Source organism: Chelon labrosus (assembly GCF_963514085.1).
Source record: "Chelon labrosus genome assembly, chromosome: 18".
Taxonomy (NCBI): domain Eukaryota; kingdom Metazoa; phylum Chordata; class Actinopteri; order Mugiliformes; family Mugilidae; genus Chelon; species Chelon labrosus.
The window spans coordinates 9,814,271-9,958,449 of NC_140351.1; the positions used below are offsets into that span (position 1 = coordinate 9,814,271).

The 144,179-nt window shown below is 42.1% G+C and overlaps 8 protein-coding genes across 11 annotated transcripts in view; 4 read left to right on the forward strand and 4 right to left on the reverse strand.

Moving 5' to 3' along the window:
• Window positions 1-2,303, forward strand: part of ctnnd2a (catenin (cadherin-associated protein), delta 2a) — a gene marked incomplete at its 5' end in the record, with an annotated part of 166,900 nt that extends 164,597 nt beyond the window's left edge. The window contains 1 exon segment of the mRNA XM_084566628.1: window positions 1-2,303. This exon segment is cut by the window's left edge and continues 188 nt beyond it.
• A 9,334-nt stretch (window positions 2,304-11,637) lies between these two features.
• On the forward strand, window positions 11,638-25,087 carry dap (death-associated protein). The gene is made up of 4 exons (XM_084565990.1): window positions 11,638-11,858; window positions 12,742-12,838; window positions 18,748-18,790; window positions 23,267-25,087. The coding sequence occupies exons 1-4, from the start codon at window positions 11,804-11,806 to the stop codon at window positions 23,384-23,386; spliced, it is 315 nt and encodes a 104-aa protein (XP_084422116.1). The 5' UTR covers window positions 11,638-11,803; the 3' UTR covers window positions 23,387-25,087.
• A 4,761-nt stretch (window positions 25,088-29,848) lies between these two features.
• Window positions 29,849-46,629, reverse strand: ankrd33ba (ankyrin repeat domain 33ba). The gene is made up of 6 exons (XM_084566355.1): window positions 45,366-46,629; window positions 35,489-35,618; window positions 34,966-35,106; window positions 33,990-34,131; window positions 32,209-32,407; window positions 29,849-30,848 (listed from the first exon to the last, which is right to left on the reverse strand). Exons 1-6 carry the CDS (start codon window positions 45,801-45,803, stop codon window positions 30,306-30,308), a joined length of 1,593 nt encoding a protein of 530 aa, XP_084422481.1. The 5' UTR covers window positions 45,804-46,629; the 3' UTR covers window positions 29,849-30,305.
• Window positions 46,630-52,449: 5,820 nt separating this feature from the next.
• On the reverse strand, window positions 52,450-58,776 carry ropn1l (rhophilin associated tail protein 1-like; the record flags this gene model as incomplete). The annotated part of the gene is made up of 5 exons (XM_084566438.1): window positions 52,450-52,806; window positions 56,195-56,370; window positions 57,030-57,191; window positions 57,949-58,072; window positions 58,646-58,776. The coding sequence occupies 5 exons, from the start codon at window positions 58,774-58,776 to the stop codon at window positions 52,704-52,706; spliced, it is 696 nt and encodes a 231-aa protein (XP_084422564.1). The 3' UTR covers window positions 52,450-52,703.
• Window positions 58,777-60,304: 1,528 nt separating this feature from the next.
• Window positions 60,305-72,368, reverse strand: nup58 (nucleoporin 58). Of its 4 annotated transcripts, XM_084566043.1 has the most exons (14): window positions 71,962-72,368; window positions 71,099-71,262; window positions 70,984-71,016; window positions 70,632-70,907; window positions 70,168-70,330; window positions 69,907-69,972; window positions 69,595-69,769; window positions 69,247-69,326; window positions 68,996-69,114; window positions 68,656-68,738; window positions 68,183-68,384; window positions 63,267-63,350; window positions 62,437-62,535; window positions 60,305-62,036 (listed from the first exon to the last, which is right to left on the reverse strand). In XM_084566043.1, the coding sequence occupies exons 1-14, from the start codon at window positions 72,039-72,041 to the stop codon at window positions 61,870-61,872; spliced, it is 1,791 nt and encodes a 596-aa protein (XP_084422169.1). In that variant the 5' UTR covers window positions 72,042-72,368; the 3' UTR covers window positions 60,305-61,869. The 4 variants fall into 4 exon arrangements, with proteins under 4 accessions (XP_084422169.1, XP_084422170.1, XP_084422171.1 ...); XM_084566044.1 differs by lacking the exon at window positions 63,267-63,350; XM_084566045.1 differs by lacking the exon at window positions 62,437-62,535.
• A 590-nt stretch (window positions 72,369-72,958) lies between these two features.
• mtmr6 (myotubularin related protein 6) lies at window positions 72,959-84,635 on the forward strand. Its single transcript, XM_084566356.1, has 15 exons — window positions 72,959-73,147; window positions 75,274-75,405; window positions 77,707-77,869; window positions 78,079-78,236; window positions 79,055-79,183; window positions 79,935-80,069; window positions 80,190-80,322; window positions 80,769-80,878; window positions 81,006-81,131; window positions 81,238-81,287; window positions 82,600-82,693; window positions 82,803-82,909; window positions 83,394-83,528; window positions 83,649-83,775; window positions 83,951-84,635. The coding sequence occupies exons 1-15, from the start codon at window positions 73,124-73,126 to the stop codon at window positions 84,302-84,304; spliced, it is 1,977 nt and encodes a 658-aa protein (XP_084422482.1). The 5' UTR covers window positions 72,959-73,123; the 3' UTR covers window positions 84,305-84,635.
• Window positions 84,636-92,163: 7,528 nt separating this feature from the next.
• Window positions 92,164-97,598, forward strand: amer2 (APC membrane recruitment protein 2). Its single transcript, XM_084566731.1, has one exon. It carries the CDS (start codon window positions 92,432-92,434, stop codon window positions 94,508-94,510), a length of 2,079 nt encoding a protein of 692 aa, XP_084422857.1. The 5' UTR covers window positions 92,164-92,431; the 3' UTR covers window positions 94,511-97,598.
• A 4,344-nt stretch (window positions 97,599-101,942) lies between these two features.
• On the reverse strand, window positions 101,943-106,125 carry LOC311503834 (beta-1,4-galactosyltransferase 1-like). Its single transcript, XM_084566725.1, has 2 exons — window positions 104,910-106,125; window positions 101,943-103,669 (listed from the first exon to the last, which is right to left on the reverse strand). The coding sequence occupies exons 1-2, from the start codon at window positions 105,309-105,311 to the stop codon at window positions 103,001-103,003; spliced, it is 1,071 nt and encodes a 356-aa protein (XP_084422851.1). The 5' UTR covers window positions 105,312-106,125; the 3' UTR covers window positions 101,943-103,000.
• Window positions 106,126-144,179: the final 38,054 nt, after the last annotated feature.

Genomic DNA, 144,179 nt, shown 5'->3' on the forward strand with positions numbered 1-144,179 from the left:
TGTTTTGGGGGGGCAAGAGACAGTCTGTGTGTGCTTGTGTGAAAGGGATTATTTTTGCAAGAGGACAACAGCAGAATAACACAAGGTGACTATAAGTGGCATTTAGAAAAAAAAAGGGATCTTGCAGCCAGTGGCAGGAAATTTATGTTCTCAAATAGACAGAGCTAGATGGGGTTAAGAAGTGAAGTCAGGTCGAGCGACAAAGAGAGACTGTGCATGTGCATGCAAACATTTTCCTTTTTTTTTTTTTCCAGACCACTTTCTTTCTTTAAAGTCGGCTCCCGTTTTCACCAGTGAGTGGAGCAAGTGGGAGCAGATATGAAGGAGTATGTTTGACAAGGTGAGCGAGGAGTGGGAAAGGGAAAATATAAAAAGAGAGAAAATGGCCAGATGGAAGAGAGTATGCAGATAGCTAGAGAGGAGGAGAGAGATAGGATCGGGAAACGACGGGCAGCAGACGAGGGAGAGTTCTTACTCTGTAGGAGCGGGAAATGGTCACACCTTCTGTCAAAGACAGAAAGAGAGAGGCAACAGAAGTGGCATGAGGGTTCTTGAAGAGGTCAAGAAGAATAAAAGCACAGAGAAAGATGAAAGCACATAAGGTAGGAGACAAGAAGTGGAAGTTTACCATTTCACCCAAGTGACAAACGTAGCACTGCTTTTATCCCCCTTTTTTTGTTGCGATGGCCTTGCTGCCTCCGGAGGCTTCTGAATTTGTTTTTAAGGAATGTCATCTTCAGGAGACTTTTTTGTCACCATTCTTTTACATCTTTTTATTTTTATTTGTACTTTTCTAAATTTTCACTTTAAAAGAAAAATAATTTTTATTTTCCGTGTACAGTTTAAAGGCGATATAGTGTGTATATTACACGTTTTTGATGGGCCACTTAAGAAAACATGATTTCTTTCTCCCGTGACTGACAACTGACTGAAACAACAAAAGCAACAAAAAGAAGTGAAACGTGGACAAAACAATCAGAAACGACAGACATTGTCAGGATGGATGTCAGCAGACAGTTTTGTTTTTGCCCCTTATCCCCAGCCAGAGAGGAAGCCCCTGCAATATTTGTGTTTTTCTCTCTCCATCAAGTGAATTTCATTGTGGACATGATCAAAACGTCAAGAGCAGTTCCAGACAGAGCAGCCTCGCTCCAGAGTCCCCGTCAACAAAAGTGCTTTTTCACTGCCTAAACAATGTATGTGTATGTTTAAAGCACACTCTCTCTCTTTCGGAAAGGGTTGTCTCTGCACTTGGGGGATCTGATACGTTTGACAGCTTCAGTGGTTTCTCATCATCACTTGTGCATAACAAAAAAAAAGAAAATAATAAAAAAAAAAATTACTGGTCTGTTCAACAAAAGCCACCACGAATATTGTGCATCTCAGCGTACGGTAGAGATGAAGAAAAAAAAAAAAAAGAAGCAAGAGGCGTGACGTTGTGCCAACTTTGACACACATCTTGGACCAGTCCCAGAGGACTTTAAAGGGAAAATTTTTGTCGAAGTTTACAAGACAATGACAGGATGAGTCCCTCTGCTGTTTGTATCTTCTTATTTTCTTGTGTTTTGATCAGGTGAAGCCGTAATTATTGCTGGAGATCATGGGTAATGTCTCCCTCCCATAGATGTACAGACCTGCCTCTCTGTGTTGGCTGAGCATGGGTGGGTTGTGTGTGTGTGTGGACACACGTGCGAGTGTGTTTGTATGCATGTATGTGACAGAATGTATGTGTGTGTGTACACGTAAACTTGAGCGAGCGTACCTATGCATGCATGTGTGTAGTCGTGTGTGTGTGCGTGTGTGTGCGAGCGTGTGCCTTTGTTGGGTGTGTGTGCGTGAGCGTTCCTGTATAAATCAATGTCCAAACAAGGCATTCCTACTGACAGTTTGTCCAGTTTTACAACATGAAAAACAACAGGTTAAAATCACTAGAATGAATTGTTCATATAGAATGAGAAATCTATAAATATATGAATATAAATATAAATATAAATATATATATATATATAATTTTTATGTGCTGATGTCAGTGTCACTAAATGCAACAAATGTTCGCAGAGAAAAAAAATTGTTATGTGGTGTACAACAGGACTCTTGTTCACTTGACCTAAACTTGGAAACTGCTGATCAGGACCCCCCACCCCCACCCCAACCCCACCCCAATCGAAACAAAAGAGAAACCCCACCTGAAGATGCTCAGGCTCTGGTGCGAGTTGTGTGTTATTGTGTGTCCATGCTTCTTAGATGATGACCCTGCCGAGAGAGGACCGTACTTGAACACAAGGAAAAATAAAAAGACTCTTTGCAATCAAACACCTCTGCTCTTGATCATTACGACAGCTGACATTTCTCACAGAGACGTCCAGTTCTGTCTTGAATTAGCCGCTGTTAGATGTTTCCGCTCACACGTTTTGTGTTATTTTATCTATTTTTTTTTCTTTTCGCAGGGTAAAATTGATCGTGTGGTGTGTGGTGAGCGGTGTGCGTTAATCTGACACCTTTTGATGTGTTTCAGATGAATTCACATGTTTGTTCTCTTTCTTTCGGTCTGTCTTTTGTTCAAAAGGGCTTCAGGTGCCTTTGAAGATCTAACAGCGTAATGTAGGAACATTTTCCTTCCCACAGCCCCGCTTTGGATTTTGAGGCTGACTTTTAAAATCAGTTGTGCAGGTAAAAAAACAAACTGAAATATTAAATAGTTGTTACGTATCCACTCAGGTAAAACGGAGAGATGCTTATTGAGTATATTTCCGAAGAAAACGGTAAATATGTGAATATATAAAAGTCAGTGTCTTATAAAGCCTACGACTTTGGAAAGCTTTAAAGCGTATTTTCTGTTGTAGTTACTTATTAAATTGACACAACATGATGCAACATCTAAAAAACTTCAGCATTTTAAGCTTCAGTGGATTCCAGCTGGCTGTGTTATGATTAATAGGTTCATTACACCTGTAAATGCAAAATGCAAAGTTTTAATCACAGTTTCACTAAGAAAGACAAACGGCTTAATTGGTGCAAAGTAGCTCATTAACTGACGGGTCCCACGGTATTTTAACGGGTAGACGAGAGGGGTCAAGGAGTTGGAATTAGCAAGGTCAAAGGCGGAGATGGAAGATGATCATCAGATGCAGAGGAACGCGTGGAGCGTGACTAACCCTGGAGGGCACATCACTGGAAGCTCTGGCTCCTTGTCCCTCTGTTTGCTGTTGTGAAAGAAGGAAGGGTAAGCAGAGAAAAACAACGGGATGAGGAGGGGTTGGGATTGAGAAGTGAGACTACAGAGAGAGGGGAGTTACACACTTTTACAGGTAAGCACGAAAAATAGAATTACGTGATCTTGTTTGTGAAGTTGCAACTTAAGTGAAGGACAGTTTGGGTTTATTTCTACTTGGATGCACAAAGCATGCACAAAAGCAGGACTTCACTTAAGCAGACTACATACATCACTGGTTACACCTGTGCTTTCCCTACTGTGACAAGTCAAAATGTCTGCCGGGAGAAAGGGTTCTATGGGTTGTACTATCCAAAAACCTAAAAGAAAGGCAAGTAGACATGTACAAAAAAAAACAAAAAACGTTTTGCCGCTAATTCAAGTGGCTTTTTCACTTCTAAAGGTCTGGTTGGGTGTTTGAGTTTAAATAGGAATAATCTGTGGGTGTTACCCATCAGAAACTCGCTTTACCATCTGTCTTCTCTGGTGTAGGTGGACAACTGAATCGTTTCCTGACGAGCTGGGTCTCCCCGTGTGGAGCCGTGCGTTTGTTTTGTTTCCCGAATTGTGCAAGTCTGTGCATTCCTCATTGCACTGAACCACATAAACTATGTTGCTCTGTTTTTGCCCAGGTGTTTTGTCATTGCTTTGTCCATTGATTGGAGAAAGTATCTGGTTGTTAACACACACTACTCATCTGAGTTTCTGATGGTTAACACCCACAGATGTTCCTATTTAAACCCCATCTACCCACCAGCCCTTTAGAAGTGAAAACACTACTTGCACGAGTGGCGGAATATCTTCAAGAAACTCTGCAAGTGCATGCTGCAGGTCCATATCCACCTGCTTCCATGCTGGTAGGGGAAATACACCTGGTTAAAATAAGCCACAATCATGTTTTAATCGGAGCTTGTTGCTTATTCCTTTGTGTTGACCCTTTGATTGGCTGGTGACCTTTCCACCACCGTTCGTCCAATGCCAGCCGAGATAGGCTCCATCACCCTGCGACCCTCTACAGCTCAAGCAGCCATACATAATGGAGGGATGAATGTTTTTAACTGGTCGTGCTGTATTTAAACGTGTATGCAGCTCAGTCACCAGTTTATTACAGAAATCGAAAGTAACAGCAGTAGCCAGCATTTCTTTTATTCTATCGATTCTAGAAGTTACCTTTTTAGTCTCTGTATGAATGTACGAATTTGAAAACCAACTATTTGGAAAAATAATCATAATCATTAACTGTAACAGGAAAAGGGAGGCATGGACGCGTGACAGTTCAGATAAAGAACCTCCCGTGTTTGAACTGTGAATCAGTGTTTTTCTCAAAGTAGCTCGTATTTGCATATTTTCCCATTTGCATGCGTTACACTGGATTCGCAGCAAATATATTCAGCTGCAGACTTTACTCTTTTCAGAGGACTAATAAAATTACAGTGTTGCAGTGACACAACACAGTCAATAAATTCAGATTGCCTTTTACACAGGCCATTTACTACTGCTGTCTCTGACAAGCAACACTGTTAACGCCTTGATAGCATCATCTGTTCACACAAACATATTTGCCGGGGACATGACTGACAGGCGTGTGGGGACATGTTGTATGATAATGCTTTGGGTATCAGTCCTGTTCACACATCCGCTGATAATGACCCCTCTCTCATGCAGTATTGCTAATGTACTTACACAGCGTAGCGGTGATAGGCATGACAGGGGGCTTAATATTTCACTGTGATGTTGCCCTAGAGTGACAGCAGTGGGATGTGCTCAGAGCGGTGTTAATAATAAAGAGGTGGATGCAAGGGCTCCTACAAACACCTGCTTCTATTCTTATTGACAGTAGACAGACATCAAAGATGCCGTAATGGAAATTCACATTTTGTGTTTTGTCAATCATTTTGGTCCCCTTTTAAACCAGCCCTGGGACTTTGATGCCATGCATCAAGATATCTATACAGACTGAATTGAACTTTAAGCATAAAATAAATGAGGCCAAACCGGATGCAGCAGAATTTGTTACAATCCATTGGAAGCCATGTCTCCCCCTCCTCCTCCCTCCTCCCTACTCCCTCCTTCGCTCTCCTCTACTTCTTTGATGCTGTCTAGGTTCGGCCGGTGAAATGTAGTGTCGGGTAATAACTCTACTGCGTTGATTATTAGCCTTCACAATAGAGGCAAGCCTCCTCCGTCTGAGCATAGTCCCACAGTGGAAGGCTGGTGTAACTTAATGTGGCATGAAAATAGCTCCTCAATTTTCCTACACACGGCCTTTCCAGAAACTGCCCTGTTCCACCCTGCAGATGCCTCTGGCCTTCACTGTTTCTCTCCCTCTCTCCCAGCGCGTTCTCTCCCTACTCTCTCAGCATCCTTAGCCATTCGGTCGTAACACACCTCAGGCTCAGGAGTGTCTGGATGTGTGTCTAACCATGCGTGTGCACGCAGATTGCATGCCAGCAGAGACAGCCAGGGAGGACATGGAGGGGAGGGGAGAAGGTTAGACACAAAGTGAGATGTAAGGGGAAAAGAAGGAGGCAGAGATACAGTGGTGAGCAGGTGGAGGGTCTGTGATTAATACTTTGGTGGTTTTAAGCGTGAAATCAATTGGTGTTTAAGGAGAAGGCCTATGTTCCTTTCCTGCGTGCCACAGATAAACCTTGAGAAATGAATGAGATGAGAACACTCATCACATTGGGAGGGTAAAGGACAGGCGGAGGCATACACCGATCAGGCATAACATTATGACTAATATTGTGTAGGTCTCCTTTGTGCCTCCAAAACAGTTGTGACTCATCAGAGAATGGACATGGGCCTTCTGAGGGTGTCCTGTGTTGTCTGGCAACAGGATGTTGTTAGTGGGAGGCCTTTGGTTCCTATTTGTTGAGAGGCCTCTGTGGATCATTCAACAGATACTTGATCAGTTTGGGATCTAATGAATTTGGAGGCCAGGTCAACACCTTGTCCTGTTCTTCATGATTGTTTTAAATTAAAAATCGTTTTTGTGTGTGTGTCTGTGTCAGGCTGCATCCTGCTGGGGTAGGACAGTTGTTGGGCAGGAAGATGGAAAGGACAGAAGAGAAGGGCAGAGAATCATCTAAAAATTGGAAACAGATTTTTGAAATAATGGACTAATTCTAGTCACAATGCAGTGGCAACAATGTGAACAGAGGCTGCAGTAGTAGGAGGTCTTAGAAAGCATTAAACTTTACAGATGAGATCATAAACTGTATCACCTTGCGGCCTTGTAGACAACAGCATGACCTGCACAGATATCAAAAATTCAACATCATATACGTATAATCTCCTACTAAAAGAGCTGATAAGGAGTTTTTTTTTAACAGTTAACCTGTTTTATGTGTTGAATAATGATGGTTACTATTGCACATGTATTCAGACTTCTGAATATTTGATTTAATAGCTTACTGAGATTTTTGTTTTATCAATGCACCAGTCATTATGGAGAAAAAAATTACAGAGGGCTAAGACGAGTACAGTGCAGGAGAGGAGAAAACAGGCTCACGAGTAGCTCTCCCAGTTCCCCACTTATTTGAATCATGTATCTGTACCTCTCATTTTTCATTTTCCCTGCTGTCATAAATTCTGCTGCACCTACCAGCTAAGCAATAGAAAGAAAAAAAAAATGTCAGGAAGCCTCCCCACAGCGGGATGCTCACTATTGTTTGACATGGGTGTTATTATGGTTCATTTACACCTGCAGGAAGTGGCAGAATATTTCAATTTGAGCCTTGCCAAGAATGCTTTCACGGGCTGATTAATACGCCTGACGATCAGGCAGAAGATCAGTATTGAAAACCTCTGGGAGTAAAAAGATCTGATCATAATTCAGCTGTTTGACCTCTTTATTCGTCTGGAAGTACATTGTAAGCTTGTGTTAAAATGTTTTGATTCGCTTTTGCTTTTTTTCACCTTATTATGTAGAATATATCCCTACGGATCCATTCAAACAAGCTAATGTGACGCTGTGCTTATTTTGCATGCTTACATAGATCTTTAAATACAGACCTGTGACAGTTTGCATCCTTCAGAGAATTGCCAGCAGCAAGAGTGTGAGTGAGAAGTCAGTGAGAAGACATTTGGTAGTCACAAAACTTGACAATTGACTTCCACTGCTACCGTATGGAAATGTGCTTAAACTTTATTTGCCTGTAAGAGTAAGACATTCTGAGTGTGGAATAATGCTAAACCTTGCAAACACATTGGTATGTGGTCTGTGAAGGAGTAGTCCATGAGAAAAGGCATATGAGTCAACACAGGCTTCCTGTGGGGCTTTCACGAAGGCTAACATCTGCATGCTAATGTGCTAAAATGTGTTAAAATGTTGATGTTTGTTCTGCAGGAATAAGATTTACCTTGGATATAATCTTAGCGTAACCTTATATCATGCAAAGCACTAAAACAAACCTGAGGCTAATGGAAATGTCAGTATGATCACAAACCAACTTACTGAACCAAATACGCTCAGATTTCACATGATGATGACTCTAGATAAATACTGGGATGCCATCCACAGAGGAAGATATAATATTTGTACCCAATTTCATGATTCAAGCAGCTTTGAGATATTTTAATTTCCGGTCTTGGACACATTGACTAAAAAGATACAGAGAGTCCACCCAGGACACAACTTCTGAAGGAGAAAAAAGATCATGCTTACAAGGCTAACATCTCAGATCTGCAACAAACATCTCCACTATTTTCCCCTTGTCTACCAGTGTGAAGACATTATTTGCGCTTATTCCCACAACCGCTGGATTCTACATGGAATGTAAGATTCAACCACTGCTGTGGGTTTTCTGGTGAGGAGGGGTTGGAAGCTGCTTGCATGGCTAAACACTTTAACTGTAGACAGCAGGTGTCCATTTCACAAAGAAATGTGTACGACTAAGAAAAACCTGTGAACTGTAAGAAATAAATAAGTAGCAGCAGCCCCAGAATTCAATCCAGTATGCAGAACAAAACAAAATGATTAATCATGCTCAAGAGAACCTCCAAAACATGCACATATGTGTGAGTTATTCCTACTCAGTGTCTCATTTGCCATTAAAATAAGGTTACCTCAGGTAACCAAGTCTTGTTTTGTTAGAAAAACTGTTTTACTATTTACGAACTAAACCCGAGCTCAGCCTTCCTGTGGAGGAGATCAAGAGCAAAGGCGGTAAAGCCACAGTGTTCAATAAAGCATCACAGTTCGGCTAATCAATGTGCATATTGCACTGGTTCTTTCCCTTCCACACTTTTCAACCTGTTTCAGCTTGACAGTGATTGACATGGACACATGCAACTTAATGTATGCTCATATGGATGATTCTCTGTCCCGTGTACACACACACGCACACCGACACTAACACACACTACACACCATAAGGCACCCTGTCAGGTACTGAATAGTCAATGCTACAGAGCAGAGCAGAAGCCTTGGTTATTCATGTGTGATAGTGCTGCTGCAGAGGACCCAGCTGGCTCCCACAGAGCTACGTCAGTATGCTTGCTTGTGTGTGTGTGTGTGTGTGTGTGTGTGTGTGTGTGTGTGTGTGTGTGTATTGAGAAAGAGAGAAAGAGAGAAAGAGAAGGAGTGACAGAGATGGAGAATATGTATGTTGGAGACATGATTGTGTGTGTGCGTGTGTGCGTGCACCTGTCAGTTTGAAGAAATTCACTCACCTGTGACGTCCTCATTCTGTCTCTCTGTAAGCCGTCACTGAGAGCGCACCTCTCAAAGGCCCAGGCAACGCACACACACACACACACACACACACACACACACACACACACACACACACACAGTCATATCAGCCATGGGCAGGTGTTGAGATCACTGACTTCTGAAGAGGATTTCACCTATGGCACTTTGAATGCGTGCCATGTATTTTCACCCTAAGTAATGAATGCTCTCCCTCGCTCTCAGTCTTGCAGAGAGACAAAACCACAAGGAACATAAAGGGGGGTGGAGGGAGAATGTCACAAAAGTGTGAAATGAGCTGGATGTGGAGCTCCTGATTTGTCTTTTGCTTCAGAGTTGTGCAGTTTCTATCAGTGAGTCTTCAGTTTTTCTGGGACATCACAAACCGGGCGCTGCTGGAGTGACAGCGGTGATGAATCCAACTCGCACATAACACAACTGCAGCCTAATGTAGTAAAGCTGCATTCTTCCATCTAGTGGCCGCATATGTATACACACTCATGCATTTATGGATGTTTGCAATGGCGGGCAGAACAACATTTGCTCATGCACACACAGGGCTAGGCTGCACTGAGGGGTGGAAATAAATATCATGATGTTACGAACCATACATAATGTGTTTCCTCTTGCAAAAATGACTGCTAACATGTAAAAGCTAAAGTCAAATTTGTGTTTCTTAAATTAAACTACTTTTTTCATGTGAAGAAACTTGCCTAAGATGTGTTATGTATAGCATTATTTTAGACATCAATTAAGTTGTAAATCAATTTTTTTCTTGATATTATTGGTCTAATTTATATGGAAGTCAAATGTGGGAAGAGAGTTGTAAAGAAGGGTGACAATCCAGGCCTGCAGAAACAGGTGCTGTGCCACAGCTGGACTTTAATGTCAGTAAAAATTAGGAGTAATAAAGGAACTTTCTCTCTCTCCGCGAGAACTCATCCCCTGGGCTGCTTTCATCAGTAAGAATCACGTCTTGTCAAATAAGAGTTACGTCCAGACATTTTAATCACTCATCAAAATTCATCTTTTCATCAGCAGGCTGCATCGTGACCCGCGTGTGAACTCCTGGCCTTTTGATTGGTTGTCAACACCCTCCTCAGGGAAACATATCCTGGCAACAGATTCTTTCACTTTGAGGACAAATGGGATGCCGACCACCTCGCTGCTGCCAAAACCCATTGCTCATTAGCAGTGTGTGTGTGTGTGCAGTAAAACCTGTGGGTGTTGTGTGACATTAGTTGCCACCTAAATTGTGTAACAAACTGGTTTATCTAATTCATTACCTAGTTCCATTGAATTATTTAAATTCATGCGTGTGGAACATTACTGCAATGTACATCACTTTTCTGATGGTCTAAATGGATACAGCTGTCACTTCACACAGCAATTATGCTATTACAGAGAAGAGGAATAGTCTGCATGCATCACTGTGACCACACATGCACATGTCATCTTCGCAGTGCTTGCAGTGTTTAAAATATTTTAAATTCGCTCTTTTATACTTGTAAAGGGATAGCTGGTGCACCACCACACACTGCATCTTATAGTTACTTTTAAAAGTTGTAGTACAGTATGACATAAATAGAATAGGAAGCAGATGCCAATTATCATTAGTTTCGTTTCTTTTTGTTGCCTTTTCTCGGTTGCCTTGTAACACTAGGTTTGTCTGTGAACCTCAGCTCTGCCCACACTGTCATGTCAGCCAATTAATGAACAACTGTAGACTCGTGGTGTAAAAACAGAACATATCTTGTGACCGGGGTCATCCCTGTCACACGTTGCCCGTGCAGCTTTCTTTCTCTGCGTGCGATTGTCTCGTTTGCCTTGTTTTTATTGCTAATAATGCTGCTGCTTTGTCACAACAGTGAACTCATTGGTAAGAAACGGAAACAGGCTGCTTCATTAGAGGAGATCGCCGTTAAGAAAGGCTTTTAATTTCGAGACTGTGTAGGAGGATTGCTACTATATAGTGTAATATTTTTTGTTTCTTTTGCTTTTTGTAGTCTGTGCTTTTAGTGATATTCAAAGGATTCATGAAATGAGAAGAAACAGTGTTTATTCCCACATTTACACAACAGTGAAGTCAGACCTTAACTCATGAGCTCAATTAGATCTTTTAACACATACTTCTTATACAGTTTAGTGTCGCCGTGGTTTGCTGACAGCTCCTCTGAGGACAAATTTCCTTATGAGTATCAGTCTATCAATTTATTTCCTTTTTAAGCGCTACTGGTAAGCAATTTTTACATTTTCGTCCTCGACGGAGAAATAGAAAACAGTCTGAGATAGTTCAGACGTATACATATGATGTCAAAGAGGAAGACATTCAGATTCAGATTCAGTTCAGAATCAGAAAAACCAAGAGGCAGTTTAAGGGACACATGAGCAGCATAATGTGCAAGAACAAGACTCTTTTAAGGAACAACAAAAGAGAACAATACAACGTATATACGAAAAACTATGCCATAAATGTTTGAAACAAACCGAAAGAAAAGAGAGAAAACACAAAAGAGGATGTATACATGATTGTAAACATGAAGAGTAAAGTGCAAATGTACACACAGGAATTACAAGGATATCACTATTATTTTTATTTTTGTTGTGTATTACAAATATAAAATAGAAATGTCATTATTTTCAGGAATAATAATACAATAAAAAAAAAAAAAATCATTTAAAATGTTTTCGTGAACTTCGTACGGCTGACGTCACCGCGCTTCCTACGGTTTTTACGTGACGTCACCACGCACCGTTTCCAAACAATACTCAGGAAAAAGCCACGTTGACGATCCAGACCGAAGTGTAGTCCACAATTTGTGGCAGAAAAGGGCAGAAATTCGTTTTTGTCAGACTCTCTAGATCCCTCTCCCAGCAGACTCCACATCAGAGCAGCCATGTCATCGCCGCCGAAGGAGAAAGTCGAAACCAAAGGCGGACATCTCCCTGCAGGTAAAGATCCCTATGCTGCTGGCTGTGTTGTTTTTGAAAGCTTCTCGTGATACCCGAAGGCCTTTGTTTCTGCAGTGTCTTAAACCTGTAAATAAATGACATGACGCTGATTCATTCTTATGCAATCTTTGAACTGGCAGAAGCCAGAGAGCACAACGCGACGCATCGATCCAGATTGCGCGTCGTGGGATAGAATCTGCCATATTTCTCTGTTTAGCACATTTCCTTACTTCCTGATTGGCGTGAGATCTTGCAACATCATCAGACCTGCTGACACTGTAACGATTAATCATCGCAGTTCGATGTAAGCGTTTTCAGTTACAATGTGGGAGTTTAATGGCTGCTGGAAGGCGCTGACGTGGAGGTCAGAGGCTCCAGTGCCATGGATGTAGGCTGAGGAAAAACAGATTAGGTGTACGTGGACATGAGCAATGCAGACAGAGCAGGGCACTGGGCCACAACAGCTGCAGGACTGATAGCACGGTGAGATAACGAATGCACCTCGCACCCAACCTGTGATCAGTGCAGCACATACTGGCTGCAGGCTTTAACAAACATGCAGGTGTGGTAGTGAAGGTGCAAGAAGGCCAGAAGCCTTGACATGATTTTTTTTTTCAAAGCAACCCCTAAGCAGTGAAGTTAGAAGTCAAGGTCAGCTACGGATCAGCTCTCCTGCAGATACTAGGAATCCAGTGTCTTGCAGGATATCTGTTTGCCTTACACAGTCAATTTAACCTTGAGGTGGACAGAGTCTACCGCGCAACTGTGTAAATTAAAATTAAATTAAACTAAATTAGAAAATCAAATTTTAAACTCTTTCTTTGAGCCATTTGTGAGGTTTCAGCTGTAACCACTGCATATGTATGTGTCCCTTCATGTGCAGTCAAAGCAGGAGGTATGAGGATAGTGCAGAAGCACCAAGCAGCTGCTGCCCCAGAGCCTCCGCAGAAAGATGACGAAGAGGAGTACGTCAGCGAGAGGTAACAAACGCACACATATTCATGGAGAGGTTTGTAAATAAGGCCCTGTGGAGACATAAAAATCAAAACTACAGCAAAAAAAAGCGACAATAGGGACCCAGAATAATCCCAAAGAGAGAGACAAAATGACGCAACTACAGAAAGAGTCAGCAAATGACTACACAGACACACAAAATCTCCAGAAAGAGCCAAAATTACTGCAAAGAGTGTACTCCACAGAGACGCATAGCTCCACTGTTGGAGACGTGGAGGGCCTTGTCATGTCCATGCGTTCTTTTTAAGTGTAAACACGGAACGGTTAGATTGAGGATTTGTTTGTGCAGCAGTACAATTGTGGTGATTTGTAAGCTGATAATCACAGTCACACCCAGCAAATGACCAACAGAGCTATTCCGCTGCTCTCACTTTACTATAAGGCTGTACTGTAGGCAGTCCTGCAGCACACGTTATATGTGCCGTTGCCAGCTAATTCAGTAAACAACATAATTACTGCATAATTACAGCATTAAGTTGAACAGCCCATTCAGCAGTCGCTATTGTTTCCTATAAACAGCCTTGGTTTGCATGTTTTACGTCAACCCTGCCTCTATTTCTGAGCGACAATAATTGTTCAGTTCGCACATTAGCATGTTCGGGCTTTTGTTGCTCCAACGCATTGTTTGTGCTGGGGTCACTCCGTTCTGCAGTGGAGGTGGTGCAAGTCGTTGCTCATTTTCAATGTAATTTGGTGTGTGTGTGTGTGCGTCTGCCTCTACGCCCACATATGTCTTATCAATATTCATGAAGAGCCGTCAGCGATGTGCGTATCGGTACAGGTGGCGCGTTCACACCACATATCAGTTTGTGTGTGTGTTGTGTTAATAAGAGGTGATAAATGGGAAGTGACAAGCAGTACACAGCAGTGAGCAGGGTTCAAGAACATCGCCAACTGCCAGGAGATTTTCTGTACTCCGCTTCTGCACTGGCAACCTCGCTCGCGCACACTAAATGATACATTACATGTTCTTTGCCCGCCATGATTGTTGTTCAAGTATTTTCCTCCAATTCAGAGCAAGAATAGTATAAGGCCTGTCAGTGGAAATAATTCATTTCCCTTTGTTCTCCTATACTTTGTGCCAAGATGAGTGGTGGTAACAGACAGAGCATTAAACTGAAAAGAGAGGTCAAGTAGATAACAGAAAACAACAGGCGTGCTTGGCTTCTTCTTGTCAAGGATGAGGGCCGGCTTAAGAAAGAGAGAACACTCAAGATGGACCAAGACTGTGGTGGGCGCAGCTCAGGGTGTGACTGGCATTCCTGTCCTTTCGAATGTGTACTTCCTCATTTTGTGAAGTTGTTTCAGAGGATATGGAGTCATACTGAGAACTTCTGGCTGCAGCTAACAATTGTTTTCATTATTTGAGTCTCTATTTGTTGATTAATGACGAAAAACTGTGAAGAAATGCCAAAAAGTCTGATTTAAGAAGTACTTAGAATGTCCAAACAAAATATAAACCAGAGTAAATGAGCTTTTCCTTAAATGTTATAGACCGGGACATCATTTATGAAAGTATTAGCCTATTATTTCAACTATTATTTTACCATCTCAGCTGTAAATTAAACAAATATTTGATCATTTGCCAAATAAGAAACCTTTCAGCTACACCTTTGTGCATATGCACTGACAAAAGAGACGAAAGAAATAACTTTGCACTGTTTATATTATCTCCGTGCATCACAGACCACGTAAAGGCTTAATCACACTTTACCAGATGTTACCATACCAGAACTTTTAGTCCCTGGAACTTTCTTTTTTCCCAGGAACTTCAAGGTTCCTTCAAAGTGGTGGTTGTCCTAAGACCTGTGAAGATTAGGCAGCTCAGTCTGCTGACACACGAAAAAGGCGATTTATGAGTATACAACAACCTGCTGCACTCCTCTTCAGTAGGTGGTGGTAATGCAGAGGACTATGCCAAAGCAATAACAACATATAAAGTGGTGACTCAGCAACAGGAACTGGCAACAAGAATAACTACGGAACACATGCATGTGTTGTACTGCTTTGCAAAATGGGGTTATTGAGTCACTGTTACTTAGTTACAAAACTGACCTTTGGCTGATGTGGTGAGGACTCAACCAATCAGAAATGTTCAACCCTGCAAGCCCCACTTGCTTTTGATAACTCCCAAAAAGTCCCTACTCACAGGGACCAAAGAAATCATTTAGAACCGTTGACTGCGTTGGAAATGCAGGTACTCCCCAAGCTTCCTAGCTGCTAGGGGAAGTCCTGTGGTGGAAACCTGGTTAGAACAGATGTGTTTTAAGATTCACATAAAATACCTGCAACTCTCTCCTCTTATGTGTGAACTGGATCACGTGGGTTGTTCAGAGTGTAATAGTTGCCTTAGTGTTTATGTCCCGTGATTCCTTCTGAATATTTTAGAGCCTACAGTTGAAGAAGAGGAATCGTTACCTGAGCTGTGTAAATAAATTAGACAAACGGCACACTTTTATCACACAGGAGACAGATCTTGTATCTACCGTCAGCTTGATAAACCTCTCTTGGCTTCGCTGTGTAAATGCATGCTTACTTTTCCCGCTTTGAAATGTTAATCTTTGCCTAAAAATTACCTGTCAGCGCACCCTAAAAGAGAGGCTGAGTAACCGCACTCCATCAGCACGCGCAGCGCGAGAAAATCTCCCACTCACCCGCGCCCTGTCCGTCCCTCTCCGTGTCACGCTGATGGACGTCTAGCAGGTGGCTACTGGGTAAATTTCGCATTAGTAGCGGGCAGTGAAGCTTGGTAGTCAGGGGAACACCTGCCGTACCCAATCTAGGCGAGATGGACAGATGGGGCAAAGAGAGAGAGAGATATAGGTTGCAGGGAGGAGGAGATGATTATTATGATATGGGAAGAAAATGGTGTCATTGCAATATGAAGGTATGAAGAAGACAGGTACAGGAAGGAGGAAATTGGCAAAGATTGAGATACGGGCAGGAAACAAGGGCTTAAGCCAGAGCAAACTGGTAACCCATGAGGCTTCCTCCTCGGTAACAGTTGGTTGAATATGTTTTTCGAATCCATCAGGATTAAATGTTCAGGAAAAGTGGGGTTTTAAATGTGTTATAGAAGCAAGAGCAGGAGGGGGACGGCAAATGAGCTAAAGTAGACTTTAATAATCACTTAGCCTGTCGCCTCTCGTAAAAAGGGAACTAACAGTTTCAGATGAGGCTGTGAGCTAAATTTGCAAGCTACACACATTACCTCTCTTACATAATGTTTAGGTGAGAGGTGGATATGTTCCACAGACTTGGGTTGGTGCCGCACTATACACTGTACGTAGGAACTGTGGTGAAATGTGCAGAAAGCCAACAGCTCGTGGTGAAAAACTTGAGAGCAAAGAGAGAGAAAGGGGGAGGAGGAGGAGGGAAGACGGGCAACAGGCATCAGTTTCTATGGCAACCACCACCTCGCCCACGGCAACAAACTTCCTGCTCTGCCGAAGCGGAGAGGAAGATGGGTGGGGCAGTGTTAGCAGTGGCTTTAAATGTAAAGACAAAGAAGAAAGCACCACGTGCACAGACTAATGCACGTTCAACCAGTCGACTTGTTAGTTAAAATTTTCTTTTATGTGTCTCCCTCACTCTTTTCCTCCCCAATTCCCCTCCCTTCCGTATCGTCTCCTGGCACAAAGCAACTCCTCTACATGATTGCATGCAGCTCTCTACTGCCCCCTGCAGATCCCCCTGTGCATCCTGGAAACATAAAAAAACACAAGCGATGTTTTGGTTTCTCCCCATTTGCCCTTTTCTCTTTCCCATACAAAAAAAGGGCATGCATACCATAATCTGAAGGCTAATGCTTTTGTATCTAGATCAACATATCAGGGCTTGTAGTGGTGCAATTTTGCTAATCCATGACTAAAAACTCTTAAACTGAGTGTCATTTGATCAAACCTGTCATTCTTGACTATGCAGTATCTGTGCCAGTCAGGTGAAAAGCTTAAACTCTCATTTTGCCTTCTGTCTGACTTTAAACAAGTTTTTTTTTTCTCACTTCGGAGCGAGTCAAATGTCTCTCCGACAGGCCTTAAATCCCTCACTCCTACCTGCATGTCTCGACATTTCTTATCTGTCTGCCCTCTGTCTCTCTGCCCTTAATACCAAATCCCAGTAGCAAGAGTTTGATGTTCCTCCGTGCCCTTTTCCCTCCATCCTTGTTTTTAATATACTGCGCCTCTCCCTCTTTTCCAGTTTGTCAGGATTTAGCCACAGATTGCACAATGCAGACAAGACATGTGACAACCCAGCGTGAGTTGCAAAGCAGCCCACGCCGCCTCAGTATGCGAATGCATATCCAACCGAGCATCCCCGCTCACCCCAGCCGCACTGTGGTGGCTTTAAATTGGAACTCGCGCAGCTTACCGTGCATTTGTCTCACATGTCTCTGCGTCAAGGTGTGAAACACAGAAATACATTAATATTTAGATCAAGCCCTTACAAATGCACATGATATAGACTTTATTGATCCACAGGAGATATTGCTTGGTCACAGTACCACTTTCTCGCACACAGACAAACAAAATGAGTTGCGTCTCCTTTTCATTTTACCCCATTTCTTTCTTTCCGCTGACATTTGTCCTCTGCTGCCTTTAAAACTCTTAATTTCACAGCTAGCTATTCATTTGTATGAGACGAACACTTAATTAATTGAACTGCAAATAGAGAACCCTTCAACCTCGCGTTCTGGGAAGCAGCTACCCAGGAGCACCAGGTGAAATCCAACGTATCCAGGCATTAATCTAATAGCAAGGTGTGAATATACTCATTAAGGCATGAAGCAGAAGGCCCCGCGCCAAGATGTTGACTAGACAGACGGGTTGAAGATCCATGACTGTTAATTGAGCGTGATTTAAAAAATAAAAAATAAAAAGTTGCGCGTGGATCCTAAAGTATTAAAAAGTAAGCGGCAGATGTTCCGTACGCTATGAAATCCTGAAGTGTTGAGAGCCTTGACTGCTGAGGCTGCAGTCTGCGTGAGAAAGTTTTTTCATCCTTTCAACATATTTAGGCTCTTAATGAGGTGAGCTGTAAGTTGGACACGCTTGCTGCTATAGCTAATGTCTTTGAGTGGAGTTTTGAAGGTGGGTAACTGTAGTCCTTTGCCGTGGGGGTGGTGGCGGGGGTGACAACGCCGTAAAATTAGACGGCACTCGTTTGTCACGTCAAGGTCGATACTTGCCTCGGGTTCCGCATTCCTCCTCCTCATCCTTCTCTCTGCCTCCGTCCCTTCCTTCCATGTGTGAGTGAACGCTCGCCTCCTCCTCTCCTTCATCTTCTTCTGCTCTCCTCTAACAGTGTGTTATTATACAGGTATTTCACTCCCCCTGCTCTCTCTGCACCTCTCCCTACCCCCTTCCACGCCTCCTCCTCCTCCCCCTCCTCCGTCTGCCCTGACCTGCCATTACCCCTCGCCTCCCTTCTGCCTTTCCTTCTTCCCTTTTCCACCTCCTTTCTAAATCTTCCTTCATCATCCCTCTCTCTAACTCTCATTTTCTCTCATAGCTTTGGATCTCTCTCGCCTCCCTCCCCTTCTCCTCTCGTGCTTTTCATCCCGAAGCTGTGAGCCCCAGTGTTTGGCCAGAATGAATGGGAGCTATTTAAGCTCCTGGCAGGTCCATCCAGACTCTGTGTGTGTGAGTGTGTGTGTGTGTGTGTGTGTGTGCTGCCAGAAAGAATAAGACTGTGGGTGTTATGTGTTTTGACAACTTGGGATGTTCGTATTTTGGCACAGTGTCACTTTTGCGGGTTCAGATGTAGCCAAGTAGGCAAATCTTTATAAATGTTGTCATGAACTATATGCACAAAGCTGACCCACACTCCAAACGGTGTGAATTCATTTTATATCGTTTTTGTCTTTCTCTTTCAGTCCACCAAAGGCCCCCGTGATTGTGTCTGGAGTGGTTACAAAGGTAAGACGCACACACACACCATCTCAGACACGCGCACACCCACAGAGACCACCGGTTGTGTTGAAATAAGCATTATAATGTGGTTTATATCTGGGACAGGAGCTCTGCAGGGAGTGGCAGTTCTCTCAAAGAACAAGAGAGGGATGGGAGGAAAGTCAGGGGGCTAGAAGAAAACGGAGAGAATATCTGTGCCAAATGAGGGGGAGCAAAAAAAAAAGGAGATTAAACGGAGTGGAAGCGTTTAGGATCGATAATCATTTTATGATTTATTCGTTTGTAAATCTGGTAACACTTTATGATATTGATGCGCCACGGTAATACACAGCCACATTGTGCACCGTCAAAAATGACCACAGATTCAAGATTACAGCTCTGGCACAGTCTTTACAAAAAAAATTATATTTGAGGCTTCACAGTAGCTCATATTAGCTTACATGTTAGCTGTGTCAACTATGTGTGTGTGTTTAGACTTCAACAGCCTCGACCTGCCACTTTGTAAAGTGGGTCAAAGTTGGCGTGTAGATGTTTTTGTTTCATTTTGACTGTATGTGTGTGTGTGTGTGACATGCGTCCTTGACTCCGCGGATAGCTTCGTTCACTTCTTCCGTGTGTATGAGTGTGCGTGCCAGACGAGGCAGATTGTTTACGGAAGATTGCAGCGATATCAGAAGGTGGCAGGCTTCCCATTTATCCCCAGATCCCCCCCTAGCCTTCCAATCCGTCCCCTATCAGTGCCATCAAACCCGAGAGGCTAGCAGTGCACAAAGCTTTAGAAAAAGCTTTTTAGGAGCTAAGTGAAACTCTTCAGTGTGTTTGCGAGTGTGCGGAGTTGTTGGCTTGCTTCTCTGATTTTTATTTTTTTTTTTTTTTTTTAGATTAAAAAATAAGACATCTCCTGGCTGTGTACTTTCATCTTTTCCATTAATGGCAGAATTTTTTTTTTCTTACAAAAGATAGTAAATCTATGGTGGCAAAGGTGAGCATCTAAAAGCAAAACCCACTGAAGTAAAACTGTAAAAAGAAAAGTATTACTGAGGCTCTGTCCTCACATCCAGAGTAGCTATTTGATTCTGGCTTAATGTCCTCCTCCTGGCCGGGACCCAATCTCACCAGAAGGTCCAGTCCTGTACCCTCTGAATTTCAGTTATTCTAGGGTAAAACAACTTGTAATGCAACAATCAGATTCCTTTACCGGATATAAAAAAGTTTTTATGCTTTCAGGTTGTCTGTATGTACACCGATCAGGCATAACATTATGACCTTTTGTTTACGTCTACCTTGTTCCTCCAAAACAGTTGTGACTCATCAGAGAATGGACATGGGTGTCCTGTGGTGTCTGAGAACCGGATGTTGTAAGCGGGGACCTTTGGGTCCTATGTGTGGAGGGGAGGGGCCTCTGTGGATCATCCCACAGATACTTGATCAGTTTGGGATCTAGTGAATTTGGAGGCCAGGTCAACACCTCGTGCTGTTTTTGGAGTTGTTTCTAAACCGTTTTATGTGTATGTGTCTGTTCTGGGGATGGCTGCTGCCATCAAGGAGTATCTTTGCCTGGTCTGGTCTAGGTGGGTGCTACATGTCTAAATAACATCCACACGAAGACGAGGTCCAAAAGTTTCCCAGCAGAACATTGTATTGTCACAAGATGGTCAATGTTATTCACTTCTCCTGTCAGTGGTTTTAATGTTGTGGCTGATTGAAGTATACTACATCAGATATCTCAATAACACATTTCTTGAAAAAAATGGTATAAATGAGTGCAGTCAAAGGTCACAGTCACTGCGCCCCTTACATCCATTCCTGTGATCGATATGTCAGGAACGCCGCGTGACGGAACTTTGCAACAAATGTCAAATCTGGCACAAACCTTCTCTTGGACTCGAGGATTAGAAATTATTGATCAAGTGTCACTGCAAAATCACAAAACACTCAACTTCATAAACTAATATTGAAAAAATCTCACACTAATAATGATGTGATGCTGTTTTGTGTCCAATAAGTAAAAGGTCGACTTCACTGGGACATGATAATGTTCAGCAATATTAATGTCTACACTACTGCTCAATTCTGGCGGAGAAAAAAAAGCATCTTAACAGATTTTTTGACAATATTTTGACATCCGTGTGGCTATTTCAACAGTTTAAGCACTGTGTACTCTTGAGCACCGTGCACCTAGGAATTGTGAGGTGGTAAACGGGAGGTAGGAAACATGCCAGTCATCCTTACTTCTGCTCACATTGCGGTAATACAGTTAATTTGTTGTGTTGCCTCCCACGGCTCCACATCAGTGGGACAGAGATAGTGGGGAGAGAAGCTTTGAGCGTCTCAGAACAGAGGAGAAGGGCAATTGGAGGTCAATTCCACATTGCCTTGCTTTTAGTGGTGGAATTGGCTTCAAATGAAAGAAGCGCATGCACACTGTAAATGTTTTTTTTTACCCCCACCTAACACACAAACACACACACACGTGCTGGAAATGTAGCGCACAGTCGCACATACAGCACAAAAAAAACAGAGAGGATTAGGGTCAAGCGAGGAGGGGGTGGGCGAGTAAAGTTCAGCGAGAGGCTCAGAGAGACAGGCAGGAGTGTGGGTCTTTGTGGAGCGTTGATTAAAGTGGTTATGTAACTTCCTCCATGTGGACATCCTAAGAAGGGGGAATATCGTGGAACCACGTGATAGGTTATTACATTTACGATGGAGTGGCAACATCCGCAGAGTGGAAACATCTGGACAGAAGGCATCAGCGAAACTTAAACAGTAAAATCCGGTATTTCGGATGGAAGAATTAAAAACGTTCAGTAATCCACTTAGTCATGGCTACATCAATGTAATGTGTGTTTACTTTGTGCTTTTCACGCTGTCCTTGAGCGCTCGGTTCCCATGCTTTCATCAATCTCACCACCCACCCTCAACCTATGCGGCTGCACTGTATATAAAACCTTCTTTTCACACACACAGGTATATAAATGTGCACTTTGTTTACCCTGCAAATTTCACCTAGAGAAAGAGAGAAAGATGAGCGGAAAAAGCATGGAATGAAAAGTAGTGAGTAAGGAATGAAAGAAGGAACAAAATGAAAACTTGTAGGTTAAGATAAAAAATAAAAGAGAACGAAGAAAGATCATGTGAAAAGGCAGGAATGATTGTAGGAAGTTGCAGATTAAAAAATTCTGCGAGCGATCAAATTACTGCTTTGATCCGATTTAGAGGTGATGCTGTTTATGGGCATATTTCTTGGAATAATAGATTGAGGTTGCATCGGAGCAGATGAGCAGGGCCAGATGAGCACTCCATACTGTCCCCTTCGTGCACTTTGGCGATTTCCTCCTCATTATTGTGATAAGAGGTCAGAGGAGAAGGATTTAAAAGAGGGCCATAGACTGCCACATACCGTATACAGGCTTAGGCACAAAACATACAATTACAAACACTGAAGGTGTTTCCCAGACGGAGAAAGGTCGCTCAATATTACTGTACGAGACTTTATTTTAGTTTGTGTAGCTATAAGTAGGCGTTTAGGAGTATAGGAGTGAGGCAGAGTCGGGCACTGGCCAGATCGGGATGGCAAAAGCCACTAACATTAGGCTGCAAACTTAAAATACAGTCAGTGGTTTTACTCATAGCAACCTCGAGATTTTCTCAACTGCCAAACATAACATAAAATAAAGCAAGTGGGGACACATGGGTTTCTCGTGCTGTGGTTCAAAGAATCCCAAACATGTAGCTTTCAGATGTTTTCATGCTTCCCTGTGCGGTTAGACCTGCAGGAATACCAGCTGTTTCTGTTTTTCGTGCTTTTTTTGTGATGGTTATTGTGTGTTTAAAACAAAAATAAAAGGCATTTCAAGTTCAATCACACTGTCATTCTGATTTTATCATTGTTGGGCCTTACACCGATCAGGCATAACATTATAACCACCTCCCTAATATTGTTTTGGTCTTCCTTGTGCCTCCAAAACAGTTGTGACTCATCAGAGAATGGACATGGGCCTTCTGAGGGTGTCCTGTGGTGTCTGGTAACAGAATATTGTTAGTGGGGGGCCTTTGGGTCCTATGGGTTGAGGGGAGGGGCCTCTGTGGATCATCCAAGGTCAACACTTTGTGCTGTTCTTCAGTTGTTCCTAAACCGTTTTTGTGTGTTTACCCGTGTCAGGCTGCATCCTGCTGGGGATGGCTGCTGCCATCAAAGAGTGTAATTGCTATGGGGTGGGGGTGCCTGGTCTGATCAAGGTGGGTGGTAAATCTTAAAGTAACATTCACGCGAATATCAGGTCCCAAAGTTTCCCAGCAGAACATTGTATTGTCATAAGATGGTCAATGTTATTTACTTCTACTGTCAGTGGTCATAATGTTGTGCCTGATCGGTGTATATGGTGTTATAAATCTTGTAAAGAAAGGTATTTTTGGCATCTGTTTCATCTCGTTTTGGCGGGAAAACTGTTAAAAACTGTTTTCTGTTTTTGTTCTGTTTAGGGTGATAAGGACTTCACCCCAGCAGCTGCACAGGTGGCCCACCAGAAACCCCAGCCTGGTATCCCCAAGCTGCCCCCTGCTCAGCACATCAACCAGCACATCCATCAGCCCCGCAAGTGAGCTGAGCAGCATGCTACTACGGCTATGCTAACTCCACCAGCCGGCCTTCCCAATGGAACACACAGGACGAAGACGGATCCCCAACAGGCACAGATCTCCTCTAAATAATCCTTTTTGTTCGACTGTTGCGTTACACGTTGGAGAAATTTGTCAGCAACAGGCACCCAATCCAAAATAGAGCCATTGTAGAACTCCCTCTCTTTACACCGCTGCTGCATCAGTTCTGCACTTTCAGGTCCTCTCCTTAGGAGGAGGGATTGTCTGGCGGTTATATAGTCTTAAGGTGAATATAAAGGAGAGTCTTCTAAAATGGTTCTATTTGAAGGATAAAAGAGTAAGTAATCCAGATCTGAGTCTGTTGGGCAAGCTCGCAACACAACCAGCCAATCATAGCAACCTATCAATCAAGCCAACTATCCAACCAGTCACCTCACAGTGATGAGCCCAGGCTCCAGCCTTCTACCGGCAGTCTTCACAGACCAAAACAACCAATCAAGAAATCATGAGGTGGACACCAGTTTAACCTTACCACAAGCCAAAAAGAGAGAGAACCGGTGTATACCTGAGCTACAGGTGCACAACGGACCAGAGAGTATAAAAATAGCCAATTGCATGACCGCATATTAATCAAGCATTAGCCCGAGTGCTGAGGTTATCAGCAACTTTGACAAGCATTCCATTTGACCCTGTCCCCCTGTGATATAGTGTTTGATCGGCCTTCAGTAATTCACCCCAGACAAGAAATTTTCAACATTATAAATATTATAGATTACCTGCTTTCCTGTCGTGATAGCTGCCATTACCCATGTAGCTACTTGATGCATGCTGCTGGTGTCATGATAGCATGCAGAGGCTAATATAGCTTTTGGGCTTTAGCAAAAAATCTATTTAGCTTTTGCCGCAGCTTCCTCCAATGTCAGCGTTCTTACCTTTTATTTGACAGAGTCTTACTGTTCTCTGCAATGATAACTCATCCTAATGCAAACTCGATCAGTTTCACAGGACCAGCAGTGCCTCATTGGTTAGATTTTAAGATTTTTAGCCTCATTTGACTCAAATAGGATTCCCGTTTTATCCGCTGCACAACGGTGCAACTAAACGCCTAATGAAACCTGAAGAAATCCACTTACTGCAAAGCATCCGCAGGACGCTTCGTGTCTGCATTACCGTTGGCTCGATCGTCACAGGGGAGTTAATTACAAGGTGAGCGAAGCATTGCAGAGAGGCAGCTTGGGAAGCGGTGAGACACTTGAAATGAAGGTAAAAATGCAGCGATTTTACATTCCACATCGATGTCAGCATACAAGGAAAATGCAAAGAGTTTATTTCTATTGTATCGGCAGATAATCCCCCCCCCCAGAAAAAATCCGACCAGATTGGCATTCCCCTTGAAGTGATACATATCAACACACGCAAACACAAACACCACCCTTATCCTTAATCACCCGTCCCCTTACACTCAAGTGTCATTTGTTGCAACACTAATGTTCAGGTTTCCGGGAATAAAAAAAGAAAAAAAAGTTTAACATTGCCAAGAAGGAATGATTTCCTATGTTAATTTAAGTTTGAAAGAGTTTTATTTTTGTTTTGTCTTTCTCAGTTCTTTTTTTGAGTAAATTGTAAAAAAAAAAAATCTGTAGTCATTTAGTGGACTTGGGTTATTAGGTGTGGTTGTGATAGTAAATAAAGATATAGACTATATCTTGAAAAACGCCTTTGTCTTTATTTTAAATGAATTCATGGATGGCTGGAGGAAAGCTCTGCTCCACACAGGCACATTCGTCACTTCAAAAAGAAAAAAATCATCTCAGTGTTTGGGAAGGTGAATGATAAAAGTTTAAAATGGTCTTATTTGATGAATTGTGGCCTGTCTCTCACCTAGAGCCTCTGAGCATCCCATGGTAAATTAGCGCCCTGCACTGAGGGATTAGGGCTCAGGTGGTGTTTTGAAATGAAACTGAAGCATCTCTCCAAGAGCTGTCCTCTGTTTTTCCCCCTCAGCACACACACACACACACACACACACACACACACACACACACATGCACAGTGTGCGCCAGGTGTTCAGTGCATGTAATCCATCTTTACACAAGCATCCGCAACCAGGTGTTCTGTCAGCTTATGTTAGCCCAATAAACCAGGCGGTGCAGGCTTAGTTGGCACGAGCCCCTGTCAGCGAGCTGAACCACCCCATTAAACTAGGCACCATCGCCTCGACTCTTCGTTGTTTTATGTGGTTCTGTCAGTGTGGCAGACCTCTCATATCGCAGCCCCGTGCCTTATTTGACAGACTGAGGCAAAAGAAAAAGTGTATTTTCTGTCCTGCTCAGGAGTTTCTAGCTGTGGGAGTATAAAAAAAAAAAAGAAACCAGACTGGATTTAAATGTATCCTTACATACTCAGTTTTGGCCATGATAAAACTTTACATAGTTGGTAAACGTTAGGATTTATTTGGCGAATACATCGATCAGCCACAACATTAAAACCACTGACAGGAGAAGTGAGTAAGATTGACCATCTTGTGACAATACAATGTTCTGCTGGGAAACTTTTGGACCTGGGATTCATTCATGTGGATGTTACTTAGACATGTAGCACCCACCTAGACCAGACCAGGCAAAGATATTCCTTGATGGCAGCAGCCATCCCCAGCACAGACACATGCGCAAAAAACAGCTTAGAAACAACTGAAGAAACAGCACAAGGTGTTGATCTGGCCTCCAAATTCACTAGATCCCAAACTGATCAAGTATCTGTGGGATGCACTGGAACAAGCCTCATCAGAGCCTCATCAGACAATGGGCCATGTCCATTCTCTGATGAGTCACAACTGTTTTAGAGGCACAAGGGAGACAAGCTGTTCCCTTGATCTTCCACCATCACCACCCATACCCCACCAAAGAGATCCAAAATGGCTTCTCTTATCTTGTCTGTCTACAGGTGAGAAGAAATTATGAGTCCATGTCAGTCTAAGTCTGAGACAAGCTTTTAGCTTTCCTTCCAACGCCATAAAAGCGTTTGACCTGGCTACAGGGTTACGGTTTACGGCACATTATCCTGAGCACCAAGTCACTCTCGTTCGGAGGGGCTTTATAACGGCCAGCTGGTCCATGTTGTCCTCGGGAACGCTAAAACTGGCTTCGGCTAGCTGAGGCTGGTCATTTCTGCGACCGAGCCGCCTGATAAAACCTTCCACCAGTGCTACAGTTTACTCAGTCATCTGGCAGCAGTGGGTGGAAATGATTCAGTCAGTCAGGTCAGGACCTTTTTTGGAGCTGCTCATGGTCGCCCTGATAAAACAGCAGGGCTAAAATGACCAAATCATCATGACATTTGGACTCCACTTGGATTAAAACAAACTTTGCTTCTCCGGCTCCCATTTGTCTTATATTGCAAAGCACTGACGGGATTTTTATGTAAAAACACCCATTTTCAGTACCGTTTCTGTTGAAAGTGTTTAACACAAAGAAGAGTGCCGTAGTTCTCCTCGGAGAAGATTTTCTTTCACATAAGAGAGCTACTCCCTGCCAAGGTTTTATCACCGAGGGTGCCACCACCACCGCCGCCGCCAAGTTCATCTGTAGTTCACACATTGTAGATATTTCTGATGCTGATTAAACTGTGCGACATGATCATTTATTCATACTTTTCAGCTTTTCAAAATGGAATTCATGAGGAAGGACCTACTTTAGTCTTGATTGCGGCACAGTATCTTTTTAGACTGGGATTAAAGACGCATTAAATATATATATATACTGTATATACGACTATACGACTCCCATACCTGGACAAATTAATTGTGACTTTGATGCTAAGAAAATGAATTATTACATATTTAAATACATCTAGTCGCAATACAACAACTAATACATCACACAACCACAAAATCAAGATCCAGTCATAAATTTTAACCTAAAAACATTATGCGTATTATAGAAAAGGTTATCATTTGTGGGGCATATTTTAATTAAAATATGACAGAATAATGTAAACTACTAAACTATTGTGGTGTCACTAGTTATTTTATTAAGGCAGTGGTGCAAAGTAACTAAGTAAATTTTACATTTCTATCCTTGCTGCATTTAGCACCTTTTTAGATCTACAGTATATTTAAATTATATTGTGATTTAATGAATCTACTTTACAGTATTTAAAATATATTGCTAAACAATGGCAGATATAAAATACAATGAATTGTGAGATTAAGCCATATGACAGTATATAAAATTAGTAAAATGTACCTCAGTTAGCAACAATGTGCAAATGCTTCTTTCATGTTAATGCTTCATTGATAGAAATTCAGTAGTATTTCATGTATAAACACATGTAAAAGCACTGTCAGAGCACATTTTAGTATGTAATGAATAATTTTATACTTTCAGTACATTTTCAGTGTAAGATTTTTTATTTATAATGGATTATTTTTGAATTGTGGCATTGAAGCTTTTGTTCCACCACTTGTTAACAGTGATCAGCAGTAAAATTATACATTTACTGGACAATATAGCTTTTTTTTATAAACATATTTTATTAAAAATGTTTAATTTATTATTTAAAAGGTGTCTTCACGTCAGGTGCTACAGAGAAAGCATAAAAGCGTCTTAGAGAAGATACAATTACATTGTAAGGATGATGTCCTCACATTTGAAAAACATGTTGACGTTGCACATATTTTAGTAACTGCTTCACAAATGTCCTTATCCAATAAACTAAAAATGTCTTTATTGATAAACCTGCATAATATCGCTTAAATTCTGCAGGAACTCTGCAGGAAGCCTATGCGTAATACCAAAACCAACCAGCAGAGGGCGTCGGTTCAGGATTCCCCCCTTTAAATTCACAGGTTTGACAGAAGCTTTCAGTCGGTGCAGGTCTGGAATCAGGTCACTCTGTACAAATCTCAGCCTGTAGCATCACATCATGACATAACGCCTATCATGCTCTCAGAGCATGGCGCCCTGTTTATTTTGCCACTTTCAGTATTTCTCTGCGAGATGGATTTGGGTCGTGGTGGGTGCAGGTGGAGGGCGGGAGGAGGGAATTGCTGACCAAGCCTGTGGCGCTTCATAATCTCAGGTTACAATCTGTGCCAACAGCTGTTTGAGCTACTAGCATGACCTAAATATTATCTGATGCATCCAGGGCCGACAGGTTTTGTCTCTCTTTCCCGGACATGCACGCTGCACTGCATTCAAGTGGGAGTGAAACTGTCAGAGCACAAACAACACATCTAAAATGACATGAACTTCATTCTATATTGAAAAGAAATCTTTCATAATTTAACAGAACAGCCTTACTGAATGACAGAAGACTAACACAGAAATCCATTGCAAGTTTTTATTCATAGTCAGTAAACCTTGGAAGACCCTTAGCTCCCTGCACACAGTAGCCATTGTGGGCCCTGACACTGCACTCCCAGCCTTTTCTGAAACATTTTCTTATGTTAATGCTAAATATGTTAATCCGGCTGCAGCCACTTAAGACTTTCCTAAGTACATGTGCAGTTGGCTCATCTTTTATCGTGTCCAGATGATTTCCTCTGGGCAGTGTCTAAGCAGAATGCCACTCTGAAGTCAATGAAGTTTATTTGAAGAAACGATTTGCCTGTGCAGTGTGCCCTCGTAACCCCTTAGCAACTCATCACCATGTATATTAGAGGCACACTCTTGGATGGCACTTAAGCTGCAATCGCCACAAGGAGTTAGGACCGTGAAATTGTGCTCTCGAAGTTCCCGACAATGTTATATCACTGCCGTCCCTGTGGCTCTGTGTTTAAATCGTGGTTCTCCATTTTCCTCTCCATTATTTTCACCGTTTCAGAGTTCAAACAGGAAACTGACCTTTTTGCTCTGTAATGGGATGACTGTTTTTTTTGTTCCGGGTTAGCACTTCAGTATTCATCCCTCCTAACACTGGGATTCATTTTTGTTTTCTTGTTTTATGACAAGATGAAAGTTAAAATGAGGCTTAATCACATGCACAATCACCGTTAGCAGAAGTGTTTATTTCGTTCACATCATCTGTACCCTGTATACACCAAGCTCACACATCCCAGTCATTGCACAGTCGCTAATCTAACCAGTGTCAGTGTGCTTTTGGATCGCAAACATTTGGGAAAATAAATTTGAACAATCTTCCCACCTTGTAAGATACATTTCAGACTTGGTCTCAAATGGTAAAAACTAGAAAACCTTGCATACATATCAGTGTGTGGAAAATGTTGAATTTAAAAAAAAAAAAAAACAAGTTTGTCATCAAAAAGCATTAAAATCTCTAATATAAAATATATATATATATATATATTATGCAAAATACATTCAGGGTTTGTCCATTTAAAACAAAACAAAAAGCATCTAAAAGTATTGCCTATACATATTCTCTACAAGACCTGCATTCAGATTGCTCAGGCAACATCAGTATTCTCCACTTAATGTTTTATTCCATAAAATGTTCAATGTTTTAAGTTGCTTCCAAAGTTTTTTTTTTTAGGCAGAAAGACAGACACAACTTCTGCTGGAAAGAATGTGTGTTATTAAATGTCTTCTGCTCCAAGACGCTACATACACTCTACCGTAATGAATTCCCAAAAGCGTAACAAAATATAGACCTGGCCATCCATTAAAAAGCAATAAATATTAAAAATAAATTAGCTAAAAACATTTCAAGTATCAAATCCCCTGGGTATCCGCTGTTTTGACATCACAAAGGACTCATTTTTAAGAGGCCACTCTGCATCCCCCCTTGCAAAACGCGAGCAGATGAAAGCAACCTTCTGCCCCCTGGAACACTGTTGTTAAGTCTACGCTCACCTTGAGCCACATATTGGTGGAAAACAGCAAAGCCAAATCTGATGTTGTGGCCTGTCCAGCTTTTGTTGTTTTGATTTGGGGGTTAGTGTAAATCTTCTGAGGTAATGATATTATTTCCTTTTCCCGGTAGCAATGTGTTTCTTGGTTGCAGCCTCCACCCTCCTCCTCTCAGCTTCCTCGGCTTTCTTCCTCTCTTCTTTTAGCTCTTTGTAGCGCCACTTTGGGATCTGCAGGAGGTGCCCTCCATCTTTGGTGCTGCTCTTCTTCCGAATCTTTTCCGGTTCGTAGGTGGATGGGGGGGCTTTGGACACCCTCACCTTGGGGATGCTGAAGCCCGGCCTGACGCTGCTCCTCCTGAGCACCATGTGCACGGGCAGCAGGCTGGTTCTCCGCAGTTCCATGGCTTCGTTATAAGCCACAATGCCCAGGCTGGAGCTCCTCTGTCGAGGCACCAGGCTCTGGGCCTGAAGGCTGGCTCGGCGGTCTACTGAGGTCTTGGGCACCAGTGTGACCCGAGAGTTCTGGAAGAGTTTGAGATGGCTGTCCACCCTGTCGGGGTTGATGGAGCGGAGCTCCTTGGCGCGCTGCTGGCGGATGATCTCAGGGACTGCATAGCACCGTTTGCCGACACTTGGAGGACTGTCAGGGCACACCTGAAACAAAACCAGCAGTGTCTGATTGGTATTACTTGTTAAAATTCAAGTTACAACAAAACAGTTGTGACTCATCACAGAATGGACATGGGCCTTCTGAGGGTGTCCTGTGATGTCTGGCAACAGAATGTTGTTAGTGAGGGCCTTTGGGTCGTATGGGTTGAGGGGAAGGGGCCTCTGTGGATCAGTTCGGGATATAGTGAATTTGGAGGCCAGGTCAACACCTTGTGCTGTTTTTCACGTTTTTTGAGTTGTTCCTAAACCATTGTGTGTGTTTGTCTGTGTCAGGCTGCATCCTGTTGAGGATGGCTGCTGCAATCAAGGAGTGTCATTGTCTGGTCTGGTCTAGGTGGGTGGTCCATGTCTAAGTAACATCCACATGAATACCAGGTCCAAAAGTTTCCCAGCAGAACATTGGATTGTCACAAGATGGTCAATGTCATTAACTTCTCCTGTCAGTGGTTTTAATGTTGTGGCTAATCGGTATATGTTTCTGTTACAGTCGGTGGTCTAGGCTAAATAACAGAAACACTTTTGTTTTTCATTCAATACAATTTAACAGCACCACAAACTAAAATCTACAAAATGATCATACAGTTGAATTACCACTTTTCTATTTCAACATAAATTGAACATTATGATGGTCTTGAAGGGTGATTTGGTACTGGACTCTTATGTCAGCATGCATTTGTTTCTAGTAAGTGTATAATATATATTATTATATATATATATTTTTTTCCTCAATAAGAAGCAGGGCTCAATCTTTGTTTTCACTTCTGCAGTGTGCTGTTAATCTTCCATGAATAACCTGCTTATCGGATAAGGCTGCCGTTAATTATACCCTTTAATTATTATGAACTAATCCCAAGAAAATACAGAGAATCTGTTGATTTAATAAAAGATTAATTAGTGGCACATTTATCCTCTAAAGTGTTATTACCACAATATTATCATTAGTGCTACAATAAACAGTAGAAAACTCTAAAATGGAGGTAATTTGCGCAGCGATGCAAATTTGAAGTCTGTGGGAGGTGATTTCCATACTGCACAAGAATGTTTGGCTCCATCTGAAGATAAGGAAGTGAGTTCTCCAACTACTTGATGATATGCACACAGCATGGGAAATATTGCAGAGCAGGGCAACTTCAAAGGCTCTGCTCACCTTAAAAATGCTTTCTTATCACATAGGGTAGTTCTAGCCATTGCCTCGCGCTATCTCGGCTTATGAATGAAAAAATGCCTGCTGTTGTGAGAGAGTAAATGAAGGGCATGAGGGTGGATCTATAGTCTGTGTGATGCTGATAAAGGAAGAAGAAAGGTATAATGCAAAACAAACATGTTTTCGAGCTTAATCACTCACTGTGTGACACGCCACGGCGATGAAAGGGCTCCTCATGGCGGTCGTAATGGAAACCATGTGGTCGATAACGCCTTGGTCCTCGGGGTTGGTGACATTTGCGATGTTGAAGACGGACCGCACGGTGTCTGACAGGCGCTTCAGACAGCCTCGGGGCTCCTGGGATTTGGCCACGAGGGACGCCAGTGGGGGCCACTCCAGACTGGAAGAGAAAGTTTGATATGAATCTCCTAATACAAAGAAGCGCTTAAAGGGCTTACTCTCCAAAATCAGCAGTCATAGCTTCTCCCCAGACTAATTTTATCTTATGCTTTTGAGCTGCTTAATGCACGTAATGCTGTACGCTCTGATCTTTCTGGTGAACCACATAGCTGCCTTCTTACATCCATCATTTTCTACATGTACTCATCTCCATCTCATCTGAGTTGTCCAGGATGTCTTTTCATCTCTTCATCCAGTGGCGGACCATCGGGGCCAGCAAACCCTTCTCTGCTGGCCTAAACTATCAAGATCACTGACTTAAATTTTAATATTTTCGCATTAATCATATTAAATTATTCCCAATAGCCTATGCTATTTATTTTATGACTTGTCTGTCTATCAGCTGCAGTGCTTCTGGCAGTGTAACTTTACATTAGAGCTTTTATCCAATTTCAGCCAGAGTCACAGAAATCTGCCTGGGCCTCCACAATTAAAACTGCAGGCAGCTGAAGCTTGAAACACACTGTAATGATGCTGTTCCTTTAACCAATCACATGTCAAGTTCATATTCTTAGGCCTTCTCTGTGGCCTACGGTAGCGTCAGCGTTTTCGTGTCCTCTGATTGGAGGGTCAGAGCTCCGTTTTAACCAAGCTAGCAGTTCATGTTCATCTGTTGTGAGCTGCACAAGCAAATTGTCCCGTTTTGATAGCTATTTTTTGATCCCACGATGGCGGAGGGAAGAGAGGCTATCGACTTGGTTGCAGATCGTATTAGAAAGACGTTTTCAAGGCAGACTTTGAAGGAAAACCTGGATATGATGAGGAAAGGCGGCCTAATCCCGGAGCTAGCTAGCCTTGGTTGACAGATTCAGAGGAGAACACTAAATTGTTTCTAAAGTTCTGGTGAGTAAAATGAAAATTGTGTATGGTGATGGTGTTTATAGCAGTGGTGTAATAACGATCGTTCATGTCAAGATGTGTTTTGAATAAGGTTGAAGGGCACTGAAGGCTTAGGCGGAAAACGCACGGGCCGCCACTGCCTTCCCCCGAGTCTCCACTTTTTAATATAGCTTGCTCTTTACTCCCAAATAATCTCCTCTTATTGAATTTTTCTTGCATGTCTAAATCCCCATGAGAAAGTGCAATGCTGCCGGAAGACACGGATGCTGAGATGATTTGTACATAACTACATAGTAGCTCGAAGGCTAGTCAGGAGTATGTATTTCCTACAGAGCCAGCTGGCAGGAATAGGCGATGTTCAACAGACAGCTCCTCGAGTGGCTGCTTTGTGGAGTTGCCCAGGTAGAGAAGAGAAACGCTTGTAAAGGAACTCAGCGCCTCCAGGCAAGAGATACATCACAGCGTCTCGTAATTTGGTTGCGCGCCATGTAAAGTTGCACAGCATGATTTAACTGTGAGTAATGCAGCCTCACTATCAAGAAGTTAGGAATATTTAGTTTGTACATGTAAATCTGTCTTCCTTCCTTCGACTACTTCCCTTGGTGCACACTTTAGAAAATACTGTAAGAAATGCTCCTGAAACGTTGCTCTTAAAATACAGACATGCTAGCTATGAGTTTTACCTGAACCTGTCATGGTACTGGCGTGGAGTGGGTCGCTCCATCAGGCGTGTCATCACCCAAGCAGTTTCATATCGGCCCGTAAACAAGGCCCACTCCCTGGCAGTCAGGTGGCGGCCGAAGTCCTTCGCGTTCAGCGCAGCTCCTGGTGGACACGAGGCACGAAGGAAGCATTTAATTTATAATACATACAGGAGGACAGAAAGAGTTATACAGAAGTTTGTGACAACAGTCTCGTGTCTGTCTCTGTGTGCGCTTATTCCAACTCATGTTAACACCACATTCCCCAGGAGTAAAGTATTAGATATGTGCAAGACATGTCCATTATGTTAAAATGTTCCACTAAGGTGCATCCTTATAGGTCCCCTTGATGAGCGGGGGACTCCATAAACTGAGGCAACAGTCCACAGATTCCCTGGCCTGTTCCATTTCCTGCATATCATCCCCTCCCGCTCATCCACAACTTCCTGGCTCTCTGTTTTCTGATCTATCCGATTAAGACCCAAAAAGCTCTTTTTTAAAGATTCTTAAATCAATTTGTCCATCTGTGCACCAGACTTCTGAACATTTGGTGATAATATGCTCCTGAAAAAAAATTCAGCAACTAGCAGCAGATTTCTGAGGTGTACCTTTTAAAATGTGCTGAGAGAAGCAATCACATTACACCAATCCGTGCTTCCCTTCACCGTTTACCCGTGAATTTTATCCTTGAATGATCAAGATCTTGCCTGCATCTCTTATTTACTGAGTTCCTATGACTGATCTCTGCCCGAGATCCTTTCCCAGGTTCAAAGTCTCGCCTGATCACTAAAAGTGACCAATCCTTTGCTGATTCCTCAGCTATACTCCCTTCTTAAGACTTGCTTTGGTAGTACAACTGTTTATTTTTCAGAGGTGGTATTTGTTGTAACCGTCTGTTTTTTATTGTAAAGCTCTTTGTAACTTCCCATTGACAAGTGCCACATAAAGTTCTCCTCACCTGCCATCATGAGCGAGCGCACGCAGTCCACCCTGCCCTGCATGGCAGCTTTCATCAGAGCAGTGAAGCCGTGACAGTTTCTTCTCTCTATGTCCAACCCAATGTAGTAGTTCAACAGATAGTTTGTGATTGTTATGTGGCCTGAAACAACAGAGGGACACGGGACAGTTACCGTGCAGTACATAAATCGAAACATACAGTCTAAAATCTATGCTAAACTGAAATGACTTGATTTGTCCACATTGGTTTGGATGTAAAAGATCCACATGCATACGGCCGGACACTCATCGCTTCTGTTTGTGTTGGGTAGAGCTAGTGCAGACTTGTCTGTGTGTTCATCTGTGTCAGCATTAGTGCCAAAAATGCCTGTATGTGTATGTTTGTGCGTGTGTGTGTCCAACTTTACAAGAAGCAGCCTGTCAGCGTCTGTATCTTGGTTTGTGTGTGTGTGTGGGTTTATGTGTGGGTTTGCGTGTGTGCACTAAGTCTATCCGGCATGTGAAATAGTCAGTTTGTGTGTTACCTGCTTGTGCAGCAGTTATGAGAGCAGTGTTCCCCTCGCTGTCCTGCCAGTTGACATCCAGATAGGGACACTGACACAGCGCTATGACGACGTCCACGTAACCTTGGTAACATGCAACCAACAGCCCTGTCTGAGGCAAAAAAGAAAAAAAAGGGGGACAGGAAACGTAGAGACAGAGGAGGGAAAGAGAGAGAATCAGCAAAAAAAATGTTAAGGTAAAAGAAACTGCAGTGAAGTGCTGACAGTGAGGAAGAATAGGAAGAAAATTGCGATCGAGGCTGTGTCAGTAAAGACCAAACAACACCAGGGGACCTCTGTGCATCTTCAAAAACTAATATATTTGATTAAACATGACATCTGTTTTGTTTTCACTGAGAGAACTTGAACTCAGTGGAAAAAAACAAGCATCCCCGTTGTGTACTCCTGCGTGGATGTGTATTCGAGCCCGAATAGGCTCGCCTTTTATACGCGCGTGGACAAACGTGTAAATGTTAGTCGGCGTGTGTGAATTTATGAGGCTTTGGGAGAGTGCCAGGCTGGAAAACTCCTGTAAAAAGTTGTGTACTTTCCGGAAGGCGCTCACTTCCCTGGCCAAGACAAACATGTTAACCACCAGAGCGAGAATAAATTTTGGAACAGAGAGTTCTCAACTGACGTATCGTATGCTAGGCAGCGTCTTTATGCTGCATATATAAATATTTCTATCAGGGAGAAGCTACAAGGATTACAGCCTCTCGCTTTACACCTAGCACACGAGTAAATGTAGTGAATAATCCGAGTTATGTGAAGGGAATGAATGAATGAACGAATGAATGCAACTTTCAAATGGACTTCGGGAGTTTCCTTTGAATGTGAGAGAGAAAATACCCCCTTATGCCCCATTAAAAATCCTAAATGATAAGATAAGTCTTATTTATCCCAGTGGGGAAAGTGGGGTGTTACGGCAGCAAGGAACAACAGTGCAAGATACAACATGATACAAAAAAATAGAAGAAGGTAGACAAGACTATATATAAAAAAGGAAATACGTTAAGGTACATAAAATACAGTAGTAGCTAACCAAAAGATGAAAAAACCAACTAGTGTAAATTGAGAGTGGAGGTGGTAAGGAGGCTGAATAATTATAATGACATTCATGAATATCATGAATAAAAACAAACTCCAATAGGAGTTGCACCAAGTATTGCACGAAAAAGACATGAGGTAATGACAGGGATGAGTTGGTATATGCATATGTATTACGCTCTTTGCACGTCCAAGGAAAGAAGCTCAGCAGCAGCAGTGCTAAGAAATGCTGATGTTAAAGAGTCTGACTGCTGCTGAGACAAAAGACCTCCAGAGGCGGTCCTTCATAAAGAGGGGTTGTTCCTGATGTTTGACGGTTTGGCTAGCATCCTCCTCTCCCCGACCTGCTCCACTGAGTAATAAAATTAGCAAGACTCTCCCCGTCGGGGAATCGAACCCCGGTCTTCCGCGTGACAGGCGGAGATACTGTCCACTATACTAACGAGGAGTCATAAGAGATTATTAATCTGTACGCCGGCAGACCCTACTGGGACTTTAGATGGAAGCTTCCATGTAAGGCTGGGAAAAGTAAGCCAGTCAGAGCTACTTCGAAACACACAGAGCCGGTGAAGCAGTTCAAATCAACGCGCTGTGTTAGATTTAACCAAATATCCTAAAATAAAACATGCAGAACTTGATGATCTTGGCTGCAGGTGATCAGGGCATGTTCGTAATCGAAGCTGGCCACATATCAACTATCACCTCCCACTGAAAACCCTACTGCCTCGACTCAAATAAAGATAAAGATTATATTTCTTTGTGCATATTCAGAACCAGAGTCCAAACTCTTCCAGCTGGAGTAAAGTATTACACTGTTTGGGTTGGTTGTCAGAAAGTGTTCCACATTTAATATTCCTCAAGCAGACTTGATTCATGAGCCTGCTTCTGTAACACGATGTTCTCTTCGTAAGAGCACTCATAAAATCTACTTGATTCTTCGCACCTCCTACTTCTTGGTTTCTGAGCACACTGTGTCACTCCCCTGAATTATTCTTCTCAGACTGGATGTGATCAAAAGTACGGCCTTACTAAAATTAATAAATACACTGATGAGGTGAAGATTGGTGAGGATAAGGCCTAAAGATCTACTGAAAGCTCACTAATCAGAGTTAAAATATAAGAACCTAAAGGATAGTTTAGTGGTAAACTATTTCAAAAAACTGCTTTAGCTTGAGCATGTTTTTATAACTGGGTGTGTGTATCCTATATCCCATTGAACACAGTGAAGGCAGGCATCAACAGGTGGAGGAAATATGGCACACCAATGACATTATCAAGAACATGAATCCTTCCAAAATAGATATCAAAAAAAGGGGGGAAACTGGTCAGGGAGGCTGTCAAGAGGTTGACAGCCACATAAAAGGAGCTGCAGCTCTTTTTGTCAAGTAGTGGTTGCTCCCTGCATGTCACAACTATTTCTCTATGCTTCATCTGTCTGGGCTATGGGGCAGGGTGGCAAGATGCAAGCCTTTTCTGATTGAAAACACATCCAAGCCTGTCTTCCAAAAAATGTTGTTACGGTCTGATGAGACAAGATTGGACTTTCTGCTGTAAAAGGTATGCTTTGCACATAAACAACACAGCACATCAAGTAGAAAAACTTTGCTCCTGGTATTTTTGTGGGTGTTACCGACACATACCATCACCCCCAGACAGGAGATACCTCCCCCATCAGGACAGTGTGCTCTGCCGCAACAGCTCAAGAATCATAAAAAGAGCCCAAGGCTTTGCATCCACTTGATGCAGTGGGAAAAGCCTGACCCATGGAGGCCCCAATCTGCAACTACCAGGACCCTAAAATTCACTGCCTGAAGGCTCATTTAGGGCACTGCAGGACACAGATGGCGTAACCTACGCACGTAGCCTACACCGGTGCGAGCCATTTATACTTATGCGCTCATCTGTCTGGCTGTAAAAACGCCACCCAAACATCCAGTCGGCGCTGTGTCTTTTTTGCCAGTTGAGTTAATTGTTGTTTCTGTTTCCTGTTTCACTTTCAACAACGGCAAGTGAAACTTTTTTGAATCTCCAAACCTCCTCAGTTAACCTTTGCTCAATGTGTTCCATCAAAACAATCAATTAGAAAATTGCAGAGATGGAGAAGCAGCCGGAAATACCAAAGCGGAAACACATTACTGAGTCGCCGCGGCGCCTAGTTACATTTCTGAGGAGGTGGCACAAATGTTGTGGCTGTGGTGTACGTGGTTTGTACAGTGGCCCAGTTAAACTACATAAGATACAACGTGTACATTAGAATTGGTTTCATCTGTAACACGAACTGAACTGCAAACTAAACCGAGTCAGGCTGTCAGCCAGCAGGAGTTACAGTCACACTAATGTTATCATCCCTTAGCGGGAAGGTGAACAAAGGTTCATTGGCGTAACCGTCGTCTGCCAGAAGTTCACTTACACTGGCACAGCTTCAGATAGCTCTTTCTGCTTGGACACTCTCGCGCAGACCTTGTCTATGTCTCTCTCACACTTTCTCACAAACACACACGCACACATTCCTGGCAACCCTCCAGCCTTGCAGTGATGTACTTTAACAGCATGCCCCGCAGCACGTCTGGAGCTATATCAGCCGTCTCACTGTGTCCCGTTTTTCCCTGCGAAACCTTTCTCACGCGCATGCATGAACACATACAAGCATTTAACGTAATTTTTTAAGTTGCTGGCATTAGACACAGGAAAATGTGTTACACCTCTTTGATTTTTACAAGTGGCTGCTGGCGATGACAGAGAAAGAAGAATTGGGGAGCACTGGCAAAATTCGCACGTAGCGTACAAATACGGATGAACTGAGAAATTGTGAGGGAAATGTTGTGCTACAAAATACTTAATTACTTATTCAGAGGCTAAGGGGGTGTAAATATGAGGAGGCAGATCAAGAATCCTTAAACAATGCCTAAAAGTACTTGCAGGAATCAATGTGTGTGTGTGGAAAGTCAGCGATACAGTAAAATGTAAACACTTGGAGCGTGAGAGAAAGCCTTACCGATAGTTTTCAAGGGGGGATTATTTATTTTGTATCTAGGCCAAATGAAGATGAAGACTCCCAATGGATGTAGACGCTATGTCCTCTCTGTGTGTAATCTCTCCTGTTACATTACATTGGATTGTGCAACCACGGTAAATGCAGGCTCTTGAAGTGTTCCTGACCATTTCTTTTACAACAGCCTGTTTCGTATAGAGAAAATAACACATTGTTCAGTGTTATTTTTTATGTGCACATGGTCCTAACACTCCATGAAACATGCTGTTTTGAAGCAAGATTACTAAAATGTATAGCTGGTAGGTAACATTAGTTATCTCTAAGTATCATGTATTAAGTATCGCCCATTTCCCATGAGACGTGACTTTGACATTTGCAAACGTTTACATAGTCATAACAAACCATACCAGCAGCTACCAATAGGCACCAAACTGGTAAATAAATTTGAATGAATGAAAAGTTGCATGTAAAATACCAAGGTTAGTGGGTTGTGTTGAGCACAAACACACTGGACTCATTATTAGCCTGTGCACACACACACACACACAGACACACAGGCACAAACTCACTAGTAAGTAAGTAATCTGGAGAATATCCAGAGCTAGGAATAGAAGGGCTAAGCCTTATCGGTCAGAAAGACAGAGAGAGAGAGAGAGAGAGAGAGAGAGTAAAGGGGAGGGAGGGAGAGACGTAACTGTGTACAGTTAATGTGGAACTGCTCTATAAACCGACTCTGAAGAGGATGACACAGTACCCGGTGTAACCCTTCAAATTCCTAGAAGCACTGTAAATACAGGTCCCCGAGCTTACGTGAAAAATGTTTGCACCGGCACCGTGACATCTTCGAATTAGCTTTAGCTGGTAAGAGAAAAAAGGATCTGCATCAGGGATACCGTAAGAAGACTGTAAACAATAATCAATTTTGCTTTTGCTCATTATTGGTTGGATAATGGATGGAGCTGCCTCAGATATTAGTGCTGTTTCAGCAGCTTTGTTAATCCCATCTTTTTTTCACCATGTGATCAGATAGTAGTGGGAACCTTTGCAACTTTCTATACATAAAAACAAATAGGATAGCATTCAGCAACATGCTTGAAAACCAGCACAGTCTACTGGCCAGTCACTTCAGAGGAACTGAGAGGCTGATGCTTTTGCAGTTTCCTTCCTCTTTAATAAACCGTTTTAACTTCCTGTTTGAGTCCAAGCTAAGGATTTGATCACACCCCTTTTTTTTCAATTTTCACAAGAAGTACTTACTTATGCAATCTGGCACAAACACACACAGTCTAGATACACCAGAAGCACAATATTGATTCAGACTACTAGGCCATGTTTGGGTCAATATCCTCCCTGTCTCTCTCTCTGTCTGCAGCCGAGCGTTCACATGCCTGTATCAAATCCGATGTGTATGACTGTCGCTTTGATTTTTCCACTCATCTGTATTTGCTATCAGCAGCCTCATGCTCGCCAGCGTCTGCAGTGCCAGATTTCTGTCTCTATCTGCCTGTGCCTCATTTGGTCTATCTGCCTGCTGGCCTGTTGGTCGATGATCAGCGCGCTGGTCAGCTGTTCGTTGTGCTCGTCGGGACGCACTGCGGTTGACTCTGTGGGCAGGGCTCTGCAGGCACAGCTGGAGCATACTGTATCTGTCCTGGTCGGTCACCTGATCCCAACCTATTTGGAAAATTTGATTGTGTTCTAAAGGAAGGGGAAAGTGTGTGTATGTGTGTGTGTGTGAGAGAGAGAGAGACAGGAACAAAGAGAGAGGGAGGTTGCAGCCAGGCTTGTGGCCTGATTTAAGCTGATTGGATTCTCTCTCTCTATTTACGTTTGTGTGTGTGGGTGTGTGTGTGTGCGTGTGCGTGTTTTGTTTTATTGAGTTTTTACGCAACCATGACTTACCCAAATGACTGTGAGGGAACCACACAGTCCTAAACGAGGTAAAATGTGCCCGAGGACAGTGAGAAACTAATTTGATGCACGGCATTAACACACACGTCACACACAGACAGCACTCAGAAGAGATAGCCCTGACGTCTTCTGCCTTCCAACTAACTTTTACATCGGTATTCCAATAGTTCACCCATCCATCACATCAGCCATTCAAGCTGCAACAATGAGACTATATGGACTCTGACAGCGATAGTTACTGTGCTGTAATAATATACTAGGAGAATGAAATACACATGCTTTCCTGTGACCTGTAAAATGTCTCGTCATCACAGGCTGTGTTTAGTGAAAACATGAACTGCTTCACCCTGTCTTCTCTAGACACAAAGACAGACTCCTGTCTGTTTACATCAGTAACTGCTGGGCTTATTATATTCACATTCTGATTCCAGGTAAGTTTCAACAAGTGCACTTTAAAGTAAAGTTTTATTGCCTTTCTAGGGCTGAGCGGAGATGAAGCTTTGCAATAAACCTTCTCAATGTACTGAAATTATAATATCACAACTGCATACTGACAATTGATGACACAAATGTTTAAGCATAAAATAAAATACAAGGAAAGCGCATTCATGTCCAGGAAATGTAGCAGATGTCTACTTGCAAAACGCAAAACCACCAGTTTGCAAAATGCAGAACCGAGTTCTGGACAACAGTTTGGTAACTGAGCATGACCTCTAAAAATAAAAACCAGAGTCATCATTATTAGCAAGGAGGGCACAAACCAACTTGTGCTTAAAAACAACAAAAAGAAATTTCCATGAGCTGGAGTTCCTTGAATGGCCACTAGAGGCTGGCTCAAAAAGCGAGTCAACACCCGTTGACCCAAATGCTGAAAGGTCCAAATTTACAGCAGAAAACGTGTTTACAGCTAGCTTCACAAAATATAGCTCTCTATATTTAATTTTGCAATTCATTTCAAGGGAACAGAATAAATTTTTTTTATATATATATTCCCCGTTTAAATGAATTAACTGGGTTTTTCCACTTCGTGTGACAGGTGGGTGCCATCAGAGGTCGTCAGCTCTTTGCCTCAGCTCTACTCATGCACCAACTCTTTGCCCTTTTTTTTTAGACTAGCCAGGAGTTAGGTGGGGTGAAAAGAAGGCAAAGCCTGGAGACACTGACAGTGACCTTCAGAAGGGCTCTTCGAAAAACCTATGGGTAACATCATGACCCATTTTTATAAACAGTCCATATACTCTACAGAATACTAATTAAGCTTTGAACAGCACGTTCTGAACAAGTTTTGCACAGCCACACAACTGCAACTGCACTATGCATAAACCACATTATCAAATACTGTAAATATAATTCACAACCTCTACTGTATTTCTTTCTCAAGACTAACAAACCACTCCACATTCCTATATAAGCTGCTGATAAGTGAAAGGGGAAATGGAGTGCATAGTGTACATGCAGGTCTGCAATGTAACACCCTTCTTTGTCTTACACGCACACTTTGTCAAGCTGTCTGCTATTTTAGGATCTTGACATCTGCGTCGGGATGTGTTTCCAATGCATGTGTTACCTAACCTGTATTGTGTCTCTAAGTGTGTGCACGTCCCCGAGGTCAGAGTGTGAGGCAAAGTCAATTGTGAATGCACAGGCGCACATCCGAGTTATCTCGACAAACACAACTGTCTTTCTCTTCATCTCTCACTGCGTCACGCACACACCCAGACAAACACTATACGCAAACATGTACCTCAGGGTTGCTTGCCAAAATAAATCAAGTGCCTTTAGGACCTTTGACCTTTGCTTCCGGGTCCTGCGCAGCGTGTATGTATAGCGTGTCATTCTGTCATAAGAATAAATACAAAGTCACACACTGTTTGAATTACACATTTAAGTTCTGCAAGTAGAAATGCTGAAAAACTCAACTACAGCTCAGTGTACAAAGTTTTAAAATCATTCTGGTTGCAGACACTTCACAGATATCCCTTTATTATTGAAAAAAATAGTGCAACACACACTACAGGATATCATTTTGATCAGGATGCATTAAACACATCCTGATCTGCCAGATCAGGATGTGTTTAATGCATCCCCTTGCATGATCTCATAGAAGAACGGATGTAAACTAAACAGGAATTGTGCTGCAAAAAGAAATAGCTATAGACCTACTGATTCACCCTCGGCTCCAGTAGGTGTCTGTGATTCTGCCAATACAGTTCAGATATTGTTCAGTATGCCAACTAACATTACCCTAGATGGCTACGACAGCTGTTGCTGCTCGGTGTCCTTGTAGATTTGTCTCTCTCATTGGTTTGTGAAAGTACTGACGTAACCATCCAGAATTGAAATCCTAAATATCAAATGTTTAATATTAGCCCGAACAGTTTGCATGTGGTTAGGGGAGTTTAATAGCGGATCTGTAATGTGACATCTCACATTACCAGATAATCTGAGCCAACCCTTTGGACATATTTCTCCTCTGATTGTGAGGAGGGTTTAATCTGGGAATAAATCAACCAGAAACTCTTCTAGTCTGAGCCTGGCATAGGGAAGAAATGTTGGGATTGTTATGATGTTATTCTGCTCTTCCTTCCCATGTTCTCAGCACTGGTTAGACAATGTATATGCAGAGAAATAAGGACACAGGGCAGAAGATGAAGGAGGTTAAAGAACAGAGAACAGAAAATTGGCTCTAGTTTGAAGATGCAAGTTTGTGATGTAAGCCAGAAATATGAAAACAGAAACCACCTGCATATGCAAAGCAGTGAAACTCCTCCTTCTACTCAAAACTATGCATATTTCAGTTTTTCTTTAATTTCTTAAGATATGGGAAAAAAGTGCTTTATAAGCTTTTACTTGCTGTAAGGTAACAAAGTACCATAAATAAAACACACTGAGGAGCAGGGATGAGATTAATGTCCAGCGTGGAGTTCATTCTCAGCCAGTTCGATGTTTGCCAAATTCCAGATTAGCATTTCATCTCTATGGATTTATCACGTTGCCTTGGGCTGTTTGATAGGAGTGAACTGATATGAAAGTTATGAATGGACACGTACATTGATTTCACTGCAAATAAGAATTTTTGGAGTGAATGTTTTGACAGCGATATCATTTTACCACATTTGTTATGCATTGTGCAGTTTCCAGGTTTAGATATTGATCATATTCTCTAATACAGTTTTGCTGTATATTTGCAGACCGGTGCACTGTGCATATAACGGAAACCGACACCGTCACTAATGTGGAATTTATGGCTTTAAATTGCATATTGGGTCATTAACAAAACCAGTCAAGTTGCTCTAAGGCCTTCTCATTTCTTCAATAAATAATATTTTCACCCGCAAATGGCCATGTGCACACACAGAGGATGGTGTGTTCTACTAACCCAGAGGTCTGCCGTCACACATACACACTCCGACCTGTAGGTTTGTGTGAAAAATAGTGGAGGATAAAGGTGTGGATTCATTATGAAAACATTTTTATGGCATTTATTTTATTCAAGCAAATATTTTTTAAATAAATATAAAACCATTACAAGCCACAGTCCTCTAGGCCTGACTTCCACATGACAGAGGCCTATATTAAAGGTATTAGAGGTCTGACCAGATCTTTTCCCTAGGCCTGGAAATAGGTAAGTAAGCCAGAGCAACAAGCTCAGACTTAATTATATCAATAGCTTCTGGATGGGATGGGTCTTGGCTGAACTTGTTGCACTCTCTGGCACCAAGCAGGGCCTAAGTCGTGTTTCGGTTTAGTGCTCAACATATTAAGGTGCCCTATAGTTTTTGAGCAAATTCCTTTAACTTCAACAAAGCCTTGCCACATAAGTCTGCTTTGAGATGCATGTGCGTGTACAGCCCATGTGACATTGTGGAGCAACTGGTGAGAAGTTGTGCAAAGTTTCGTGTTTCATACCTTGTTGTTCCTGTCAGTCTGCTTGACCTCCTCCTCCTTCACACCATGCCGGATCATCATCCGGACGATTGCCGCGTTGTTGGTGCAGCACGCCTGGAAAAAGGACAGCGGCTTCGGGCTATCCGGAGACGGAGTGCGCTCTGAGTCCGCGAACACGTCATCCGGTGGATAGAAGGAGTCGTCCGATAAGATGCTCCGACAATCGTCCAAGTCCTCGAAGTCAACTTCCTCGAATTCATCGTCGTCCTCCTCGTCTCCGTCGTCCTCTTCGTCGTCCTCTTCCTCCTCGCAGGAGCCCAAGTAGTCCTCGTCAGAGTTGGACGGAGGCTCCTCGGTTATGGTCGGGTGGCTGTGCCCGACTTTTTGCTGATGTCGGAGATGTTTGACCCGGACCGACGGGACGCCTCCTCCATCCCTGTCGTCCGTAATCAGCACCATCTAACCCCCAAGCCTAGGGCACTGTCCTCGGGGTAGAGCGCAGCCTGGCACACAGGGCGCAAGCATGGGACTGCCTGTCTCTCCAAGACGAGAATCCAACTCGGAGTTCAAAAAAGAAAAAAAAGTCACTCACATCTCACACGGGAGACTAAACTGCACAAACTCCTCGATTTGTGGTGTCATACTAGCTGAACGGCTTGCGCGACAAGTTCATCACCAAACCATCAGTCATCTTTGGAGAGCTGTGGATGTGACGCCCATTCGCGGCGCGAACGTCCCACGAAGTGAGGTTTGCTTTCGCACGTCCACAAACGAAACCACGCGGAGTTGTAACTGTTATCCGGTGCGAGAGCGTGAATCTAAGGGTATTTCAAGAAGTGGCGCTGCAGCAGAAAGTATGCGCGCACGACTGTCCCGTGTAGGGCGGAGAGAGACAGCAGCCTGTTAACCCACAGTCGCCTAATCCGATTAGACGCGCCTGGGACCTCTCTCTCTCTCTCTCTCTCTCTCTCCCTCTCTCTCTCTTTGTGTGTGTGTACTAATAAGAGATTAATTCTACTTGGAATTCTACTATATTCCTAGAATATTCATAGGGATTTAGTCTATGTTAGTTAGTTTACGTGCGTATATATTACTTCGGTATATAATTTGAATTCAGAGACAGCTACTTGCAATATTTCCTGGAAACAAGCATTAAAATATTCAAATTTTTAGATTTGCTCAGTTTCCTGTTTGCACTGTTAAAAAAATATATATTTTAAGACCAATGATGAACCGAAACTAAAAGCAAAATTACAGCCGAGTATGGTGCTTTTTGTGCTCTCTGAGATGAAAAAAAAAAATTCCCCTATGAGTATGAGTTTATGTCATTTGATTTATGGAAAACAACACTTGAGCGGGGAAAACCAGCCTTCAAGCACCATCCCAGGATGACTCATTTTTCTTTGAATATCTACAAAGCCTCACTCTACTGTAAACTCACAGGGGCACGCCAGCTTTCAGGCTAATGAGGCAGAATGAGGCATTCAAAGGATTTTCATTATTAAGATGATCGTGGCACACGGGTTGCATTTTCACATTTAGTGTGATTCCGAGATGATATATATTATATTATAAAAAAACAGCCTTGGCACATTCTGCTCAGCTCCTCTGTCTCTTTCATTTTCTTGGCCACCATCCAGTCCAGATAACAGAGCCGCAGATTGGGCTTCATTAAGAGTTGGCTTGTGTGTGCACTTCTGTGTTTAATCTCTGGAAAATTCACACTAAATTGAAGGGAAATGATTTTCATCTGCTGGGCAGGAGAAAATGACAAGCTTGTTTTAAAGCTTAACAAAAAAACTGCACTGAAAATTATTTGGCCTAACAGTTGCGCAGCATCACTTTTATTCCTGAAAATCTATTTTTGAAGAATATAGATGCACTATGCCACTACGCTTTCATAGCTCCTGTGGACAATTTCTCAGAGAATATGTGCTGCTCAAATACCACAATATTCTGACAGGCTAGATTCAATAACATCAGTTTGCTGACATCAGCTGCTGTGGAAAAACCAAGTCCATAACAGTCCCTGTGTGTACCCATTATTATGATACCTTCATCTACACCCAGCTGAGAGCCCTGCTCTCCTGGGCTCCTCCATCTCCATTGGTATCTATGGTGTCGGTCTGCTGCTGTGTGGGTGACTGTCAGCGTTAGCACTTGGAGAGACATGTGAGGTTTCACTTCGTGGTCAAGCCACGGAGGACTCACGGACACCAGAGTAATAGATGGCAAACTATTCTCATCTTTAGGTATGATTAGTTAATAAAAAATAAACAAAAAATCTAATGCCATTATGAAGGCTGAATGGGATTGTTGGGCAGCACAGCGGTGTGGTGATTAGCACTGATGCCTCACAGCATGGGGCCTTTCTGTGTGGAGTTTGCATGGAAGGTGAAGCACGTGCAAATGTTCCATGGCTTTACAGCAAAGCCTTTGTATACTGTAGTTTGGATGGTTACTTGCATTTCCTGTCATTGTGTTTCTGCTTATCTTTAGTTATTCTCACCTCTTTCCTCAGTATTCTACTTTTGGTGTAAGATCACACATGCAGCTGTCTGCTTTCATAATCACAATGTTTGGGGACTTTCTGTGTGGCATTAGGTTCACTGGTGATTCTAAATAAGCCCTAGGTGTGAATGTGAGTGTGAATGGTTGTCTGTCTCTCTGTGTTAGCCCTGCGATAGACTGGTGACCTGTCCAGGGTGTACTCCACCCCCACCCGATGACAGCCGGGATAGGCTCCTGCCCCCCCCCCCCCCCCCCCCCCCCCACGACCCTTCAGAGGACAAGTTACAGTAAATGAATGTTTTGTTTCCTTCTAATGCAACACAGTTCAAAAAAAACCCACAAAATAACTGCTAAGTCATGAAGTAGGATTTATTGCAGGGCGGCTGTATCAGAGCACATTACGTTTATCTAAGTAGCCCTAGCAACCCCTAGGTTTTTAAGAATTTGCTGTATAACTATGTGATACAGTACACAGTATGTGTAGCCCTACCCTTGATTTAAGGTCCCGTTCACACCTGCCATTATAATGCGTCATGGGTGATCCGATCACAAGCCGTACAGGTATGAACACAGACCAAGATGCTATGCATTCAAAGTTGTGATCCAGTTTTGCATCCTGATCCATCCCTCTGTATTTCTAGTGCTCCTCACAGAAATGTTCAGTGGAATAAAGCAACAATTCACTTATAGTAAAAAAGAAAATTGGCACGATATTGCTTGGCAATAAACGTGTCTTCCAGCGAATAAAGCTGGATAACTACAGCCCATTAGGGATTCGTCAGTATTCTAAATGCCTCAATATTGCAAGTTGTTTCACAAAGCACTCGATTTAGTGTGGTAAGCACTTAGGAAAGCTGTTTGCGTTTTTTTATATTATTCCCTGCCTCGTCAGTGTTTGTTCTCTATCACGTTATGGGGAGTTTCAACAGCTGTATCATGAATTCAAATAAAGCACTAATCCTCAAAGTTTATGTGGGGGTGGGGGGGCCTTTACCCCAGGCAATATGGATATGATGAATACTGACATAGGAGACTTTGATGGTTGATTTAGGGTAAGAACTCTTCAGCTCTTTCATAGGTTTATTTTAAACACGGAGGCTTGAGTCGGCGCCGCAGCTGTTGGGAAATTTATGTTTGAGTTAAGGACACGTTAGAGCGGCAGATGTGTGCTGATATGAAGACTTGATCTGAGATCCCCTTCCCATATGTGCTACGTACAGCATGCAAAGCCTAAACACAAAAACGCTGCATGTCATAGAGCGCCGCACAACACAAATCAGATTTGCAGTGTTCTCTTTGATGCACTGGAAACATATTCATATTCTGCCATGTGCACTTGTTGTCATGTGAGACTTAGACATGCTGTAAATAGCACATTAGCAGCGCCAGCCCTTGCACAGCCAATTGCATTAGCTCAACCTGAGCTCAGAAGAAAAAATCTTAATCCCTCGGACAGATAATCAGAGTGAGCTGACTGGAGGCTCTCTGTGAATGCGTGTAAGTGTCATGCAGATAGTGAGGTTTATACTGATCCGTTAAATCTTCCCTGCAAAACTCCAAAGGTGTACACAATATAACCCAAATTTGAACATACAGTTTTAACTCAAAATTTAAGAGCAGCTTGTGGGCATTAGAGTCTCTCAGCTCCTCTTGACTGCACCTGCTTGCTGACCTGCATCCCACCCTGCAGTCAGCACAATAATTCTGTCATATTGCATAAGCATTTTTGCAACCTGCTGTAGCTCTGTTTGCAGATTATGTAATCAGTCCTAAGCAGAATGATCACTGGGTGTGCAGGCAAGGGAGAGAAAAACTGCACATCTTCTATTCTCGATAAGTATGAGTCAAGCTCACTTAGTTACTCAAACATGGACAAGCTGTGGGACACCAAAATGCCACCTCAGAGTGACTGTGTAAAATGTGCTTATGAACATGAGCACAGAGTGACGATGTCCCCATAATTAAGCAGCAAAATTTGCTTTTAAAGGAACAGGAAAAAACAACAGACGGTTAATTAAAAAAAATCCGGGATTTTGAGTTATTTTGCAAAATAGAAAATGTCCGAAATGCAAATTTGTGGAGATCAGTGCTTATTTTCTTAGATAACACCTAATTTGCATATTTAAAGATACAATTTGAGGAAGCTTGTTGTGTAAACACAATTTTCTGAATGTAAGAAATTAATTGGGGTTTCACGATGATGTACACTAAATGATGGTTTCTAATATAAATGTATGGACTTTTAAGATAATTAGGCAATTTTTCAAAATCCTAATTTTTTATTCTCTGAGCCAGAAATCTTCTCTTTAGTGGTTCTTGCATGCACAAAAAACTTCCAGTTTTATTTCTGTCTACTGTAAATTCTCAACATTTTAAGAGAAGTTTGTTCATTTATCATTTCTGGCCTGTTTATTTATTTTAATCACAAAAATATGATGGAAAAAAACCCAAATTGACTTAATCTAGGTGATAAACTTCGAACGTTTCATGGTGATGTCTGTGAAATCGTGACACTTACTTCATTTAAAAGGGCAACCGTTGATCAAAATTTAATATGTGCCTGCATGCACCTCATGAGCACAACCTGGCCTTGCCGCTGGTAAGGTTTAAACAAGCTCCAGTATCCTTTCCTGCTTACAGTCATTCATGTATCCCCCCCTGAAACCACAAACAGCCAAAACACCCACACACATCGTGCTCTCTTCTGCGGCATATAGCTGGAGTCCTGCACAAAGATCTACTATGAGCCTCCTCTGGACACAAGCACTGAACTGTTAGGTTCGTGTATGTGTGAGAAACGAGGTGCAAATGTGGCCAAAATCAAGTGTTTACGCGACTGGTCTTTAACAGGGCTGTTTATGACAGGGCTGTTTAAAGATTTGCCTTTAAATGTTGTTTTTCCTCTTCACGGCGCAGGCCTCATGCGCTGATGATTAATAGCTTGATTAGAAACTCTTGATACTATTGGATAATCAGTTAATGAGACCGGGACAGACGACACTGTCTGTTCAGAAGGGCAACACTTAAAGCTTTTGTTCCCAATTGAATAGGGGAAATTCAATAGTCCTCGAGTGGTAATTAACTAATTTTAATCAGCCAGCGATGGCCCTTAATTAAGTTCTTTTTGGAATGTGTGTTCATGTGTATAAAAACAATCCTCAACCACAGCCCGGACAAATCGACTTTATTATTGGTGGCGTGTTCCACAAATGTTGTCAGACCAAAGCCAAAATCAGTGTTAATTATAAATAGACACAAAAACATGACACAGAATTAAACAATGCAACAGTGTCCTTCAATAACAGATAAGTGTGATGACACAAAGGGGTACTACAAGGTAAAAGTCCTCTTGCAGAGGAACCTTTCCGTGTGTTATTTAAGTTCTGTATGTGTGTCAGTTCTCTTGTACACAATCATGCACATAACCTCATTGTAAAGTTAGATTAATATATATTATATGCTTATACGTGTAAATCCATACCCTACACTGAAGCCTGACATGTACCTCCCCATGTCACTATGACACTGACCTCAACAACTGTGATTGGTCCAAATGTCCTCATCCGTGTCCCTACATGACCGGACAAGCGCAGAGGAAATTCAACGTCCTCCTGCCTCATCCACCCCATCCTATACAGTAAACATTGTGCAACATTTATTAGCTCATTAGCTATAAGGAGCCGACCAGTTCCTGCAACCACTGTTTGAAAGACACAAAGAAACTCAACACAGAAATCACACTAATTACTATAGCATTTTAGTATCATTATTACCGAACAATAACCAACACACCAGCGCAAAATACAAATACAACGGTACATCTAAAACATGATTAAAACAGGACAACTGGACTTGTTAGAGGTTTCCAGAAAACATCTCCGAGTGGCATCTTCTGTTCTGAGTTAGTTGTGATTGTGAAGTGAACTCCATATGAATGGCCTGCTCTTGTAGCATTAAGTGGACATTTTTCACAGGTTTTGTACCAGGTCATAACCACCATCTCCATCTGAAGGCAGCACTGGAACAACCGATACAGGTATAAATATATAGAGGTATAAACCAAACTGTAAGGCGAGAGCGGAAAAGCATCGCAGAGGTGTCTTAAATCTACAGTACAGAACTTTTGTCTCCCCCTACTGGAAGCGAGAGTAATTACACAAACACTGTCGACACGTTATTTGCTGGTCACAGAATATAGTGACATCGGGGCCGTCTGAGACACATAATAATTTCCTGTTTTCTCAAAAACACACTAGCTAGCTTGCTAACACAGATTACCATTGGTGGGACTTGTCCTCATTGGTGAGTGCTAAAAAAGAGAAGGACAGACACCAACACTGTCGTACGTTTGGAGTAGGTTATGTATCTTAGACATTTACTCTACCTAAGTAATGGATTATTGTCTTTTAACAGCGGAAATTTCTCTGTACTTTTCTGTTTCTAAAAACAAGCATTGGGACTTCCCTGTTGATAACTTTCTTTTTCACAACACTTCCTCTAGGAGCTTCTTTTTCTTTATCTGGGGGCTAACTTTTTTGGAAGTGTGTTGGGTTTTCCCACTAGAGGCTCCCATATAAACCTAGGTCTGGTAACCTAATCTGCCTCTAGAATAAAAAGTAAATTCTTTGAGTGTGTTTGCTTGATCGACAGGTGCTTGTCATCCCACCTCAATCTGAAGATGGTGGTGTGAAAGACGAGTGAAGGTTTGAGAAAGTCAGCAAGGTTACATCCATTCTGTAGTTCATGTTTCTAGTAAGAACAGTGAGGCAGACATTCTGAGCAGCCAGTCAGGAATTGGATCTGCCTTCACTGTTGAACTTGTTTTACAACATCTGTCTTTCTTGGTTCTTATTCAGCTCTCGAGGTTGCTCTGGAGGAACCAGAGGGCGTTGAGTCCATATCTTCCCTGTAGATAAAGTCCAGAGGTTTTATCATGCCGTGCTGGAGCTCCCTGGAACATGCACATGTTAAATATGTTAGACATCCATGACACATATACAACCAGGGAACATTTCTCTGTTAACACTGTTGACTTACTTAATCATTTGTTATCTATTAGTTCCTCTGATTGCAGTGATTGAAAAAGCCAGGCTTGACAGTAATTTCCAGAGCACAGCTGTACTGTACAGAACACAGCATGAATCATGTTTTCCCTTTATTCTTATCCTGAAATCGGTTACACAACAGCCACACAGGCATGCTAAGAGGGTGCCTTTGTGTCTACACTCTCCTCTCCTGTCTCTCGCACTGCTCTGCAACATTCGTCGAGTCCCTGGAGATGGGATGTTACGAGCAAAGCTTGTATGGCTGTGCAACAGGGTCCGCCCTGGAGCTGAGATTCCTAAACCACTGACATCTTTGCAGTGACATCATGTTTTTCCTCCATGTTCCAAAATCCTTAAACAAAGGGGAGTACAGTATTGGAGCTCTACGTCCGATCACTGTACTTACAGCTGCACCCAAAAATAGCATTGCATCTCAGTGTTTTGACCACAGGGTCCTTAATGCATTGTAGATTTATTACCCTAGAACTGTCAGCCAGGCCAGGACAGACCAGGCCAGGTCATTTCTTGAAGGAACAACTTCAAGTATTATCTCAGAAAAATACATTTATGGTGTTGCTCTTTGCGGTTCGCTGTTGTGAGACTGGGATGTATGAATCTATGCTTTAAGGAAGATGTGCAGGGGTAGAAAGAGATGTTAAAATGAAGACATAAGTCTCTGAAGCAACAAATATCTGCTGTTACGTGTTGGTATTTTTCTATTTTAATTCAGTCTTTGGACCTGGGTAAAAAGTGTCCTCTGTCTACAGCTCAAATGTTTGAAACATCGGGACAATTAGACAAAGCTTCCACCAGTAGTCACTAATACTGATACAAGCATCGCACAGTGTTTGTTTGCAGTCTGAATATATGTATAAACTGTAGTGTAGTCTCTATGTCCATGTTTCATGAGTCAGCAATATTTAGCTCTGCAGTTTCTGATGCGCTGGAAAGTACCAGATAACAAGCGTGGACTTTCTGGGAATTTCCTGGTAAAGGTCCTCTTGGCAAAAACATACCAATCTTTGTTTTTTGGCAAATTTATATCATTCTGTTTAAGGTTCTTGGAAATCTTTGAGTGTAGCTTAAAATTCTGCGTTTCTACATGTGATTCATGCTCGACCGTGTTCGATCATGCACGATCTCTGAATGATGTTATCTCATAAAAATGAATGATCTGGAACTGTTTTGAAAGCAGGTGATGCCAAGGCTTTGACGCCAGTGTTATCTCTGTTTCGGACTCCACCTGAAAAGAATCCACCGCTCACAGCGAGAATTTTCCAAAATAAAAGTGTTCTCATCAGATTGCGTCAAATCCTAACTGTTTTCGACAAACCGTTTAACTCAGTTCCACTCTGGGGTCAACAGAAAGATCACTGTTTTAAGCCCTGACAAAATTCCTTCTCTCCTGTGTCATACGGGTGGAGATCTTGCAGTTATTTGGTTATCGGGGATTCTATCTGACTCCAATCCCGTTTGACTTGGCCGCAGCTGCAGTCTTGCAAGGAGTAAGCTTCAGCATGTGTGTGTGTGTGTGTGTGTCCTCCACCACCTCTTAAACTTACTGCCAACTGTGCCTGAAATGTGAATTCCCACTGATCCTGTTTCCTGTCCTGCCTCATGAAATAGTCCCCAAGTGACACAGATAGTTTTGTAGGTGTGTGTATGAGAGAAAAACATGTTGGTAAGAAAACAGACTCATGTTGTGCCTCTGTGACCTACCACAGTTTACGTTCTCATGCTGGCACATGAAACTATACAGCATGTTTAAACACATGTTTCTTCGTTGAATGTCAGAGAGGCCGGGTGTGAGATTTAAGAGAGTCCGTGTGTGTGCGTGTGTGTTTGCCTCTGACGGTTTTGCGTGCTTTCTCCCTAGTGTAATAACCCTGTCCTAGTGTGTACTTGCATTTGCTCGTTTTACAATATTGCACAGAGGAGCGATCCAAACAAAAGTCTTCTAACACAAGCTCTGAGTGCTTATCTCCTTACCTCTGCTCTTTTTCATCTGCTGGGCAAAATGAATACCCCGGCAGACTGGTGAGGCTGCGGGCTGATAGGCTGTGTGCATGATAAATGAACTTTGGCTAACCCAGACACAGGCGAACGGGAAACAGAAAGCATACACACACACACTCCACCTGACAGTTTGTGTAATGCAGCTTTGTGCTTCTGCTTGCTGCTCATTAAAAGAGCCCAACCTGTCTCAGAATAGCAGCTTTGTTCAGCTGGACAATGACGAATAATTAGCCTCCATGTCTGATGCTAACAGTTAATGAGACCAACTTCTTGGCAATGAAACAACAGCTGTGCTTGAAGGAGCATTAGCGGGCCCATTTATTAATTGAAGGCTGTCATTTTGTTACTATCTATTCCTCCCTTCCTTCCTTCCTTCCTTCCTTCCTTCCTTCCTTCCTTCCTCCATTGCTTTTCTGTCTCTCCTTCCTTCCCCTCACTTCCTGCTGATGCAGAAGTTGGACACCTGAATCATGCCGTTTTGCTTGTTGCTGTCGGGCAGAGAAAACCAGTGCATCAGTGCAACAGCTCCACTCAGCAGCATAAGGATTTTCACAACAGTGAATATCACAATCTCACAACTTCATCTGAGGCTACAGGGACCTGGCTTAGCTCTGAGACTGCCTGTGCTTCTTAGCCAACAACTGACACTGAGTGGCAGAAACAGAGCCAAAGCAGGGTTCAGTACATCCAGTGCCTCACTGCAGAAAAAAATAAAAATATTGGCAGCATTTGTTCACTGATAAGCAATTTTGAATGTATTTTTCATTACATGTGTCCTTCACTAAACAGGATGTGAAGTTTTAGTTCATAGGTCCAGCATTTATCTATTGTGCAGGAGTAATGTTTGAAATTTACAGGCTATAAAGTGTGTATTGGATGTAGCGATACCTTGAAATATTGACGTAATATTGACGTGAAACTCTAGTTGATTTGTGACGGGACTGAAGTGACCAAGTAAATCTGGAAAACTTGGGAAGGAATTGAATAACATCTAGACTAGGTCACACGGGCCTTAGAAAGTCCACTTGCCTCTGACCTCGATGAGTGACAAGAGTGAATTGATGAGACGTTACTGGAGCTAAATCCAAAGAGAACTGATTCAAATGAGGAAAGCAATTATGCCGCTTGAAAAAGAGAGCTGGCTAGCATATCTATTGGTGATGCATACAAAATAGCCTCATTTGCCACCACTTAATTCCCTCCTCTTAATGCAAGGCTGACAGCTATACATCTGAGGTGCATGCACACACACACACACACACACAAAATGACACCTACACTTGTGGCTGCAGACTGCTGAGGAAGTTGTTAATGTGGTCCTGCGACATGTCCCCATCTATGTGAGCCAGATAGGTGTAGAGCTTGGAAAATGTGTCAAACGGGATCCTCGCGGCCCCACCTTCCTTATCCTTCGTCAGGATCTCGCAGGCAAACTTCAGAGAACTCATAAGAGTCTGGGAAAGAGTATTGAAAGACACAGAGAATCCGTCTTAAGGGGGTATTAAAATAGAAACAACAACAAAAAAAACACACAGAAATACAAAAACATGCATTCAGCATTCAAGGTCAATCACATCCCAAGACAAAGACACACTGCAAGCACACTTACATGCTCACATCAGTAAAAAAAAAAAAAAGAAGAAACTGTCTAATCGATATAGAACAACACTGCCCTCATGTGGTCAAAGCCTTGTACACTGCAGCATGCTGCTCCCACTGAGCTCATAATGTTGTTAATGTTGCAGTTATTTTCTGAAAAGTTCTCAATGCTAAAAGAAATTCTCTTTGATCTGCCTCTACTGCGCTTTCTGCATCTTTGAAGCAAAACCATCGGCTTAGCAGCACTGCAAAGTCTCACACGCAGTCAGAGAAGGATTTATCCAGTCATTCTTTCCGGAGCCCGGGGACACTGATGGAGGAGTCTGGATCACGGATGTCTGGATCTAGTCAGAAAAAAAAAAAAACGACTAGGAGGCTAGACTGTGAGATGAACAAACACAGAGCCGGTTGAGGAACTCCAGCTGTGCTTGGCCTCGCAGTAGGGTTTTTCGGCTCAAAGGAAGTGGTATAAAGTGGTATTAGCATTTATATCTGGCCTTATGTAACGCCTCACCCCTCCTAAAGCGCTGCAGCTCAGTGCAAAAAACTCCATCCAGTTGATATCTGAGCCGAAGCTTCCCAACGACAGAAGGGTCTCCAGCTGATCCATGGGTAGACACAGACCCTTCCATTTCGTCTGCAGCTCCTCTTTGCTGCATGTTTGCCTGGGGGACAGCTATGATTGAGTGGGGAAAGGAGGAGGTTAGGAGGGAATAAAATCAAGTTATCTGCTTTACCAGATGACTGCATAAAATTAGGAGTCATTGATTATTTGCAGTTGAAATAAGCTATTAGAACTGGAGAACCTGGCAACTGTGCATACTTGGTAGATTCAGGGAAAGCTATGTTATTACAGCAATAATCGATGTTTACTGTAAGAAGTGAAGTTTATGCCCACTCCAAGCCGGTAGATTTGTTTGGAGCATTTACACTGACACTAATAGCCCAAACAACATTACGATTTTGCATCTATTGTAGATTTGTGGCCATAAAGTTAATAGCCGTTTCTTTCTGTACTTTTTTCTGATTTTCTCATGTAAACACAGTTTAAACTGTTACATAATTTAAAAAACACACAAGACAGAGAGCAGCATTCTCACAAGACTGTTGGCCTTTAAGGAAATATTAATTATTCAGTTCTTTTAATGAATCCACTACGCCAAGATGCCAGTAAAAGCTCCAGGTGAGATCAAATAGATTTACAATAATATGCAACTTTAATGATTCTCAAACAGCATCACTGCCGCTCGAAGAAAAAGATTATTTAAGCCATTCTGAACTTGCTTTTTGTTCCCTGCGAGGATGTTTTATGCATTAAATGATTACTTGCACTGAGTTTAATATCCACCTTTGTTTACTCTGATGTTATATTTATTGCCATGAAGAAAATGAATATGTGATCACGAGTTGTGATTCTGCTGTTGAGAAAAGACCTGTTTGTGGAGAATCTTCAGTAGACCCGGAGTCAGCCCAGTGTCTGTCTTCTGGGTGGCGACATTCATCTCCAGCCTCTCTTTGACAGGTAGACACTCTCCTTTAGACAGCGCACTGAAGTATCTGGGTGAAGACACACTCACATTTATTAGCACACATATACTATCGCTGCGATTATTAATGCTGTAGCTCATCAGAGCTTTAAAAAACAGTCAAATTCATGACTTTCAGGATCTCTGAGGGACAACAGTTCGATGTTACTAAACATCTTGTAACTCAGGAGACACTTTAATTGTTTTTTCTTTCACCTTATGACTCACTTTACTGCCTTTTGCTGTAAACACTGCCAAGCTACACTGGCCAGTAAAATAGTAGAGGATGTCGCATTCCTTAGGGGTAAAGAAACATCTTCAATATTTCAATTTCATTTAGTATTTTCATCATGCTCTTTTCCCTGTTAAAGTAAGTCAGATAGTTTACCCGCTGGAGTGGCATGGAAGCCCCCCCGAGATCCAATTACAGCCAGTCAATGCAAAGATATGGCATGCACAGGTGAAAGGGACCTGGCTTTTCACACAGAGATGTTGCCTAGAGACACTGTGGGCACTGTTTATGGTATTATCTGAGAGAATTAAATCGCAATAAAACACCACGACACCTCTACTCGAACCACCGCTGACAGAGATTAAGACTTACGCCGCAGACCACTGCAGCAAATCCTTGGGCTGTGTTCGGATGGCTGCCTTAGTGAAGCTTTTGAGGATGTCAGGCAGCTCTGGAGGGATGTTGATTTGCTCGGCACAGTAGAAAGTGTCTGGAAGAGGCATGGCTGTAATATAAACATTACAATACAGTTGCAGATGAGATAAGAGTTGAAAGAAGATGCAGGAGGAAATAAAAACATGACAGACGTTTGGCAACTAAAGAACTATCCACACTGATCATAAAAACGTCTAGCTTTAGTTATAACTTGGTTTACCCACTGATGCCGCAGTAGATTGATATGAGGTTATGTTTCAAAAGCAGATATTGGTATTTGATGGTAGCAAACAGTTCCTGTGCGATAAAAGGAACTAAATTACTTCCATTAACAGTATTTATTGGAATGAGAAATGTACAAATATATGAAAAGGCTGAGATTATTGGCGTTAGTACATAAAAAAGTTTAGTAACAATAGATGAACATAGTCTACAAACTGCGAAAAAAATGAACTAACTTAAACCATGATAAATACAAATGGTCAAGAGCAGAGACGTTGGTTTTTGTTCTACTAAAACAATTTAATGACTAACATTTAACGTTTATTATCACTGGGTTTTTTTTTAATCATAAGCTTCAGACAACAGCTCATGTGCATTAATACCACGCATAAATTGCGCAGGAAAAAAAAAACAACAACTTTGAGTTACCTCGACTGAAGAATAAACGATGTGGGCAGAGAAATAGTGAACGACACCCTGAGGTATAAGTGGCTAGCTCTAATAATGTTGGTTATTAGCCTAGCACTTGGTTTGAATATTTAAGCATCGTCGCATAGCAACAGCGTTCTTCTTCTTCTTCTCCTTCGTTGTATCGCGGCTGGAACACCGCCTGAAGAGGACTAGCGCCCCCTTCTGCTCAGGACAATGGACGCAAGGACATTTCACAAAATGGTAGGATGTTAAATGGTATTATTATATTATTACTATAGTTAAAACTAAACAAACAAAAAACATTATAGTGGAGGTATTGGCACAGGAAATTAGTGACTGGGACGCTAACATGACTTTGCCTTTGCAAATTGTTGGGTTTGTCTTTAAATACCCATCGTATGATCACACAAAGCCTGAAAATTAACTTTACATAAACTGGATTAAAATCAAACCTAAGAACAGAATCTAATGAAACACTCAAAAATAGAATAACTGGGAATTCTTTACAAATGTTTGCCGATTACTCTTTAGAAACATTACTGTAAATCGGCAGAGTATCCTCAACATATGTTATGGACTGCTCGAGATTGTTCCCAGGAAAAACTGCAGGATAACGCTAAGGTATCACCTAGTCAGTTTTATGTTGAATAGGATTAAATTCTCCTAATTAGTAAATAGAAAAACTAAATTGGATCATTTCATATCTTAAACCACTCCACGAAACACAATCTTAGCTGGTGTGACTGGCCATTTCTATGCTCCAATACAGCAGATGTGCCATGTTCCCAGAATCAGTAGACCAGTTTTATTCACTACACCTGTCAAAACGTGCTTTTCCTTAAAGTGCATGAATGTGTCTTCAGCATCAAATAAAAAGGAAAAGCAGTTGCAAACCACACGGTACAAACTTCCACAATCACATACTGACAGAAAATGTCTGTGTCAACACACATTTATTGAAGAGATGCCGTAAACGGGCAAAACATCATATTGAAGATTTTATTATTAAACAGATTCTTGAAAATACAGGTTTCCACAGACTGTGATTAGAAAACAATAGTACAACTACCAGTATTTGGTAACCAAAGTGACATGGACAATTTAAAAAAAGCAGAATATCAACCCCTCAACCGCCCCCTAACACTCAAAGGAAGAATGACAGACCAGAGAGAGACAAATTCATACTCGTGCGATAGGCACACATGCACATTCACACAATCACTGTCAGGTCACATACACCGGCAAGTGCAAATTTGTTATAGCACATGAATCAATTCCGTTGGTAGAGTATGCTTAAGAAATCCCTTTCAGATTCAACTTACTTAACATCTAATAGGGGGCCATGTAATACAAACAGCACAGCGCATCTTATTCCAAGATCTTACAAGAGTACACAGGGGCAAAAAAAGCGTGTTTAAAAGTAATTGTTAAGGATGGACTGAAGGAAAAACAACACAGGTTATGTGGACTAGATTGTGGACTACCCCAAGGTGCTATTCCTCCTCCACCCCTCTTCAAATGTCATCTCTTTCTCTGTTTGATACAAAAATAAAACTTAAAGCTTCCCCAAAAACCCACCCTGGACACTCCTGTGCCTATAAAACTGTCTGGGATCAGATAACTCCCCATTGACACTGCAGGACAGGGACTATATTCTGTTCCCAACCAATCATCAACCCATAAGCATCATTCCCTTTGCCTCATCGTAACCTTCCTTGGACGAGCAAACATTTGTAGTTCTGCGATTGACAGTTCGTGTGACACAATGAAAACAACAAGACCATCAGACTCAAGCTAAAAAAAAAAAAAAAAAACACACACACTAACAAAAAAAAACATGTCTATCTTGTACAATATTCAGACAAAAGCAATTGCTCACAGATAACCGAACAATTTGAAACCGATTCAGCAATGTCCTTGGCTGGCATTCCCAGAAGCACTGTAGCTCCGCAGACCATTGGGTGCAGGAAACTTTTTGAGAACATGCAAATGAACTAAATCATGTTTAAAATGACATAAGCTAACACTAATTTATCCTTTCTTTGCATGCCACTGTCCATTGTATTGATTTGGTCCCACTTTCCTCGTCAAGCACAATAGCGACCACTGCTGTGTATTTAATGGACAAATCCGATTTCCGACCTTTAGAGTTACTGAGCATGAAGCAGATGCAAGTAATCCAGTTTCACTGATTAACTGGATTAAGGAGGATAATGTGAATGTTTAACACCTGACATGGAATCAAATCAATGTAGAACAATGGAAACCAGTGTATGCAGGAAAGATAATGTAATGCTGGTTGGTCAATTTATTTCTCTTCGTGTTTATCGAGCATATATCCTGTCATGTTGATGTGTCGTGACATTCATTTCTTCTTTTCTATAGCTGGTCATTTTAGCGCTGCTTCTATGCTTTTGGGAGAACAGGCCTTACTTGCTACAAACCCCAAGCTGGTCAGCTGCTCAGTCACAGGCTTCTGTATTATTATATATATTTTTTACCATTTTCTATCTCTTGCCCCTTTTATTACCAGCCGGGGGTTTCTTCAGCTGGAGCAGGGGAGTTCCTGCACCGAAGCCCGCAGGTTGGTTAGACACACCAAAGGTCAGGCCGGCGGAGGGGTTGATGCCGGGGTTGCTGAAGTTGAAGCCTGAGCTGCTGCTGCTACCAAAACCTAGCAAGACAAAGCACAGAGCACGTCAGAAAGGCAAACACATAGAGAATGGATAAAAAATTATTTTGTAAATATTAAAAGACCGATAGCGTTGGCTGTAAATCCACTTGGCATAAAACTCCAGCAGACTCATTGTCTGTACAAGGCCTACAAGACTACATAAGAATGGAGTTGAGGCCTAATTATCAATCAGAGAAACTTATTTAATCTATGCATTGATATAAAGCTCACAACTACATAATAACATATACACATAATGCTATTTTCAGTATATATAAGCTAAGAGGATCAGCACAATTCAGGAAGTATTTTCATTCACATGGCTATTCAGGCTCCAGCTGATTTTGCTGTAATTTTGGGGGGGGCAATTGTGAAGTTGGTATATACAGCATGTATGTACCTGCACTCAGACTGCCTCCTGTGGGCTTACTGGTGGAGGAGAAGCCAAAAGAAGACCCCCCAGTCCCCACCCCACCAAAGCCCGGCCCACCACCAAAACCTGTGGGAGAGAGTGACATGGAGGTCAGACTGGGCTAAGCACACAGCCTACACTAGGAGCAAACAAAAAGGAGGGGGGCCTCAGGAGTACACACACACACACACACACACACACACACACACACACACAGGCAGGAGTCGGAAAAACATATGCGAAATAAATGCCACAAACTAATCCATAAAGCACGATGCGCAGCTGACTGGACACTACACCACAGAACAGGACTCACAGTGCACTGCATAGCAAAGCAAAGGCCAAGAGGAGAAACACAGCAAGGATTTCACCAGACACGCAAACGGCGAGAGACCTCACCATCTTTTTGTGCGTTCATACCACTTCAACCCACACTGACGGGTGGATTTTGCCACTTGACGTGCAGAGGTGCTTTAGCACCCTATCATGACACACTGATGAAATGTTTTGGCCAAATTCCTCCTCGCTAAGAAGAGAAAGTCATCCAACCTGTTACATGTCAAGATAAATATAGTGACCTGTTTTCTTGTGGTGTGAACGCACTGGACTTCTCACACAAGGAATAGGGGAAAGCAAATGCTGAGCTCTGACTGCACCACTCTCTCTCACGCATACACACAGCCTACAACAGCTCTAACAAAAAAAAAAAAAAAAAAGGCTGCTTGGCATTAAAGGCTAAGTGGTAAACTATGCAAGGGAATGGAAAAGTATTTGGGAATATTCGTGTAAAAAAAATAAAAAAAAGGCAGAGGTAGTACCTCCAAGGGTAGAAGAGCCCAAGCTAGTGCCCACTGCTGTGGCAAAAGGGTTTCCAAACCCTGTCCCCAAGGGTGCCTGGGTCCCTAAGGCACAGAGAGAGTATATCCTTTACTCTTCTGAATGTTTATTTATATGGAGGTAAAAAGGACACAGTACACATTTTGGAAATTGCACTACTGTAATAAAAATGCCTCTAATTCAAAAACTGTAAAGAGTCTTCACAAATATGCCATTTTTCTTTTGTTTTTAGTCTGCAAATGGTTAGATTTACACGTGAACACAATCCAACAGTGCTTGTGCTAGGCTATATCAGTAGTGCAGTTATAATTGCTAACAATCAACAAAGTCCTGCTAGTTCTTTCACTCAGAAACTTGTCTTTTTTTTTTTCCTATTTCTTTTGCTTAATCAATATTTTTTGGAGGCTTCCAATTTGTCTGCATTGTTGGAACAACTCGAGTCAGAAAGAAACAAGGACAAACGTTTCTTTGTTTAAAAACTGATTTATTGTCAATTTAATATGCAATTCCACTTACATAAAACACAAACAAACAGTTTAGAACAGAATTGGTTGTTAATTGCTAACTGCTACTGCATTTGACAAGTTTCCAAATTTTCAAGATTTCTGAGAGTGAATGAACTAGCATACGCCAAAAAAGATGCATCACACAATTATTGAATATAGCTTAAAAAGGCACACCATATTATATATTATTAAATATATTGTATCAACAAGCAATGGATATATATTTATATATATATATATATATATATACACATAAGTTTAAAACACTCGAGATGTAGATAAGAAATGTGGAATTGGCATTTATGGCTGCCTTTCAGTGTAAACTGGTCAAAATAAAGGTCAACGAGGTTAAGTTTTGGGCCATGCTTCCATCATTACTGAACATTTGTGGTTGAGAATTTTCACCAGTGTATACTTGGATATTAGTTAATTTGGTGGTTAAGGGTGATTCATTGTTTTTTCCAATGCAAGATGCATGAATCTTCTCGCAATTTCAAAAGGTGCGAACCTTTCTCTTTGTTGGATCAAGTCCGACTTGAGGCGAGTTGACCAGTAAACATATTCTAAGAGATCTTTTCGCCTAGTCTTCAGACAGCAATTAGCAAATCCTGCTCGTGCCAAAGCAATACCTCTCAAAAGCCGCAAACGAATCAAAGAAAATGCTTCAGCGTGAAGAGAAACGTTCAAAAAGCCCATTTTTGCCAACTAATGCACTGGAAATCAACAAAAACCAAGATATAAAAAGGTACAACTGAGCTCCTGAAAAAAAAATTAGTTGAACTGTAAGTGTGGAGTTAGTAGTTTGACTAAGACTTTACAAAAAAAAAAAATCACAATTCCTTCACTTCTAGTTTTTTTTTAAAAAAGAGGTAAATGGGATCATTCCTCGTGATAGCATATTAGAAAATACCGCATTTGCATACGTATTACTTGATAAATATTGACCCAACATAATAAAGTGGCTTGATATCTGCCACCAAGTCCAAATAACCAGACCAATAATTATTTCATGATTTAATGGTCATTATTGTGCCAAGTATGAGGAAGACAATATGTTAGTGTAAGTGATTAAACTTCCCTCTAATGGACTTCTTGGCTCAAATCAAAATCCTACAAAAGCTTTAAAGTTATTTTACACAGCAGGACTGGGATGTCCAGAGCAGCAGTTTCATCAATATACATCAATTAGGTGGAGTTCACAAAAGCACCACTGGAACTAGCAGCAAACTACAGAGTGTTGTTAGTCAGTGTAGTGAGTTAACTGAATACCAGTTCATATTGCCCATAGTTCTTAGCTCTAATAACTATCTACATCAAGCATTTGTCATAAAATGGTGGGAGATAAAACACACACAATTAAGAGGTGTGGACGCACAATGTGTCCACATTGGCATGCCTGTTTCATTTGGCACCAATGTAATCTTACTGGTACTTGTGGACCAGTGTGAGCAGCATTCTTCTCGCATCGTCTTTAAACAAACCGACCTCAACTGACCATCCAGTCAGGCCGACAATTTAAGAGGATTTCTATTTCAGAACCGAGAAGGATTTCCAAGTCCACGCAAAGTACCATCACCTTGGGAAAAATACCTGAAATCACTACGTGTGAACAGCACTTTTGCTCTACATTTACAACTGAACTGCATGTGAAGTGATCCAGCCCGGTTCAGCCAACAGTAGCCCTTAGGTGAAACAGCCTTCATCGAGTAACAGTGGTATGGCCTCATTACAACCAAACCAAATGCATTTAAGTATCGAGCAGTGAGATAAAGCACACCATTTTTGTCACTCTTGACGATCCATAATGGAAAACGAACCTTCCGCATAACAGCTTCAGCTCTTTGTTCGTAACATCTGTACACAAACACATCAAGCTTCACTTAGGCCAGCATTACTAGTTTATGAGGCTATTCGCCCAGTTACCACTTCAAAATAAAGTAAGCACAATAATTGAAAGACAAATTCTTTAGTTTAAATTTACATTTCAGGCATTTAAATATTATTTTCTATCCTGAGTCTTTTTTGGCACTTTTCACCTAAAACGTCCATGGAGGCACGAATCTCAACAGTGTAGCCTACATGACCTACCACCACACTAACAAGTATAAAGGTAAAACAAGAACCTACAAGTGCTAGCCAGCCGTGTAGTTTGTGTTGTGTGTGTGTGTGTGTGTGCTGTGACAATGGCCACCTTCCGATATGTCAATTCAAGTATGGACTAAGTGCATACAAAATAAAATAGAAATAAATAGGTAAATAAATATATCAACTTGTGATTAGGCTTCGTCTATCAAAGACCTGAGTCGACCACAAAGGAATAGCCACCGTTTGGCAATAGAGAAGGGACTTTTGCTAAATCTTGTTATTGGAAAAAGGCAATTGTGTTACCTAGCGTCCAGTTCTAGGGTTAACGGACTTGAAAAGCAATGAGTGTTAAGCCTGCATAATGAAGTTATAATGAACAAATTCTCACAAATGGATTTGGCTTTGCATGAAATTAAAAATTGTGAAAACACAAAACACTTTTAGCAGGCACCAAGGTGGTGAGCACTCCAATCACATACCCACTGTGGCAACAGGGTTTACTTGTGAGGTGCTTGTTTTCTGTCAGTTTGGACATATTCAAGTTGGGGGGGGGGGGGGGGGGGGATTAATCAGACCAGCTACTCCGTGTCCTGCCAAGTGATCAAAAGTATCGAAATCTTCAAATGTTACTAAACGGAAAAACTACGCCACACTCATTGAGCGTAACAAACGGTGGGTAGATCTGATAACAGTCTAAGAATGTCTGATGATCTCTGTGAACAGTAAGCAACAGAAATTTGCAAATGAAACCAGACTTGAGCTTTCTGCAATTTGTCAAGTGCGAGTTTTTAAACCTTACAGCCCTCTCAACCCAATCCAATTAAAAATATTGCTTTCAAACTTTTAAAGTTTTACTACACTTGTTTTAACTTTACCAGAAAAAAAAGAGATGACACAAACATGCTAATACACACATTTGCTTAGTTTGTTCATTGTCGGTAGGTGCCCTGATATGCCAGTGAAATGGCCCACGAACCAAAGCCCACAAAAAAGGCTAATACTTTAACACCTCAGCGATGTGGCAACAATCATAACGGAAACCTTTCTTAAAAGCTCTTTAAGTTGTGAATATTTAATGAAACTCAATATATGTGCCCTTCAGTGCTCCAGCGTGTAACAATGACGTATTGGGCTAATTTAAATATTCAGATGTCGCATAAACTGTGCCAAAATGCCTCTGACACCCAATCTGAGTAAAAAAAAAATCTCTGTAAAAATAAAAAAGTTTTTATCCGTCTGCTTATTCTGGATATTAATATTGCGCAGAATAATGTAGTATTGTTTTTATTATCAAAGGTTAGGTGGTGTGAGTTTACATTCAATGAATGCAACTTTTTTTTTTTTAAATTCAAGTTGTTGCCTTCAAGTTCAAAATGTGTTTTTTGGCACAAAATGTGCTTCAATGAACAACAACAACAATGCCATCTTTATATTCTGTCCTGAAAACGTGGTTCATAGTCATGGAATTTCAGTGAAGGAGGCTGATGCCATTTGGTGTCTAATTAAGCGGAGCTCCCCCACAATTAGGAGCTACACTGTAAAAAAACAAAAAACAAAAAAAACCTATGCATCTATACACCAACTGATCACGCAGGCCCAGTCTTACAAATAAAAAAGAATCTACAGATGCACCATATCTGGACTAAATAGAGAATATGTGTATTAATTACATCTAAAAACACGCAGCGAGTGTCTAGTGACCCTAACGCCTAACAAACCTTTAGGATTCAAAATGATGTAGCTATTTCTCTACCACTATATTATTTATCCAAATATGTCAGCTGCATAAATGCTCACATCTCACATCCCACTAGAGAGGGCACAGAGTGAAAGAGAGAAATTGAGTGAAGGGATATATTACAGGTAGCAACACTGCCAGAGTCTGGTCTTCATTTTGCACGGGAGCCACCGATTAAACGTCCTCACCCTATTATTGTAAGGCGCATAAGATAAATGTCCCTAACCCTTGAACCGAGAGTCGGGGACAAGATGGTAAGGCAGCACAAGAATTTCCTGTCAGCAACAGATTTCTCTCATCTCTCCCTCTTTGTAGCCTCTTTTCTTTCATTAACGAAAGTACGGATAGCTTTGCACCAGCTAAAGCTGTATTAGTTTTGAATTATTTGAAGTATTTTCACCGCCCTCTCTGTTTCAAGTTTTTCCTATCAAAATATCCTAAGTTTAAAAGCACAGTCATCCTGTCTTCTTCACAACTTCTTTTTATTTTAGTGTCTCCTCTGCCTCTGTTATTCTCTCAAACAAGGTGAAGAGGAGGAGAACTTTCTAGAACTTGTAGGCAGTCAGACCTGGAGTTGGCTGCTGTTGCTGGGTCAACGTGGCTGCCATGGCAACAGCTGCAGCATTGGGCACGCTGGAGAATGGGGCGGGCCCCGTTGTGACCCGCGGCGCGCTCTGCCATTTCCTGTTCGACGCCCGCTTGGACTCAAAGACGTCCGTGGAGTCTTCCAGGAAGGCTCGGCGGTAGGAGAGGTACTGGTGCTTCAAAATCTGTCACGAGAGACATTATCAGAGGGAAAGATAAAAAATAAATTAGCAGGCTGCTGACACGGGGTACAAAAAGTTATGTCTGGTTTTCTCAGTTTTGATTAAGTACGGACAATGTGGACAAACAGAACAATAACATGTATTGTCACCACTAATCTTGACAAAAGTGTAATCACCCGGGTCCTTGACAATATTGAAACATTTTTCCAAACAAGGTCAAGCTCATACGAATATTTTATCATCGTTAAATGAAGCTGGGAAAACCAAAACTGACCTTGACATTCTCATGGACCGACTGGAGTTGGGCAGCCTGCGCAACAAAAGTTTGGTACAACTTCTGCATGGCCATGGTCAGATCTGGAAACAAAACGACGAACAATATGATAAGAGCTGTGTGCATAGCTGGCCTCGGCTAATGAAAGAAAGAACTAGAGGGGAGAAAAGAGCAAGAGAAGTCAGTTACAAAAACTTTGGAATTACGCATTTTGCTTCCAGATTAGCAATTATCTCGGTCCCAAGCAAAGCTGTAGTATAGAGACATAAGGCTCTTATACATATATAAAACACACTCCTGTTTTAAATCCTGGACAAGACCAGAGTTGTGCCTTTCTTACCCTGAGGAGTGATGTGGGAGCCACTGCTCTGCGTTGTCAGGTGGTTCTCCAGCTCTTCTATCTGCTGCCGGTACTGCTGCAGCTGCACCTCAAACTGCTCTACCAGGCTACGGAAATAACTGAACACACAAAAAGTCCAAATAACTTAACGTTCGTCCCATCCACAAAGTAATAAAAACGGATGCCTGGAGAACAAGCGAGGATTACACTGGCTTCAATGTCAAAAAAAGAATTATTTAAAAACTACTTACTCTGATGGAGCTGTGTTCTCATGTTGAAGTCCAGGGGGTGTCTTTTGTGTACGCAGTGCTATGTCAGCATTTTTCAGCTCCTTAGGAAGAAAGCAAAGGGGAAAGTAAAATGTCTGCAGACAGCATTTATTATTTATCCAAAGGACAATTTCTCAGTTTCAGTTCATGGGGTATATGTGTAACAAATAGTTAACAACGCAGATAGTTGGGTTTGTCTCACTGGAAATACCAGTACCAATACCATCTTTGTAACTGAAAATATGTCCATGCATACAAGTGTGTATCCACTCATAAGACCTAGAGTCATAACATAACTTCTCACCCTGTGGGTAGGTATACTGTGTTTACCTGTGCTGTCTCCAGTTTTAGTTTGTCGATGGCCAGAGCCTGGCGCTGCAGACCGCTTGCACTGACGGAAAGCAGCTGTTTGAGGCTCTTGATGTCATCTTGGACTTTAGTAATGGCCTTTGATGACATCCTGCTTATGTCCTCCTGAACTTGTTTCTGCTCTTTCACAAACTTCCTGCAAAAAGGACAAAGAAAAGAGTTCATGGCCTGTAAATGACATAAAAGCTCTTTGAATGACTGAACCCATTTCAGGTTATGAAGTGGGTTTACATTTGGAGTCTTTGCATTCAACCTAATAATCTTAATACTTACTGAAAGTTTTCAACATCCTGACAAATAACTGGGGGCAGGTTCTCATCTTTCAAAGCTTTACTGTCCCTGAAGGAGACAAAGAGAGTGTTTTTTATTATTACAACAAAATAAATAGTCATAAACATTAACAGGATAGGGAAAACAATGAATGCTTCCCAGTAAACCGTTGCTTTAGACATTATAGAATGGGCAGTTTTGTGCAACTACTCATACACTACTACTTAGAACAGAGCTATCCATATGATGGCTGTCTGGTCTTACTGTGCATTGGCTCCAGACGATGCGTCGCTCTTGTTCTCGGATGAAGTGCTGAAGTCGACTCCACCCAGCCCAATACTTGGGGCTGGGGCTGTTGATGCTGCCGTGGAGGTAGCCAACAAGGAACCTAATGTTAACCCACCTCCTCCAAGTGTCTGACCCAAACCTGCATCGAATAAACATAGTTTTTACAACTGTGCCAAACTGTTAACACAAAACAACTTCTACATTAGACCCCAGTAATAATCAGAAATCACTGAGGCCAGATTAACAAATTCTTTATCCACATTACTGTTGCTATAATGCATTTCTATAGGCTTATACTTGCCATTACGTACGCTAGTGAAAACAACCTGAACTGAACTGGAGAGTGAGTGTATTAACTGTAAAAACACTGAGTCTGTGCAACCTGTACCACTCAAAGCACTTAGGTCTAGACAGGCACATGTTGTCTGTTTGTATCTGACCTGTAGACACAGTGTTGGAGAAGAGACTCCCGCCTAGCGAGGGGACTGCTGAGGCTGCCGTGGAGGTTGTCGCGCCACCAAGGCCAAGAGTAAAGGCAGTGCCTGCAGGCTGCTGCGGGGCGGTGGATGTCAGGACAGAGCCAAACGTTAAACCTGCCCCAGTGGGGGCCGTCGAGGAGGTTGTAGAGGTGGTCAGAGAGAAGGGTGTTGCTGAGGCGGTGGGCTTGTTGAAGGCCAAGCTAAAACCTGTGGTGGCAGCAGTACTAGCTGGGGCACCTGAAAGAAAAGTATATGGCTACAGCCTATTTCCAGGAGAATTCAAAAAATCTTTTAAAATATCCAACAAACATACCTAATGTGAGTCCTGTCGTGGGTGCAGCAGCACCTAAAAGAAAATAACATCCAAACATAAGTCACTGATAAAGCTGAAAGTTATACCGCTGCTCGCATGTGTGTGAGATTATTACTTGAGGCTGGTGTATTGAAAGAGAATCCTCCGGCAGGTTTCTGACCAAACAGATTGCCTCCAAGGCCAAGAGACGCCGTGGTGTTGGTGGTGGAAGCAGGGGCGGCTGCTGCTGTACCCAGAGCAGTCCCGAAGGAGAAGCCACCAGTACTGGCAGCAGGTGCACTAAGGAAGAAAAGACACATTATCAGCTCTTCCATAATACCAACATATTGTGACGAGGAAAGAGGACCTATCCGCTAATGGCACAGCAATACATTTTTTCCCCCCAAATTTCTGAAAGAAAGGGTCGATCTCAGCCTAGCCATTGTCATGATGACAGAACACATTTATGAGATGGATGCGATAATCATAAGCATTACATTTCAGAAAATTTTGAAATCTTAATCTAAGTTTATCAGGAAACACGCAGTTTGCAAGAGTTCAAGTTGGTGGATCAAAGTGAAACCTGTGTGAATGTCATCAAGTCCTCAAGCACTCAATAATGTGTACTGGTTCTATGTGTATTGGACTAGAAGACCACTTTCAGGTGAATCTGCTTACAGTGTTTCTGATCTAGTATGGAAAACGGTACTGATCCAACTTAAATAACTGTAATCTGGACTGTAATACGGATAGTGAAGTGTATCTGTCACATTACACGCAAAATACTTTTCAGAATAGAGTGTAAATCTTACTATATTCATATTTATAATTTTTACACAACAATCTTGAATCTCACAGTGACACTGTTACACTGTTAAACACGACAACGTGCAGAAAGTCAAGTAACGTTAAGCGCACGCAAGTTGTGCTCCTGCTAGCGTCAGTTGCTACAAGTTATGCTAACCTTAGCATAACGGCTACTTTGAAATATGTCATTACCTGGTAGCGGCACCAAAAGCAAATCCTCCACCCGCGTTGGTGGCGCCAAGGGTCCCCGTTCCAAAGTTAAAGCCAGACATTTTCTTTTAAGAGGCACACATCTAACGTCAAAACACCTATTCTGACTTTAGCCACTCGTCAAAGCGAGGAACACGGCATCGCTGCTAGGAGGGCAGTTAGCCTTGGTGCCCGCGTGAGGGCCAAATCCGCGTTCTTCGCCTCACTCAAAACGTGCATGGACAAAAATGTATGCTCTTCCAAATAAACCCGGAAGCATTCAACTGCAGCCTGATACGTTTTTCTTCGACCTATTCCTTCGTTTTTAGATGTTTATACCGGCTAAATATCACAGGACGAACTCTCGCATGTGTATCACTTTTCCTATTCCCCGCCTGGTATTTCCCGAAAGCGGGTGCATTGTGGGTAATCCATTTTCTCAAACTACGTTACCCATCGACCCCGCAAACTTTGTGTCGCGTGATGCTTCACGCATGCGCACGGGACTAACTTTAGGACTGACGATAGAGGGTTCCAAATCGGCCGTTACGGCAAAAGACCACAAATCAATTCCGGCCTCCTTTCACAATAAAAGAGCAACGGAAGGAACGTTAAACGGTTACAGCAAGTAGATAGATACAAGATACAAAGTATAAAAAAAGAACAAATATGCAAAGTACATATAAAACATACAATATAAAAAGTGCGTATTCGTTCATTCATTCATCTTCTGTAACCGCTTGTCCCGTGAAGGGCCGCGGAGGAAGGCTAAAGCGTATCCCAGCTGTACAAAGTGCATACGCTTGCATGGTATATACTAAAATATATACAAAATGCCCCATTTACTAATACATTATACATAAAATGTAGAAAAAAGAAACAGAGGGTTTAAATTACGGCTATGGAATCGGCTGCATAGCTAGCTACAAAACTTTTATTTTGAAATCCAGGACTTGGCGTGTTGACGTGAGCGCCGTTATGGACGCTGGCTTTACGCGGATGAAGGAGTGAAATAATTGACAATAAACACATATCGTATGCCACCGAAAAAGCAAATGCGTTTCGCGTAGCTGTCGCAGCCATCGTGTTATCAATGATACAGTCATCATCGGAGGGCGTCGTCTGAAGCTTTGCAGTCGCTGACAGCTGTTTCGCCCCCGGAGAAATGGAGCATATCCGTACGCCAAAGGTAGCTAACGTTCCTTGCTAAGTGCAAACGGATGCTATACAGTTAGCATCCCGGCCTTGTCTTTGGGTGATTCTTGTTTTTTTTTTTTTTTGTGATGCTTAAGTGTGTTTTGCCGGATGTCATTGTTTCGGCTGAATGCGTGTGGGTCGGTGATGTAGCACGGCGGCTAACAGGTGTCGCCGGCGGCTAGAAGTGTCAGACGTGACGAGCATCAATGAACTGATTGTTTTCTCCCGTACAACAAATAGCTTCCTCTTTGTAATGTTATTATTCCCACGCCCTGTGGTTCGACTGAGCTCACTATCAAAGAGAGATAGTGAATCTGCCATGATAGAAGCTGCATTAGATCATAATGGCACACTACTGGACCTAACACACACACACACAAACGGCACTGAATGGACGTCAGATAGGATCAGGGTGATCATTGCAGGGATGGCACTGTTTTTTAATATGTATTCTAATAATGCTATCATCTGATCAGTGCGTGCACAGAAAACATACACATCTGGGGTACCTTTCTATGAATCAGCTGATCATCAAGTCACTTACAAGACTTGGGGAAAAGTGAGGATTGCTGCAGTACAGGTCTAGATCTGCCAGCCAGGCCTGTACTGTCAGATAAAATGCAAAGCTGCTGGTGCTGTCTGTGCGGTTTAGACTCCACACAGTGATCAACTGTAAAATGACAGTTAAACCTATTGTTCATGAGCCTATTCCCAACCTTTTCTAGCATTTTTCAGGGTGTTTATCCAATTTTCTGTGACCCAATTTCCGAGCTTTCAGGAAATCGCACATCACAGCAAAGTACACACACGGTTTCTTAGGTTACAAATTATGTGGGCGTGATTGCATACAGACTGGGTGTGTCCACATTGTCTCAAATGTTTGCTTAATTTAACAGCAAAGGGGGGGGCTTTGTCACTTTCCAGAAATTGCATGTTTTATGGGATTACCTTGTGTTTAAATAAACAAGTAGTATCGCACATTGTGTTGGATTTACAAGTAGTACCATGTGGCACGCCGTTTCTGTATTACTTTAGATTGCGTCATTGGTTGGAAAAACAATATATATTTCTTTTTGTTTACGAGATGTATGAGATGTTCGTGCTCCTCTCTTTCCCCTCCGTCACTCATTCACTCGCGGGCACCGCCGACTTCCTGTGTGCGTTAAGAAGCCTGCTTATGACAGAGCTGGTTCCCCCTGGTTGCTGGGAGACGGAGGCGGCATCAGTTGTTTCATCATATCCGAGAGCAGCAGCAAGAAAACGAAAACAAAGGAAGAGGATGTCTGAGTCGACAAGAAAACTGTTGGCCTGATAGTGGATTTTGACTGTCTGCAGCGACAGCAGCACAGTATCAAACAAAAGCGATCAGATATCAGAGTTTGGCTACAGCTTCTACGTGACTAGGTTTGCTGTTTTTTTTCTTTTATGAGAATTGAGCTGTACTCTAATAAAATTGAAATTGACAGGTGCAGGTTGCACACTATGCACACAAAGTCCATTATATCCATTATATGTTGTAACCCAGCCCATACATACTAAAGATAGTTGATGATATATTTCAGAAGGAATATAGGGTAATGGACAATGTGCTCACAATTCTTGGTTCTTCCATAAAAGGAGGTTCTAACCCACTAAATTTATGATAGCTGTCACCCCAAGTTTGTTATTATAGTTGGCTGACTGCAGCTGACTTTGGCCTTGTGTGAAAACTTGTGACTTGAGTAAATATTCTACTCCCAATATTTACTGTCTTTCTCCTATTGGAGGAGCAAGGGAAGGATTGCAAGGACTCTGCTGCACTTTAGCACAGTGTACTGTTCAGTATGGATTGGTTAAAATCAAGTAGCAGGTGGTTTATTCAGTATGGGTGCGCCATTGTTCCGTCACGGTTATCTCGGTACATTTTCCTGTTAACGGAACTGGCAGCCGATAGTGAGGGTTAGTTGGTGTCCCGGCTGGAACCAGCGCCCTGTGCCACTTACAGTCATTTTCTGTCAGGCGTCATTGGCAAGATCCCATCACCCTCCTTTTCACTGCACCCCATTGACATTCAGCCTGAGAAGCAAACCTCACCGCTAACCGCTGATTGATTCCTGGCATGCGTTGGTGTCTTTGCAGGTGGAGCAGGTGCGGCTGTTGGATCGCTTCAGCAACAAGTACACGAATGGCACTTTGTACCTCACAGCCACTCATCTCATCTTTGTGGAGAGCAGCTCTAACAACTCAACCTCTGCCGGACAGGAGATCTGGGTGAGTAGCTCCGGTGGTCACCCCCACACCCCACACCCCACCCAACCCTTTATAGACGCAACAGAAACAGTCGGGCTAGCTGCTTCATTCCTGATATACTGAGGCAGTGCAAGGTGGGTGGATGCATAATAGGTGGACAGCAGTTTTATTGTAGCTACCACACCCAGAATGTGCCAGAAGCAGGTTACTACAATTTTAAGCAAACTAATTGTATCTAATGGCGATGCTCATTTGTTTTTAGCCTACTATTAACTTTTATTACTCAGCAATATATTATTTATGCTCGCTGGAAGGACTAATGCAGTAGCTTCGAGCAAAATCTCTGCTTTGGGTAAAAACCCTCTCCAGAAATTCGGTCTATGACTTTGCAGCTTTTTTTTTTGCCTTGAATAAAAATTCATTCAAAGCCACATATGACCCGTTCTGCAGAAGCTTTCAGCGTGTGTGTGTGTGACGCCGATATTTCCTCCCCACAGCCACATAAAGAGACACTAGTGTGGCCATCATCACACGGGAAGTTTGAAACCCGAGTGCGTGTGTTTGTGTGCGAATGTTGGAGAGAAGACAGAATGTAAAAGCTTGTTGTGTGCAGCAAGAGGAAGCTGGGTAGGGTGACAAAACCCTCAGTATACAGTTGAAAGCGGTCAGGTTAGGTCTATGTGTGCGCATGAGTGTGTGTTTTTTTTTTTTGTTTTTTTTTTACCTCGCATGAAAGACGATCAGGGTTGTAGCATTGTGAAAACTGGGTTATTAATGTCTGGCAGCAATAGTGCAGTGTTAGGGAATGAGGAGGAAATAGAAGAACTGGAATTAGGGGAATAGCGGAACTAGAGCAGTCGCCTGTGAAGGAGAGATTAAGGGGAAATGATCCTTGAGATGTTGTATGTAACAGTCTTGGTTTTATGTGAAGCAATCTAAGCTCACGATTTTAGATTTTACTTCCCATATTGAAGTGTGATGTGTTATGATTCACACAAATCATCCAGTCTCATTTATTTAATTGTCCACTGACTTATTACACTCGACTGAGCTGCACATTAGCACTTTGTGGAGACTGCAGCAGTGACTGGCCTGTGTGAAGTGTGGAAAAAGTTAGCGTGGTTTTAAAATGCTGTGTGCAGCAGAACCAGGGCCATGACCCTCCTCCCCGCCATCCTTCCTGCTTTCACTGCTGAGAAGAGACATTTTTCCTGCTGTTGGCCAGTGTTTGGTTTTGTGCATATTTAGACATGTTTGGGTGCTTTCACGTAGGTTCCAGTGTCCGTGTGTGTGTGTGTGGGGTAAAATCACTCTGTTGGTCACACACACACACACACAGAGAGAGAGAGAGAGAGACAGTTTGTCAGAATGCTACCGCGCCTCATAAAATATTAAAGAGCAGTTGTGTCGCTGTCTGTCTCAGCAGCTGGTGAGATCAGCGTTTTAAACCGCACGACTGTGTGCGCGTTCCTGTTTATGTCTGTGTGTGTGTTCACTGCTCATTACTGATGCTGATTAATGTGCATCTTTATGATTTCCCATGGCTGCGGTACTGAGACTGTGCTCATGAATGTGGTAATGTGCTGCATTTGACATTCTCGCCCTCTATACTTCACGAGCGTTATACAGTTCAAGTTTCTATGCTAATGCACAGCGAGAACAAATGCAAAAGTAGACGAAAGAAAGCAAGGGTTCGCATGGAACCAATCAATTCTAAAAAAGTTAGATGCTGTCAGATACTCTTTATTTGTTCTGATAACAGATCTACACCGATCAGCCACAACATTAAAACCACAGACAGGAGAAGTAAATAACATTGACCCTCTTGCGACAATTCAATGTTCTACTGGGAAACCTTCAGATCTGGCATTCATGTGGACGTTACTTAGATATGTACCACCCACTTAGACCACCAGACCAGGCACCCCCACCCCATACCAATGACACTCCTTGATGACAGCAGCCATCTCCAGCAGGATGCTGCCTGACACAGGCACAAACACAAAAACAGTTTAGGAACAACTATAAAAAAAAAAACATGAAGAACAGCACAAGGTGTTGACCTGGCCTCCAAATTCACTAGATCCCAGACTGATCAAGTATCTGTGGGATGATCCACAGAGGCCCCTCCCCTCAACCCATAGGACCCAAAGGCCTCCACTAACAACAATTCAAAAATGGTCACAGAGATGGAGCATAAGTGAAGCTAAGGCGGGTACCTGACACCAAGGCAGACAGCTTGCAACCAATAAGACACCCACCTCTCACTCCCTTTATTATACATAACATCTACATGACCCGTCCCTCTCTCCTTCTCTGCAGATTTTGCATCACCATATAGCCTCCGTGGAGAAGCTCTCCCTGACCACCACAGGCTGCCCTCTGGTCATTCAGTGTCGTAACTTCAGGGTGGTTCATTTTGTGGTCCAGAGAGAAAGAGACTGCCACGACATCTACAGCTCGCTGCTACGTCTTCTACGGCCAGGTAGGTTTTAGTATGTGTCGGTCCGTACCAAGTTCTTTGATTTGTTTTCTTATGTCTTATAATTGTTCACCCATCCAATCATTTTCCTTATACACACATTCATTTCTATACACATGTCTATAATAATATGTAGTATTTATGTTCTTTAATATTCGTCTTTGTTTAAGATAATGTTTAAGGCATTATCTTTGCTTTTCTTCTCTGTGCAGTAAGCTATGAGGAGCTCTACGCATTCTCCTACAACCCCAAACAAAACGATCAACAGAGAGAGGAAGGATGGCAGCTCATCGACCTCGGGGCGGAGTTTGAGAGGATGGGCGTCCCCTGCGACCAATGGCAGCTCACCGACGTCAACCGGGACTACAAGGTCAAAAGTGTTCTTGACATGGCGAAACAAACGCATATGCTTTCACAGGAGGAGAAGAACAAGAAAATAATCTAGTCATTGTGATGGTATGAACTTGTAGGGATGATATTAGAAGTAGTAGACCAAGGTATCGAGGAAAAATTGATCCTTCTCAGTCAAGACAACGTGCATTGTAACCCAAAGTGTATAAAACCCTGAGAATGTTTTGAACCTTGGTGCCCTCTCTATGTGCCGTAAAACTCCATCTACCACAAAGAAAAAATAGAACTCTATTGTGACAGGTTTACTGATCCATAAAGTCATTTTGCACTGCCAACACCGTGGCTGTATTACACGTGTCACTGTGGCTGTGGTGCAAAATCACATATTTCATTTTTCATTTTGCTTTGTGGAAATGTCGTCCAGACAACCCCGCAGAAATGCTTGGTAGCCACGCCTTATGTTATGTAATAATATGACTATGACTGAACTTCTAGCAATTTTATATGGAGAACCTGGCTAGTCATTACCACATTCTGTATCATGAAGAGATTGCGTATGGAGGTCCAGAAGAGGGCGGTAGAGCTCCACCGTTAGCTTCAGTGCTAAATATTAGCTCTAGTGTGATGGCAAACAGGCTTTCAATGCACAATGTGACATATATCACGAAAAAAATTAAATGTCCCTAAAGAGTAGTGTGTGCCCCAATAGTTTTCTCCTATTCCTGTAAATGTTTCGATTCAACAGAAACCGTTTTTTAGATGGAAAAACAATATTTGCTGATACTCAAAACCACGTTACTGTGTTTGTGTGTGTGAATTTTGTGCGTGGCTTTCCAGGTGTGCGAGACATATCCACGTGACCTCTATGTTCCCATCACTGCCAGTAAGCCGATCATTGTGGGGAGTTCCAAGTTCAGGAGCAAAGGACGCTTCCCTGTGCTCACATATTTCTACCAAGAGAAGAAGGTAATTAAAAAAAAATTCCAGAGCTGGGAGTGGTAGTCCCCGTCGGCCGATTGCTCCATAAAAGAAATTAGATCAGAGGACCAAATTTAAATTAGCCGTCCTGAGGTGACGCAAAAAGAAAGGCCACAGCTTCGAGGCAAATGTCATAAGAATGTGCATATTAGAATATCTATTAACACGTGCAAAGTTGAGATCATTGTCTAAGGTGCTTCTTCAGCTTGTGATTAACAAAAAACATGGAAATCTGCTGGTTACATTGCTTGCGATGGTAATCCTGACCTTTCATTGGAAGAAATGAGAATGTTATGTATACTTAGTTTTATAACACAAGGCTAGAAGGACTCTAAAGTGAACAATCGAAAGATGGGAATTCAATACCTTGTGGAACACAGGCGACACATTTTGATTCTTGAGATTCTAGTAGAACAACATTTAGGTGGAGAAGTCTTGACTGCCGTCTGTCATTTTTGTGTGGGAAAAAAACTGACTCTTGTTAAACATTTGGAACGATGCATGGCATGTCTGTAAAAGCACAAACGATACACGGAACCACATTCATGACATATTGTAAAGATTACTCAGATTCAACCATAAAGTAAAATGTCTAATAAATTACTATTGAATTTTACCTTCCTTGTAATGTTGATGTTATCTTGTTGGATTTTGACCGACTCAATCACGGAGTAGTCATAGGTTATATTCGGCTGATAAGTTATCTGGTTTTTATTCCCGGTTCTGTTAACCCTGACAGGCGGCAGTGTGTCGATGCAGCCAGCCTCTTTCCGGGTTCAGTGCCCGATGCCTAGAGGACGAGAGCATGCTGCAGGCCATCAGCAAGGCCAACCACAACAGCCGATTTGTTTACGTCATGGATACCAGGCCAAAGGTAAGCTGATGACAACACCGTCCCTGAAAATGAACAGACAAGCTTCAGAAACACCTTTGATATATTGTTAAATAAAATTCATCAAGTCAATTATTTTTAATCTGCGTTTTTCTTTTGCAGTTGAATGCGCTCGCTAACCGAGCAGCAGGTAAAGGATACGAGAACGAGGACAACTACTCCAACATCCGCTTCCAGTTTGTTGGCATTGAAAACATCCACGTAATGAGGACCAGCCTGCAGAAGTTGCTAGAAGGTGGAACACATGTTGCTACACACCCCAGCGCACATAGAGAACTGTCATACACCGATCAGGCATAACATTATGACCACTGACAGGAGAAGTGAATAACATTGACCATCTTGTGACAATTCAATGTTCTGCTGGGAAACGTTTGAACCTGGCATTCATGTGGATGTTACTTAGACATGTACCACCCACCTAGACCAGACCAGACATCCCCACTCCATAGCAATCACACTCTTTGATGGCTGCAGGATGCAGCCTGGCACAGGCACACACACAAAAATGGTTTAGGAACAACTAAAAAAAACATGAAGAACAGCACAAGGTGTTAACCTGGCCTCCAAATTCACTAGATCCCAAGATATGCCTGATCAGTGTATATTGCTCATACGAGCCATTACTGTATAATCAACGGTCAGTGTGCAGTTTATGTGAAAGTACTGTATGTTTGTCAGTGATTGGGTCTAGGTCTCTTACCATGAGCGACTATCTGGTCGGACTAGAGAGCAGCGGCTGGCTGCGACATATCAAGGCTGTAGTAGATGCAGCTATCTTTCTCGCCAAGGTATTTCCCTTTCATTCTTCTGGAATTCTGTTTTTAAACGCTCATTAACCCATCTCAATTAGTCCATTGTGCAGTATCTGTCAAGAACTCGCTTTAAATCCTGATTTGCCTGTTTTCAAACCCCCAGGCGGTGACAGTGGAAGGAACCAGTGTGTTGGTTCACTGTTCAGATGGATGGGACAGAACAGCCCAAGTCTGCTCCTTGGGGTCGCTGCTCATGGATCCCTACTACCGCACTATCAAGGGCTTCATGGTACCAGCCGCAAATGGACACATGCTATGATACTGATATTAAAATATAAACTTCTGATATGGGTCTTTCGCTTCAAACTTTCATTTCACCTACATTTGTCTTCCAGGTACTGATAGAGAAGGACTGGATCTCATTTGGTCACAAGTTTGCAGACAGGTAGGGTTTTAAATATATCTGTTTATCAGTTCAGTTTCACACAAAGAAAAATTCAAGCAAACTAAAACCATGTGACAATGTTCACTCCATCTATAGATGTTTGGGACAATAGTAAGAAAGAAGGCCCCCTAATACTGCGAGAGAAACATTGTTATGCAATCCAATGTGGATTAGTGGCAGAGCTGGCGTTACCTCTAACTGTGTAATTATCTGGGCAATATACCTGGGAAAACATTATCAGCAGAATTGCTTCACATTTGGCACACTGGTGCCTTCGGTTGACTGAGCAGAACAATGGAGTTAATGGGTTCAGTCGCCAATTAGCACAAACTTAAATTACACCTGGTAGGTTGAGTCACCACAAATGTACCACATTACAGTTAATTTGGGACCGGATCAAGACTATTCTAGGAGTGGTTGTGATTGTACAAACCCAAGCAACAACTACTGTCTTCACGGCCGCCCAAACAAAGGAGTCTGAACAGGGCTAAGCACACTTGTTTCTATTCAAGTGGATTTAATACCCATCGGTATTAACATGCTTCCTGACTGATATGATCACAAAAAGGGAAGTTTGAGGTACAAGTGCGAATGCACTCAAGGTGCATTGAGATCCTATCACTCAGAACACATTTGGAGATGGTCGTCTTCATTGCTTTAGTAGACTGAACAAAATATTTCCTTACTTTTTAAGCACAGGTGTCAAACATACAGCCCGCGTGCTAATAGCGGCCCGTCAGAGGGTCTAATCTGGTCTGCAGCATGAATTTGTAAAGTGCGAAAGTTACACAGAAGACTGCAGTTTTTCAATGAAAATAATAATGATATTCCAAATGTGTCCACTGTTTGAGAAAAAGAAGTGGACAGAACACAACAGTAGTACCCAAATTGCACTACTTTTCTTAAAAATTTAATTTCTTTTTTTAACGATAGTGTATTAAATGTAAACATTCTCCTAACTTACTTCTTTAGTTCTTCTTTGCACTAAAACAAATGTAAAAAGTCTGGAGTTGTCGTAACTCATAGGTTATTACTCTGTTACGTAGTGGCGCGGCCCGCTTGAGATCAAATTGGGTTGCATGTTGCCCTCAAACTAAAATGAGTTTGACACCCCTGTTTTAAAGTATGAGGATACTTAAAATGATCTAAAAGTGGTTAGTCCATTCTACTTTAACAGAGTCCAGCAGGATCTTCCAGTTGCATTTTCCACTTTTCCACATAGCTATGTACACATTGTGATTACTGTATATTGATAGAATCGTTCTATACATGTAGTATTTAATATTACTTGGATATTTATCTAAACCTCTAGGTGTGACCAGTTGGACGGGGATCCAAAGGAGGTGTCTCCTATCTTTACTCAGTTCCTGGAGTGTGTCTGGCAGCTGAGTGAGCAGTTCCCACAGGTGTGTTGGGAATGTGGCAGCTTGTGTGGCATTTGTTCTGTCTTACCATCACAGATCTGTGTCTTATGAATTCATTTGACGACACCTTTCTCTCTCTCTCTCTCTTCAGGCATTTGAGTTCAGTGAGTGGTTCCTGCTGCAGATCCACGAGCACGTCCATTCCTGTCAATATGGAAACTTCCTCGGCAACAACCAGAGGCAGAGAGAGGAGTTGCAGTAAGTCTGACACGCTTACGTTTTTTGGGTTACACAGTTGTTTGCTGTTTCTGTCTTTGGAAATCTATTGGCTTTTTAAACACAGCCCTTGCTAACACATTACTTGATTCTATGAGGATAGCATCTTTAATCTGTGTATGAAAGCGGGAAGAGCTCTGTTGACCAAGCGCTTATAAATTAATCAAAACTGTGTGGCTAACTCTCTAAAGCTACTGTATATTATGCCCCACCTATAAACCTGTAAATGAGGACCGCCCAAAATTCCTTGTGTGCAAATAAACTTCTCACTCTGGATGATTAGGAAGCCCAACAAACATTTCCACGTGACACCATCTAGTTCATCCCTGTTATATTAGAATGCATTTCTTCTCACTAGTGTACCTAATGAACTGGCAGGAGAGTGTATGAGCATAGATATGTGATATTCAGCAAGCTTCCTGTGTGTGAAAGTGCAACTTAAGTTGGGTGTTTTTCTGCGTTTCAGGCTGAGAGAGCGGACTCACTCACTTTGGGCGTATCTGATGAGCGAAAAACAGAACTACTTGAATCCGTTCTACAGCCCCGCGTACTGTGAAGCGCATCCTGTGCTGGAGCCCTCCACTCTGCCCTACAACTTCAAGTGAGTGCAGCCCTCCTCGTCTAACCTGCGCTGCTACATATTTACATTGCTGTGCTTTAACTGTACTTGTGCGTCTCCCCTATACAAATAATTACCTACGCATTTGTGTTTGCCCCCAAGGTTCTGGAGGAACATGTACCACCAGTTTGATCGGTCCATGCACCCACGTCAGTCCATCCTCAAAACTATTCTGACACTGAGAGAAAACAGCCGCAAGGCAGAAAGCACCGTGCAAGCACTGGAGACTGTGAGCTCTTTATGTATTAGTAGCTTTTAAGTTACATCATGGCTGTTACGTTGGACATAGCTGCCCTCATATACAGGACAATCCTCCCCAAAAACAATTTTATTGCGTAAAAGAAATCCCAAATTATTTTATTGATAAGCTTTCTCTGTTGTCTTGTCCTGCTCTTTGCATTCAGAGGCTCCAGCAGCTCGGTTTGCCCCCCGTTGCACCCTCTGACCTCCCTGCACCGCCTCCCACAAGAGATCAGCGCTCCGGGACCCTCCCACCACGTCCCGACTCCCTTATCCTGGGCGCGCCCATCAACCACAAAGAAGTGCAGCGCCGCGTGGAGGAGGAAGAGGAGGAGGAGGAGGTGGGCGAGGAGGCCACGGAGGTCACAGACACCGAGCGGACAGTAGAGGGCAGCAGCGGCACTGAGAGCAGGAAGCAGAGCTACGGCGAGCTGGAAGGGACATACAAGAACGAGCTGGCCAAAGAGGAGCCAGCCGTTGTCAGCCTGGAGTTCGGCGTGGCACGGATGACCTGCTGAAACCAAGCAAGAGGGATTGTGGGATACTGAGGGACAAGCGGCTGAGTGAGAGGGCTTATAGAAAGCGTGTGCGTGTCAAGAGGAAGCTGCCGTTCTGTATGTGATTACGTGCTGATTACGCAAGGGTCCTGATTGGGCCGAGTGGATGGAGTTGTATGTCTGTATAGTCTAAATCTCTATGGAAAGCCTCATTATAATGTCATAAACGGCGCCTATAGTGGAAAAAACAAGCTTGTTTTTTTTTTTTTTTATGAATGTTGAAAAGCACTATAGAAAATCCATGAATACAATAAGAGAATAAATTCATCAAATGAAAAAAAAAAAGTCTTTGAATTTATTCCAAAGTATAATTTTGAAAAACATGGCCTTAATGTTCTTAACGGTTGACACGAAAATCACATTTTCTGGCAGTAGGAACATTTCATTTCATCCAAAGGCCTGAATCCGACCTAATCTAATGTCGTCGAACTGGTTTTGCTCTGATCTGACCGATTTAAAAACCACATCAAAAACAAGAGCGCTAACATTTGCATTGGAACAAAACTTGTTTACTTCAGTTCACTTTATTTCTTTTAGGTTCACCTACAGTTCAGACCACAAGCATTTGGGCAACTGCACTTTCTTCTTGATTTTTAGTTAATTATTTTAAATAAAATAATGGACACAGAAGGATATATTAAAAATTACACATCTCGCATCAAGTTCTTTCAATACTGCCATGCATATATTCAAGATTTTTACGTTAAATATGCTCAAACTCAGAGTAAAGAACGCACATTGTGTCAGCTGTCAAAATACTCTTAAGTGTGGACTGTGTTTAACTGGTGCCGGGACAACTGAAGAGGTTCAGCTGTCAACGGACGCCCTCATTGATCATCTAATCCCATTTTACCTCTCACATTGATCATTTAATCTGACTTACTAATGCACATTGATCCCCAAATCCCATTGGTCGTATCCCTCTGCCGTGTCACTGACTTATTATTTATGACGGCTGACCCTGATCGGGGTGGTGGTGGTGGGTGTGTGAGGGTCAGCGGGTCCGCTTAAGTGTCGACAAAATGAAAGGCGGCCCTAAAGCTGAGTGAATCTGTTTTCAGGTTAAAAAAGTTTATTTTTGGCGCGGTATACTTCGGAGCAGAACATTGTTGCACACTCTTACTTTATCTGGGTTAGCTTTGCTTAGGAGACTCTGAGGATGTGATGTGAATCTAGGCCAGAAGTTCACATTTATATTTGGGCCAGACTGTGTTTTGGCTCAAGACCGTAATAATTCTGTCGTAATTCCAGACTACGCTTGTAACTGTGCTTCACATCAGAGCTCAGAGAGGATTTGATCGTCACTAAATTAGATTTCCTGTACGAGCAAGCATCTTCCTCAATCAGAAGGGGGACGTGCAAAACGAGGATTTCAGGTTATGTAGAGTTGACGGGAGACGTGTGTGTGTTATTGCTATGCAAACTCTGTTCATCCTGCCGCGAGCAAACAGCAGTCAGCCAGCTGCTAAATACTTTATGGCACTGGAGCTGCCAGCAGTTCACTTCACTGTCTTGACATGCTGGAGGAATAAATGCAGTTCTGTGCTTGCACACACGTTCACACAGCGGTCAAACAAAGTGGCCATTGGCCTCAGACAAATTTGTGTCTGTAGGCGAATAGACGAGTCATTATTCATCAGTAACAACTTGGAATAAAGACGGGCTGGCGTTGCAGTGTGATGCGATGAGTATACCCCCTCCAGAGCTGTCTCCAAAGCTGCATAATGTTGCCCACACAAGTGAAAATAGGATTTCAGCAAGCAAGAAAATTATTATTCACATTTTTTGTTTCTCACAGTTTCACCAACTTCTTATTCTTTAATTCAACTTCATCGACCTTTTTAAAGGTGATCAGATCAGTCATTTGAATAAATCATTAAGCTGTTAAGTGTATTTAATAGTGTGGTTAAAGATGGAGGGGCTGGGGCCAAAGGGTCAGTGCTTCATATCCCAGGACTGACAGGAAGACGTGCAAGAAGGGAGTGAATAAGCAGCTGTTTTCCCCTCAGCATCCACGGCCTATGTGCCTTTGAGCAATGCATCCCTTGCTGCATGTGGCGGCCCGCTGCATTTTGTATGTGTACTTTACTGTACAAACGAATGTGCGTGGAAATAGTGATTTTTAATTGCTTTGGTATTAAATTATTAATTCAAGTTGCAATTTGAGAGCAATTTGCTGCGTTATACCTTTGAACTGACACATTCACCACTGTTTGGAATATTGTAATCAGGTTAATGCACCTCCGGCCCTGGCTTTACTCTGCGTTAAAGGCCTTCCTGTAGCCTACTTGTGCATATTACCTTACATCAAACATTGAAAAGCCTCTTCCACAGACAAGCTGCAGAGGGCTCTCCCAGGGCTCTGAATCATTCAGATGAGTACTGCACGCCATGCTGGTGGAACACTCGTTAGGACAAGGAGGAAACATTGCACTTACTCGCTAACCTCATATATCTAGCATCTAAGCAAAATGTCTACATAAGCAAATATGCTGTATTCATGCACACACACCATACATAGATTGCTTGGCGTTTGTATCTCCTACTTGACATGAAAGTGCATTTTCATGTGACATAATGTATTACTTATAGGGTGCTGTAGTTGTGCAGTGTTTTGGACCATGCAGGGATATAAAATATGTCAGTAGCATTTATTACACCTGTTCTCCATCACAAGAGACGCAGCCTTTTTTAAGATTTAAAATCACACCAAACTGGTCTACAATTAGTGCACTGCATGTGCGTCAGACTGTTACAGAACGGCAAATACGGTCGTAATAAAGCAGCCTCCGGGGCTGAAAAATGGACAAAGAAAAAACAAAATATTGCAGTTCCTTTAATGGCCACTTGGGGGCTGTCTCCACAGTCAGGTTTACAACAAAAATAAACATGATTTCATTGGCTTCTGGATGCCAAAAGCTGCAGTTACGGCTTATGTTACCATTTGAATGTCAAGCGTTTTGTGTACACAACGTCGTATGTCCTAACCACAAGCTCTCGAGTTGCAAGCGCTTGAGAAAGCAAGGTCAGGCAAAGTCAGGCACTGCTAACGTGGCTGGAGCACCACACTGAGCTTTGAAACTGCTCTCCAGGAAACCACTGGTTGATAGTATGGAAGTCGTGTTGACTGGTGTAACTAACAACATTGGTGATAACACGATTACACAATCTTGTCCCAGACAGTGAGCCATGCCAGTGAGCTAGCATGGCAGAGAGCCATTATAACACCAACTAAAATTAGATAAACTTTATTGATCCACAAGAGAAACTGCTTGGTCACAGTAGCGTAGTTGCACATAAAAAACACTCTTAAGAACCAGAAGTAAAAGAAAGATTAAATAAAAATAAAATATAAGTAAAATCTAGTAAAATCAGATAAAAATATTATAAGCAAAAATGTCCAGAATTAGGATGTGAACAAATGTACAAGAAATACATAGAAATGATAGTAAGGTGCAATAGTGTCCATTAACATAAATAACATGGGGTTATCTGTTACAGAAAGGTGAGTTGTTGTACAGCTGGATAGAGTAGGGTATGAAAGAAGTCCTGTAGTGTTCACTGTGGGAGCGGAACAGGATCAGTCTGTTGGAGAATGAGCTCCGCTGCCCCTCTATTGTCTGGTGTAGTGGGTGAGATGGATTATCCATGGAGGAGAGTTGTTCGTCCAGAGTCCTCCTGTCCCTCACTGAGACAAACGTCTCCAACTCACTGCCAATAACATGACCAGCCTTTCAGCCAGTTTGACTTGTCATGATAGGGAAACCACCGACATCTGACTTATGCATTCTGGCAGTGGTTCCCAAAGCACCGCTAGCATAGCATGGAGGGGTTTGTGAGAGGGTTCCCAGCTAAATGTACATCGGAGAACCCAACTTCCAAAGCAGAGACAAGAAAATATGACAAGGCATATATCGCCCCCAGTTTCCCCAGTACAGCGGTGGGTAACAAAGAGAGACCACAGTGTGTTGTGTGTCTAAAAATATTGGCTTCTGACTGTTTGAAATCAAAAACGCTTGCAGAAAAACTTTAGGAACCACTGCCTGACTGGGACATTAAATGGAACTGAGCTATTATTAATACACCTGTGCTTTCCCTACTCAAGTCAGAATGTCTGTCATGATGACAAGTCGGACTGCAGCGCAAAAACCTTTGTTGAAGTCGTTGACACCTCACTTAACTTATGAGTTTATTTGATTGGTTTGACGAATAGGAAAAAGGTTAACATTGCTCATAGAGACACTGAAGTCCTTGGAATGTAAAAGTGATTGTGTAGTCCGTGCTTAAACAGTTTAATCACAGTTAGCACCAGCCTCCCTGTTGATTACTTAAATAAGAAAGGAACTCAGGCGGTAATCCTGAAGGTTTATTACTGTACACACAAATGCGGACACGTGCGCACACTATAGCTTAGCTTAATCCAGAGCTGGAAGACCCTCTGTCCTGGAAAAAAAAACCCTGACCCACAGGAGGAGTGAGGACAATGAGGAAGGTTTTATGGTTCCTGGAAGGTTCCTGTGCAGCAAACGGCTTGGTTTGTTTATACAGTGGTCACACCTGCACATCGTTTGCGCTGTTAATCTTTCACTGATCTATTGTTTGCGTCCGCTTGTACCTATTTCTAATCCACTTAATGCCCACTCATAACTCATGAGGACATTGCTGTTTGCATTGCTCTCACCACTGAAAAGATCATTTGGAGGCATCGGTGATATTTATTAAGTCTGGCTAAAGAGTACACCAGTACTGTGCAGGGGCTGAACGTTGAATCGCGCCTACACCCTGGCAGATGTCTTTTATCTGCCGAAGATAAAACCCCCTGTTTATGTTACTGACAGGGCGTGTGATTTAGTGTGGATTAGCCCTGTGAGGCAAGTCCGGGCAGTTAGCTGCGCTAATGTAAATTTCAGGGCTCAGTAAAGTGAACGTCGCTCAGTGAGACGTTCTGTTTGAGCATCCTGTATGAGTGCACCAGGCAGTAGAAGCTGAAGTTACAGTGTAAACAGGAAGGTGGCGAGGGCACAATGTGTTTTTAGCGTGGCGATAACATATTGGTTTCACGACTTGTTGTGTTATGTTGAGACACGGCTGGTGACTGTGACTACCGAGACACAGGTGTGCTCCACTGGGACCAGTCTTGGATGATAAGGATGCAAGCCTCATTAAAGCAAGACAATTACATCGTCATTTCTTATCTTTAGAGTGAAGAAAAAAAAGAAAAATGCATTTATTTTTCTTTAAAAATATTTGCGTCTCTGGAAGGTTTTGCCTAGGAGTGGCTGTACACTCTCATTTCATTTGCAAATGAGGATATAAAAAAAGAAACTGGCTGCTTTTGCACTTTTAAGTTTTTTATCACTTGATGAGGAAGCACTAACCTGCGTATTTATCATACTACTATCAAATAACCCATTCATCCATCCATCCAGACTTCCTTCAGCGGTTTTTCCCTCTGCCACACACGCACGCAAACACATGCACTTCATCCATATTTGCACACTGAGGCTCTTTGCTAGCAGAGTTTTAAGAGATGTTTCGCAGCTACCGTACATGCACACTGCAGTTGCATGCACTCAAACGCAGTTGTAACAGGCAACACAGTGAGAGTAAGAGATGCACAGAGAAAAGATGTCCTCTAACTGTCCCACTTAGCGCTGAGCCTCACTCAAGGGGCTGAAATGGGAACCCTATTTAGACAGAGTGGGGGGATGATATGGGTGTGTGCTTCTTCTGTTGCATGTGTGCATGTGTCCGTCTTCTCCTTCGCAGTAAAAAGGCAGGTTGGGAAGAAAGCACATGTTGCGCGATTTTACAAGCACCAACCTGACTAGATTGACTTCATACCTTGTTGTTTGCCCCAAATCAACTCAGCTGCAAGACTGTATCTGTGTTATACGAGCTGAGGGGTGTATGTGAACGCTCTTGAAATGGAATCGTGGAATATATTAACACAGTCATATTGTTGTGTGCTTTGCTTTAATAATTTACTGATGTTCGAATGGTTTAAGTATCGTAATGATGCACATTTCCACCATAAGAGCTGAGCACAATCCTTTGTCTCCTCGTGTGATAACTGAACCCACTCATCAATCCACCAGCCATCTGCCGCTCAGAGTCAGATTCAAGTCCAAGCAGCAGCCAGCTGACCTGCTAGAATGGCTGCAGGGCATTCTGCCTGAGTATCTGATGCACCTGAAAACCTGCACGCTGGGTGATTGGCAAGCAGAGCGTCTGGGTGACTGACTGGTGGGATGAGCGGACAGATTATCTTTCTGACTGGGGGAGAGCATAAGGAAGATATGCTTCGCTGCTCCACTCTGGGGAAGCCCTCCAAATGTGTTGGGTGTGGGTGTGAGCATGTCTGTTGATGTGTGGGTGGGTGTGTGTTGCCTTGGGCTCATGAATGCAGACATTGTTTGATAGCAGTGGGCTGGAAGAGGAGAGCCCGTGCCCACAGCAACCGAGAAGGAGGAGGAGGAGGAGGAGGAGGTGGTCGAGGAGAGAGACGAGCAGGAGGGGAGGGAAGGAAGGAGGGGAGAGGAGGTTCGTAAGTGGGTCGGGGGTATCGGGGAGACTCATGGGGGGTTGGGAGGATAAAATAGGCAGTTAAATGAGCACACACGGAGGATCACATGGAAAACAGGAGAATGATGGGTGAATCTACAGCATATAGTTTGAGATACAAAATGATCATTTATTGGCAGAATAATGTAAAGAAACACTCTTTCACTCATTTAAAACCTCATTTTATACCTTTAAAACGTAATAAACAAACGTGAACATTTGCAGAAACTCGTTTCGAGCTACATTTGCGAACAGAAGTGACAAAAAGCTGTGACTCCGCAACAAGTTGAAACACCACCTTTGCCTCCAGTTATTGAACAATTACACGCCCACAGAAACTCGGCTGGTTGCCAAGCTATAGCTAATGGGAAAATTACACTGTTGGCTGCATGAACTGGTAACTCACAGTCACAAACACAAACAAACTTATGGTGACGGGAGGACAATTAGATGTGTTGCCATGCTCCTCAGATAACTGACCCCCGTACGTCCATATGGAGGAGGACTCCACGCCATATGGTCTATACAGTGTGTCTGGCCCAAACTGTATTGCAGTGTGTGTGTGTGTGTGTGAAATATTTTTTCTAAATCCATATCCCAGCTTAAGCCAACTCACACTGTTGATCAGCAGGTCTTGTCTTTGAGCTCCCTAATTCAGGCCGCTAATACATTTGTTTTGGTTGTCAGTTCACACTCATGTGAGTAAAAAAAAAAAACATGTGGGCGAAGCAGCTGATACCGAGATAAATCTAGCCACAGGTATCACCATAAAGAAAATTAACATATGAAAAAGTTTTCTGTACGGCATAGTCTGCTTACTCTTGCTCTATATTTCCTCACCTTTATGGCCTGCACACGTATAAAAATTCAAATGAGTTCGGCCTTTGTAATTAGCCATTCCCTGTCTAACGACCCACTGAGTAAGCTCATGAAAACATATTTAACTCAGGTCTAATCCGTCCCAATAAATCAGTGGTTGCCAAACACCGTGGAACAGCACACACACACACACACACACACACACACACACATAGTGATTGAATCAGTGAGGGTTTGAATAGTGGAAAGAAATAAAGCAAACAGTGCATCTGTGACAGGCAAGGTGGAGGAAGAGGATGGGGGGAGGGAGAGAGGGAGGGGAGGACAGACACTGGCGCCCCGCCAACATTGACGAAAGCTGCTTAGCCCACCCAGTTGCCATGGATACAGCGAGGAGCAGCACTCAGCATGCATGTGTGTGCCTGTGTGTTTGTGTGTGTGCGTGAGAGAGAGAGAGAGAGAGAGAGAGAGAGAGAGAGAGAGAGGAGGGGGAGACAGACAGAGAAAACCAGCAGGCAGGCGTTAGAGCAAGTCAGAGTGGGAGTGAAAGAGCAGGAGACAGCAGGGTGGAGGGAAGAGTGGGAGAGAGAGCGAGAGAGAGAGAGAGAGGGTGAGTGTATGTGTGGCCAGAAAGAGAGAGGCTAGAAAGCCAGCTAGAGTGCTCGAGGGAGACGCGATAGAGAGGGAGCAATAGAGTGCTAGATAATGGAGGTGCAGTCGGAGTGCGTGGAGCCTCCAGTGGCTCCTCAGTGTGACCCCCAGCCTACAGGGAAGATCAACAAAGCTGCCTTCAAACTCTTCGGAAAGCGCCGCACCGGCTCTGGAATGGCCAGCTTCTTCTCCTTCAGGAACAAAGGGGCTACAAGCAACGGGAATTCTGACAATGGGAATTCCTTGAATGGGAACAGCTCGGCGGCATCGGTGGAGCTCGTGAGGAGCAAAACCCACGATGGACTAACGAGCTCCAACAACGATGCTGATGGACAGAGAGGGGAGGGGCTTAGCAGCCTGGAGGCAGGACCGGTGAGGTCTCTGAGCAAATCGCTAAGTTTCTTCTCTCTCCTCCGACGTGGGAGCTTCAGGTCAAGTGAAAACGGAGCGTCGGGGCTCTCCAGAAGAGGGAGGGGCCTGAAGGGCTTCTTCAGCAGCATGCGATGGAGGCGCAAAGACAAAACAAACGAAGCGGAGGGGGAAGAGGTGGAAGGTAAGAAGGTGAAGGATGGGGATGTTGCAGACGCTGAGAAGGTTAAGGATATCACTCTCACCCTTGAGCCTCCTCCGCATCATCACCAAGAGGACTGTGGGAATGCAGAAGCAGCACCTAGCCTCCAAGAAGCAGAGACTCCCACCACTAGTGTTACCATGACACCCCCACACTGTGTTGCCATGCCAGGGCCATCTGGCGAGCCAGACTCCCCCTTTCCTTACACGCCCACTGACTCACCACTGCGCCCTACCATCCAAAAAGCCAAAGCTTCAATTTCGAGCCTCACCCCCTCCCTCGCTACACCCCCTTTGGATCGATGCAGCACAGGCGACCCACCGTCAGAGCCCTCGGTGGACCGACTCTGCTCTCTCCTCTTCACCGATGTCACATCCCTCAAGAGTTTTGATTCATTGACAGGCTGCGGTGACATTATTGCTGACGCAGACGAAGAAGGCACTGTCGGCAACGGGGGCAGTGGCACTAGCAGCAGTAGCAGTGGGGGAGGAGGGGGAAGTGTGGGAGCGAACGGTGGGAGAACTGTTGTTATCACCAGTACCACATCTCGTGGCTCCCCATCTAAACCCCCAGTAACTTCCCAGCTGACCCAGCCCATGTACTCTGTTTCCCCAATCCCAGCGCCCTCTTCCCTGCCAGCCCGCAACCGGGCAGCTCCTCCTCCGCAGCAGCACCCAGCCGGTAGCGGTGTGGTGGCCTACATGGGCGGAGGGGAAGAAATGGCAAGTCCAGAAGGAGTTGACGACGCTGACATGCAGGGGCTCTGGCACATGCTACCTTCTACCGGAGATAACTCACCAGCATTGCCTCGATCGCATCAGCCTTCGTCGACCACCCCTACTTCCACTTATCCCCCTCACACCAACCCTGCCAGCAGCCATCATCACTCCGCCTCCAGGAGTACAGACAGAAAGATACCCCAGGTAAAGGCACTGGGTTTGAGTAAGATTCCAGTAGTTGGTGGAGCAGCAGGCCGAGCAGCTAAACCCCCTCTCCCTCACGCTCATGGTCGCCATCCCACGTCACCTGGTGAAAAAGAGCCACTTAGCGATGAGGGCTACTGGGACACACCCTCTGCTACGCCTACGGCAACACCTGACGAGAGCGGGCTGCAGCGTAACCAGAAGATGGCCCTATCACGTGACAGCTGCTCCGGAGACCACCTGTATGATCTTTACAATGACCCCGAGGAGGAAGGAGAGGATCAGGGGCAAGATGAAGATCTAAACAGTACTCCCTCGCCATCCACCGAATACAAAATGAGCCCCACCTCCCAAACAACTATCCCTTCCTCCTCCTCCTCGTCCTCTTTCCGGTCAATGAAAGGCAGCGCCAGCCTTCCTCGAGAGTCCAAGATCCCGGTGAGCAACAAACAAACCACTCCTCCTCCTCACTCCGTAAGCCAGTCAGCCCTGTCGTCCGTTCTTGAGGCTGAATCCCCTCCACCAAAGACCCAAGCGCCTGCCCCCGTTCGCACCAGAATCCCAGTGTCCAAGGTTCCCGTTCGTCGTTCTGGAAACAAGCCTGGTGGGACGACCAGAGGAGCTGCCAACAAGAAGTAGTTCCTGTCACAAAAAGAAACGACAAAAAACTGTCAAGTCACTCCTACTAACTTTTGGACTTGAGTGCTACAGTGCCGTTTATGCCGAGCCAAAAGTTTTTTTCCCAGACCAAGAAAAATGTTGAGCTGTCGAGTTAACAGCCTATATAAATTCCTCTCAAATCTTAAAAGCTCTCTTTCCTTAGGTTTTTTCGGCTCACGACAGGCTAGACTAGAATAAGCGGTTTTGTTCATGTGGGAAAAATCACAAGGAGACTCTAAAAACACATGGGTTAACATTTCACGGGCCTCAGTGGAACTTTGGAGGCCGACTATTGACAATCCGCAGACTTGAAATAGACACATTTGCCTTGTAAGTTCCTGGAAAAGCTTATCACCTGCTGACAATTTGATGGCCATTTTGACTGGGAAAAAAAACAACAAAAATAGAAAAGCAGAGCACCTTTTTATCTTTTACATTTTCTTATGGAATTCCACATGGCATAACTCAATTTGCTTGTAAGGACCTAATCTAGTTAATTATTATTATTATTATTATTATTATTATTATTATTATGCCATTTTGTCTAATCTGTAACAAATTACCTCCTAATCCTCTGATTTTAGAGCCAAAGTTATAAAAAATAATAATTTCACAGCCTCCTTATGGTCCACATTTTTAGGATGGTCTTCTTTTGACCGCACACTGATCATAAAACTGTACAAACACTGAAATCTGAAAAACACTTGCGGCTACAAAGCTGCCCTGCAGAATGCCACACAATAATATCTTGTTTTCGGACGGGGACGCCTCGTCTTTTTTGACCGGTTGATATTTTTATTTGGACGGGCTAAAGTTTGCATCTGGATCCCACTTACACTATACTGCACCACCGGACGTACGTCAATCTCTGGGATTTACAACTACCAATGGATACCTTCAAAACTATCGCAATACTCTACCAGGAGGGATCCCTTGCACTGATGCTTCATTCCACACACACACACACACACATTCGAAATGGTACACTTTTATCTCTTGCTCTCTGCATGCAGTGCCACACATCAAGGCACAAAGGTCAGGGAACATCATCTGTTGCTGAAGGATTTTATTTACGCGCACTGTTCAACCTTCAGCACCGTCTTTGTAGCTACACTGGGTAACTTTCTTCTCTAAGGACACATGCACATTTTTATAGCTAGTACTTTCTTCTTTACTGGATTTCATACTGTTTTTATAGGCTCCTTCTTCCTAAACCATACTGCGCGGATCTTAAACTGTGATAGCACCAGATTTCTGTTCTTTTTCTGTTCTTTTCTACGAGCATACTGTACAGGTTGATGTGAGTTTTATGACTAGGAGGAATCCTTTGTGTAAGTCGGACAGTTTTGAAGAGTCAGAGCATAATGCAAAGCTAAGTTTGGAAAGTAATTCTAAATCAGAGAAGTTTTCCTTTTTCTCCTACTGGCTGTTGTACTAATAAACACTGTATGACCTAATTCCAGGAACCACCGCAGCTGTGTGTGAATCTGAATGTAGCTTGACATTGTTATAGGTCATTTTTCAGCATATATGTTCCTGTGTTGGCCTGTTTTCCTCTTTGTCCCTATTTTGTGGGGGCAAGAAAACGAGTGAATCTAACTGTTTTCTAAGTCCCCCGTGCTCTGAAACATGAACACACACTACTGCACAGTGTGCTTAGCCTCGCAAAGCACCACTTGTTTTAACAGTGAGGGGGTGTATTGCAGTCCTAAAAGGCCTTTGTCCGTAATTCAGTGTGACAAGTTACAGGGAGATGATTGTTCCTAGGGCCTTTTTTCATTCATAGGAAAAGACACAGAAGTTCATGCAAGTTTTCTCTACCACGAATCACAAGGGTACCAGTGACACTGAAAGGGTCATACTAGTTTGTGATTGCTTTCCATCTCATTTAGAGTGTAATGATTGATCCGTGACATTGCTCCAGGTTCAAATGTCTTTTCAACCTCTTGTTGTTGTGAAGGGCAAACCGTGGAGTAACATGACTCCAGGTCTGCATTGAGAACATTTCTAGCCACATGAAAGAGGGCAGACAGAGGAGAATGATCGCTTCGGTTTCTCTGCCTGTGCTGGGCTCTTTGTTTGATTTAGGGAGGAGTCATTAGATGACAAATGGTGGTGACAAAAGGTGGTTTATCATTTTTTTATTTAATGCACATTGACTGAATGAGCTAAACCAGCAAAATAAAATCTGGTCATGCTTGTAGATCGGTGACTAAATTCACTGCCCGGAGTCCATGTATTTCAAAATGATATTAATGCTAAGATTAAGAAAGATTGGGGATCTACAAACTGAAAAAGGTCTGATCGTTACGCATTACATATTTAGCAGGTTTTATTCAAAAAGGGGCATCCTTCTCAGCTGATGTAATTTATTCCACGGGTCAAAGTTTGTGTGTACTTCTTTCTCCACCTCAACTATCACATGGTGAAAATGAAAGTTGAACCTTTAGGGTATGTGATCTGTTGCACTGGAATATAAACAACTCCTGAGGCCACCACATACATTTTTTGCAGCCTAATACTTGTCTTTTTCTTCCTGGTTATAAATCTTCATCATCATCATTTGTTGCAATGAAAAGCACATTATGTTTTCCTTTATTTTGTTACCGTCTGACTGTTTACAGTGTGAAATCCTCCCACTTTTTTTGTTTTTTCATTTTCAATGAATAAAACTGTACTTGCGCTGATACGCAGAAGACCTCCCGACTCTTTGTAAGCACATTTACACAATAATGCACGCACATGGTTTGCTTTTGTAATTACAGCAAATGAGATTGATATTGCCTCAGCTCCCTCCCTGTGTCTTTCTACTCCCTCACGCTGGTGGCTTTAATCCCCGAGGAGCAGGTCGGGTGAGAAACAGAGAGGCTTTTGTTGCTGTGCAGTATGTGGCACTTCTGTTGTGGTATCGCACTTGGAGAGAGGTCAGCTTGGCTTGGGAGTAATAGGTAGTCAATAAATTTTATTGATTGCTGAGATGAAAGCCTGATGGATGTGTCATTGTCTGCTGTTGGTCTCTAGTGGGTAAAGATGCATAGAGACGGAGAGAGACGTCTGTTTATCAGACTATAGAGGAAAAAGGATGGTGCCGCTGATTCAAGGAAGGCACATGTTGCTAGGAGAAGCGTATATGTTGTGGTGTAGGTTCGTATGCAGGATTTGGTGCAGTGCGAATCCCCTTTGTAACGGTGCAGCAATTCCCCCTCCCTCTCTACCCGGCTCCCTCTCTTTCTCTCTCTCCCACCCGGTTTCTGCACACTGAGGTTTATGTAAAAGCCTTACGTAAGACCATAACACTCACTTGTACCAGCCCAGCCACATCAAAGCTAGGGATGCTGACAGCGGGAACGGTGCATGCTGGTGCGCATGTGTCAGCTGCTCTCATCCTTTATCTGCTGCGTGGATGCTGGATGCGGACGCCACATTTGTGCCTGTTGTGTTTCGGTGCATAAGTCTGATACAACGCAGAGGATCTAGTTTAGCGCTGAGCCACAAAGCCACCTTATGCGCGCCAGCGAAGACGAGAACAAGGGAGAGAGTCGTGGTGAAAGAGAAAGTGGGAGAATAAGGTTTCTTGCGAGCTTGTGCGGGTTCAGTGCTCGTAAACGAAGCTTCCGTTTAGATGTTGTCTTTGTCTAATTGCCTCGGCTACTTTGTGCTGATACTTTGAGAGTATTGAGTGATTGCCTACTCCCATTATCCTGCAATGCTTTCATTTATACTGGCGCCAGGTCATCAGAATAACTTAACGCTGATCAAATAATCTTCACTCTGTCTGCAGCAGGTCTCTCAGATCCAAGGAACAGCATTTTTCTTTAGGTTAAAGCACTTTGGTGTAGGGTTTCTCCTCTCATTTGACGGACAGTAGGCGTCCCGGCGAATGTGATCTCAACAAACGCAAAGGTCTGCAAGGCAACGGTGTACACACAGGAGCGTTGCCAGTGACAATAAGCTGCCTTGTTTCTATATTTAATGTCTATCCATTTGTATCACAACTCGCCTCAATATCAGCCTTTTAACTCTAACTCATGTTTACACTTAGACTTAGATAGACTTTATTGAGCCACAAGGGAAATTGCTTGGTCACAGTAGCTCAGCTGCACATAAAAACCCTTCTTGAAAACCACTAGCAATATGAAAAATAGGTCAGTAGGCAGGACAGTTAAATAAAATAAAATAGTGTAAGAAATACATATATACATATACGGTATACAGGTTTTGCATATGTACCTGTCTACTACCTACTAGAAGTATACACCATATACTATAGTAAGCTTAAATGATAAGGTGCAATAATATAAATTGAGACTGTTGTTGCAATAACTCAAACCCTGCAAAATCTGTTAGACACATGGGCATCTGTTGTCAGACGGAGGTTGTGATTGGCAACAGCACTTTACATGTGCATGAGGAAATTAGGCCCACGTTTAAAAGTACCTGACTCATATTTTTTTTTGCATATTTTCCAAAACAGACAACGGAAAGCCGTATTTTAGATTAGAAGTAAAGCAAACAGATGCTGCAGGTGCAAGTGCTAAAACAGAAAAGGGAAGTTCACACAGCCAGAAAAAAAATAAAAAAAAGTATATATTGATGCTAGGTAGGGTTTCCTGGCCCTGATGAACGTGTGTGTCCTTGTGTGTGCGTGATGGAGCTCCATTCAAAAGCTGTACCCCACATTCGGCATGGCAGCCTCTCTACAGCCGTTCCCATAGTAACTCCACTAGGTCAACCAATGAAAAGAGGGGGCTGGGCAGGAAGGAGGATGGGAGAGTGTTTTGGGGTGGGGTGGGGTGGGGGGTGGTGTCGACACAGTGTGTGAGACGCTGTGTGACTGCGATTGCAAACACGAATGCACGCAAACACACACACTCACCTACATGTTGATCATTTGCACATGCAAATACACCGTCGTCATGGACACAAATTTGTCTGTTTTTGCCTATGTGCACACCGTGAAAGCTTCACCCTTGGGCCTTCTACTGCGAGTGGGAACATCCCTTAATGAAGTGTCAACAGAAACACTTGGAGAAATGCAGTGAGTTAGACGTTGCCCTCTAAAATCTAATCTGACGTCTAAACACATCACATTTCTTTAACCTTGCGATGACGATCAACTTTTCTTTTTCTGTCCTGTTTCATTTGTCTCACTGCCTCTTGAGATCCTCCCAGGGCAATATTGTGTAATCTTCCAGCTCATCGATAATTCATCAGTAGATAAGCCTTGGGCTCTGTGAATGGGTGTGTCTGTGTGGCACACATGAAGACAAGAGACTGAACGCTGATAATTTTTTTGGTCAGGCAGCCAGTCAAGTTCTGACTTTGGAATAATGAAACAACAGGAAATAAGATATTAAATTCCAAACTGACCGGGAGCTTCTAAAGAGCAACATAAAATTAAATTGAATTGTGAATCACAAGATGAGTGATGTTTACAACCCAAGGTCAGAGGAAGTAGGTCAAAATTGAATTAGCGTTTATGCTCAACTGAACTTTTTATTTAGTTGAACATTTTTTGTGTGGTTTATTTTTATTACCAAATCTCACCCTGCTGATGCTTTGAGCACGGTTTAGAATAAAAGGACTCAGCCGCTTGTACCTTGTAATTTATAAAAATCGGCCTTGTGATTAACGTTTGCTAGCCGACATTTACTGCCAACCTTCTGACACCGTTCAAAGTTAGATCAAAGTCTGTAGCCTTCATATTACTTATAGTACCATTAATTTAGTGGCGGTGAGCTTAATACTTGTACACCTTATCACTTTTTAAAATTCAGCAGTGCTGATAACACACAATAAACAACTACTGGAAAAGATGTAACTGTAACATGGCCTCAAATTGCCTGTACCTGAGCCAAAAAGCTGCAACAGACCGTCAAGGCCTCAGCCAACGGCTAGAGGGCAGACAGATACTGCACCTGTGTGAAAGGAAATAACTCTCCACGCCAGCAGTAGTTTGTTCTCCTCTGTCAAAAGGGTAAGCTGGAAGAGCGAGGGCTAGCTAGGAAGCTAAGCATTACAGACTGGCATATAGAGCTGGCCTCTCCTCAATATTGTTCAGTTTGTAGTTTGTCTACAGTTTATTCATTATATTATTTGTGCATTTTAGTGTTCTGATAAAATGAAGATTAAAAAAACACTGAGAGCGGTCTGTGTATGTCATATTGGCTTCATTTTATTCTAAGTTTTGTCCCATCAAGGGTCACACAGTCACAAGCTGCCACCACTGGGCTGGTGCGGTGGAAGAGCCCTGCATGAAGAGGAGCCTTATTCATACCTTTTCAACACTAAACCTATTTATTTGCAGAAGCAGCAACTGTCTAATGTCTTATAAGCTATAGGTACTGTCAGTAATCGCCCAGGATTTGGGTTGCTTTTGATGCTAACAGTTGAGAGCTGCTGTCATGACAAATGATCCATTGTAGCATCCACCCTCACTGCAGGAGCAGGACTGCCTAGCCTCTGCCAGGTACAGTAACAGCATTACTACTACGCATTGTGTACGTATGTAGTCAAACTACACGAGTTTATGAATGAAAAACATTGAACAAAAATAAACCATGGCTTAATGTAGAATTAGTTAAGTGTGCACAGTTACACCTACAGTTCTGTATATGCTGTCACACAATAACGCTCATGATTCATGATTCATGGGCTGGTCCTTCTGGCAGCTGTCACTCATTTACTAGAGCAACACTGATGAAATATTCATTAGGACGTCGGGCTACTACGTAGCCTCTGTATGGTTGTAATAGAGTTTTCTGCGTATTCTGAGCAGAGTACTTTAGAGTAGTCGTTCTAAGGCGTCCTCTGCCTGACTGGGTTGTCGGGTCATATTTCTTTGACCCCTAAGGCTCCCGGCTATACCTGTTACCAGAACACACCCTGCACAAGGGGAGAAACAAAAGCAGTACGACAACACGTAAGACAAAACTGACTGTAAATACTTTACTCAAGTCAGTCCTGCTCCTTGTGGAGCCCTGAGGGACAAGAGGTGAATACTTAAAATTGAGTGAAACTGGCCTAATGAGATACTTATCATCTCTCTTTTGGTGAGAGGTTGACTGGTACAGACAATGACTCGAAATGTCACCAAACACTAATGGAAAAAGAAAAAAAAAAACAAATCTTGTTCATTTACAACAGATACAGGTTTCTAATCAAACTGATAAGAATTGTTGGGATAATATCTTATCGAAACCTTAATGCACCATAGCCCCAACCCTGTTTACGGTAAGCTGTTACTAATTCACAGCGTGTGTGGTTTTAATGTTCACTGGATAATAAAAAACACAAACAGGAAATCCTTGCTACCGTTTCCCAGAACGCCACAGATTTAGTGGTGAATGTTAAATGCCTTTTGCAGCAAGCACAACATCAAATACAGAACAGTTAATTTAAATGTTTTTTTTTTTTATTATTGTTTTTACAGATTTCTAAAAAGTACCTTTCCAGTATATTCCATATTTAAAATCAACATCCACAGTAACTACGAAAGAAGTAGTTAGTACAAATAGTCAGTGTGTACCGGTATAACAAAATCATGTAAATAATGCATACATTCATTTCCTGTAACCGCTTGACCTGTAAAGGGTCAGCTGGAGCCTTTCCCAGCTGTCATCAGGGGCGGGGTAGAAAATAATGAGAAAATTAGAAAAATAATATGACGTACAAAACCCCTTCACCGCCTTGTATGCCATTCAATCACCGGAATTTGCTTCACAAAGAACACAGATAAGATCAGACAGAGAACCGTTGCATAAAGCATTTAAGCCACCCATAAACTCTGAAAGGTTGTGGTTTTATCAAGTAGCAGGACCTGGAACTTCTTGCGTGTTTCCATGAGCAAACAGAGAAAAAAAAATCTCCAACAGATCACTGGGTTCTTTTAAACTGGCTCCCACTCGTTCTACAAGCTTGCTAACAAACTAGAAAATATGTGTTCCACCTTGCCGTTAGGCAAGAGTGATTGGCGCGTACTTAGCTTAGTCGTGCAAATATGTAGACAAACATCACATTCGAAAGGCATTGCCATAAATAGTTTAACTTCATATAAAGTCCCTCACAACATAGATTCTATCCAGACCATTTATTCTCTATCCAATTCAAAAATAAGTACAAATATATGAAAGCAGTTAAGTCCCAAAAATTATACTATTTGACTCTTGGCAGGCAAGCTCTACAGAGACCCGCCTGTAGATCCACCCCTGTGCAGCCGAGAAGAACTGTACTATACATGTGTATGTTCACTTGGACACATATGTGCACATTTGTGTGATTTCCATACATAATTCTACACCAATACCTACCTGCCTGGTTGCCCTAGGTTAATTAAGAGCCACCAAACAGTGGATTCCCAGAGATTTTAAGAATAAACCATGACCCAATAGCCATGAGTACCTTCCACATTTTGATTGAGTTCACAGATAAGTCTTTAATGAACATCCCTGTTCACACTTGCATCCTTATTCAGCTCTGTGGAGCCTGAACATCCACAGTGATGTAAGTAAACAGTAAATCCTTCACAACCTCCTTCAACGTGTATTGGAGGGAATTAATCCCATCGTTGTCCATGGTCCACTTGGTTTTGCTCAGTTTGCCGGGATTCACTGGATTAGGCTCATTGTGCAAGTCTCTCTCATGTTTGACCATCCTGTACTTTCCGGTCACGGAGTCGGGCCGAGAAATGGACATTTTGCGGTGGATAATTCTCCTGTAGATATCGTCGTCCTCGCCGCCCCAGCCCCAGTAAGTGTTAGGGAAGCCATTAATTTTCAAGAACTGATCCTTGGATAATGAGGCGACGCCACCGAAGTAGGTGTTATAGGGTAAGTGGAAGTTAAATTTGTCCATAGCCACAGCCAAGTGTCTCGGATTGTCAAAACACTTGTAGAGATTGCGGTCGTCCATGGGAACAAGGTCTATGTCAGAGAAAACAAAGCACTCGTAATCATAGTCCTTGCTTGCTTCAACATATCCTATGTTCATCAGTTTAGCTCGGTTGAACACTCCGTCTCCGTCCTGGTTGATGACATACACGCCGTAGTCCAGCTGCTGTCGTATTAATATAGGGTGGAGGTAATAAAGCCAGTGGTTCAAGTGCTCATGCCGATTCCGGAAAGGGATGATGATTGCCACCTAAAGGAATGAAAGTTAATGAAAGTTTATTGTACAGTGTGGTCATATGTGGAACCAAAAACTGTGGAAGGGTCATTGTACATCCGGCTACAAACACTGAGTAAGCTACACATGCAGCATACCCACTTAAAGTGAAGAAGCTTGGCAAAATTATATTTAACTAGTGCTTTTCTTTATTAGCCTCAGTCTCGGTGGATGGTAAAGGTAACATGCGCTGTAGTTTGAGAGGTTTTGGGCAGCCCTGCATCATCACAAAGGGATATTTACTCTGAAAGCATCCAGTTTTGCTAGGTCCTTGAAATCATTCACTCTGACCTAGAAACATATATACTGATTAGAAATTGTATCTTTATTATTACACTCAAAAAAATAATACATATAAATCATACAGATGCTGTGATGTGCTCATTATGACATAAACTAGTTCATTGAGAGAAACACATCTAGGGTTCGAGATTTTTACAGCGTGTTGATGCCGTGTTCAATCTCAGGTTGTGCTATAGGGGAAGTTGCCTTAAAGGTGTTAAAGGATAAAAGACAACAAAACATAGTCTATAGTCTCTTCTCATCTTCCAGGATTCTCCAATGAGGAAAAGCCCCACCACCACAGTCACAACGCAAAACTGTGTTTGGTCAGTTTTGCATTTAATCTTTCTCCCGTATGCAGCATCGGAAACTTTTCCTGGACGCTTCCTAAATTCAGTTTAATTCTTGAGATGGTGAATCACAGAACCATAGTTACAGTTTGTAACTCTTTGTCTCTCTTTTGTAAGCTTCTCTGTCTCAACTACCACCGTTTACCACCTCGTAGACACTGGCAAACAATCGTTTCTTACTGACATAAAACGAGGGATTTACATGGTACTGGTTAGTTGTTGAGGTACATTTTATTTTTGGCATTTATACATGTTAAAACCTAATATAGATAAAAGCTGAGAAACAAAATGTCAGTATCATTGCAGAGAAAGTAACCCATACAATTACAAAGAACCCTAACTAAACCCTAGACTAAGTCCATAAAACCTTTTTCATAAAAATATGTATTAGACTTAACTGCAAGTTGTTGCTGATTTAAATATTATAATTATGACCTGTTACACAAATGGTGAACATATGAAACACTTTCACTCTCTTTACTTTTACCCTTTACCTCCGCTTTTTACTTTAAGCTCCAAAACAGTTATCACTTATTAGTAGTACTTTAGTATGAACTGATTTGCTTCTCAACTCATTCACCTACCTTCTGTTGTGGGATACAGTCTGATGGCTTGTGCCGGCCTCCCTCTGAAACAAGTGGACCGATCTCCTCCCTCACCCCTTCCAAGGTCCGTTTAACATTAAACTCCACACGGAGAGCACCCACGAGATTTGGAGGGGTATCAGGGCAGCGTTCCAATTTCTTTTCTGTGATGTTTGCTGTGAGTATTACTGCCGTGGTAGCTTTGCTGGCTTCAGGTTCCTTTTCCAACACGACCTGAAGTTTTCCTTTTATAGATCCTTTCATCCAGGAAAATGTTTTATTTTTATTCCCCACAGGATGTGGTGACACGAGAGAAGTGTGTTTGCTGTAGAATAAAACCACAGCAAAACATGCTACGCTGAGCAAAGCGAAAAGTGCCAGGTAGTTGAAGAGTCTTCTCATGATTTTTGCTATCCTCAACGTGGACTTCTACAAACTTACTAGCTCTTTTACAGCTCTCTAAACGGCATTTCTCTTTGCAAGCATGAGAGCAATCAGACCGGTTTTTAGTTTCTTTGAGTGACTTCCTCGTTTGAGTCAGGTGATCAGGTTGAGCCTAATACATGCATGTGGTTAATAATTAATCATGATGGCTTCCCTGGAATTTGTCTTGCTGGTTAATTTTAAAAGGATTACGCCTGTTTGAGTGTGACTGTCATCACTTCCTTACATCAGTTCCTTTAATGTGTGTCGTACCTCCCCGTCATTTAGACTAACCAAACGAAAGTAAAGGAGGAATTACTTAAATATTCCACTACAGAGTTCACAAAAAAAAATATTCCACAAGTTTAAAACAAAGACAAAAATCTAAACCACCAATAATGATAATACTATTGATTAAAGAAAAATCAACATTAATATGCTGTTAAACTGGGCCCTCTGCTGGCATGTGACTGGCAGTATCCAGTGAAAAGAGTGGCAGGTTACCTCTAATAATTCTTCAAAAAAGTCCTCAAAGAAGGAGAATTTGTCAGCCCCGAAAGACGCCCTGAGCCAAATCCTCGAGTGTACATCTGAGTACACACGCCGCAGTCAGAAACGTGTCCACACCTGCCCCTTGAAACATGTAGATGTCCAAGTGAGTCTGTCTGCTGCCGCTGTTCTTGTACAGCCGGTCTCACCGAGATAAAAGAGGTATTTCTCCCTCCAGTACGTTTGTCCTCCGGACAACCACCGATAAGGGCACTTCCTATTGGGTTCGAGTTCACCGGTCACAAGAACAGTGAGGAGGGTATGGGGGCGGGTACTTACAACAATGAGGAAATGCTAACAAGAATGGGGTTAGTCACGCAGACCGCACCTTACTTTATATTTGTTTGAAGCAGGAACCAGGTATTCAGAGATGAACAACTACCCCACTTAACAAAGCTATACTATAACAATGTATTGTCACTGTCTAGTTCAACAGTGTGGCATACTGGTAAAACAAAGCCACGGGTATACTTATTATGGTAAACAAAACTAATACAATGAACTTCTTCAATCTTGCTTCTGACAAACACCTCCCCCCTTCATTATATATGTAGTGTGCACAAATGGACTACAACTAATGCAGAAACTAAAATGTGTCACTTTAAACAAAACTAAACTGAACCTAACAACTCGAAAAACAGGAATTAAGACTACAATAAAAAAAGATCAGGTTTCGCTCTTTCCTGCCCCCTAGACTAAGGTGACGTGTAAGGGGAATCCTGGTTTCACTGTGAATGAAATAACCGTGTTCGCAGTTTATCTGCTTACAGTACTAAAGTTAGAAATACTGATAATGTGTGTATTTCTAAAACATCATTTATTATGTTGCGATCACACATTTAATATAAAACCAATAAAATTTTACTTTATCGTCAAGATCTTGCCAAGATTTTAAACAAGGAAACTGACTTTATTGAAAATAGTGCATTATTGTGACGTCAAACTTTCCAGAGAAAAGAAACAAGCCACTGTGCCAGTCATGTGACAAGCAGATAAGATGTTCATTTGGAGCCACAAAACTGTCATCAACCTGATTATGAAAAACAAACAAAGGAACTCCAGCCGTCTGGAATAGAACGAAGTGGTTGGAACGCACACAAAGAGAGTCAAAGAAGAAAAGGAATGACATTAGTTGTCTGGCTGTTCAAAAAAAATAATCATTTAGAAATAATTTAATTACAGTACAACTCAGAGAGCCACGTCTTGTTACGATCCGCCTCACAGTTTACCATGTCATGTTTGGATTTAGTTATGGAGGTACATTTAAATCAATCTTTGCTCATGGAGGGCCACATACATAAACACATATGAAGGGCTGGGCCACTCAGATGAGGTAAATAAATGTACAAAGGCTTTGGTTTAATCCTGGCACTCAATCAGGAGCAGACCACTAGTCCAACCGTGCTCCTTGTGTATATGAATGGATGGGCGAATTACAGAGAACAAATGTTCCCACTGTGGGATAAAGTGTTAGTGGTTTGCTCTCTTCATACGTCACAGGAAGTGAAGGCGCTGCTGTGTCCTCTTGATAAGAGAGTTGGTGTCACTGATCGAGTGCAGAGGTGCACTTCCAGGAAGTGGAGTGTGTTTTGTGTGTTTCCTCCAGAAATCAGCGGTGACACTCTTGGGGTTTACACATCAGCTTTTTCCGTTCCATGCTCTGTGTGCAACTGCATTCTGACTTTAATTTGGCAAGAGTTGAACAGTTGGAAACCCACAGGAGCTTACATGCAGCTCCTCATCTAACAGCTCACTGTGGCTGCTCCTTCTTGTTGCCTTATTCCCTCCTATTTAAACTGATAAAACTAAGAAAAAAACAATGATGAACAATGGCTACTACTTCACAATAAAAGTAAATTTTCCCAGTTAAAAGCTGCATTTTAGACTATATTTGTGTATATGTCTGTGAAGGTTCTCAGTCATAAAGGTCATGGTATATCCAACAAGGGTTCAAAAAAGGTTATTAGCATAACAAGCAAGTTTTTTCAGGAGGAGTTCCTATTTAAACCTCAGACTTCCCACCAGTCCCCTAGAACTGAAGAAGCTACTCGGATGAGTGGTGAAACGTCTTCTCAAACAAATCTACAAGTCCAGTTGCCCTTTTTTGAACCCTTGTTGGATCCGAGTAGATTCTTCAGTTCTAGGGGACTGGCGGGAAGGCTGAGGTTTAAACAGGAACTCCTCCTGAAACTTGCTTGTTATGTTAACAACCAGAAACCGGTGCAGCTAATGTCCATTAACGATTGGGTACTTACCTGTCGCTGAGGGGGGACTGTTTTTGCCCGCGTTATATTATAATATTGCAGAGATTACATAACAAATGCAAATGACAAATATACAGGATATTATATAAATTCTGTAATACTTTTATCAGTGGGTCATAGGCTACTTCATTGCAGTGAGAGGTCAACAGCAGAGATATTTAAATATAATTATTTCCGTCAGCTATCGCAAAACTTCCACCAGCTGCAGAAGGATAGGCTTTGTGGCAGAGAAAAAGTGTTGCACTCTTCACTTGGGAGTCAAAACTTGGTGTTTATTGCAAGAGAACCCATGACACTTTCAATCACAGAATATTTGTGTAGTCCTTGGACGGATTGACGTAAGCAGGGATCTAATCACGGGGACACTGAGACACTGAGACACTATGACCCCTTTGCCTTGCAGATATCTCAACACGTCAGAGATAGCTTCCAACTGTTTTCTGGGAATCGTGGTTTCAGAACAACATGGTTATACATTACCAAAGGCCCGTACAAGACACCACATTCAGACAAACATGATTAGGAATATCTGTTTTAACTAAATTTTCCTGACACTGCACTTCAGCACAGTAGCACTGTGTTGCTTTAAATGTCAACATGTACTTCTCACTTAAAACAGGTAATAGTAGGGCTCTGAATGCCACAGGAGTCCTGCTCCACCCACGCAATGCTATGCTCATTGAACTGTTTATATTACACACAACCACAGCATGAAAACCACTAACAGATAAAGAAAATAATTAACTATCCTGTGACAATGCAATGTTGGATGCGGATGTTACTCAGACATGAACCACCCACCCCGTTGTAAAGACACTCCTTGATGGCAGCAGCCATCCCCAGCAGAATGCAACCTGACACAGGCACACACACAAAAATGGGATGCATTGGAACAAACTTGATCCACAGAGATCAGAGATCAGAGATTTGATCCTCAACCCATAGGACCCAAAGCCCCCCACTAACATTCTGTAACAACACAGAGCACCCTCAGAAGGCCCAGGGGAGACCTACACAATATTAGAAAGGTGGTCACAATGATATACCTGATAAGTGCATGTGTGCAGGTTGATGTTAAAGCCTGGTAAACAGTGACCTCTAGTGGACTCTTTTTGAGAGTACATGGAAACTGGGTTTACGGGTGCCATGTACAACAGTTTTGTGTTGGTTACTTGTGTGGAGGAAAGAAAACAGAAGCTCTACTCTAATATCATCTGTGTGAGCTGTGTCCGCTCATGTTACTATCAGTGCATATTGTGTCTTCACATTTCCAAAGTTAGATTTTGCAGACGTTACCTAGAGCCTAAAATTTATCAACCGGGTGGTTATGCTTACTATTAAGCCATAGCTTTACTGAATGTAGTGTTACACACAGTGCTGTGAGGGAAGGGTTAAAAAAAATAAGAAATGTTGTCCCTAATTTTCCCAGGGCTTTGATAGAGATGTGCTTTTGTCCCCTGTTGAAACTATTAGCCACGGTTCATCACGTTCACCATGGGGATTGTTTTTTGTTTTCATTACTGCTTCGGTTATGTGATATACGTGGTTAATATGTTGATGTTGGCACTCGGCTGAACGTGAGTTCTCAGGGCCAACCAAGATGTTATGTGTTAGCTGAAAGTCCCGCAGTAATTCTGTCTAAATATGCTCTGATTGTGGTCGTAAAAGCTGAACTTTTTAACCCCCAACAAACTAGAATACTTTTCCCAGACTCAAAAACTTGATTAGATATTTGGAAGACAGAGTGGAGTGAGTAAAATACACCAGTCGTGCATAATATTATGACCACCTTCCTAATATTGTGTAGGTCTACCTTGTGCCTATAAAACAGTTGTGACTCATCAGAGAATGGACAGGGGCCTTCTGAGGGTGTCCTGTGGTGTCTGGCAACAGAATGTTGTTTGCAGGGGCCTTTGATTCCTATGGGTTGAGGGGAGAGGCCTTTGTGGATACTTGATCAGTTTGAGATTCAGTAAATTTGGAGGCCAGGTCAACACCTTGTGTTGTTCTTCATGTTTTTTGAGTTGTTCCTAAAGCGTTTAATATGTGTGTGTCTGTGTCAGGCTGCATTCTGCTGAGGATGACTGCTGTCATCAAGGAGTGTCTTTGCTATGGGGTGGGGGTGCCTGGTCTGGTCTAGGTGGGTGGTACATGTCTAAGTAACATCCACACGAATGCCAGGTCCAAAAGTTTTCCAGCAGGACACTGCATTGTCATTAGATGGTCACTGTTATTTACTTCTCCTGTCATTGGTTTTAATGTTGTGGCTGATCTGTGTATATTTTCAGAGCTCTCTGCTGTCTCATGGAGGGTATACAGGGGTAACCACAATGAAAGGAGTCAGTCATGGTTTCCCTTTCCCTCTTTTCCATCCCAGAAGCGTATTGCAAGTCTGTTAAAGAGGGGAGACAATGATCTGCTCCACACAACGCACAATATGCTGGACGCTCTCCGCTTAGAGATCGACACAGCGGAGCCAAACTAGACAGTGATGGAAGGTGTGATGATGTTAGTACAGGCAGCGACAGCCTGGACTTTCTCAGCTGTCTCAGGAAAGAAATGTGCTGCCGGTGATGGATGAAGTGTTACTGTCCTATTTCAGGTTGGTGCGAGATGACAGTTCTCAGCAGGATTCATCACTGCTTCACGGCGGTTCCATCAGGGAGGAGAGTGGGCTGAGCTTCCTTCTGAACTTGATGATCATCTCCGACACTCCAACACCAGCTGGCTAAGTTTCTCTCTGTGTGGGGACTCATCCCCAGAAGAGACCAACCACAGTGGTGTCATCAAGCAAACGTCAGACGTTTAACTGATGGACTGCTGGAGGTGCAGTCACTGGTGCAGAACAGCTGCACGGTGGATGAGGGGAGCGCACACAACCCTAAGGGGCACCTGCTCCTGTAGAACAATGGAGCCGAAATTAGGCTGCCCACTGTAAGAATTTGCTTCCACTTGGTAACAATCACATTGAGGAACATTAATATTAAAATCTATATCCCCCTGAGACCCTGTGTCCTCATATGGGGACATTACGTTTTAGGTTTGTGGCAGCTTATTCTGCATCCTGCTTCATTAAGACCTGTTGTCCTCATAAGCAGACGCCTTTGTCTGCCATCTAGTGGCAGCAAAGTGTCAATACACTAGTCGGTGTAAAAACATTATGGCGGGCGTTTCAGCAGATTCATTCTACAGCCTATGATGGGACAAAAGTGGATAAGGTACGGAACCTCATCAAATTTTACAGTTTATTTATGCTCATTAACTTTTTTAGTTTGATATGACATGTAAATTTAACAAATTCTGTCAACAGTAACGAGCTCCCAATACACTGGGATTTCATTGTTTGTTCATTGCAATTCTGTCTTTGCACAGGCATGTTCAGACATGAAAATGAACAGTTTTCAACAGTTTTATATCTGAACACTGAAAAACAGTGTTTGTTTGTAATTCTGGTTTTGCACAGCCATGTTCAGGTATTTAAATAGTTTTATATTTTGTTACACATTGGTGAATTTATTGTAATATTCAGTGAAATAATCCCCATGTCCACATATGAAGACATAATGAGATGATGATTAGTTTTCTTATGTCCTACTAATCCCAAATACCTTAGAGAAATTAAAAATGCATACCAGACAAAAGCTCGGGTCTCAGGAGGTTCAAGAGATTTAAAAAAAAAAAATCCAATGTCTGTTGAGGTGTTTGGTGAGGTAAAAGACCCAGAGTCTGTGTCAAAACCTTACCATTGCCTAAAGAAAATGGGGGGATGGGGCCTGCCTTCTCTTAGAGACTATTATCGTGCAGCACAGATGAGAGCAGTGATATGCTGGTGCAATCCATCTTAAAAGGCTCAATGGAAAAAAACATTGAAGAGAAAATACATTCCATCCCCATACAGGCAATTCTAGCTGACAACAATCACCATGGGTGAAGTGGACTCGTGAAGTATGGAGAACCTTCATAAGAGAACATGAATAAGAGGGAGACATTGTAACCCTTAAATGGTGTGCATACGATTCTGACTTTACACCAAATAAATTAGATGTCAGATTTGGGGGTTGGACTGCTAAATGAATAACAGCCATACGCAGTGCAATGAAATGAACACTGGAATGCGATTGATACCTGCAGATGTGATATTATGTTAACATGAAGATGAAAAAATATGACAAAAGCATATAATATAGGGAGTAAAAATCATTCCATCTCTATATAAGTGCCGGTCAAAATTTCAAACACATTCAACTTCTTGTACCTTCCTCAAAGGAAGGACAAAATCTGGAGACCACACATGAATCTTCTCTTCTCTTCTCTTCTCTTCTCTTCTCTTCTCTTCTCTTCTCTTCTCTTCTCTTCTCTTCTCTTCTCTTCTCAACTCAACTCAACTCAACTCAACTCAACTCAACTCAACTCAACTCAACTCAACCAAAGTAAAGAGAGAGAGAAACTGCTCAGACACCTGTTGATATAGGTTAGCGATCACATCATCGCAGGTGTCAGCCATCACTCCTAATGAACCACTCCCCAAACACCAACAAATGAGGAAGTAAGACTTAAAGCCTAGAAGCAACAGCAATACGGAGGTTTCAATGGAAGTGTACCAGCTCACAGACATAGAGAGAGTTCGGGTGGAAAAATGTAGGGTATTTTATTACACCCTCTCAAAAATGTCACTACGATGGACAGCTTTGCTAGAGAGGTTGTGGAAGCCAAAGAGACAGAAATATCCCTAGAGCGTAAGGCCATGCATCTTGGATATTTGCCTAAAAAATGGCCAAGGATGGATAAACATTTAATAAACACACTGCTGATGGTTAGTAAAAAGGCTTGTCACATCTACACAATGGAGAAGATAACAGCATCTGTCAATAATAATTTGTGCCTGTTCTTTGCCTTAAAAAAACAATTTTTAAACATCCTTTCATCTTCGTGTAAAAAGCATTTCATCACTCCTATTTCGCTCAAACACTGATTTTTGCTCTCACATTGCATACGTGCAGTTGTGACGTTTCAAAATCCCGCAATACACATATTCAGTTTCCTCCCTCAACTAGATGAATGTAAAAACAGACTGTTAAACTCTGCACAGACATATTTCTCCACAGTGACGCTCAAACCTCCAAGTAAAAGAACTACTTGGCTAAAGTTAAATGCATATTTGAGAGGAGTTAGACGGTAAGTATCTGTTTTTGTGCTGTGAAAACTGTTTAAAGTACTTATATCGTTTGATTTCCAACCATGTACATTACCACTAGATGGTGCTAATGTATCACAAATAAGGAATAGGCACTTAATGGAAAGGAAGACTTATTCACATACTAGTCATGTGTCCATCACTTCAGAGGACAAAATAACTGAGGCAAGTCTTCATGTTAACATTTAATGATTAGGGTTATAGGGACTTCCTTGTTGTCTCAAAAATGTAGGCAAGTGTGTTTAATTTGACTTTAACCACAGCATGATCAATTCAAACACACACAAAGATATTGTATATATGTGTATATATACATGTAAGTGTGTGTGTGTGTTACTTGCACATGTGTGTCTTTCTGCATTCTTTTTTTAACCACATTTTGGGATAAATGGACTGCTGTTCACAGAGAAACCTGATCCCGAGGCATGCATAGATGGAATCCAGCTTTGGTTTGAAAATGTTAATAGATTTTTTATTTTTTTTTTTACACACATCCCCCTTGCTGCTTATTTTTGCTGCTCCCACCGACTTGACTTTGGGAAAAGGAATGATGCTTACCGAGACGCATTTTGATCTCCGGTTTGTTGGATGGGCAGCCAACCCAAACTCATCTGCAGTGGCAAGACTGGTAAACCCCTGCTGATGTAGCCACACAAGTCTTTGCTGGCTCTGTGGCATCCCTTGGGCGGATCTGCTTTTTTTGGACGCCTGCTTCCACGTTTTTCTTAGCGGGTGCGCTTGTGGTCACAGAGGGACATTCATGGAAAAACTTAATTCAATAAATTCGTGTCATTTAAACAAGTGCTCTAGGTATTTTAGTTTGGATTCTGGTGATGAAGGTCTTTGCTCTTTCGCTTAGTCAGTTCAATTTTTGTAGGATTTAGCGAGCCAGTAAAGATTCGTCTAACAATTATGCAGATATTGTTCATTTCTGAAAAAAAATACCACGACTTTCTCACACTCTGTTTATTTTAGCAAAGGTCAAACTCAAACTATTTTACAATAAAATACTCAGTCAGATATGACAGAGCTCCCAGTGGTGCCAAGAACAGAAGAACAATACCAGATCTGTGTGGAAAGAAAATATACATGTATATGTAAAATGTTTTCGGAGGTTTGTGTGGCTTGAAATGTCCGAGTGTAGACCGTCAGAGAATATCCAGAGCGTGCAAGAGCCATAACAACGTGTCCATATATGCCCCCACCATCTGCTAATTTGAATACATTGCAAGCACACATTCTCTGCAGTCAAACACACACACACTCGTACATTTATACTCAACCACAGCTCTTAAAGCCACACGAGTTACAGCCTAGAGAACTCAGCAGTTTAGTGAAACATGATGCCCAGCCCATAAAAGTGCGTACGTGTGTGTGTGTGTGTGGTTTTGAGTGGTCTCAGCTGTGTGGGACACACTGCAATGACAGCCAATCAGAGCTAATTCAAAATCAGAGTGGTTTTGACGGCTCCATGGTCCACCCGAGGGAACAAAGCGCTTTGTGTGTGTGTGTGTGTGTGCGCCCACACCTCTTCAACCTTACTCTGCACTCCACCTGCTTCTCATTGCCCAAATGGCCTGACAAAATCTGGTTTTTGATATATTCAGCATTTGCATTCCACAGCTTTTATACTATATATGCAAAACGTTGAAAGTTATTTGAAATAAAACCCATTACTGTGCTGTCTTTGTCTCTTTTTAGAGAAGCTTTAGCAACTTTTTAGGCCTTTCTTTTGGTTACAGCTCATATGTTTGCAGCTACTGGTCTAATTGTGAAACATGGCCTTTGCATCACCTTTACAATGATCAGCTGAATTATCTGCTGCTTAAATCAACCCTGACTCCCTGCCACCTTTTGACTGAATAAAAGAGATTAGACCATCCTACCACCTAATTTCCTCTTCCACTGATCACTTAAATTCAATTCTCTTTGTACAACCAGGTGCAGTTGGTGTCACATCGAGCTGATTTATTCAAAGGCTTCACATCTCTATTGTGGTTCATTCAGTCTGAACAGGAGCATAAAATTACCCGACAAACATAAAATCACTGGGTAAAAAATTAACACCAATTCAGATCAATATAGCACCAACACACACAGCAACCACTCGGTGGTATGAAGTGGCCTCAGATGACCACTTGAGGCTGCCTCCAATAGTGTCATGGACCAACTTTTAAAATGCCCAACTTTACAGCAGAAATAAATATATTTGCAGTCAGGCACAAATTCAAAAACAGTTTTGATCTCAAGAGCCCCATTCCTTTTTTTTTTTATGACAAGACATAAACTGACGCAGCGAAATGACGCATTTTTGCTTTCACCAATAGACCAAAGATTTCATATATCTTAATATGTATTTTAAATCACATCCTGATTTGCCAAGTGTAAGTGCAGAAAGATAAGTTCCACAAATAAAATTTATATTGTCTTTAAAGTCAAGTTATTCACAATTATCCTGTGATGCAGAATTTATATTCACAACCTCCACACGTTCATGTAGCACAAGAAAAGCACACGTAGCAGAAATGTGCAAGACACACAACCCATGCATCTCTCTCGACACAAAACAGCATAATACTGGCCCGACCCTGCCCAGCCTCTGAGACCAAATGACCAGTGTCGTATGGGCACAAGCGAAGAGTAAAAGGCCTTTTATATATATTGTAGTTTCACATAATGTCTGTTTCAGTTATGTACATGTGGATATAACTAGGGAGGCTGGCTGCTTTTGTGCTAATTTCCCCTTTCATAACTTATTGTTCATAACTTACTAAATGCTAATTCACCTGTTTAAATAATATCAAGGCTTAATATTTGATGGCACTGACACTGAGCTTCAAAACTGCTCTTTAGTAATGATATAGGTGATGTCAAAGAAGGTTTATATAACATAATATACACTCAGTGTGTGTTACTGAGGTTCCAGTGCCTTTAAAGGACCAGCATGTGGGATTTAGTGACATCTAGTGGTGAGGTTGCAGATTGAAAACCCCTCCGCCCTCCCCTTTAAAGCTCGTACGAGAACCGAGGCCCAAGACCCTTTCTGTGGCCAATGTTTTGTTTGTCTGTTCTGAAATACCACAAAGACATGACGGTGTAGTATGGTGGACCCCACTCCCTGTGTATACATGAAGCAGGATTGCAATACAAGAAAAAAACCCAACGCTTCTTATCTTCAAATTAAAACATAATAATGACTATATATTCTAATTCTGTTGATATATTTAGTCCCTAAGTACGACACACTTGATCTCAAACTTATATAAAGTGAAAGTTCACTTACCCATTGGACAATTATGGAGACATGTCATGCTGTGCTGCCAGTCCCAGTGCCAGTGCTTCGCGGACATAAGAAGAAAAAGAAAAGAAAAGAAAGTCTATTTAAGTAACCTTAAAAATGTCAAGCTGCATTACTGAACTCAAAGGCTGTATTTATCTTCACTGGTGGTCCAACCAGCAAAGAACTAACAAAGACATGTTTGGAGGAGAACTTAATCTCTAGTAATAAAAAAGTGTCAATTGGAAATGACAACTGTTATAAATCCACTGGCATGAGTAGAGGATGCAGTTTTCTGAAAAGAATATTGAAAAAAATATTTAGTAAGGAGCAGGAAAAACTCAAATTTCGCAGCAAGCATGCGTTTTCACTCAATTTCAAGTGCCTTGCTCAAGAGCAGTACTCCTCTACTCTGCTGCCTGGGGTTTTCCCAGACAGTCCAGGAATTTGATAAAACAGTTTTGTGGTCACAAGTCTGCCACTCTGGCCTTTGGGCTACAGCCATTTGCAGTGTTTAAGAGAAAGCTGAGTTGGCAAGTTCAGTTCTTCAAAAGTTGGATTCACATCAACCCTACAGTGAGTCACGAGGGCTGGGGGCGAGAACCCGAGGAAGGAGAAATGACAAGCAGCATCCTCCGCTTTCCTTATCATCCATTGCTCTGGTTTTCTATGTGACGGTAAGCCAGTGTTCTCCCAATAGGCCCTGGGGCGATGTGTCAGTAGGAAGTGGAGGACGAAGGAGAAGCGCTCAATTAGGGCCCATTGACATATGGTCTTCACGCCTACTATCTTCTCCTCCCGAGCCTGATTGGTAGCTCTGTGGAGGCTCAGGCTTCCCTCACTTGTTTGCTCAGTCACACTCTTCCAACCACTCACACGCTCGTTCGCTCATTCCCCTCTTTCATTAACACGGGTCCTTTCCATCTTAGGTAGATAGACTCCCGGTGCTCATTTATTTGCCTGCCACTGTTTTAAAACATGCCTATTCTGCCCTGCATTAATGAGAATATCAATACATGTGTAAGTGCAGTGAATTTGATATGCAGCTGACTCCATGAAAAAATATGCTAATGACATTGCTAACAATGTTATTTGCCATAGGTCAGAGGAGATGTATTCCCTTATTAAATAATAATAATGAAATCATTCAAGAGAAAGACAATACTAATAACTTAAAAGCGAAAGTTGGAAATTTTCCAGTTTATTTTTATTTTTTTTGCTGAAAATTTTACATGAAAACACTGAGGCTAATTATGTCTGTATGCTAAATGTGCAGCTAGGCTATCTCCAGCTGCAAACTGGCTTTGTTTTGCGTATTTCTCTTCTAGGATAAGTTTGGCTGGTTTGCTGAACAGGTCCAGGTCAAGAAATAATGTGGAGCATAACTCCTGTAAATATATTAATCATTATGAGGGGATTAAATGAGGAGAGGCACGTAAATTAGCCTACTGAGCTAAAGAGATGCTAACAGGTTGATTTTGGTAGCTAGCTCTCTTCCATTGTTTATTTTTATTATTTTTTCCCCCTAATTTTCATCTTAATTACTAGAGTGAGTTTAATATTGTCTTCAAAAAACTATTAAATCACATTTATTTTAAATGTAGGCTAAGTCCCCATTGTTTGGCTAACTTTGTTACAGACATTTTGACTTAAGAGAAAAGCACACAGGTGCAAGTAATTAGTTTGGCCTAATTAAGGTTTTAACGGCTGCACATTTTGCTGTTGTGAAAAATATCAAGAATAACTTGGCTATTTAAGCGGCTGTGCATTTTATTTTATTTGTTTATTTATTTATATATTTATTAATTTATTTAAATGTAAGGGCAAAGGTTACGGGGAGGTCAGAGTTCGTTGTTGCTCGCCGTTAGCTGCCGTCATGATGGAGGACTTCAACGGGATCAAGAGCGAAAAAGGAGGATATCGAAACGAAAAGGAGAAAAACAGACGGGACACTGGCGAAAGTAGCCAAAACTTACTGGAGTTGTCGTCTTTCAGCTGTTGTCGTACGAGAAACACCGACAGCTAAAGGATTTTCCAAGTGCTTCCCAATGTGGACTTTACTAACCTGAGTTTCCAGAAGACGTCACATCTAAAAGGTAAGGAGCGCCATATTTGATTTATTTTTTTTTTTCTTTGTATTTGTTTTATATATGAACTAAGTTTGCTAGTTTATGTTGTTTGAAAGTGACCTGCTGGTCTCTTTGTGGTTGTAAACACGCCACACTCTTTAATTGGCTCAGGTGGTCGTGGTGTGCAAGTTTGACAAACACGTACACATGCATATTTGCATTCAAATAGATATGAATGCACAAATGGAAATATGCAGTGAGCTTCCTTCATTCCTTCATCCCTTCATTATTTCATCACCTGCTTCCTGGAAGGACATGTCTTTTGTATGTTTTGAACTGTTTGCTGTGAACAATTCCCATGTGACTGGTCAGTAGTTCAGTAACTGCATATCTCATAATTATATTTTCCTACATAATATTGCTGTGCAGTAGTATGCCTACATTAAATGAGCAAAGCTGTCATGGAGGAGCCTGGATATGTTTGATAGATAGCTACTAATTTGTGAGGTTAAACCTTAAATTTAGCTTCTTGTTAAGGATTTACACTCCCTTGCCATTTCATTAGGTACACAAGTGAAAACAAATGCATTCTAATATTGAAATACTGCACAAAATCCCCCTTCATAACTGTTACAGTGCTCGGTTTACATTGAAATGGTTATTATTTTTGGTGCTGTAAAACAGGATTGAATTAAACACAATAGCCTAATTCATTACTTAAGATGGGGATGTCAAAATAATAGGAACATGTGTCGGTACAACACAATACATAATGTAGTAGCTACAGCCTCAAAAATTAAAATTCAGTTCAGTCAAAGGTATTGTTTTAAACTAACATGGAAAACTATAATCTTCATAAAGCTGTAATTTACAGCGGAATTGTTTATATTCATTCTTTTTATTTAGGGAGTGTGTTTTCTTCTGTAGGCGTGTCTGTGACAACTGATGTGGATACGGTTTAGCGTTATTTTAGTAGTTTGAACAATTACAAATACAGGTTTTGAACAACTTCAGCCTTCACCAGCAAAATGTTGCAGAAGCACTCATTAGGCCTTTCACAGTTATTTCATAATCATTAGAAGGGTTTCTAAAAGCCGCTGGATGAAACTAACAGAAATGTTGAATTTCCGTTCCTCATTTTTCCACATCGCTTTCATCCGTTCGAGATTTGACTGGAGCTCTTTTTTAATGACTTCATCTTGTTGCGTTCTCCTCTCCGTCCATGGTTTAATGGCACCTCAGGAGAGAATTAATGCCAGCAGCTGTCTATCTCGAGGCGCTTAGCTTCTAACACGGTGGCGGCATATAGCCAAAGAAGTGCAAGCATTTAAAGAAATCCTGCAGAATTTCTTCCAAGACAATTAAGCCATATGTATTTGCATGACAATACTCATCAACGTAGATGTACTGATCGCGGCTGCCCTAATGCCAGACTCCTTTGATATCGGCAGGAGCTGGATGTTCAACCTATCCTGTGCTTGAGCAGATTGTAGGACAAATGTTAGTCTTACAGTTGAACTGCTTCACCCCAGAAACTTTCACTGATTTATTAGGCTGCATTAGCAAAATGGTGCAAAATGCATCCATCATCTGTTGGGGCAGATATGGGTAACTGCTGCTGCTGTTGCTCACATTTTGAGAAGAAATCATGCATTATTGTGGAAACAAACAAAAGGATACTCTCAACTTGTATTTTTAATGCATGCTTATCTATGAGACAGTTTTTTTTCTAAAAGAACAGCAAGTTGTGCAGTATTGCTTGATTTACAGAGTCAGATGCAACTTAACTAAACAATAAATGTGTGTGCTGACTTCTCATTCACAAGCAGTTTCTGACTTAATCAGAAGGTTGTGTAGCGGTTTTGAATTAGAGGTCTGTGTGTAACTGCCCACAGTTGTTAATTTTGGATATGTCGTTTGGTCTGTTGCAGTAACTCCACATTTGTAATGCATCTTTGAGAAACTCTATCCGTCTTCCCTTTGTGTTTTGCTGTGCTGAATTAATTTCTCATAATTAGTGGGAACTGTTCTGCACCCGCCAAATCTTTGACAACCTTTGAATCATCTCAGAGCAGGAGAAGAGACACAGTCTCTTGGTCTCTTACCTCCATTATTCCTCCTCTTCTCCCCCCGCTTGCACTTGTTCTTCTCCCCCCCTCCTTCCTTTCCTCCTTCCTCTTGACATGTGTCACATTTTGGGCTTCTGCTCTCGAGGGATAAATGCCAGATTACATGGTGTAGTATTTTTATCCGTAGTACATTAACCGACGGAGCTTACAGCATCAAAGCTTGGAGGAGATCATCACACAAGCACACACACACACATAGACACACATGCAGACAGAGCCACATGCATGCAGATACACGCTCATATCAGAACTGAAACAGAGGCTGTAAAGTGCCTCCTTTGATCTCACCCTCCCTCCTATTCCTAATTACCCTAGTGACACATATACATGCAGACACACACACACACACACAATGCATAGATGTCCTAGCATGTGCTCACACATTCACACAAAGAAATGAATACATTCTGAGAAGCCATGAAATCTAAATCCATGAAAAGATGGTGAATTAGATGTCAAATGTTCATCTGCCAGAACCTGAACAAAAGCGGCTTGCAGGTCTACATTATGCACACCGAAATTATGGAGACATTTATGCAGAAATGATCTGATAGAGCTGTAAGACTAATAAATGTCCACAAAGGCCTGCATCTACATGCAAACACACAAAAAAGGTTTTAATGCACAAGATGCACAGTCTAGCTATCATTAGTTCTTTTGACAGCCACAAATATACAAATCAGGTTGAAGGTTTGACAGTACTGTTAAGTCACAGAGACAGGGGATTGTGGGAAGAGAGATACCAAGAAGGATGTGGGAGAAATTTAGCAAGACGTCAGAAAATTGAAACATAAGGGACCCTGTTTTCGTGGTTGTGCTACAACCAATGCAGGCAGTTGTGCACATGCCTATTGTTTTTTTGGTGTGTGAAATGTGATCAGGTGGGTGAAGTGAATTGTTGGTATTTTAGTGGAAAATGTCTTTATGATAGTCTGTTTCTGGCACAATGTCAATCTATTACTGCTTCTTGGTGCACAAGTGCACTTCATGGTGCTTAAAATATTAATAAGCAACTCTAATTAATCATCTCACAGATAGTAGATTTGTTTTAAATTGGCATAAAAATGTTTTCCTTGAAGCAGGAATGCTGGTAAAGCAGTCTACATCGATTTGTAGTAGTATAAGTAATTCTTACAGTATCTGTTGTCCACAGCTGCTTTACACTGCGTGAAAAGCTCCATTAAATCCCTGCAGCTATCTGAAGGCAGCAGGATATTTCTGTGGCCTCGCATTTGAGAAGCGCCACGCCAGACCGCTGTGCCATTACGCATGACTGTCCATTGTTTTTACCTTTTATTAAATCAAGTGCAAATGACACCAGGCTGTGACAAAGTAACAGTCGATACTGCAAACACCCGACTGCTCTGTTATAACTCGGCATTCTGTTGTCTTTGCGGAAGATGTCGGACTACAGCGGCTCATCAGTCTTGTGTCTCATTGCCTCCTTTACAGTTTTCTCGTCAGTGAAAGTAAGATTTCACGTTTTGATTTTGAAAAACCGCTTGATGTAACCACACATGATGGGATATTCAGATTAATGAAGATGAAATAGCTTGGACTGATATAACAGATTCATCATCAGCACTTCTTTTTATTTATTTATTTATTTTTTAAATAATTTCTATTATCACAGAAATATAGTGCGGCACTCGCCCTCAGTGTGGGGGCCGTGACAACCTGTATAGTCAACTGATTCATAATACAAAAACAGAGTCAGTTTAGTGAAACTCACCAGGCTGCGCGCAGTTTAGCAAACAAACTAGACGCATGAGTCATGACAAAATGGAATAAAAGGAAAGGACTCTCTCAGATGCTTGAAATTGCTCACCAGCTTTTAGCTCATCTCATTCAAGTACTCTGAGTTTCTCACTGGCTCATCGGTTGCCAACAGGACTGGATGCGGGCCATTCAGTCTGCTGAGAACGCTGCCTTGTTGACCTTTGGGCGCTGTCAACCGATCAATGAGGGGATATTTTGCTCTGTTTCCACCACTGTTGGTAGATATATGAAGAGCGTCACCCTACTTCATGAGGTCAATTAGGAGAGCTTCAAGTGGGGAGAGGGTGGGTGTGTGTTGTGTGTATGGGCATGTAGTCCATTGAAGATTGAAACTGTACGTGTGTTAGGGGTTAGTTGCTTGTAGGGGAGATGTAGCATGAGTGAGTTGTTGAGAGGCTGAATTGGCCCTACAGTACATGTCGTTTAGGTGAAATCAATAGTGATCTATTCATTGAGTGCCTCACCCGAGGCATGTGTGCTTCCTCCAATAACAGGTGAAGAGAAGCTTTTGTGTGTGTCACAGTGTATGTGTAGCTCTGATAAACTTGTAAACCTCAGGAGAGAACTTTGATCTTATAATGTGAACTTTCACCCTTTGAGGTTGAGTCCTATTTTTTTTTTCAGGACAGTATGGTTTGTAATACCATGCTCAGAATAAGGTTTTGGACCAATTTATTCCTCATAACCATCCTGAGAATACCACACATGTGTGGTCTTCAGGAATTAAAATCTGGATGATTATGGTTGTGATTAGATCGGTACTTTCACAATAGTCAATGAGCGAGAAGTCCAAGGCTAGCATGCTACTTTTATAGATATTAAAACTCTCATCGGCAATCTCACATCCACTTGTGATATCGATGGCGATTCCCCATTTTCTTTTGCCTGCTGCTTTGATTCTTACTGCAAAATATGAAGTTGTTGCTCCACAGCCTCTGTTGTGTTTCCATCTGTTCTCCCATCACGAGATCACGAGTAAGATGACATGAGGTTGAATACTGCGCATGTGCCACACCATTATTTCTCCTGCAGTTTCAGCACAGCCAGGTTATTAATTGATTAATCAATTAGTTGATCATCAGAAATGTTTGGTATTTAAGGACTAATTGTTTGAATAATTTAGCACACAATAAACATTTACCTTCACTTTCTCAAATACAAGACCTTTTCCTTATCTCATCATTTTGGATTAAAAATATTTGTCTTTGGACGTGCAGGCACATTTAAAGACTTCACTTTTTTGATGGGGCACACTTATGGAAAGTAATGAGGTGTTAGTTTACAGCTGTTTACTGTATATTCTTCTTCCTCTTTGCATAAATGAGAGTCGTTTGAGGTTGAGTGGAGGGCTAATGTCTGTCTGTGTTTCTCTGTGTGGGGTACATACTCCCACCAGGGGTGGCTGACAAGAGATGACTGTGGCTTACCTCACACTGCGACTGCTTCTCTTCTTTAATCTCCCTCCTTCTCTTTCTCTGTTTCTGTCTCCCCCATCTTAATTTCTCTCAACTCTGACACGTAAAAGCCTACCATCTTAACCACTGCGCTAATCCTTCAGCAGGTTTTTGGGGGTATCGTGCTGTTTTGGGGCTCTTCCACTGACACAACGGTTTAGTATCATAATGGCTTGCAAACACCTGTCCAATTAGGCTGATTGTGATGCACCTCAAACTACTTGACGGGTCCTGCGGTGTGGCACAGAGATTTAGCAAAACACACTAAATACTTCTGCTCTAGAGGGATGTTTTTGCAGTTTTGTGACAAATGTCTTTCTGTAAATCCAGGTTTAGTGAAGGGTAATTGAGGGGACTTGAAGAGTCAGTTGTCAGAAAAGGACAAAAGTCTTTCCAGTAAATTTAAGTTGCGATGTCAGTTTGCTTGATGTCACAAAAGTGGAGAAAATTACAGGTTGTCCAAGGTTTATATGGGAGGGTTTAAAAAAAAGTGGAATTCAAACACATCCAAACTTAAATGGGTTTTCATTAAAAAAAAAAAAAAGTAGTTAAAGGAGAGCTGAGAAGATAAGAGTGATGTTGACACTGAGTTTATAGGGTGACAGATGATCGCTCAGTTTAAGATTTCATACTTCAGACTGAGGGTTTTGACAACCTAGGCAATTTTTACTTTTGCTCTTTTTACCGCATAGTAATACTGTAAAAAAACAACTCCAAAAAAAAAACACATCTTCTCTGGTTTCTTTCATTAACTCCTTCTCTACAGGAAAAGTGATCAATGGCAAGTTTCCAGAAATGTGATCTTTGACAAATAGGGAGCTTTGTGTTTAAGGATGTAATGCTTAGTAAATCAATCTGGGTTGCTTCTCTGGATAGTTTGCAAAAACTTACCTTCTTTATAGAAGTACCAAACCCGGGGCCTTTCTGTGTGGGTTCTCTGTATCTGCGTGGGTTCTCTCCAGGTACTCTGTCCAAAGTCATGCTCGTTAGGTTAATCTGTGATTTTAAATTGGCCATAGATGTGCATGTGAGTGTGGATGGTTGTCTGTCTCTCTGTGTTAGCCCTGTGATAGACTGGTGATCTGTCCATGGTATACCCCGCCTCTTGCCCAGTGACAACTGGGATAGGCTCCAGCCCCCCACGACCCTGTAGAGGACAAGCAGTTACAGAAATTAAGTTATTCAAGTTAAATTAAGTCTTTCAAAGCTGTCAGATTTTTTTTTTTTTTTTGGCCTCATTCTGGACACCAAAACTAAGATTGGTACTGACAATTTTGAGAGCTGGGATAGGCTCCAGGCCCCCCGCGACCCTCCACAGTACAGGACGATATCGAGAGACCTTCTTCTTTTTACATACATTGTTGGGATGAGTCTCCCTAATTGTGATAAAAGCAAGTTGGTATTAGATTTAAGATTAGACATTTTTCGCCACTTTCAATGTCTTGTCCCTTCTCTGTGGTAAACAACAAGGACAACGTCCATGCTAGCAAACTACACACCGAAAATGTAATAGGTGGATGGCAGGTCTCTGCAGATAGGTCTCTGCCACTTCCTTCATTCACTCTCTTGCTCGCCTGACCACCCCTGCTCTTTCTCACTTGAGTCTGACAGGAGGGGCCAAGTTTGTATGGTGTGTTTAAGTAGTAGTAGTAGTAGTATTAGTAGTAGTAGTTATGGTTAGAGAAGGTCTACAGGAAAGCCATATAAGCCAGCGCAGTGTCTGAAGTGATGGATAGAGGACTGTGTGTGTGAAATAAAAGCTGCAGCTGAAGTGTATGCTGCTGTAGGTGTGGAGGTGGTGCTGGCAGGCTGCAGGCTGCTGCCGCTGGTTTAGGAAGATATCACTCTCCAGGCCAGGCGGATAATGAAGCACAGTGTACAGAGGAAGAGATGACTTATGAACATCTCCTGGTCCTTCTTTCTTTTCTCTCATTTGCTCACTTGGTCACTCTCTCTCTCTTTCTCTCTTGCTCTCTCCATCTTTCACACATGTACTGTAGATGCAGTCGGTTTCTCCCTTTAGCCAAACACAGTCTCATTTTCTTGTTGAGCATGATTAGAAGAAAATAGCTGTCAGAGAGAGAGAGAGAGAGAGGAACAGAGCGAGAGAGAGAGAGATGAATAGAGACATGAAGAGACATGTCATACCATTCACATAGCACTAGGTCTGACAGGAACCCTCAGGACATGGCACTTGTTTCAAGTGGGGACCAAATGGAGGTGGCACCAGGCTGTCAGGGCTCTCTAGTTAATTAGAAGACATTGCCGTTCTTGCTCAGAGAGGGCAGTTGGAAATCACAGTCAATTACATCCAGGCTGGAACATGAGTTTGGCACCTCAAGTCAGCTTGTCACAGCTTATCTGATGCTGACCATAATGGCTTCATACTATACATTCACAGTCAATGGTGGCATGTCTGCACAAATTCTGGTGTCACTTCACAGTAATGCAAAATTTACTTTTTTTTTTGTTGTTGTCATTCTGGAGAAGGGAGTCGTTTTTAAGCATAATAGGACAAAATGACTTGATAAAAACTTACAAATCAGGGTTAGAAAAGACACTGCAAGAAAGGCAGGGTATCCAAAAACACAAGTACAAAAACGGATGAGGACCAAAACCAAGACGAGGACTCAAGAAACACGAGGAAATGAGCAGTGCTAACATCGCAGGAAAGGCATTGTTTCGATAAGCTTCTGCAATGTCACAAAATTTATTTCCATCCAGTGTTGCACTAATTTTTCACTCGGATCTTGTATTGATGATGGGAGAGTCTGACCACTGCGCAAAGCCTTCTCCAGCACATCCCAAATATTCTCAATGGGGTTAAGATGTCTGGACTCTGTGGTGGCCAATCCATGTGTGAAAATGATGTCTCATGCTCCCTGAACCACTCTTTAACAATTTGAGTCCGATAAATCCTGACATTGATCATCTTGGAATATGCCTGTGCCATCAGGGAAGAAAAAGCCATTGATGGAATAACCTGGTCATTCAGTATGTTCAGGTAGTCAGCTGACCTCATTCTTTGGGCACATAATGTTGCTGAACCTAGACCTGACCAACTGCAGCAACCCCAGATCATAGCACACGCTTATACAGTAGGCACTACACATGATGGGTGCATTACTTCACCTGCCTCTCTTCTTACCCTGATGCCCCCATCACTCTGCAACAGGGTAAATCTGGACTCATCAGACCACATGACCTTCTTCCATTGAGAGTCCAATCTATATGCCCCCTAGCAAATTGAAGCCTTTCTTTTCTGGTTAGCCTCACTGATTGGTTTTCTTAAGGCTACACAGCTGTTCAGTCCCAATCCCTTGACTTCCCTTCACATTGTATGTGCAGAAATGTTCTTACTCTCACTATTAAACATAGCCCTGAGTTCTATTGTTGTTTTTCTTCAATTTGATTTCACTAAACTATTAAGTGATTGCTGATCACGATCGTTTTTTTTTCTGACCGCAATTCTTCCTCAAAGACGATGGTTCCCCACTATCCTTCCAGTTTTTAATAATGCGTTGGACAGTTCTTAACCCAATTTTAGTAGTTTCTACAATCTCCTTAGATGTTTTCTCTGCTTGATGCATGCCAATGTTTTGACCCTTCTCAAACAGACTAACATCTTTTCCACGACCATGGGATGTGTCTTTCGACATGGTTGTTTAAGAAATGAGAACATACTCATTGCATCAGTTGGGGTTAAATAACTCGTTGTCAGCTTAAAGATAATCGCCCATGCAGTAATTATCCAATAGGAGGCTCGTACCTATTTGCTTAGTTAAATACAGGTGTGTGAACAGACAGGAAGTAAAACTTAAATCCAGCAAGAAAACTGTTACACAAAGCATTCGAAACTCAAAACCATGACAAGATATGCTTTTACCCAGTACTGATGTAAGTTCTGCTTTATTTTTAAAATTTCTTCCCACACAAATGTGCACTTTGACAAAAGACATTTCGAGTTGAGGCCTCAGAACTTTCCGGACATCTGAGACAGAAATATTGCAGTATCGTCTGACACGCGTTTTATATGTAGTCTACTGTTCAGTAGAACGGCTAAAAACAAAAATAGCATATAAGAGAAAGGCAGTATTTCACTAGCTTTCACTGCTTTTGTTTGGCCACATGTGGAAATATACATGCACAAATCTCACATTTGGCCTTTTCAGACAAGTTCAGGGAAAATGCTTCTACTCTGTATGCAGAATCTTTCAACAACACCATCACCAGCAAACCACTCAGGGCCTGAACCTCATCTCTAAACACAAAGGAAAATGCCTGTCAAGTCTTGAAAGAAATCGTGTACCTGCATTTGAAAATCCATTAGGCAAGGCGTGGAAGCTGGAGTAACTGAGAGCAGTGGAAGCAGATGAAAGGGGTGACTCATTTGATGGTGCTACCGTGTGTTTTGAAGATGGAATATGGTCTCTAACTCGGCCACATTGGTGAAAAACAGAGAAGTTTATAGACATACGGTCACGCTTCTGTGTAAGCATGCACAGGCATGAGTGCATATGCGCTCAGTTGTGGGTACACAGATGCATGCACATTGCCCTCTGTGGCTCAGACCCCCTGGTGCTGGATCCAAAAAGCTACAGGAATGCACACAAATCACTGCTTGTAGGCAGGAAGAGAAGTGGAAGAGGGCAGGAGGGGTAATCAAACAAGAGAGCACTTGAGGAGAAAACGGTAGGCTGTTGTTCTTGTGCTGCTGCCCTCATCTTCTGTAAAATAAGGGCCTGTTCTTCTCTCTCCATCATCTTTGCATCTTTCTTCAATCTCGCCATCTCTTAGGCAAACCCAATTACCAGAAAAAAAATGCTACCTTGGATTGAAAGGAAAGTGCTTATTGTTTTCATGCACAGGATTTGCTCCTCTCTCGGTCTCTGGCTCTCTTCTTTTCTGTCTTTGTGTAAAACAGAAATATAAGCTCCAGCTTTTTACAATTTGCAATGGCTTAGGAGAGCCTCACTTGTTTGAGATCACTGCACTTAATTTCCATAAGAGGGACATGAAATTCTGAGAAACCTGGTTTTTAAGTTGGCCTCATCTGGTGTTATTCTCCTCTCAAAACCACTCAGAGCCAAATGAAATCACTCAGGGAAAGATAAGTGAAGCTTGCAAATGACCAGAGAGAAGGGACAGATCATAGACCTTGCATCCACTTCATTTCCGCTAGAACCGAGATACAAGTATGAATAGAATGAGTCATTTATTATCAACAACCCGCAATTCTGCCCTCCCTCATTTTTTTTTTTTCTTTGTGTCCATTTATATGGATTTTCCACAACTTTGGTTGCCCAGTTTACTCTGTATTGCATTGCAGTCCTTCTGCTAACTTGGGTGATAATCCTGGAGGGGTTTATATACCTATTGTGTATTAAATTTGTTTATTAGAACAGTGTAGAGCTAAACCACAGGTCTCTGTGGCAATGGAGGGAAGATATTTACCCCTGCTCCACCTGTGCACCCCATTGTATTGTTGATGTATCATCTTATCTGTTGTGTATTTGTTGGACCTACATAAATTACAGTAAGTGTATCCTTTGGAAGGCTAATAAGGTACTTGACATACCCTTTTAAATGGGTGAAAAAAGGTCTAATTTCTTCTATAAAATTACTCTGGGAGCATAATTATCAAGTTGTTGGAACAGGTTTACATGTTTAGCTTAAAAAAAGGTCAGGGTCATCCTATTCATGAGCAGTTTTTATGATTATCATGTGACTTGCTGTAAGTAATCTATACTTCAGTGTAACTGTCCAAGACCTAAGAGACTAAGAACCTCACAAGGAAGAATGGTAAACATATTTATAAACAAGGATGCACAAGGATTAAAATAATATTTAAAAATAACTTTTATGGACATATTTAGGCCACATTAACTGCCTATGCAGCACTCTGCAATGTAAATGCACATTAGCATAAATTATGACTTGGTGGTCTATGCAAATAAGCTGCATTAATTAGGGATAAAAAGTAATCTCTCCCTCTTAAGGAAGTTTTCTCCAGCCAAGTAGAGCACTTGGCTGTCAACAGGGAATTAACTAAACAAAACCTCTGCGCAAAGGCACAACTTTTCCTCATCTGACTAATTCCCAATGTTTTCTTAGTTAATGGTGTCATGATTACTGCCTCACTCAGTGGTCTCAAAGCTCCGCAGCTGTGGACTCGGGCTTTGAGCGGCTTCAAACCCCAGCTGAAACGGTAAATGTGATTGGACATTTCTGGGTTGGCTAGATGGCACGCTGGATTAGTTGCTGTATTAATTATGCTCTTAGACAATCAACAGCTAAGACTAAGGCTTTGCTTTGATACTTGCCTTCATTTCTACATTACTGAAAGTATAAGTCCTGCTTGGATATGCGCTGAACCAGAAACATCAGTGTTTTTAAATATAGTACATTTTTGCATACCAAAGACAAACATAAAACTTGTCAAATTTTGTAATATTGGTTTATATGATTTATATCCTTTTTTGTTTCTGGTAGCACATCCCTTCACATACAATTTAATACACATCAACTCTCAGGGGGAATTTGTTTTTAGGTCACACTTGGTGCAGTAATCAAGTGGACTTCATTTAGGATGTTTTTAACTCACTCAACATCTGGAAGGCAGTGAAGCTGAGAATCATTTGAACATGTTTTGATCACCCATTTCACTTCCTGTCCCACGTTCAGTTCAGTTTGTGACTTATTGATTCAAAAAGAGAAACCTGTGTTTTAAAAATTGCCAGTACTTTTACTTGGGATGTCCTGATCGCTATTGGAGCTGATCCAGGCATTTTTAAAATGATCAGATCGCTATCAGGCTTCAGCCAAGCCCAATCTTCTGGAGTTATTTATTTTAGCTCTGCCATAAACCAAAAACCACATCCATGTAGCGTTAAAAACATCTTCTTCCGTTTCTGTTTTAATGGCAGTTGGCTGGCGTCAAAGCTTCCCAAAACAAAACAAAGAAGAAGACGACTGCTCCCTCTTCTTTCATTGTTTCAGTGGTGGTTGGCTAGCGTCAAAGCTGCCAAGAAATTAAAGGAGAAGGTGACCCAAAATCATGTGACTAAACTTGTCTTCTGTGTTGTACTATACTGTGGAAAGTGAAGTCAGTCAGACAGCAATTTGTAAAATATGCGACGTGGATGTTTTGTGAGGTGGTAGTAGGAAACTGTAAAACAGAATACCCTGAGTACACTCAGACGAAGGCTATATCAAAACAGCGACAAATGCTGAATGCTATGTTTTACAAAGTTTCCTCGTGACAGCATCAAGGCAAAAAATATTCCAGAGAGGGTTACAGAGTTTATGGCGTTGGATGACCAGTCAATTTCTGTAGTAGAGAACACAGGTTTTTGCTGTCGGTTGAAGCTTAGGGGGCCAAGGTACGAGCTACCGTCTCCTCGCTACATTAGCTTTGACAGCGACATTTACTGTACTTAAACAGCCGCACAAAGATATAAGAAGAAAAGCCTTTATGAATCTCCAGGGGAGGTCATTTTGTCTATTTAAGTTCGGATTAGGACTCGGATTGTCCGTTACTCAAAATTAAAAGATCGATATTGGATCGGAGGGCAAAAAACTTTTACCATGTTCTGTCCAGCAAACAGGAATAGAACTCAAAAACCACCCCTAGTAGAAAACCTGATACTAATTGTCCAAACAATTCAAATTATAAATCGTATCAATGGTTTCACTGATGACAGGATGAGTTCAACTGAAATGACTTTGTTTCCCCAAGAAAGACAGCAGCAGTGCTAGTTGTAATGTGGAGACCTCAGCAAAAGGCTGAACATCTTTCTTTGGAACATGAGGTTAAAGTCCAGGAATGCCATGTATTTGACAGTCTACATGCCAGTGCTTCCCTACCAAGTACGTCTGTTACTGAGGATAAATACTGTATTCTCTAATGCTGTTAGCATTTAATTTTACATTTAGATATTTGAATGAGTAATTTAAAATTCACAACTGTAGCAAACTGTGATAACTGGAATGCATACGTTTAGATGCACTGATGGCACAGTGGTGTGTTGCTTCACAAGAAGGTTCCGGGTTCGAATCCATCGGCCGACTCGCTCTCCCTGTGTCTGCGTGAGTTCTCTCCAGGTACTCCGTCTTCCTCCCACCGTCCGAAGACATGCTCGTTAGGTAAATTGGCTGCGTCATTGGGCGAGACCGGTCGCCAGTCTATCGCATGGCTAATACAGAGAGACAGATGACCATTCACGGCCAATTTAGAATCACCAGTTAACGGTGGGAGGAACCTGGAGAGAAGAAAAACTAAAATGCCCCAGTTGGCTGGTGGATTCAACCCCAGAACCTTCTTGCTGTGAGGCATCAGTGCTAACCATCACACCACTGTGCCGGCAACAAGGAAATAATTCCCGCTAAGAAGATAACATTAAGATAGAGACAGTCACATCGTTTGTTCATGATTGGTTAGGATTTTAACTCGTCAAGTAATGGCAGTACAAATCCCTAACCAATGATCACCATGTGTTTCCTGACTTGTTTGCCTTTTATTTGAGTATTTCCTGGTTTGGTCACATGGTCAATATTGATTTTGTTCTGTCTTTTTTTGATGCCAATGGCTACTGTGCATCACCTGGGAATAAGGAGTTGTGTGTTTGATTTCATGGAGTTATTATAGAGACATAGGGGGCCCGGGGTAGTTTGGGGAGACTATAGCTTGAGTGCGCACACACATACGCACAAACACATGCACACTTCTGCTTGGTAGGGGCCGATTGTTTCAGATGATGGATGTCACACTTTCACCCGTCAACACAGTGCCCCTGCTGCCTTTAATTGCCCAATCAGAAGGCTGGAACATTTGTTATTGTAGGGCAGTTAGGGCCAGATGGCAAACCATACACACACACACAGACGCATGCACACAAAGCATCTACCTTTCTTTAATCATTGTTTGTTTGAGTGAGGGTGAATAATGTCTAAAAGAAGACGAGGCATCTGTATTTTTCTGTATGCACAGTGATGATGGCAGTGCCTTGGCGGTTGTCACAGCGCATTAAAACACCATGACACCTGCAAGTACATGCTCTCTTTATAACAGTCCGCTTTAATCTCATGAACAACAATCAGAATTTAGCAGTGAAATGTAACAGAGCAGCTGTTGTGCTGATGTGACTTCATGACAAACCGCCACGTTTTCAGACAGATAAAAAGAAGTGTAGAGTAAGAAATAAAAATCCAAACAAATTTGCTCCAGCTTCACACATTTGTTTCTCAGTGATGATGCCGTCTGTCGTCCGTGGAGCTTTCTGCCAAGATGTTTCCTTTAAGAAGTCGATAAATCTAGTTTATACTGTCAAACGCTGAACTCAAATCAAAGTTATACATGTTGCCTTGATGCATCTAGTTTGTGTGAATGGCATTTGTTGAAAAGATACGGGACAGAAGGTCTCATCAAACGCAGGCAAAACTGACAGCACATGTTGTTCTGTGCATGAACAAAAGAGGGCAGTATAATACCAGTGAAAAATGGATTTAATCCAATCCATTGCTTCATGTGTCTCTGTCTGTCTCTCATTTTACCCCCTTCTTCAGTCCTCCTCTCTTGATATCACTTTTTTTTCCTCCACATTCTGCTTCATCTCTTTGTACGTCTGTCTGTCTTTTTCTGCACACATACACTCACATTACAATAATGCAATAAATATACATACACACACACACATACACACACAGAGAAAGCCACACATGCACAAGTGTGAAGAAGTAATCTCAAGTCTGATACACCCCGCTCAATTATGAGCTACAATGCGTGTAATTAGAAAAGAATAAAATGCATTTCAGTTTTCATTAATGAATTTCATTGATTGGCTCTGTCTCTTTGTTCCCTTGTTTTGATGAAGTTAACTTTGAGGGGAATAAACACAACACTTCCAGCACAATCAGACCAACTGCGGACGTGCTTGTGCGCTCCAGTGTGTGCATCGCCGGCTGTGTGTGTGTGTTGTCTTTGGCCGATTTGCAGTGGTGTGTCTTTTTAATCTGTCCAACTGGAGAAAATAGAAATGGGCCCCACCACAAGGCATACAATCGTAACGGGGAGACAGAGAGAGAGAAAAGAAGGAGAGAGAGAATTAAAATCAGAAGAAAGAAGTAATAAATCATGAGACGAGATGAGGGGAAAATCAAGAGACAGTGTTAAAAAAAGGAACGAGTAGCGGTGAGGAGGCTAGAATAGATGAGGTGAGGGGAAAAGACATAATTGGTACTGTGTTTGGGGACATCTTGCTGCAATACAGTAAAGTAAACCGCAAAAATATGAGTTGGAATGAGACAGATGGAACCAAATTGAGAGCTCTCATGTATATTTCGGACTATACAGTACGATGTGTGTGTGTTTGTGTGTGTGTCAGCGACTTACAAAAGTTGGCATGCTGACGTTCATGCCAGTGACCGTGCCTGAAAGGGTGGTCGCACTTAAAGCCCACACCTTTTGTTTTGTTTTCATGTATTTTGTGTTGGCCACAAGCTTGTGTGTCTGTGTATTTGCTTCTCAAGCTTTCCCTAGTGTGTGTGTGTGTGTGTGTGTGTGTGTGTGAACCGTGGAACAGAGGCTCTGTGTCAGCAGTGGTGTGCCCTCAGTGAGTCTGTCTCTAATTACAGTCTAGGGTTTCAGCGTTTCAGCCCGTCCATCTCCCTGTTTAAACCCAGCTAAGGCAGCCAGGCCCCACTGAGCCAAGGTAAACCATACAGCTAATTAGACAGACTAGCTTCCATCTCTGTACCAACGGGGGAGGTGGGTGGGTGGAGGGGGTCGGAGAAGGGAGGAGTGTGAATGGAGAGAGGGACGAACTGGTGGTGGGACTTGGGAAAAGAGAAGGCTGGAAGAAAACTGAAGGAAAGGAAGAGAATTTGGTAAGGAAGGATGAATTAGTGCGACGAGAAGATTCCAAGTAGCTTTTTTAGCTTTTTGAACTTTAAGTTAAAGGCAAATCCTTGCGATATTAATAAGTCCTCATTGCACAAAATAACCCAACACACTTAATCAAACACTTCATCAAACTAAATTGGCCTGTTAAGTTGTTTCTGTTTCACTTGCACATGTTCATTCACATGTGTGATCAAGTGGGGGGACGCTGGCAGGGGGTGAGGCAGATTTGTGGCATTACAGTGTTGGTGTAAAGGTGTTTTGACACCCTCTAGTACGTTTTTGAACCCAGAGGTAATTTGCATATTGTAAACAAATGTAAACGGGGGGGAGAAGGTCATTGGTCAACCTGGGGCAACCTAATCTGCATAATTGGCTCCGGTGGTTCAAATTATAGCGTGCTGCTGCTCTGCTGAGAGAGGGAAACGGAGGGGGAGAAAAAGGAAGGGGTGCAATTATGGTCATATGCAGCCAATGAAAAAAAAAAAAAAAAGAAAGTCCGTTTTCCTTTTTTCTCTCCTGCCTTTGCCTCTCCTCCCTGGCTTACTCTGACCAATAAGAGTGCTCTGTGCTGCCCGACAGCAATCAGAAATTCATCTCGCTCCACGACAGCTAAACCCCACCCCCCTCGCAGAGAGAAGAGACGGAGAGAGAGGGAAAGTGAGGGAGACAGGAAACCAATGACTGAGAGACAAAAAGAGAAAAGAAGAAGGAAAAAAGGGAAATGGGGGGGAGAGAGAGAGAGAGGGAGCAAAAGCGGGAGATGGCATCTAGACTCGCCAGTCTAGGCGGTACAAAATGTGAGAGAGGAAGGCACGGGGAGGGCGAGGATGGGGGAATGAGGGTGAGAGGCAGACATTGGCTCTAGAGAAGGAGCTAAAATGAGAAGAGGACAGAGAGAGCAGAGAAATGGAGAGGAAAATAAGATGCTACTGCGGTGTGAGATAGGGTGACAGATCTGTTCTCCTCGCGCCAAACACCATTTTCTCCTGCCTGTCCTGTCCTGAGTGAAAAAAAGCCACATTTGCAGATTCTACCTTATCACTGAAATACTAGAAATCATGTGTCCGCATGTGTGCTGGGAGGGGTTGGATAAGGGCACGGTAAATAAATCATGGGGGGCTCATTGGAAGAAGGTCACCGGCTGGACCCTGCCTGCACACACATACACAAACACACACACACGCACACACATCCATGTGTGTTGACAGGCCCCTGCCCCTCATTTCGGGGTGCTCTGGGTGATTCTCCCAGCGTAATGGCTTCTACCCCATTTCCAGTCTCCTGTCTGAAAGAAATCACACACAGACCCTCCAACAGTAGCTCACACACTGACATACACACACCTGGCCAGTCGGGCATTGGGGAAAGGGAACGGATGGAAACAGTCGGGTAAATACATTCTTTTGTAGATATTTGGTGTTTGTCTGCGCCGGCATGCCGTTCTACCGTGTAGACTTATTATTTTTTCAGTAGACATTGTCCACAGCATTGTATATTTCCAATCCTAGCAGTGTGCTTTTGTTAGTTTTTGATTGTCGCTCTCATTCTTGTGTGTGTTTAAAGAGGCCACTGTTTGGCCCTCTTGAGTGTGGGTCTTGTTTCTTCATAGCCAGCTGCTTTGTCAGGACAGAGCCCAGTAAGTGCATGCACAGGTACGCTGGAGATGCAGTTAAATTTAATGCACTGAACAGTGAGGTGAGTGGTGCTGTCAATCGGGATGTTGCAGCAGCAGTTAGATGGATTTTTCAGCAGTTACTTGTCACACGTTAAGGCTAGATGTGGAGGAAAGTTGACACCTTGAGGGATTTAAAATGGCTGCAGTGACTTATTGAAAACTCTCATGGTCCATTGAGTTGATTTATTCATGTATACTGGTCATGTCCTGTAGTCTACAGAGTTGACGTTCAACTTCTCTGGAAGATAGTCTTCAAGATATCTTTGATCGCTCTGGCAGATTCTGTCAAGAATTAGGACAGGGACAATATTATAAATATGTGCTACTTATAGTGGAGATTGTACGTGTATGGACATATTTTGTGGTCAAGTGAGGCCTACAATGCATGGGACCTGGAGCGAGGTTGAAATTGCTTTAATATTTAAAGCCTATCCTGGGTGTTTAATTTCAGAAATATTAATGGTTTGTAAGTTGTTGATAATCATTTGATAAGTTGTTGATAAACATTTTTTACGGGTTTAACTGTGCGACTGAAAGGATTAGCAATTGGGTAGGTGAGAGATGGATATGAAGAGAAACGCGAGGAAGCAGTGAGAGAGATGCATATGTCTGTCTGGATTTCTATCTGTCTGTGGAGGGCGGCGAGTGGGAGGGTCTATCAATCATTCCCAATCATTTATATTCAGGAGTTCATATCACTTCACCACGATTGGGAGTGGGAGAGAGTCGGCTCATTTGCATAGGGAAGAGTAACTGTTGAAAAGCTGTCACAGCAAACAAAATATATAGCTGCATTGATGTATACATTTGGTGTTTTTGTTCGGTGTGAGGAGTGGAGAATAAATGCGCGCATGCCACTTTAGTGTGCGGTGACAAATGCAATCCAAACGCTGTGCATAAGGGGGAGAAAAATAAAGGCTTTTTTTTATTTTTTGACAAGTTTTCGCACCTGCTGTCCCATGCCACTGTGAGAAATCTTTCATGTAATTCATTTTCAATTCAACTTTATTTATATAGCGTCAATAACAATACAAATTGTCTATGAACGGTTTCCTCACAGATGTGTAAAAGGAAATATTTGAAGGATATCATTCTCTGACGGACTGTGTAAGAATAATAATAATAAAAAAAGAAGATTAAGAAATATAAATATAACACAAAGTCTGAGCAAAATATTTGCTGAAATGAGCAGCAGTCTTTTACGAATAGAATTATTGTAAAATCCAGTCTGTGCATTTTAGAGGAAAAAAGGAAGGGAACATTACACACCTATATTCTTTATCTTAATTTCAACTACAAGCCACAGATTGCACGGGAAATATTGAAATAGTGTAACAGCATAATTTGATTTTATAATGAGTTTATTTTCAAAACATTTATCTTGATGGAAATTACATTATTTTTTTTTATTCTAATCCAGTGACTTAGAAGAAGTGAATATCAAGGTGCTTTCCTGCACTGAAACAAAAAACGTAACTCTGTGGCAGTCAAAATTTACGACAGCAGCCAGATTTATTTTATTTATTTATTTCATTTATTTAGGTGACAAAATGCAAGAAGATGGAGGAGAAATGCCTACTCCAAATTTCTAAAACCCAAGGTGACATCTTCAATTGTGTTGTTTTGTTCAAACAAAAGTTATAAACCGAGACATTCAATTTACAATAAAATATGATAAAAATCTTTTTCATTTTAGAAGTTGTAAGTGTACAATCTTTGGCATTTTGACACCATCTTTGCTTGAAAACTGATTAAAACCATGTATCAAAAATAGTTCCCTATAATTTTTCTGTTTCGTTTGTCTTTACAGTAACAAAATAGTTTAGGGAATCTCAGATATTTTTCTCATGGTTACCTCGGAAAACTCGGCATTTTTTCAAGAGAAGTATTGAGAGAGAGAGGGACTGTGATCACTCTTAGTGTTGGGCACATTATAACTGCAGGCAACGCACAGGTTATCCAGTTTAGAAAATGACTTTTACTCGGTCTCTTTCAAAAAGTTGTTACAAAAATGTGGTCACGCTGCACCTTCCTTGTGTCTTCATTTCTTCTTCCCTCAGCCTGTCCTCCATTTCTGCCCGTTTCGCTCAGTCTCTCGGTGTGTGACCTTGTGTTCCTTCTGTGTTAGTGTGTGGAAATTGGGCACACCTAACTACAGGGGCTTAAGTATAATCATGTATTTAGCTGCAGAAATGTACTGACACACTGTTCCTCCCTGGAAAAAGCGAACTCCCAACATTAATTGAGGGATATTACTGTTGAGATCAATTTCCATGTTTCTGACAGTGATATTCATTCCCTCAGACCTGAACAAATATTTATGTCTGGCTGCAAAGAAGAGAAAATGACACAATGAGAAAAAGAATCAATATGAAACTACTATGCCATCATTTTAGACGGATTTAAAAAAAAATACCTGTAAATGAAGTAAACGTTCAATTTTCAGTACATGTGCTGTCAATTCACTGATTCAAGTGTAACATCCTTTATGTCATTTGTTTTGACATTCATTTTGTCTTTTAATGATAAAAATATAAAACAAAAATCATGACATGATTTAAAAAAAATCACGGAATAGCACATTTTAACATAACTCATTTCATATGTAAAAAATGACAGAAAAACAAAAACAGCTTGACCATTTGTAAATGCATCCATTTGCATGCATCAGTTGGATTTGTCCAAGAGGCAGGACTGCCAATAGGGGCCAGTGTGTAACCAAGTATAAGGCCTTGCTGGGGCCGGCATTCATTGGTGGAAATGAGCGAGAGAGAGAGACACACAGACATGGGGGGGGAGCAGGTGGGGAGAACAGAGAGAGGGGGGGAGCTATTGTTGGAGGGGTTATTGTGAAATAGGAAACGGCAAACAAGGCGGTCTTTAACTCTGCTTATAGAATATGTTAAAGTGATGTCTGTGATGCGCTGTGTGAATTATTTGCCTTATCATAAAGTGCATTTATGACGCGCGGTCATAAATATGCAACAGTACGAGTGTTTTCAAAATTGAACCTCTCCCCTCTCTTCTTCCTCTCCCCCTCCTCCTTTCTCCCTTCCATTCCTCCCTCCTTCTTTTCATGCTAACAACACAAAAACATTTTTTAAAAATGCAACCCACCAGTGGATGTTTTGGAAACATTTCCTCTTCCCTCCTCTCTCCCCTCTCTAGTAGCCTCTCCTCTCCTCCGGTAAATCTACTTATTGTATTATAATGTGGGGTGATTTAAAAATGTTTTGAAGTCACAAAGTAATTAGAAAATTCCACGAATTGGTATGATTGTACTTATAATGGCTGTACGACAAGTACACACATTAACTGCTCTCTCTCTTTCTCTCTCTGGCTCACCCTCCCTCCCTCGTTCTGACTCATCTTCATCATCAAAATCCTGTTTCTAATTTCTATGGATTTCCTGCCAAGAGCAGCCATGGCGCTGACCCCCTTAACTCGAACATATAATGTTCTTAATATCTAGATTAAAATTTTTTCTTTAAGCCCTTTTCTACAACATGTGAAATTATTTCTGCAATCAACCACAAAGCCAACCCCGCCCACACCCTTTCCCCTCAATTGTGGCCTGGCCTCTACAAACACAACTTCTTATGCAGATGCTCTGAATGCACTCACCTCCCACCCTGCCTCTCACCACTGCAAACACACACACACGCACACACACTCATCTCCCCCTGCTCTTGTCTATTTGCAATTAGAAAGTGAAAGACTGCAATAAAGGTGGCGCTGTATAGGACGGCAGTTAATGAAAGAAAGGATTATGGGTAAAGGCAGCATCAAGGGGAGATTAGGAAAGGACGAACTGGCTCGCTGAGACAAAAGAATAGAACCGCTTAGAGCACACATAGCTCGAAAACGCACACACACACAAAACAACAAACCATATAATGCACTTTTTAAAATTTTTTTTTTACAAATGTGTATCCGGAAAAAGCTCAATCTAGCATGATTGGATGTATAGACATGCACAAAAACAGTCAACTGTTGAGTGTGTACTTGAGGTACTAAGCATTAGAGCAATAGTTGTAGGCGGGGCAGTGATATCAATGGGAGAGAAGACGTTTAATGCCGAAATCTATGAGCACGATAAAACAGACCAAAAACCAAGAGATTAGTTTTAGCTCCTGATATATTTTTGGGTCAGCTTAGGAAATAATACAAATTTGGATGGTGGAAAATAATTTATAGTGTAGTCTTTGGACCGTGCTTCGAAAATGTGTGTGGTTTTTAAGCTTTCCTGAATGAAACCCGTGCTTGTCTGCCAGTACTACCCACCCACCACAAGACAGGCATACGGTCTCTTTAAGTAGAGTGATAAGCACTTCGGCCTCAATGCTGAACAGGGAGCAAATTGAAAGTGAAGATTGCCTTCCCATAGACTTTATCTTTTCCCACTAAAACAGGGAGCGGGCGGCTACGACTACACCTATTGATTTTGCAATTTCAGCAAATTAAGAAGGAGACAGCCGGGCCTATTAGAGATCTGTCTGTGGCTAGGCCTAGCATGGCCGTTGTGGTCTGTGATGGTGATGCTGAAAGAGTGAGAAAGAAAGAAAGAGAGAAGCTGTACCATTTTGGACTGCTGTCTTAATTATGGTTTTAACCTTACTTAGCAGATATATATAAATAAGCATATGCCACTCATCTTGTGATTTCATGGTATATAATGTGCCTTCAGCAACAGCCACAGCAGGCGGGCTGATGTGTAAATATAACACAAGGCACACAAGGCAATCAGGATGAATGAATTACCTACGCATGTGGCCAGCCCTAGGATTTCAGTAATAAAAGAAGCTAAAGGCCAATCTGTACTGCTCTAATATCCACAGTAATATCCACTGCAATATGAAGAGTAATGAGAGGAATAAAATTTTCTATAGGGGCGAGAGGAAGAGGCGCAATTCAATTATATACCTCAAACGGTGCAAGTTGCTGTGAATGTGCTGTTGCTTCTTTTATTTATATATGTGCGCGAGTATATATATATTTATATATATGTGTCTGTGTGTGATGCTTTGTAAATGTATGTTTTAGTCGTACTGCTTGATTGGATTTGAATGCACCAAGAGAAATCGCAAGGTTTGTTCACTGTCCAAGAGGTCAACAGATTCATTCTTTCCCCAAGGAAGCAACCATCCAAGTGCACTAATCTGTGATATACATTTATCGGCAGGAGGTGAATCTTTCTCAATTTTCAATCTGATTGTGTTATCAGCCTATATGACTTCCATATTGGAGTTTTAATATGGGAAATTCAATAGGAGCAGTGATGGATGATTTCTCTGGTAAAGGGTGCACATTTTTCATACTGATAGGTTTTTGGGTCCTCTAAAAAAAATAAAAAAAATGATGAAATATGAGTTTTTTTTTATTGATCATTAGTCTGCAGGACTGCACCTGCTTCACCAATTTGTTTCCAATCAGAATTGGCATTAAGATTCATATTTGGCATCACGGCAGCCAAATTTTCTCATTATTCATTCAATAACGAGCAGGAATTACAAAGACAAAGAGCAATACAAGACGCCCAATTTGTTCAATTTCCTCCATTGTGATTATTTTTTAACGTTTTTTTTTTTTTTTTTTTTTTTCCTTCCTCAGTCTGTTCAACATTGAATGTTAAGCTGTTGCCCTAAGGCGTTAGGCGTGTATGGAGAAGGAGAAATTAAATTCTTGACCACTTTGCTTACGAAAGGTGCAAAACGGTTTTACAGTTCGCCTTGGGATATAAAATAAGCTAATTGGGCACAGTGTGAATTAATTCCTATTTTCTGTGCCATGTAGGTGCTTCTTCCATATATATATACTGGTCGTGTATGCGTGCAGAGAAGAAGAATCAGTGGGAGGCTCTGCTGGCAACTCAACATGGGAATCACAAGCTAATTCATTGATTGCCCCTTAGAAGAGACGGCTGCTAATTGTTAGGTAATTAACATGGCAAGCTGTAATTATGTTCGCCTAAGGACCCGATTAGTGTTTCTGCATGTCTTATGGGCGCTGAGGGGCTGTATCTATGTGTGTGTGTGTCTAAGCCTATCTGTTGGCTCGAGGACAGATGGCACATTGTCAAAAGCTGACATGTTTTGTTTTCCCTGATGTGTGTGTCTGTGTGTGTGTGTATGTGAAGAGAGCGAGAGAGAGAGAGCAACGTACAGAGAGGAGACGAGCTGCGCCCAGGGACTTGTCCTTTTGTTTCAGCATTGTTAATTAAGTGCTAATTGAGTGTAATTATTTACATCATCACACACGGCGAATGGAGATGTCAAGTGGCAGAGGCACAAAGGCAGTTGGTGGGAGGCTGGCAGCTGAGAGCCTCCAATCTGTTGATGCCTGCACGGTTGCAGCCCACTGGCAGCTGAGCGGGAGCAATTAGCAACAAGCTGAAATTGCATGCCCAAAAAATGTGCGTTACACACGTACAGTTCGTCTGTTCCAGTTGCGTGATTTGAGTCAAAACGGCAAAGAATGGCTTAACGTATTAAACTTTAGGAAGGAGAAATAAATAAAGAGTGGATGCAGTGATGAAGAGGGAAAAGGAAGCGAGACAGAGAGTGACATTGATCAGTCACGAAGAGAATGAGATGAGGCAGTATCTAGTGTGTTAACACCTACAGCTAATCAACATGACAGAGTTTAGACTTGCCCTAGAAACAACACATCCGCGCACACGCACGGGGGGGGGTCAGACACACATGCTCATGTGATCACACACACAAATACTTACAGCTCACAGTGTAGTATTTCTTTTAGAGGCTTTCTGTGTATAAATATACATAGATTCATGTTTATAGAGCAAGTCTAAATCTTAAAATATCACCTCACTCCACTCACACCCTCTATATCTTCATCAGGAAGTCACTGAACCCCGAATCAAATTTGGCAGCAGCTGGACTTCCTCCCTCAGCTTTTGCTAAGACAAATGAACAGCAATGAATCTTGATCATTTTCTGCACCTGTCTGCGCATAAACATTTTAAGGGCCGCAAAAAGGCAGAGCCTCTGCTGGCTTGATGATTGCGCGAAGCATGAATAACATGGAAAGTTGAACAGCTGCAAGCCTCGGTAACAAAGACAAAGTGTGCCCCGAGACAGGGGAATGAATGTCACTTAAATGTGAGTTAACAAAAGGTCACTTAACAGCAAGGCAGGATAAAACCAAACCCGAGCGTCTTAACAAACATGCAGTGTTTTTAGATCATGGTGTTAATTTTGAAGAATCGCAGTCAAGTAGCTTGTGACATATTGCTGTTTTTAGAGTTTAAATGTATTACGAGGGAGCCAGCCTATATTGATGTTGTGAATCAATATTGCTGGAGAGAGGAGCTAATGCTGTGGTATCAAGTGTTCCATTCAAAACTTACACATTTTAACAGGCTGAGCAGAAGCAACATACCATCTCACAGAATAATGTGTGTTACTTCGCCTGCGCCTGGTAACTTTTTTTGGAGGCATTTGTTTTACGTTAGATTAGAGAGTCAAGAGCAGAGTAAAGAAAATGTATAATAGTTTCAATAGTTTGTCCAAATGCTGCAGCTTGGTGTTTGCTGAC

Bases quoted from the DNA above. Each gene is read 5' to 3' on its own strand.
- dap (XM_084565990.1), top strand. From the start codon at position 11,804: ATGTCATCGCCGCCGAAGGAGAAAGTCGAAACCAAAGGCGGACATCTC. The intron at 11,859-12,741 runs GTAAAGATCCCT...CTTCATGTGCAG, and splicing joins AGGCGGACATCTCCCTGCAG to TCAAAGCAGGAGGTATGAGG. The intron at 12,839-18,747 runs GTAACAAACGCA...TTTCTCTTTCAG, and splicing joins GAGGAGTACGTCAGCGAGAG to TCCACCAAAGGCCCCCGTGA.
- ankrd33ba (XM_084566355.1), bottom strand. From the start codon at position 45,803: ATGGTGCTGATTACGGACGACAGGGATGGAGGAGGCGTCCCGTCGGTC. The intron at 35,619-45,365 runs GTATGAAACACG...TTTTTGCCTCAG, and splicing joins AGACTGACAGGAACAACAAG to ACAGGGCTGTTGGTTGCATG. The intron at 30,849-32,208 runs GTGAGTGATTAA...GTTTTGTTTCAG, and splicing joins TCGCCGTGGCGTGTCACACA to GTGTGCCCTGACAGTCCTCC.
- nup58 (XM_084566043.1), bottom strand. From the start codon at position 72,041: ATGTCTGGCTTTAACTTTGGAACGGGGACCCTTGGCGCCACCAACGCG. The intron at 70,908-70,983 runs GTATGTTTGTTG...CTTTTCTTTCAG, and splicing joins CACGACAGGACTCACATTAG to GTGCCCCAGCTAGTACTGCT. The intron at 69,115-69,246 runs GTAAGTAGTTTT...TTGTGTGTTCAG, and splicing joins GAGAACACAGCTCCATCAGA to TTATTTCCGTAGCCTGGTAG.
- mtmr6 (XM_084566356.1), top strand. From the start codon at position 73,124: ATGGAGCATATCCGTACGCCAAAG. The intron at 73,148-75,273 runs GTAGCTAACGTT...GTGTCTTTGCAG, and splicing joins AGCATATCCGTACGCCAAAG to GTGGAGCAGGTGCGGCTGTT. The intron at 78,237-79,054 runs GTCAAAAGTGTT...GTGGCTTTCCAG, and splicing joins ACGTCAACCGGGACTACAAG to GTGTGCGAGACATATCCACG.
- amer2 (XM_084566731.1), top strand. From the start codon at position 92,432: ATGGAGGTGCAGTCGGAGTGCGTGGAGCCTCCAGTGGCTCCTCAGTGT.
- LOC311503834 (XM_084566725.1), bottom strand. From the start codon at position 105,311: ATGAGAAGACTCTTCAACTACCTGGCACTTTTCGCTTTGCTCAGCGTA. The intron at 103,670-104,909 runs GTAGGTGAATGA...TCATTCCTTTAG, and splicing joins ACTGTATCCCACAACAGAAG to GTGGCAATCATCATCCCTTT.